The sequence below is a fragment of the Brassica napus genome, chromosome A6 (genome assembly GCF_020379485.1).
Source record: "Brassica napus cultivar Da-Ae chromosome A6, Da-Ae, whole genome shotgun sequence".
NCBI lineage: Eukaryota > Viridiplantae > Streptophyta > Magnoliopsida > Brassicales > Brassicaceae > Brassica > Brassica napus.
In genome coordinates, this window is record NC_063439.1 from 210,103 (window position 1) to 346,384 (window position 136,282).

The window sequence follows — 136,282 nt, forward strand, 5'->3', positions numbered from 1 at the left end:
AAAAGAAGTTTATCATACATTAATACAAAGGTATAATGTGGTTTTAAATTTTAAAACAAATTTAAAGATTATAGGCTTCATATATAGAGCATTTACTGAAAACTCACTATTTTCGTAGGGGTTAGATTTTGAAAAAAATTCAAAAAAATGAAAATACTGTTTTAATACATATTTGAATCATGTAATAAAATATGATGAAGTTCAAAGAGTTTTAGAACCTTTGTTGTCTATGTTTCTCTAGGGAATAGCAATTTTATAGTGGTTAGTCTAATGATTTAGGGAGTATTTGCAGTTTTGCTAAATTAGTGGATAAAAAATTAGAACGATGTCTATGTAACATGAAAAGAAGTTTATCATACATTAATACAAAGGTATAATGTGGTTTTAAATTTTAAAACAAATTTAAAGATTATAGGCTTCATATATAGAGCATTTACCGAAAACTCACTATTTTCGTAGGGGTTAACACATAGATTTTGAAAAAAATTGAAAAAATTGAAAATATTGTTTTAATACATATTTGAATCATGTAATAAAATTGATGAAGTTCAAAGAGTTTTGGAACCTTTGTTGTCTCCGTTTCTCTAGGGAATAGCAATTTTATAGTGGTTAGTCCAATGATTTAGGGAGTATTTGCAGTTCTGCTAAATTAATGGATAGAAAATTAGAACGATGTCCATGTACCATGAAAAGAAGTTTATCATACATTAATACAAAGGTATAATCTGGTTTTAAATTTTAAAACAAATTTAAAGATTATAGGCTTCATAGATAGAGCATTTACCAAAAACTCACTATTTTCAAAGGGGTTAACACATAGATTTTGAGAAAAATACAAAAAATATGAGAATACTGTTTTAATACATATTTTAATCATGTAATAAAATATGATGATGTTCAAAGAGTTTTAGAACCTTTGTTGTCTATGTTTCTCTAGGGAATAGCAATTTTATAGTTGTTAGTCTAATGATTTAGGGAGTATTTGCAGTTTTGCTAAATTAATGGATAAAAAATTAGAACGATGTCCATGTACCATGAAAAGAAGTTTATCATACATTAATACAAAGGTATAATGTGGTTTCAAAATTTTAAAACAAATTTAAAGATTATAGGCTTCATATATAGAAGTTTATCATACATTAATACAAAGGTATAATCTGGTTTTAAATTTTAAAACAAATTTAAAGATTATAGGCTTCATATATAGAGCATTTACCAAAAACTCACAATTTTCGTAGGGGGTTAACACATAGATTTTGAAAAAAAATTCAAAAAAATTGAAAATACTGTTTTAATACATATTTGAATCATGTAGTAAAATATGATGATGTTCAAAGAGTTTTAGAACCTTTGTTGTCTATGTTTCTCTAGGGAATAGCAATTTTATAGTGGTTAGTCTAATGATTTAGGGAGTATTTGCAGTTTTGCTAAATTAATGGATAAAAAATTAGAACGATGTCCATGTACCATGAAAAGAAGTTTATCATACATTAATACAAAGGTATAATGTGGTTTTAAATTTTAAAACAAATTTAAAGATTATAGGCTTCATATATAGAAGTTTATCATACTTTAATACAAAGGTATAATCTGGTTTTAAATTTTAAAACAAATTAAAAATTATTGGCTTCATATATAGAGCATTTACCAAAAACTCACTATTTTCGTAGGGGGTTAACATATAGATTATAAAAAAAAATTCAAAAAAATTGAGAATACCGTTTTAATACATATTTGAATCATGTAGTAAAATATGATGATGTTCAAAGAGTTTTAGAACCTTTGTTGTCTCTGTTTCTCTAAGGAATAGCAATTTTATAGTGGTTAGTCCAATGATTTAGGGAGTATTTACAGTTTTGCTAAATTAATGGATAAAAAATTAGAACGATGTCCATGTACCATGAAAAGAAGTTTATCATACATTAATACAAAGGTATAATGTGGTTTTAAATTTTAAAATAAATTTAAAGATTATAGGCTTCATATATAGAGCATTTACCGAAAACTCACTATTTTCGTAGGGGTTAACACATAGATTTTGAAAAAAAATCAAAAAAATTGAAAATACTGTTTTAATACATATTTGAATCATGTAAAAAAATATGATGAAGTTCAAAGAGTTTTGGAACTTTTGTTGTCTCCGTTTCTCTAGGGAATAGCAATTTTATAGTGGTTAGTCTAATGATTTAGGGAGTATTTGCAGTTTTGCAAAATTAATAGGTAAAAAATTAGAACGATGTCCATGTACCATGAAAAAAAGTTTATCATAAATTAATACAAAGGTATAATGTGGTTTTAAATTTTAAAACAAATTTAAAGATTATAGACTTCAATATATAGAGAATTTACCGAAAACTCACTATTTTCGTAAGGGGGTACACATAGATTTTGAGAAAAATTCAAAAAATTTGACAATACTGATTAAATACATAGTTGAATCACGTTATAACATATGATGAAGTTCAAAGAGGTTTGGAACCTTTGTTATCTCCGTTTCTCTAGGGAATAGCAATTTTATAGTGGTTAGTCCAATGATTTAGGGAGTATTTGCAGTTTTGCTAAATTAATGGATAAAAAATTAGAACGATGTCCATGTACCATGAAAAGGAGATTATCATACATTAATACAAATGTATAATGTGGTTTTAAATTTTAAAACAAATTTAAATATTATAGGCTTCATATATAGATCAATTACCGAAAACTCACTATTTTCATAGGGGGTACACATAGATTTTGAGAAAAAGTCAAAAAATTTGACAATACTGTTTTAATACATATTTGAATCGTGTAATAAAAAAAGATGAAGTTCAAAGAGGTTTGGAACCTTTGTTGTCTCCCTTTCTCTAGGGAATAGCAATTTTATAGTGGTTAGTCTAATGATTTAAAGAGTATTTGTAGTTTTCCTAAATTAATGGATAAAAAATTAGAACGATGTCCATGTACCATGAAAAGAAGTTTATCATACATTAATACAAAGGTATAATGTGGTTTTAAATTTTAAAACAAATTTAAAGATTATAGGCTTCATATATATATCATTTACCGAAAACTCACTATTTTCGTAGGGGTACACATAGATTTTGAAAAAAATTAAAAAAATTTGACAATACTGTTTTAATGCATAGTTAAATCATGTAATAACATTAGATTAATTTCAAAGAGGTTTGGAACCTTTGTTGTCTCCGTTTCTCTAGGGAATAGCAATTTTATAGTGGTTAGTCCAATGATTTAGTGAGTATTTGCAGTTTTGCTAAATTAATGGATAAAAAATTAGAACGATCTCCATGTACCATGAAAAGAAGTTTATCATACATTAATACAAAGGTATAATGGGGTTTTAAATTTTAAAACAAATTTAAAGATTATAGGCTTCATATATAGAGCATTTACCGAAAACTCACTCTTTTCGTAGGGGGGTACACATAGATTTTGAGAAAAAATTCAAAAAATTTGAGAATACTGTTTTAATACATATATGAATCATGGAATAACATAGGATAAAGTTCAAAGAGTTTTGTAACCTTTGTTGTCTCCGTTTCTCTAGGGAATATCAATTTTATAGTGGTTAGTCCAATGATTTAGGGAGTATTTGAAATTTCGCTAAATTAATGGATAAAAAATTAGAACGATGTCCATGTACCATGAAAAGAAGTTTATCATACATTAATACAAAGGTATAATGTGGTTTTAAATTTTAAAACAAATTTAAAGATTATAGGCTTCATATATAGAGCATTTACCGAAAACTCACTATTTTCGTAGGGGGGTACACATAGATTTTGAGAAAAATTCAAAAATTTGACAATACTGTTTTAATGCATAGTTGAATCATGTAATAACATATGATAAAGTTCAAAGAGGTTTTGAACCTTTGTTGTCTCCGTTTCTCTAGGGAATAGCAATTTTATAGTGGTTAGTCTAATGATGTAGGGAGTATTTGCAGTTTTGCTAAATTAATGGATAAAAAATTAGAATGATGTCCATGTACCATGAAAAGGAGATTATCATACATTAATACTAATGTATAATGTGGTTTTAAATTTTAAAACAAATTTAAAGATTATAGGCTTCAATATATAGAGCATTTACCGAAAACTCAATATTTCCGTAGGGGTTAACACATAGATTTTGAGAAAAATTCAAAAAAATATGACAATTCTGTTTTAATACATAGTTGAATCATGTAATAACATAGGATGAAGTTCAAAGAGGTTTGGAATCCGTTTCTCTAGGGAATAACAATTTTATAGTGGTTAGTCTAATGATTTAGCGAGTCTTTGCAGTTTTGCTAAATTAATTGACAAAAAATTAGAACGATTTCCATGTACCATGAAAAGAGTTTATCATAAATTAATACAAATGTATAATGTGGTTATAAATTTTAAAACGAATTAAAAGATTATAGGCTTCATATATAGATCATTTACCGAAAACTCACTATTTTCGTAGGGAATTAACACATAGATTTTGATAAAATTTAAAAAATCTGATAATGTTGTTTTAATGCATAGTTGAATCATGAACTAACATATGATGATGTTCAGAGAGGTTTTGAACCTTTTTTGTCTCCGTTTCTCTATAATAGCAATTTTATTGAGGTTTGTGTGCTTATTTAGGGAGCATATGAACTTTTACTAAATTAATTGATAAACAAATATGACGATGCCCATGTACCATAAAATATAGTTTAGAATACATTAACAAAAATGTAGAATGTGGTTAGATATTTTAAAATAACACTAAAGATTATAAGCTTCAAGATTTAAAGCATTTACCCAAAAACTGAATATTTAGTAGGGGTTAACACATAGATTTTGAGAAAAATTCAAAAAATCTGACAATGTTGTTTTTATGCAAAGTTGTATCATGAACTAACATATGATGATGACAAGAGAGGTTTTGAACCTTTGTTGTCTCAGTTTCTCTAGAATAGGAATTTTATTGTGGTTTGTGTACTTATTTAGGGAGCATATGAAGTTTTACTAAATTAATTGATAAAAAAAAAATATGATGTTGCCCACGTACCATAAAATATAGTTTAGAATACATTAACAAAAATATAGATTATGTTTAGAAATTTTAAAATAACACTTAAGATTATAGGTTTCAGTATCTAGAGCATTTACCCAAAACTGAATATTTTGTAGGAGTTAACATATAGATTTTAAGAAAAAATTAAAAAATCTGACAATGTTGTTTTTATGCATAGTTGTATCATGAACTAACATATGATGATGGTCAGAGAAGTTTTGAACCTTTGTTGTCTCCGTTTCTCTAGAATAGACTTTTTGTTGTGGTTTGTGTACTTATTTAGGGAGCATATGAAGTTTTACTAAAATAATTGATTAAAAAATAAAACGGTGCCCATGTACCATGAAATATAGTTTAGAATACATTAACAAAAATATAGAATATGGTTAGACATTTTAAAATAACACTAAAGATTATAGGCTTTAATATAGAGCATTAACCCAAAAACTGAATATTTTGTAGGAGTTAGGGATTAGAAGTTTCCTTTTCCCTTTCATGTTTATCTTTAAAGGATATTTCCTATTTCCTTTTAGCTTAGGATTTGTACTATTTCCTTTTATCCTTATCTTGTAATCCTCTTTATAAGGGAACACTTTGATTCAAGTAATAACACACGATTTCCCCAATTATTCACAACACGTTATCAGCACGATAGCCTCTAAATCCCTGAGACCTAAAATCAAAACCTAAAAGCCTAAACCGGCGAATCAACCTAAAACCCTGAACGTTCCTTGTTCGTTCTAAAACCTTGACGTCCTCAACACCGAACGTCCTCAGCTCTTGATCGCATTCTCAGCTCGCACACGAGAAGAACGCATCCGTCCGAGAACACCTCGCACCCGAGACAGCTCGCGTCCGTCCTCAGCTCGCGTCCGACTACATCCGCGACCCGATAGGAGACAGCAAGCGTCCGTTCGTCTCAGCTCGAAGTTTCATCCATTCTCAGGAGGTCCGGTTCTATACCTCTACGAAACAAAGGTAACACATAGATTTTGAAAAATATTCAAAAAATCTGACAATATTTTTTAATGCATAGTTATATCATGAACTAACATATGATGATGGTGAGAGAGGTTTTGAACCTTTGTTGTCTCTGTTTCTCTAGAATAACAATTTTATTGCGGTTTGAGTACTTATTTAGGGAGCATATGTAGTTTTACTAAATTAAAAAAATAGAACGATGCCCATGTACCATGAAATATAGTTTAGAATACATTAACAAAAATGTAGAATGTGGTTAGAAATTTTAAAATAACATTAAAGATTATAGGCTTCAGTATATTAACTATTAACTCAAAAACTGAATATTTTGTAGGGGTTAACACATAAATTTTGAGAAAAATTCAAGAAAATATGACAATATTGTTTTAATGCATAGTTGTATCATAAACTAACATATGATGATGGTCAGAGAGGTTTTGAACCTTTGTTTTCTATGTTTCTCAAGATTGGCAATTTTATTGTCGTTTGTGTACTTATTTTTGGAGCATTTGAAGTTTTACTAAATTAATTGATAAAAAAATTAGAACGATGCCCATGTACCATGAAATATAGTTTAAAATACATTAACAAAAATATCGAATGTGGTTAGAAATTTTAAAATAACATTAAAGATTATAGGCTTCAGCATATAGAGCATTTACCCAAAAACTGAATATTTTGTAGGGGTTAAACACATAGATTTTGAAAAACATTCAAAAAATCTGACAATATTTTTTTAATACATAGTTGTATCATGAACTAATATATGATGATGGTCAGAGAGGTTTTGAATCTTTGTTGTCTCCGTTTCCTTAGAATAGCCATTTTATTTTGGTTTGTGTACTTATTTAGGGAGCATATGAAGTTTTACTAATTGATAAAAAAAATATGACGATGTCTATGAACCATAAAATATAGTTTAGAATACTTTAACAAAAATATAGAATTTGGTTAGAAATTTTAAGATAACATTAATGATTATAGGCTTCAGTATATAAAGCATTTACCCAAAAACTGAATATTTTGTAGGGGTTAACACATAAATTTTGAGAAAAATTCAAAAAATCTGACAATGTTGTTTTAAAGCATAGTTATATCATGAACTAACATATGATGATGGCGAGAGAGGTTTTGAACCTTTGTTATCTCCGTTTCTCTAAAATAGCAATTTATTGTGGTTTGCTTACTTATTTAGGGAGCATATGAAGTTTTACAAAATTAATTGATAAAAAAATATGAGGATGCCCATGTATCATAAAATATAGTTTAGAATACATTAACAAAAATATATAATGACGTTAGAAATTTTAAAATAACGCTAATGATTATATGCTTCAATATAGAGTATTTACCCAAAAACTGAATATTTTGTAATGGTTAACACATATATTTGAGAGAAATATTCAAAAAATCTAACAATATGTTTTTTAATGCATAGTTGTATCATGAACTAACATATGATGATGGTGAGAGAGGTTTTGAACATTCGTTGTCTCTGTTTCTCTAGAATAGACTTTTTGTTATGGTTTGACTACTTATTTAGGAAGCATATGAAGTTTTACTAAATTAATTGATAAACATATAGAACGATGCCCATGTACCATGAAATATAGTTTAGACTACATTAACAAAAATGTAGAATGTGGTTAGAAATTTTAAAATAACATTAAATATCAGAGGCTTCAGTACATAGAGCATTTACCAAAACAAACTGAATATTTTGTATGGGTTAACACATGTATTTTGAGAAAAATTCAAAAAATCTGACAATATTGTTTTAACGCATAGTTGTATCATAAACTACCATATGATGATGGTGAGAGAAGTTTTGAACCTTTTTTGTCTGTGTTTCTCTAGAATAGCATTTTTATTGTGGTTTGTGTACTTATTTAGGGAGTATATGAAGTTTTACTAAATTAATTGATAAAAAAATATGACGAAGCCCATGTACCATAAAATATAGTTTAGAATACATTAACAAAAATATAGAATGTGGTTAGAAATTTTAAAATAACATTAATGATTATAGGCTTCAGTATATAAAGCATTTACCCAAAAACTGAATATTTTGTTGGGGTTAACACATAGATTTTGAAAAAAGTTCAAAAAATCTGACAATGTTGTTTTAATGCATAGTTGTATCATGAACTAACATATGATGATGGTCATAGAGGTTTTGAACCTTTGCTGTATTCGTTTCTCTAGAATAGCCATTTTATTGTGGTTTGAGTACTTATTTAGGGAGCCTATGAAGTTTTACTAAATTAAATTATAAAAAATAGAACGATGCCCATGTACCATGAAATATAGTTTAGAATACATTAACAAAAATATAGAATGTGTATAAAAATTTTAAAATAACATTAATGATTATAGGCTTCAGTATATAAAGCATTTACCCAAAAACTGAATATTTTGTTGGGGTTAACATATAGATTTTGAGAAAATTTCAAAAAATCTGACAATGTTGTTTTAATGCATAATTGTATCATGAACTAACATATGATGATGGTCATAGAGGTTTTGAACCTTTGTTGTATTCGTTTCTCTAGAATAGTCATTTTATTGTGGTTTGAGTATTTATTTAGGGAGCCTATAAAGTTTTACTAAATTAAATTATAAAAAATAAAACGATGCCCATGTACCATGAAATATAGTTTAGAATACATTAACAAAAATGTAGAATGTGGTTAAAAATTTTAAAATAACATTAAAGATTATAAGCTTCAGTATATTGAGCATTTATCCAAAAACTGGATATTTTATAGGGGTTACACGTAGATTTTGATAAAAATTCAAAAAATATGACAATATTATTTTAATGCATAGTTGTATCATAAACTAGCATATGATGATGGTCAGAGAGGTTTTGAACCTTTGTTTTCTCCGTTTTACAAGATTGGCAATTTTATTGTGGTTTGTGTACTTATTTTGGGAGCATTTGAAGTTTTACTAAATTAATTGATAAAAAATTAGAATGATGTCCTTGTACCATGAAATATAGTTTAAAATACATTAACATAAATATCAAAAGTGGTTAGAAATTTTAAAATAACATTAAAGATTATAGGCTTCAGTATATAGAGCATTTACCCAAAAACTAGATATTTTGTAGGGGTTAACACATAGATTTTGAGAAAAATTCAAAAAATATGACAATGTTGTTTTAATGTATAGTTGAATCATGAACTAACATATAATGATGGTAAGAGAGGTTTTGAACCTTTGTTGTCTCCGTTTCTCTAGAATAGCAATTTTATTTTGGTTTGTGTGCTTATTTAGGGAGCATATGAAGTTTTACTAAATTAATGAAAAAAAATACGACGATGCCCATGTACAATAAAATATAGTTTAGAATAATTTAACAAAAATATAGAATGTGGTTAGAAATTTTAAGATAACATTAATGATTATAGGCTTCGGTATATAAAGCATTTACCCAAAAACTGAATATTTTGTAGGGGTTAACACATAGATTTTGAGAAAAATTCAAAAAATCTGACAATGTTGTTTTAATACATAGTTTTATGATGAACTAACATATGATGATGGTGAGAGAGGTTTTGAACATTTGTTGTCTCTGTTTCTCTAAAATAGCAATTTTATTGTGGTTTGTTTACTTATTTAGGGAGCATATGCTGTTTTACTAAATTAATTGATAAAAAAATATGACGATGCCTACGTACCATAAAATATAGTTTAGAATACATTAACAAAAATATAGAAGTTGGTTAGAAATTTTAAAATAACACTAAAGATTATATAGGCTTCAATATAGAGCATTTACCCAAAAACTGAATATTTTGTAGGGAACACATCGAGTTTGAGAAATATTCAAAAAAATCTGACAATATTTTTTTAATGCGTAGTTGTATCATGAATTAACATATGATGATGGTGGGTGAGGTTTTGAACCTTTGTTGTCTTCCTTTCTCTAGAATAGACTTTTTGTTGTGGTTAGAATACTTATTTAGAGAGTCTATGAAGTTCTACTAAATTAATTGATAAAAAAATAAAACGATGTCTATGTACCATAAAATATAGTTTAGAATACATTAACAAAAATGCAGTGGTTCACAGGGATGTTTCTTATTTGTACCCAATATAATAAGGTAATTCTAATAGTCAAAATCAGCGGGCTCTCCACCCATCTTTCCATTACCACCCATCCATTTGTTGAAGCATACGACGCCTTTCTCCAGAATCTTATATTATTGAGATAGGAAGAACATTTAAACTTATTAACAACCTGTTCGATGATATTACCATGTGAATTTTGAAACAGATCTTGGTTACTTTCAAGTTTCAATAGTGTGGTTAAGCTTTTCCCATATGGGGTTTATTTTCATTCTCTTTATATCCTTACACTGCTTTGTTTTCGGCATACATAAAACATTGGGCCGACAAAATAGTCAAGACCCAGATGACAAAGGAAAACCCGAAAAACGCAAAACAGAGAGAGAAACTTGTGCTCTAAGAGAAATTGTAAAAATTGGAATTCCTAATTTCAGCGTCGGTAGGAAAAGCCAAGATACAGACTGTTTGTTTATAAATTGGAGAGAAGAGAATTGAAGACACGAAGAAAGCAAATGGTCATTCTACATTTTAATTAATCTGTACTTTGTCATAATACCTAACAAGTCCCAAATCCTTTTTTTTAAGAAAGTCATTCTACATTTTAATTAATCTGTACTTTGTCACCATACCTACAAATGTACATTTGATGCAATGCTGGTAAGTGCTTTCTCCAGTGATGCTTATCCTCTCAGCTGGTAGCTTGGTGATGCAGATCAGGAAAACAACCAACACATTTTATCCCAAGACCTCCAAGATTCACAAGCGATAATGGCCAGCTACCAGATCAGATGCGGTTAAGCACAGCCATGTTTGAATGAATGATATGACCAGGATGGAGCAATTCTTGCAAGTAATCTACCTTCTCTAACATTCACCTGATAGCGGGTAAACCAGTCTTTAGCATTGAGAAATGAGGCCGCTAGGACAATTTTCATGGCATGCCAGTTGGTGGAGAGAGAGAGAGCCATCTATCTGTGCCTATAAGGGAACTATAAAGCTTCAAGGACAATGGAGGCTTTTGTGAAGACTGAAAGAACAAAAGGTGCTTCTTCCCCTGGGTGTATAGTGGTCGGGACAATGGTATATCCCTTAGGATCAGGATCAAGAACCATTTCGCATGATATCTCTCGGGAATTCACATAGTCTGTTCCACCAACAGATTCGTGAAGAAAGATGTTGTAGGCAGCACGATGTCCACGAGTTTTAAGAATCCTCATTCCAATATAGAACAACTGCGAATCATGGCTTGATTGGTAGTTACGAAACCCAGGAGTTGTTCTTGAGAAACCCACGCCCTGTTAAGTAACCATTGGGAGAATGAGGTTCATCTTATGATCAAGAAATAGCCGAACTAAAAAGGTTCTAATCAAGAAAAAGCATGATGTACCTGAGTTAGAGTGATGAAAACATGAATCGGTGAAGATGCATCAGAACCAGTAGCCCTTAACCGGAATTGTGGATTTTGATGCCATGAGCTATAATCTTGGCAGCCACCGGCACTGTAATTTCGCCATTGGCCATGGACTGAGTGGCGCATCTCACGAGGGTATACCCGGCAAACATATATTGATCTGAAATGAATCTGGAAATCTTGCCAAGACATCCAGAATATACCTTCGTTTGACTGTTGAACATAATGCACATAAGAATCAGTATGCAGCAACATACTTCAAAGATTGGAACCATACGATATTTGATAGAAACTACCTGTGGAACATGCTTCAGCTTGTGCTTCATCCTATCACTCCACTCTGGGGATGAGTCTGACCAGGGACCATTCCACTCAACTTCATTGGCCCACGGATTTCGGATCTGAACCAGCCTGTGCCCATCGACCTCTCTCACCTGAACACAAAGTCAATTTTCTAAAACGAGTTCCCCTAATTAGCATATCAAAAATACAACCAAACCAGCATGGCATACCTGTAAGACGGAGTAAGCATGGCCTTGCACAATGCCACTGGAAGATACATGAACATCAGATCCTGATGGACTTCCAGCACCAAGTAAGAAACCTTCTTGCTTAAAGCGCAACAATTGAGACCATAATCTGCCACTTGCAAGATCAATTTGTGCTTGAGCACTCCTCAAGTCAATCTCTTCACCAGCACCTCCAGTTAGGTCAACAAGTGCGTCCTGAACCAGTCCCCCCTCCAGTGCCTCATAAGAACCATGGAGCTTGGCGTATGCTTTCTCCACTATGGAGACCCAGAGTTCATTGAACTTTTTGCTAGTAGCAAAGGCTGGTTTGCCAGGTGATTCACATGGAATCCAATCATCGATAACAACGGGAACCCACTCACCCTGCAAGTTGAAAGCAATAAGGAAGAAGCTACAAGAAACGATCATCACGAGAGCAATGCAGCATAGTGAAAGAATTTTAAGATACCAACCTGAATACAAAAGCGAACAGTGTAGATTCCTTCCTCGTTGTATTCAGGAGTAATGATCACTTCAGATATTTGTGAGACTTCAGTAAGAACTGCAACAGCGCTTAAAAACCAACAATCGCCCAAACGCCCCTATAGAACAAGTCAAACCAATCAATCATACAGCTGGAAAAACTTGGTCAAGAATAATATTTTGTGCATCAGAAAGATGTATCACATATTAAAAATGTTAAGTGATCAAACCTGACAAACATCTGATGGATTTGCAGCCCCAGAGAACAAGCAGGGACGGGAATCACTACCGTTCTCTTTCACAATGGAATCAGGTCTCATCCATTCAGAAACAACCTGACAAGCTCGAAAAGGTTAGAGTGCCATTCAAGTTGTTGATTTCTAGCCTACTTAGAGATGGAGTATGAGTCCAAAAATAATCAACCAATAACAAAAGGAGAAAAAAATCTCAATTCCTACCTGCAATTTTGAAGGGGGGTTCTGTGTATCCACGAATAAAGAGCGATCATTTGGAGGAAACTCCTGGTCAGTAAATTGCTTATCGCCACGTGCAGAGAGAGCTTCTTTGACAGCCAACTCAACTGAACGCATTCTTTGATTTATTTCTTCTTGCGTCTCCATCCTGGATTTCCTGTGTCTTCTTGAAAACGAATCCGCACTAAATAGAAAATCCCGACCTGATCTTCTTTTCCTTCCACTGGAATATTGTCCATCCCAATCTACATCGTCCCTATCATACAGATCCACATCGGCAGGATCACTATCCCAACCATCAACCTGGTAAAAGAGGGAAGAACACAAACGAGAATCAGTATGACCTTAAACATAATCAGAATAAAAGATGCCAACATTCAACAAGAGGAAACATACTCTGGGTGGTGAAGCCGTCCATTGCCAGTTGTCATCATTCAAATCAATCATGTCCAAGTCAGCCATGCCAATGGCTGCATGTAAAGAAGCGGCCTCATCTTCAGTTAAACATTTCCCCCAAAGGAAAACATCCATTATATGCATCTTTGACTCAGCTCCATCACTATCTGATCTGCCGAATGCATCGACATCTATAGGTGGCTTAACACCCAACCAAACTTCAGCTCCTTGTTCCCAAATGGCACTACTGACACTTAGAGGTAACCCAGTCTGGTAGCCATCAAACCCACCATCTAAGTAACAAGTAGCCTCCCCCGCATCAGCGTCAACAGTGATTGTCACTGTATGCCACCTGAGATGGAAACCACAGATATATAAATATGACTGAAGAACATGAGAAATAAAATTGGACAATATGGAGACTTGAGAGGAAAAAAGACAGACCTTCCATCAGTTATGCTAGTTGCACCAATATACCACTCTCTGGCAACGGTTGTCTGCCTCTCACCTTTAGTGATCAACCTAAGCCCAACTAGGCCAGCTTCAATTCCTTGCTCAGAACCAGCAACCAGAACCTCCCAACACACTTTCTTTTGATATTCAGTGCCAAAAAGGCATACAGGTCCGGAATCGGGTTGGATCATTGCTGTAATGGAAAAGCTAATCTTCTGACTCTGGCAGACACTTGCGTCCATTTGGCCGCAATGTTTACCACTTATCATTGGTTCATCGTCAAGAACACAAACAGCACCAGCAATTCCAGTCTGGTAATAACTTGTATTAGCTAACTTCGTAGTAATCAGCATCTTTAGAATGTACACTTACAGAATATAAATAAAAAATTACCAGCTGTGCACGTCGTTCTAGTTGAGCTGTACGTATCCTATGTGCAATACCCGATACTCTCTCTCTTGCAAAGGAATCCTCAAGGACAGAATCACCCCCAACAGCACGTATAGCGGCTGCCATAGCTGCTGCTTCTCTGCTACCAGCATTAGGCATAGATGGAATAAGGGAAGCTTCAATTTCCTTCCATTTGCGCTCTTCCTTCTCCAAAAGAGCTTTCCTTCTTTCTTTACCTCTACCTTCTTCTTCACGTCTCTGCATGAGGATTTCCTCTTCCATCTCTTTCTCTCTCAGATAACTATGTTTACAATACAGAAAAACGATAAGCACCGGGTTCAGCTTAATTAAACCATATTTTGCTTAATTAAAAGAAACATGTACCTCTCTTGGATAATTTCAAATTGCCTTCTATCTTCTGGCTTCCACTTACTGATCTTTCTGGCACTTAAGTCAGAGAACCCAATGCTATCTAAGAAGAGTTTCAAGCGTACCTCATCCTACAACATTGTGAGAATCCTTTGTTAGAAAAAAGATAAAGGAGTATGTATATATGGAAAATTAAGAATCAGGGATCACCTGAACTTTCTCCGCCTTAGCTGTCAAACCTAACAATAGCAATAAATAGCCACCAAACGTGTCCCACATGTACACCCATTCTGTATCAATTGCCTCTTCTAGTGCCAAAACCCTTGCATGAGCACACATGTCTCTTCTGTAATCCACATTTGTAGGTGGTTCATGGCGGAATCTTTTTCTGCATTGCATTCTGTAGAAGAAGGATCCAGCAACTCTTTCTTCGTTCCTGAGACGATCCCTTAATTTCATGACATCATCTCTAGGAAGCACTAAGTTCCCTGCTTTATCACGCATTGCAGAGGGGTCCCCAACCAGAAGAGCTGCAGAGCTGGCGGACCTTTGGGGAGCTGAATACGTGCCGGATAAAGCATTTCTCGTCTGTCATTAACAAGTTGCAAAAATGCGTAAGAAATTTTGCATCCCATGAAGCTCTATTGCATGTGAATACGTTAAATTAAGGCCACCAATATTCAACATAGATTTTTCAAGAGAAAACTAAGAAAGACATCAGAATTAACATACTTTAGTGGCAGATCGAGAGATAGCTTGCACAACAGTATCCTTGCTAAGAAAACGTACAGCAACCTCCATCATCTGGACACCATCAGACAGAATCAGCAAAGAGAGTACACAACAGATACATATATGTGTGTGTGTGTATGTAATGGAGGAGAATGAATTACCAACCACTATTATTTATACTAAGGAACAGATAAATTAAACAAAAAGAACACAAACCTCAAGAGTCAAACACGGGCGAGAAACAGCAAACCCAAATGCTACTACAAGGGTGATAGCTGATACAGCAGCACCAGCAAACGGAGGATATATTATCAGACTAGCAACAACACCCCACCCTTCAGTTGCCAATGCAATTCCATAAAGGACGAGAAACGCAGCACTGAAGAAATCCCAATCAATACAAAACAATATGAAAGTTCATCAGTTTAATCTTTTATTGGTCATTATTTCACAAACGTAGCAGAGAACATATCAGAAGAATAGGAAAGAAAAAAGATTAAGAGCAACAATTTAGTACCCAAGTGGCTGAACATACCTGACATTCTTTCCACAATCTGCATGAGCATCATAGACATACACTGGTAATACCCTTGGAGAATATACCACTATTGGTGGGGATAGAAGAACCTAAGAGAAAAAAAAAGTTAAACATCGTTCGATTACATGAACAGGAGAAGCCACAGTTCTGTTGAGCTCTATGCAGAAGGTTAATGAACTCACAGCTAATGCTCTTCCAGCGACCAGAAACAAGAAGGTAAAATAACCAACAGATGCTCCAGCAAATGCTTTATCTGCGAAATAAACATGTATGGAATTGTTGTATCAGTAGGGTAGGTCTCACCTCTACGAAGAATATAAAATAAGAGATGGGAATCCTCACGTTGAAACCATCCAACAAGGAATGCTGCCAAACCCAAAAGAAAGGCAAGAAAGCAGACAAATGATGTCTGCTTCCTGGTCAAGTAGAAACTGTTTGACGCCCAAAGATGGATAACACCAATAGCTACCACTATAAGGAGAAGAACTAAGAGAAAAGACACACCTATCTGTTATAATTGAAACAGAAAAGATGTATCAGATGGATAAATTTCAGGCAATAACATTGAGAATTGTGTGAGCAACTTTACACTTACCGTCCATGGTCTGACTACAATAATCACAGCTGATATCGCACCAAAAAGAAGAAGAAGACCGATAGAAACGAAAACATATACACCTCGAGACAGTATCCAACAATCGTCCTTCCTGCAAAGAACCACAAAACCAGTTAAAAAGGATATTTCAGTGAAACTGAGAGTTAGGTTTAACGGGCAATGAGAAGAAACAGTCATGCACCATTTAAGCATCCCACAGCATAGTGAAAGTAGGGCCGGAATGCATGCAAGTGGAAGCAAGGCCGCAAGAAAATCGTTCTTTGTGGGCAACTGATCATCTCTAGATTTCACAACCTCCATGTACGATGTTCCACAAAATGCCACGAGAACAACTAGAAAGTAGATAAAAAGGCACAGAAATATTACTTAGAGAAAAAAGAAAGCCCACCCAGAACAGATTAAACAAGCAGAAGACACAAATTACCTGAGAATATTACGAGACAGACAGCAGAAGAGTGGGAGAACCTATATGTTGCAAACCATGAGACTATTGGAAGAATGGCAGTAACAACTAGGGAAACTCCAGATGCCATCGCCCAACCAAGGTATACAGAAGATGTATATGGTGACGTGAAGTTGTTTTCTGTGGCACTGAATAGTTTGTACTTCAAATCATCCAAAGGTTTAGCAGATATGATTGCACCAAGAGCAATTACAGATCCCACAAACACCACAACACAAATCCAAAGAATAATCCCCTAAAATGGAAAGAAATTTTATTTAGATATATTTATCTGGCAAAAAAGAGAGAAACTAGCCAAGGGGAAATAGAACAGACCTTCATCCTCGGAAACCGTGAATCTCTAACCTGATCACCGCATGATAACTGTGGAACCCAAAACTGATACCCATTATGCATCCATATGGGAACAGCAATAGAAAGGCATGCTGCCATGAGGGGCACAGTCAAGGATATTCCCAATAGTACTGACGATTTACTGCAAAAGTGAAGCAGTCACGATTTTTGTAATCAGAATTTCAAAATGGGACCATGAGGGGAAAGTTAGTAGCAGTTCAGTAAATGACATAAGCCCTCGTACCTCAAGAAAGAGAGTGATAATCCAACTAATGTGCTCAGCAGCCAGGCGACAAAGCCATACTGAAAACATAGAAAGAGACGTTATTTAGACCACATAAACATCACATGGTATATCTGCATTGCCCGCAACCAGTACTATGAACATGCCAAGCTAACGAGACAAGCCATACCTTGCGAGATTTTGATGTCAACGCCATTTCTTCAACTTGAAGCGACCGAAGAAAAGCCATTATTGAACAGACAACAGGTGACAAGAGGAGCACCGAGAAACCAAATTCGAACTACAATTAGGTAACAAGTGAGTTAGCAAAGATATAAATAACCTTCATAAATGTTACAAGCACCAACTTGAGAAAGAGTGGAACTCACCTGCTGATGACTGGAATTTATAATCGTTATGGTCTTCGGACGAAATATGGCTACAATGATTGTTTCAAGAATAAATACAAGACTGAAGAGGCCCCACGCTCTCTCTGGTGTGCCCGCTACATGGTGCAGAACAAGTCTGGACAGCTTAAGCCACTTCTCGAGCCCCCGGAGCCTCAATTCTTCAGATAGAGATATCTGATTTGGAAGAGTATTGTCAACACTATTTGAGTCAATTATTGCAATGTCAGTGTTGTCGCGGTGATCTCTATCTGCATCCAAACTACTCCTCTGAAGTAATGCCAATATGCTTGGATCCAATTTTTTCTCCTTCAGCATGACAGCAAAGTCAGGGTCCAGCCCCTTGTTTTGCAACAAATTAGTCAGTTCAAGATCACCTTCTTTCGCTTTCTTTTTAAGCATCGAGGCTATCCTAGGATCGTTCAACTGATCTTGAAACGCAAGAGCCAGATTCAAATCCAAAATCTGCTCGTTTGCAGAATTCGATGTGCTAGACTCATAACCTTGGCTGTCAATTCCACTGCTTGAACAAACGACCAGAGTGTTATTCGGATCAGAAACTTTATCCAGTGAATAAGACGTTCCTGCTTCAGCCTCTTGGACCACAGAACGACATGAGCTACTACGCAAACCCAAGCTTGGTCTTCCACTTTCTACGCTTTTGTCGCTATTGATACACTCAAGAGAGCTGCCTGTACGAGTTAGAGTGTCAGCCACACAGGATTCTGTGGTACGATTAGCCTCGTTAGCACAACCAGCATGGCCTGCATCCATACTACTACTTCTTTTAATACTTGAGCCACAACCATCTGAAGAACCTGAAGAACTACTCTGCTCTTTTCTTCGAAAACCTTCTCTCAAGCGGATCACTGTGCTCTGTAAGGCATCTCTTCTTGCAGCTGATGGGTCTGTTATCGACAGATGACGGGAAACAGCAGCCCCTGATAGAACCGATGCTACAAAAATGTAACTAATACAATGCCCTAGGTACCTGCAACAACAGAAGACACAATAAATTATATGCCGTGTAGGGAACAAACTTTAAACGTTTTAAATAAGTAATATCTTTTTAGCTCAGAAACAAACCAGTAGTGTATGCCAAAGCATATTAGGAAAATTCGAGAAGTGCCAGCAACAAAAAGCGCCAGAACGCGGTTTTGAAGAAGCTTAAACCCATACAAGCATGCCCCAATATTCCAGTCTAGAAAAATATTAAGCATCAGCATGAGTTAGAACTAAGAAATAATCCGACAACAAGCTTCTCCTCTAAATATATGCAATAGAAATTCTCTATGTAGTATGTACCAAGAACAATAACTGCAGCTGATGTAATGCCTCCAAGCCAACGTGATTCCCTAGCTGTGAGACCATATAGGACCGAGTAGGCAAGGAGAACTATGAGGGATCCAAGGTACAGGAGGCCAAGATGTGAAGCCCTGCAAATATTGCAAGAAAGAAAAGGAAATATTTAAATTATTTTCAAGGGAAAAAACAGGTAGGCAACGAACTACAGCTGATTAATAGAAGAAAAAAGAAGTTACCTGCTGGTTTGCCGAGGATAAAGTTCATTGGGGTCAGGTGGTTCTGGCAAACAAGCCACAGGGCCTATCTCTATACAATCTGAATAAGCAAATTTGTATGCCCTTCTCACATACTCGTCCACATCTAACCCGTTTCCTGTGGTGATGAAACAATTGAATAATTCAACAACTTAGATTGAGGCTGGAAGTCAAAATTGCAATGTCATAACTGAGAAGCCATGTGAGGATTGCGAAAGCTTTACCATTAAAGACCATGCGGCAGATAAAGAGCATGTTAATTGCCAACGCGATTGCCGAAACACCGAAAAAGAAACCAGAAGGAGAATATTGCTGAGATGCATGCGCACCAGCCGTAACGTAGACAGCACAAAGTTCATACGCACAGAGTAAGGCAACGCCAAGAAGGAGAAGTAAAGCAACAGCTCCTGTTTAGCCAAAAGGAGAAAGAAAGAAACAAGTTCAAGACTTCATTCACGATATATACTACCTAAAACAGCCTATGATGAGTCAGCCAAAGAAACTAGTTTAAGAAAGTCAGATAGAAAAGACTGCAAACGTACTTGAGCTTTGCCACTGTGTCCTCCACCAAAGCATGATTGAGTAGAACGCCAGTAAAAGCGCTGTTCCAGCCATTATAATCGCAAGTCCAATGATATGTCGATCCAATATAACAATCAGCCAACAACCCCAACCAATCAAGATTGCAATAGGGGACACCACCACAATCCAAGCAACAAGAGATAGGAAACCACATAGCGCATCTAGCTGAGGACCTTGCAGTACTTTCGGCCATTTTCTAGCAAAGATCCAGCTGCCAATATAGAAAACATTGACTCAACTCCAGTTCTAGCTAATTACTAACTCTACAGAGTATCTATCAACCTAAATTATATAGATTTGTTACCTATAAAGCCGCCATGGCCGCCAATTAACAGACCAAAGTATCCAAAACGAACCGGAACCGAAAAGAGCGAAGAGGGCACCCGAAATAACACAAGCCAGCAAGACTCCTCGCTCGTCCCCTTCCATGGCTGCTTCTCCCACCTACAAGGGCATGCAACTCGGAGATCAAAATCTCATCACAGGGGAAGTTAAAGCCTCAAGCTTAGAGGGGGAATCCATACCTACTAGACCGAGATGAGGTTGCTGAGCAGTGGCATGACGGTGAAATCGAAGCAGAAGGGATCGATAAAGGTCGAAACTTTACAGCCCCTCAAGCAAAAGGAGACATCTTTGGTGCGGATTAGGGTTCCAAAATCAAGCTGTAAAGCAGGAGAGAAGCAAGAAACTAAGACTAGGGTTGTCACTCTGAAGACCTTGTGGAGCACAAAGTCACTTCCTTTTAGGGTTTTCAGTTGCTTTTTTTGAATAAATCTCAGAGGATTTTTCTCAGGTTTTGGGGGAAAATGGATGGCGAGAGAGAAGGTAAGATTAAAACCCTACCCCTTCCAATGTGTGTGTGTGTGTGAACCGTAAAAAAGCTACTACCTTTATCTCTCTTTCTTCTCAACAAAAACGAGTCTTGTGTAGTGAGAGAAAGTGCCTGTGGAAAACAAAACATTTAATATAATAATAAATTGAAAAGGTATGGTTCTGTCCGAACAAACACTAGACGCGCGTGTAAAATCAGGAACCAATGAGCTATCGCGTGACGGATACGCACTGACTGTTGATTGGACAGTGAGAATGGAATGATTTTCAGCATTTTTAGATTAAGATTTGTAAAAACAAATATACGATCTGTAATATGTTCTTTAATTACCTATCCATTAATATCTATAATTGTTTTAGGACATTTTTATTTAGAGAGAGAGTACCATATGCACAAAACCAATAGGTTTATTTTTATGTAAAAAAATTGTGATGTTGCGTGTTTAAATGATAAAATAGTGCCTAAACCTATCATTTCATATGACACAGATTACTTAAATAATTACAATTAAATCTATTCAGGTTATACGCTCAAAGCTTATAACCAGGAAAAGGAAGTGGAATACCAATGTCTCTGTCACAAAATTTAAAACATTCAACGATACTATTGTATACTTTTAAATTAGAATTTTAAATAATTTTGTCTTCACATATTCATTAAATTCCATATTTAAGCCGATTAAGTCAAAGATTGTCTACTGAACCTAGAAGACCATATTGATTTTCAACTGCAGTCCATTATCACTTTGTAGACCCATCTCTCTCCAAATGTGAAATCATATTTAACAACAAAAAGCGAATGAGAAAACAAAAATAAAATAGTATTTTCTATTATAAGAAATCTCTTATTGTCAAAAAGGTAATTAGGGAGTAGGTTAAGGATATTAATTCACTCATTAGGCAAAAGTTAATTTTAGCTTTTCCAAAAAATTTGAGAAACTTGTTGATATTAGTGAGAAATAAAGATTCATTAACCCGGTTAAACAAATCACAGTACAAAATAAACAAAGTAAGATTTCACTAAAGACAAAAGTTTCTAAGGCTTCAAAGAAATTTGGTCCACACCTTCCTCTTTCCCATCTACTTACATGGAGAAGATGAAACAAACAAAACTAACTATTACATTACTTTTACCATCCCTAAAAGTACCCAAGAAGGTGGATTGAGTTAACGTGTGTGTAGAAACAAACACAGTGAATTCACAAGAGAGAACCCCATAGACGAGGTAGTGCATTATTGGTGCCTAGTTTATGGACGACACTCATGGCTGGATATGAGATTTTAGGGGTTGAAACATTTTTGACAGTCTTAGTAAAAAAAATATATCATAACTTAGGGGCCTATTCATATGTAAAAATCTCCAAAAATTTTGAGGGCTAAAGTCATTGTTCCATTGGGATGTGCCCAGTCACTTCTTGTTTTTTTATCAGGACTTCCATAGTAGAAGTAATGACCCCAATCATCATTGTTTCCGGGTTGAACATTCTAACAGTTAAACAGTTCGGTGAATGTTCCAAATCTTATAGGTGCCTTAAGGTTGTTTGAGGAATCGACCATATCAATGTTCCTGAGGTAACTTGCTTTGCTAAAGCTTTTTTTTTGGGGTATCTAACACTGCCCATTTGTGTTGAAGTGTGGTGGCCATCTGATTGTGAGTTCACTATTTCTCCTCCCCGTTGTTCAATCATGGATGCACTGTTTGTTAAGTAGGAGAAGAGAAAAGATGGCCATATCCTTAAACCAAGCCGTTTCCAAATTGCACCGACCAATGTCCCTCTTTTGGATCATGTGACAAAGTATAACACTTAACAGACCATTTCGACCTCACCATAGGCTCACATGTAGCAAAACAACAAGAATCAATATATCAAACATGGAAAGAATACACACAAATCATAACATTTTCCTAGATGTTACCAAAGAAATAACAAGGGCTTACCTGCCAGCCAGCTTCGATACTATTTAGATTTTGTCAGAATGAGCCACCAAGAAGCCATATCTGCGACAAGCTGAACTCATTCTGTTGCTGTATCTTTGGCTCCCACACATTTATAGTTGCCTTAGCTCCATAATACTTATCTCCAATTCCATGTAAGCTATCGCATGCTCCAATTCGAGAAACCAAACATAAAAAAAAAGAACATATATATAGACGTATGTCTATATGGTGCATATTGACGTCACGCATTCATGCTTGAGATTGCCTTGGTTTCATATGTAAGAAAATGGTTATGTGGTAGCTGAAAGATATACCTTTTTATACTTGAATGAACAATGATACATCCACACAATTATCCGAACTGATGAGATCGTGGTTGGTGTTACACTGTTATGAAAATATAAAGGTAATCAATGGAGTGATTAACCGAGAGGGAACAATTAATGGTTTTAGCGTTGTTAAAGGAACTTTTAATCCCCTGATATCGTGTTTATCCATTATTCATTTACCTCACCAAACCTTTGTATCTAAAAAATGAACAATAATGATTTAAGTGGTTGTTGGCGATTTTTTTTGGGATAGGATATGATGAAAGGAGTTCAAAGAGTAACAATGGCATTATGATGAATGATCAAAGACACTTTGATTAATGCATGCACAAGAGAGGAGGTGGAACCACAAGCTTTTGTAACATATTTTTTCTTTTCTTATACCACTCCATTATTGTCTTCATAATGCAAACTTTACACTTTTAAGAGTTATAGATTCTCCTAGTCCTATATTTAAATTTATTCAAAAGTTGTTGAGAAAATAGTTTACAGAAAATGGAAACATTTGAAATGATGGGGAAAAATTGTTACCGAGTGTCATGATTTGTGCTTCTAAATACCAAACACAAATTAATTCCACGTGTAACTGGAAGGCCATATGTATAATATTGTGTATGCATTTCTGTACATGTAAAGACACAGTAGAGTAGCGATGTATGTGTGACATGATTAGGCGTGATCATGTGAATGGATGTAAGCGTTTGTCTTGAGGGAAAGAAAGACTATTGAGACATGTGACTTTTTCTTGTTGTTTTTCCTTCTTACTGGTGAATCACAGACACAAATGCAAGAGATGAAACTTTTGAATCCTAATTTGACATGTTGCTATCGTGTTTGACACAAAATGTCAAGCATGTGTTCTTCTTTTTGTTGTTTCACACTAAAAGTCATGCACCGTGTGATAGACTCTCCTAGCTGTAATTTGTCAAACAATGTTACAAAGATGCTGGGCCAAAAGTCTAAACACAATCAATTGACCCAGACCGGCCCATATGGATGATCATGGCATTGCCTTGGTACCAATATCTATCTATTTTTTATCGAAAGAGATTGATTCTCCGTGTTTTATAATCCGAGTCTGAAACTATGAACTGATTTGAAACAAAATGTTGTCTCTAGAATCTCGATAAACTATCGAATTTTTGTTGTGTTCAACATGTGTTTATAAACAGTAAACAACTCTATTTCACCAACCAATCACATGGGTCGAGAACTCAACTCGATCACTCGAGATGCAACAAGAGACCTGATTTTTTATGGCCGAAAGAAAAGTTCATGCTGGGATATCAATCCAAATAAATAAAAGAATCGTCCTTGAAACCACACAAGTCCACGTCTACCATGCATTCAATTCAAGACTTGTGATCTGAGAAACCTCGGCTACTAGATTCATGACCACAAATCTCAGTTTCAAAAACGATCAGCTTGATGGTTCTATTAGGAATTGAGAATCAACACTAGATGTTAGAAAAATATTTTTTTTTTTGAAATATCTAACTCAAAATCAATCTATCATAGCAAATGGAAAAAGAACGCAACCAATTGCTCAAAGAACGACAACATAAAACTGAAAACTTTATTGACTTCGTATAATCTGTCTTTTATATTTTGAACAACCAAGAAGCGTAATCATATACAACAAAAAAAAATATTATAACTTTTCTCAATAAACAGAGGCATCGCATCATCATCACCTAATCAATCAGCTTAGAAAAGTCAATCATAATGGGAGTACTGATTATAATAGTCATCAAAAGAAGAAGAAGAAGATCGATCATCATCATAATCATCATCATCCGAATCATAAACACGATGATTATGATAGAGATTATGCTCAAAAGCAAGTCGATCTTCATCATCAGCATCATCAGACAAAGAAGAAGAAGAAGATTGAGCTTCGTGGTAGGTGTAGGAGTAGAAGGAATCATCAGGAGGGAGACACATAAAAGTCCATAAACATAGAACCAAGCGACTCAACTGATACATCGGGTAGCAAACCGCCATGTCCACAAGCTGCCGTGTATTGATCCTCTGCGACGACGGTATCCTCCACATCAGCTGCCACGTCTCCGTTGATACGTCGGCGACCGCCACAACCGCCGCACTATTGAACACCATAACACCAAAAGACTCTCTCTCTCTTTTCCTCTCTTCCGTGTGGTTTGTCGTCGCTTTGACTTTTCGTGAGTTGGTTGGTACTAAAGAGAGAGACTTCTTAAATGTTTTTATTACACAACTAAACGGAAAGAGATATGTTTTGTTTATTCAATGCCGACCACAAAGAGGTTATCTTTGTAACTACAGCTTGGTTTGACATTCGGTTCTTTAGATCGGGTTCGGATATATTTTAAGTTTTTTGATATTTGAATCTAGTTAAGTAAATAAAAATTCTAAATTTGGATATGGATTGGTTATTTTCGAATCCAAGTCCGTTCAAGTCAATTTATATATGGTTTTTGGCTATGTAATAGATTCGGGTCGGTTTAAATACTTAGGATTCTAAAAAATCCGAAGTATCCAAAATGGACCCGGATACCTGAAAAATATGCAAATACCCCAAAAAATAATAAAAGAGATGTGTTTTGTTACTCAATGTGGACCAAAAGTTGTGTGATCATTGTAAGGAGAATCATTTGAAAGTTGGAACCTTTCAGTTCTAAAACTCAAAGTCAAAAGCTTTGTGGTTATGTAACTTCTGTGATAAGCCCGGCCCATTACTTATCTTGGCACCAGAGGAGAGACGGAGATAGAGGCGCTGAAGCAGCAAGTGGTCATATGAAGTGCAAAGAAGATAAGGCTTGGCTGAAACGTTTTCAGAGCTGTAACAATGGCTCTGTCTCATTCCACGGTTGTTTCACATGGTTGTAGTCTTCCTCTGTGTAGATATTCAAAGCTTCATCTTCTGAGCTCACCTTCTTATTTGCCACTTCATTTCAATAAAAACGTAAAGAGATTAGAATCTTTTCATCTTCCACCTCCATCAGCTGCAGCTGCTGCTTCATCCTACTTTCCTATCGACGTTGAGTATCTCAAGCGAGAGTTCTCTGGCCATGGAGCCACTTTCGAGGATATTGGTATATATATTTTCTAACTTTGAATTGTCTGAGCGAATGTGAAGAAGCTTACAGATTTTTATGTGATGATTAGGTGAGACATGTGTTGCCAAACTGAAACTAGACAATGGAAGTTCAGCCAATGTGATGCTGACACGTGGCATGGTGACATCGTACAAAGTCAAAGTCTGGCACGGAGGCAAAGTGGAGCTTCTCCACACATGGGTGGAACAAGAACAAGAACAGGAAGAAGTAGTGATAAGAGGAGGTGTTTCATCAGCATTTAGCTCATCAGATGACACTGAAGAATGGAGTCTCCATGGTATCACTGGAGATTCAGAGAATTGTGTTCAAGTGGAACTGAGAAGAAGTGACAAGAAGATCAAAGAGATTGAGATGAAACAGATTATAACTCTGAGAGGAGACACACTAAGTATTGAGCTTTGTGTGACAAACAAAGGAGTTTCACCAATCAGTATTAAAGGCTGTTCGCTTGTAAGTTATCTGACAGTGAGCACACCAGAAGCTACCTATGCAGTTGGGTTGGAAGGTTCAGATTTTGTGGAGAAGACTCCTTTTCTCCCTCGTTTCGGTTTGGTTCAAGGCGAAGAGGAAGAAGAAGATAAATATGGGTTGAGTGGGGAAGAAGAGAGCAACTACAAACAGTTGAGTGAAGAGATGAGTAGGATTTACACACTTGCTCCAAGTAGCTTCACTATTATCGACAGGGTAATTAATATAACATTACATACTACTTCTTTCAATATAAACTTCATTTCATATATTCTTTGTGGATTTAATGATGTAAATTTCTCAGGGAAGAAGGAACTCAGTGGTAGTGGGAAGAGAAGGGTTTGAGGAAGTGTATATATACAGCCCTGGTTCCAAACTTGAGAGTTACACAAAGTCTGCTTATGTCTGTATTGGACCATCTTCATTGCTAAACCCAATCTCTTTGGATCCTGGCTGTGTTTGGAGAGGTGTGTTGCATATTCACAATCCTAATTCCTGAGGGTTTTCATGAGCTGACTTTATTATAAAAAGTCTGTAAAGAGTATAATCAATTTTTAACAGACTTTCTTAGCAAGAAAACGTGAAAATTAAATTGGACACAACAAAATATTTGGTATTTTCTATTCTTAGCATAATTGGACACAGCAAATGAAAATATAAGCCTACACCCACCCAATTGGCCACTAGAAAAACCATCAAAGAAACAGAAATCCAACTTAGCTTATCTCATGATATTTCTTAAAACAACATTTTGGGATAAGTTTACAAATTTCAGGCAGTTCTACAGAAAAGCATTTAATTCATACCACCCCCAAATAAATAAAATTAACAGATAAAAATAAAGAGAGGAGAATATTAACAACAATTATAGGAGTCTACGACTTTTGATCTTATTCTGTGCTGCAGTAGATTGAGGGAGATTCAGGTGAGTGCCTCTTGAAACCTTCTTTAAAATTTATGCTGTCTTTTTTGATGTGATTCTCTTCATAGCTTCGCTTCTCTTCTTGGCTATATATATATTATTTTTCATGGCATAACCAAGATTCAGTTCCTGTGATGTGCATCTTAGTGGTAGACATTTGTATTACTATTTCCCAACATATGTATGAGTGATTCAAAATTTCACTTTACAAAGCATATTCTCTAGTTCAAAATCAATTACACTTCTGCAAGCTACTAAGAAATCAATTTCCGGCTGAGATGATGATGATTACAACAAAAGTCTCTTGATGGTTTTAAAAAGCAGCTATACCTGCCTTCTCGTCTTGCTACAGGTTCTGTTACTACAAGATACCGAGGACTGGTGGTCAAAATCAGTTTCACAGTTTCCGTCTGACCTATGAAGAACCAAATGAAACTTATAATGCAAGAAACACAGTTGATGATGATGATGATGCTTCTCCTGAGGTACTGCCATTAAGTCAAGTTATGAAACTTAGATATAAGATAAATAAAAAATAAAAAATAAAAATGCAGGACTGGTTATTGCGGTGCATCAGTTTCAATAGAAGTGCCACTTAGTGAGTTGTTTCACAAGGAGTTAGCGAAGAGGTCAGTTGAGCATTTGAAAGACAAGAGACGCAAGCGAGCTCGTGAGGATGACGATGAGAGATTCTTATGATGATATTACAATTTCTCAGCTGGGCAAATGTAGAAAGAAAACTTAAGGAGATGCGTCTGGATCACTTGGAATCAGATGGAGGTGATAAGGATGACAACAGCACTTCAAGGATTTGTCAAGAGCTTTGCTTCTGGTGATGATGAAACTGTAGCACCACAAGAAAATAGAGCCACAGACTGAAGAAGAAACTAGAAGCGAAGCAAAGCAGAGTGTTTGCTCCATGAAGATGGAGAAAAGCAGAGATTCAATGAGAAGGAAGAAGATGAAAGACCGAAACAGAGGAGCCAGCATTGGAGAAGACTTTGGCAACGATTAGAAATTGGATAACCAGAAGAACCCATAATATCCACACTGGAGTTTCTGCTTAAGCTAAATGTATCTGAAAGAAGACGAACAATGTCACATATTTTGCATAATTTTGTGAACTTTAACTAAGCTTTATGATGTTATGTGTTTGTATTTAGTTTAGCATTTGAAATATCCCTCTAATCAAAAAGTGTTAAATGAAGATTTTGTTTTTGTGTATATTGATGAGAGAGACCTTATTTTATACTATAATCTTTCCATTTACCTAAAAAAGGCACTGCTTCGCCTGCCACTTTCAAAATTTCCAAAAAAAAAAAAAAGAAAGAGACCTTTCTCTCAACAGGCTTCAGAAAGACAAAGCACAAACACAAAATCTTTATGCTGCTACACTGACTTCTTATCAAAGCTTGAAGTCTGTGTTCTCTCTTGAAAACAAACATTCATGCACAAGATTCTCTGCGCGTATACTTGTTATTTGCTCTTTAACCTCCTCTGTTTCTTTGTGTGAAGAACTCATGGCTCCCTCTGAGAACACTCGACTTCATAGTCTCACACCTCCACTGTTGGATCAAAACTTGTTCTTCCTCGTCAAGGCCACTCAGCTTCTTGAACAGATGTATAGAATATAGATCAATATGATATGACCAATAATCCAAATTAACAAGTCTGAAACTTGTAAATGATGAATAAACACACAAAATGTAAAACTAATTTTGGAAGGGAGATTATTTGAGCTTGAAATTAATTCACAAGGGAGAGGCAAAACTTGGGAAATAAGGACGGATTACACTGTTAAAGGGACGAGGAGAAGGATAAGAAATGGAAGTAAGGAGGTTTGGGTGTTGAAACTGGAAGAGACAATGGGAAAAGGGAACTGCGAGCATGGCCTCGTTACCCTTCTTGGAAACTGCCTCAAGTCTGAGGTGCGAGGAAGGATGAGGTAAAGATTCTATCCAAATTATCTTGTTCAATGCAAAGGAGAACATGATGTTGCCCATTTTCAATAATGCACCTCCTGTGTTGTGGTTAGTGAGCCTCCAAACGTGTTGCATGCCATCTTTATTTCTCTCTGAAACCCATATCAGACGACGGTCATCATCTATGCAGCCTAAATGCATCTCAACAACAGATGATGAAGGGGATGATGGATTTCGAACGACTCGAAACGTCTCCATGTGAAGATCAAAAGCAACCAGTTTCGTCTTGTCTTGGCAGAACCAATAAAGCCATCCGTTTGCAAAAACTGGTTCTCGGTCCGGCTCTATTCGATGATCAGGACGAGGTGGATTTACCTGCCTCCATTGCTTGGCACCGAAATCAAAAACCTCGCAGGACGAGGTGTTGTTGTCGTTAATGTTATGTAACCAGACTAGTTTGTATCACTTTAATTGGTTTGGTCAAGTCCATAAAGCCATAGAAGCACACAAGACCATCCAGATAAGCGTGAGCTGGCTACATTACCAACGTGATCGAGACCTCTCCCAAGTTCATAGGGGAAAAGCGTAACGTACAGGTATGACTCCTATGAAACCAAATAAAATCTCAAGCAATGAAAGAAGAAAATAAAATGATTCGAACCACCAACCTCGAAGGCATATTCAAATTAGCCGTCTTTGTTAAGACGTTTTGCCCAGTCGACGAGATCTTCCTTGGTCAGATGAACACCCTTCTTCTCTTCCTCCCTTGTGATGAAATCTAAGGTCTCTCCGGTAAAAGGCTTTATCTTCCCGAAAACACAGCTCTTCACAGCAGCAGGAGGAGAACGTACCACAAACGCAGGAGTAGTGATCTTCCTGTTGGGGTTAAACTCAGCAGCATAAGAAGAAAACGGAGCCACCACTGTTCTCATCTCTCTCTTCCAGAGATGATGGAGAGAACCTGATGATGATGCAATACGTCGCAGATTAAACATTTTCCCTCGACAACCCGAGCTTTCGATAAACCCTATCTTCTCTTATTTATACTCTTAATAACTCGGAGAAAAGAAAGAGGGTGTGTAATGATATTTCTGAACCAATTTATTTATCCAAACCGGAATTTATCTAAACGATGAGATCACTGAACCAATATATTCGGTTTACAAAAACAACCGGTCTCAAAATGTTAAACAACCAAAGAGGCTGACAATAAAAAGAAAACCAAAGAAAGGAAGAGATACCGAGACTGGTGGTCAAAATCAGTTTCACAGTTTCTCTCTGTGCTATGAATTAATAAGCTCATGAAACTTGTAGCACAAGAAACACAGTTCATGATAATGCTTCTCCTGAGGTACTGCTCTCTAAGTGAAGTTTTTCAGAAGTTGGGAGCGAAGTTCAAACGCTCTAATTATTCTGCGAACATGCCGCATGTCACTTATTCTTTAATTACAATTTTAAAATATTATTTGAGAACACTAATAGAGCTTCAACCAATGCCGATGCTCTTAGCCTTAGTTCACTCCTCCTACGCGCGCGCCTATTACCATGCTTCGTTTTTAAAAGAAGTGATGAATATGGAGTTTTTGTTAGAGTTAAAAGAAGAGACTAGATGAAGTGAAATTTTCAAGAGGGTCGTCACTTACTGGGCAAGGTGATTAAAAGAAGTGATTACTCACATACGTAGCAGAGAGTAAGAGAAGAATCAAAGTGATTATTTGTTCCTTTCATTGTCTTTTGTTTCTTGTTGAGATTTTAATATGAGAGAGAGAGAGGTAATGATGTTACAAGTTCCGGGGATACTTTATATAGGCATTGGAATTTGGCAGTGTGTTCACATAGTTACATAATATAAAAATGAAATTTCGATGTTTTTAATTAAGTACTAGCTTTTCTAATGAATTTCCAACTATTAAACAAGACAGTAAGGCGTTCATGGAATTAACAAAGGGATAGGAACAAGTTTAGATTATATTATTCCCCTCGAGATAGACCAAGTAGCAGAGACGAACGCCTTGATATACTCTACTAAATTGTTCACTAATTACAGATTCGTACTAAGCCGCGTCTTCGCTCTGTAACTTCACTATGAACTTTCACCAAACAAAGACTGAAAAACCACAAGCAACCAGCAGAGTTCTAACCAAAAGGTAGAAAGTTTCATTACCATAAAACATCACAAAATGATAGTTTTTTTTTGTTTTCCAAAAGGGTAGTAGAGCTTAGAATTCAACCAAAATCCTAGAACCTTTTTTTTATGTACAGACCAAAAGTAAAACAGCTTATGGTTGTTTCATCATCTTCTCTTGCTCCTATGTATTGCTCTGCTATCTTGAGAACCAGGTGGCTAAGCTTCCATGGGATCGTCGAGCATGCTCCCATCACCATCATCATCTCGGGTGCTCTCAGATCCCTGGCTGCTGCTGCTTGACGAAGAAGACCCACCACCACCACCACCACCACCATTTGTCTCATCCTCCGAAGTCGGTAGCTGATACCTACAAACCGGGCAAGAGCTATGAAGCTGAAGCCATGGGAGCAAGCAATCACTGTGAAAGATGTGCTTACAAGGCATCTGTTTCCCCACAGTTCCCATCTCAAAGTCATCCAAACACACACAACACTCCAGCCCCGCCTCTTCCTCTTTGATTTCGACACTAGCCAAAGCCTCAAACGCATCTCTCCTAGCTGGAGGCGTTCCATACCTCCTAGGATCAGTCTCAGTCAAACTCTCAAGCATGGCTTCGAACTCAGGACCGATGAAGTACTCGCTGAGGGAACCAGCAACGGGAGGCAGAGTGTTGGAAACAGCAGAGCTCGGGACAGCCACGATCTGATTGTAGGGGTTGGTGACGATCACGCGTCCTCTCTCTCGATTGTTATCATCAGCAGCAGCAGCAGCAGGGGCAAGTGTTAAGCCAGCATATATTCCCTGAAGCAACTGGTCAATGGAAACGGGACGTCTGCCCCTTCTCCTGAGAATCTCTTGAAGCTGGGAATCCATATCGGCTCCGGGGTGGATCCTTGCGGAATTGTTCATCATTTCCATGAAGATGGGAGTCAAGATGGAATCCATTGGTCTGTGAACGTTGGTGTCCTCTCGTTGTTGCATCTCTTCAAGGAAGCCGCTTTGACAAAAGGGGCATTTGATTCCAGCTTCTTCCGTTGTTAAAGAAGTCACTGTTTGAGAACACGTGTGGCACCAATACGCCGTCGTTTCTTCTTCCATACTGTTGTTCATAGCCAAAAACAAGAAGTCAGCTTTTAAGCAAACAAAACAGCAAATCTCCGGTTGTAAGACAAAGCTAGACAGTCAAAACCCTAGAGGGAGTCAGATAGAACCCATTTCTCAAACTCGAAGATAAATCCGAACTCAACCGAAGGGAGAAACAAGTTCCGAAAGGAAGAGAAACCAAAGATTGTTTTTTTTTTTTCTTTTATTGCAAATCGTGAATCCATCTCTTACAATAAAACAATTCAAGTCCATGGAGATTTATAAATACGAACAACCTAAACTCGAAACGAAAACAACAAAAATGCAGGAAAGTAAGCACCTTTCTTTGTCCTCTTCAACAACAAACGAGAAATAAAGAGAGCTATAAGGAGGAGGAAGAAGTCCTGGGGGGAGTTTAAGGGTTTTGTATGTGGAGGATGATTCTTCTAGATCCTTCCTTCCTTCTGCCTTTTTATTTGTCTCTACTCTCTAACTGTCTCTCGTTAGTTTAATCACCTAACTACAATGAAATCAGCTGATGATCTATATTAATTAATTAGCTAATTAGATCAGCTGATTAAATTAACCGTCCTTTTTTAGCTCGTGGGCTTTTCTTTAAAAGAATACATATTTATTGGTTGGGCTTTTTTACTACACGTTGTCGTTTAATCTTGTTCATCACTCTTTTAAGTCTTAACCAGTTTTCTTCACATACACAATTCGTTGAGTAATTCTTGGGTTCACCCCCTAGGAGGTTCACCAACCAATAGTGTTTGAGTATTTGATATTTGATATCTTTTAGAAAAGGAAACAACATTAAATTTCCAAATAAGATTATCTTTTTAAAATAAAACAATAAAAATACATAAAAATAGTTACAAAAAATAAATAAATAAATATTTTTAAGTCTTTAGCAAAATACTAAACCATATACCCTAAATCTTAAACCCTAAACCCTAAACCTTAAACTTTGGATAAACTCTAAACGTTTGAAAATCTTAAACCCTAAATCATACATTAAAAACTAAATTTTAATAACACTAAACCCTAAATCCTAATCACTAAACCCTAAACCTTTGGATAAACCCTGAACCCTTGGATAAATCATAAACTGTAAATCAAAAATATTTAAAATTAAGCTCTAGAGTTTATGATTTATCCAAGGGTTCAGAGTTTACCCAAGGGTTTAGGGTTTAGTGATTAGGATTTAGGGTTTAGTGTTATTAAAATTTAGTTTTTAATGTATGATTTAGGGTTTAAGATTTTCAAACGTTTAGAGTTTATCCAAAGTTTAAGGTTTAGGGTTTAAGATTTAGGGTATATGGTTTAGTATTTTGTTAAAGACTTAAAAATATTTATTTATTTATTTTTTGTAACTATTTTTATGTATTTTTATTGTTTTATTTTAAAAAGATAATCTTATTTGGAAATTCAATGTTGTTTTCTTTTTTAAAAGATATCAAATATCAAATAATCAAACACTATTGGTTGGTGAACCTAGAGGTTCACCCTAGGGGTGAACCCAAGAATTACTCCAATTCGTTAATGCTTTGATTAGTTGATATGCCTCCTAGCTTGACGCTTTTGTTCCACGCAGCATTTGTGATAATGTCACTTGCCTCTTTTCAAGGAATCGTTCTGTTTATTATCTTGATCAGTGGACTGTATTGTAGGTGGGCATCGACACACACTGACTTAGATTCCAGACTCCTCAATAGCAGTCACATCTTTGCCCTTTCAGGTGGGGATTTGAACAAGTGTGCATGTGATTATGAAATACGTATATTATTATATCATATTCACTTATTTGTTTGTTTTTGTCTTCATCGAAAAGGTTTGTAAGCACTTGTTATAATTGAGAACGTTCAAGAGAAAAAAAGTGAAGTGTAGTGTTTTTTTTTTTTTTACTTTTACCGTTACTGTTTAGTCATTCATCTATATCATGCACATACATACACAAATGATGGGCCCCATGAGAAATGTATTTATTGTTACAGAGTCTTAATTACGAAGGGTCGTATATGTCTTGCGAGTTGCGACCCATTACCCATCACTACCTACTTAACTTCCCGAGTCCCGACCTACAAACCAGCCACCAGTGAAAATGAGAAAGCAGAGGTGAACTATAGAGTTTAGACATGTATTTATTGTTTTTCAGAAGCAAGATTTAGACTTATGTGGTATAGGATGAGGTCTGAGAGTGAGAAAGGAGAGGTGAAGTGGGATGGGACGTGCCAAAGCATCCTATGTTTAGGTCTCTTCTAGAAGCAGAGGCTGCGGCAATATTATTGTTGAGACAATTTTGATAATGAGAAAGAAAAGTTTGAAAATGAATCCAAAATGCTAATCAAGGTGTTAGAGTATCCTCAAGAAGAGCCAAAACTACATATACATTCACAGTGGAGGTGCTGGTACTACAAGAAGATGATTCCAACCTACTTTTATTTCTTTGGAGGATGACAAGCTAACTAATGTGTGCTGATGCAATCGCTAATTAAGCTATATCCTTTTGTATGTACCAACTTATCTTGTATAATACTCACTTGGCTAAAGCCAATCGTAGACATGCATGGATTAACAAACTCTTTGTATTAGATATTAATATTATGGGGTTTTTAATAACATCCCTAACTTTTTTCTTAATGAAATATACATATTAGTTTGAACCAAAACACTGGATAACTAATATGTTTTATTTAATTAAAAAAACTGATGATCTTTAAGCAATTGTAGAGTGTTTTCACCTCGCTGCTGAATTTGAATTCTAAATCTGTAACTGGAAAGAAAAAATCGTCATAGAAAAAAAAGCATTTGGGGGGGGGGGGATTAAAATGTCACAAACTGTCTTTTTTTTTTAATTTTTAGGAAAGTTGACACTCAATATATACATAACATATAGTATATCCTCTCATGAAAAGTTAATTGACATTACGTAATATCGAATACTTACTTTATTGAGAAAGCATATTGTATAGTACGTTGCATAGATACTTGGATCACCCTTTTGTTCATCCATTGGTCTATGTTGGCGTTTTTCTCCAAAACATGATAATATTGTTTTAAGGTCAGCTCTTCTTTCTAGTTTAGTTTTTTTTTCCTGGTTAAAAAAATACTGTGGTTTATATAGCTAATGAAAATTCAATAGATTGTACGAAAGAGGCATTTTTAACAAAAACAAATTTTAACAAAGAAAAACAAGAAAAGAAAGAGACGTTGAAGAGACTTTTACTCTAACCATAGACGATAACAAGTGAGATTGCGTTGTCCATTGATGGATCCATCGTGGCAGGTGGCAGGTGGCCTCTTTCATCGCATTTATACTTTTTATGCTGCAAAGTATTCAATTATTTGGGTTAGATTAGAAGTTTAAAACATGTTGTTGTGGTATCACTTGATTGCGCAGATAATTTTTTACTAGCTCATAGCACATTCTTTTTATTTGAATTAAATAGCACTTAAGGTTTTTTCTAATTATTAGAGCTTATAACATTTAAATAGTTTAACCTATAGAACTAATTACGTTTTGGATAAAAATGTAAATCAATGCCAATGAAAATAAAAACAAATAGCATAATTGATAATACTGAGAATTATATTTTCCTAAATATATCATTGCATGTTAAAAAACTATCAAGAAAAGTATAGTATAATTTGGAAGCGGAATTCCAAAAAACAGAGAACATGCTAACTCTAAACTTATTATAATGTTTGTAAAAAGGTATAAGACAAACTACGATTATCATCATGAAATGTTATGCTTCATGTTGTTGTCACATGGGAGTTTCATCAGTAGTGTTCTATTTGATTGATTCTTTTGTATAAGACAACAAAGTAAGAAAAATTAAAAAAAAATTAGAATGAACTATATCACTCGCTTTTCTATTCCTTTGCTGTTGTTCAATTATATGAACTATTCTGAAATTACATTTTGATGGTGATGAAACAATACTAATAGAAGAAACTATGTATTATGTTACATTTCATCTATAGATATTAGTTTCAATGAATTTTATTCAACAAAAATGAGAGATTATAAGCTAATAATAATTATCCACACTAGCATTTTTACTGAAGAAATCATATTGCTGGCAATGAGCCAATTAGCACATATATTTATTAGCCAATTAGCACACATATTTTGTGGTCAACAATTGTTTTCTCTGTTACACTGAATGTAATCAGAATCCATATCATATATTTTACTAATAATTTATGTAAATCATAATATAAACTAATAATTGATATTTGTTATTAATAGCGTATCTTATAAAAAGCTAATATCTTACGTGGATAATCGATATTTGTTATTGATAATATATTCTATTAAAAATATTAAAAGGAAACTATTTTAAAAATGATTAGTTTCGGTATTAGTCATATATTATTACTAATTGGTTATTTATAAAAATCTAGACTGTGACTTTAAATTTGTTTATACAAATTAAAACAAAACTCTAAAATAAGCTCTACATTAATTATTTTGGAAAGCGAAGAAAATAAAGCTCTAAATATTGACAATTCTGATGAACTCATCTACAGCCGTTAAGCCTGATTAAGATTTAAAAAATCACCAATGACAGTCAAAGTAGCATCATTTTCATCACTATTGCTCAAGTTAACAAAGGTGAATAGTAATTAGTTTCTTCTAATAATAGTTAATTTGAATAATTATTTTTTTCCATTTGGTGATACTGACAAATGTTAATATTCATTTACAATGTATATATATATATGTCACCTGCATAGATTTTGATAATGAAAGAACATTCTCTCCAAGTTTTCTTGTCCTCTAAAAAGTAAAAGATAATCCCTAGATTTTCGCCATTGATGAGCTCTGACACCTGCAGTCTCACTACTTCCTCCTCTGTTTCCTCTGTTGAAGATCAAGAGTTGGTTTAATGGAGATGAGAAGATCGAAACCGGTTAAGAATCTACCGGAGACAATCCATTCATTGCTGGGTACGAAGTCTCATTTGACTTCAGCTTGGGTCAAATCTGTCTGCAACATCGTCAAGAACGTTTCTTCCTCTGAGATTGCTTCGACGTCGAAGGAAGAAGATGACTCTGCTTTCATCCAAGTACAGAGCATCAGAGGTCTTCTCTCGGATTCCTTTTCTTTTTTAGATTTTTTTTTCTTTCTTTGGAGTTTTGTTCTTCAATTTATTTTATTTTCTTCTGAATAAATTTCTTGTTTTCTTGTGAGAAATTAAAATCCTTTGGTGAAGATCACCTACTACATGCAAGGAATATTAACCGTTAGATTAGCTGTTCTCATACTGTATTAGAGTTACGTGGCAATCATCCAACGGCTTTTTGATTATTCGTCCGCACAAAATTTTACAAGATGAATGGGTCCAATATTCTAGAGAGTCAAGAGTTCAATCGCATAATAATCATAGTCAAGAAAGATTTGCCAAACCATAGTTTATTATATAGAATTAAATGTGAGAATATATGTTTTATTCAGATAATATTATATCATCAAGTTCTCTGTTTTATTTTTGGTTACAGATCAACTCTCTGCGTTAACAGTTGAAGCAAATGAGCAGAACAAACGAAGAAGACAGATTCTTAACGAGTTTTTGGACCTTAAAGGGAACATTCGAGTGTTTTGCCGAGTCAAACCCTTAGAATCCAAAAACTTGAGAGCACCGGTTGCTTCAGATACAAGAAACGTGATCATCAAGTTAACAGAAAGCAAGAGGAAAACCTACAACTTCGACAGAGTTTTCCAACCTGATTCATCGCAAGGTTAGGTGGCTTTCATCTTCTTTGAGAATTTTCCACTATGACTTCACTTACACGGCTTCTGTTGATGATACTTTTCAAAATGTGCAGATGATGTTTTCTTAGAGATTGAACCGGTTATCAAATCGGTTATCGATGGCTATAACGCTTGCATTTTTGCTTATGGACAAACTGGTACTGGAAAAACATTTACAATGGTAAGAAGCAAGAAGCATCTCTCTTTGCTTTCATTTGCCGTTTCTGAATCTCTTTAAGTTGATATATAATTTTGCAGGAGGGTCTTCCAGAATCACCAGGTGTCGTTCCTCGAGCAATCAAGGGGTTGTTCAAACAAGTGGAGCAAAGCAATCATAAGTTTGTAATCAAGTTTAGTATGCTTGAGATTTACATGGGGAATCTCAGAGACTTGCTTGTTTCTCAAGGAACTAAACCCATTAGTCCAATACCTCCAAGGTAATAATAATAACATGAATCTTTACTGAGGAATTGGATTTGGACTCTATAACTGAGTGAGTTTTGTTTCTCTGTTTTAAGTCTTCTGATTCACACAGACGCAAAGGGAGAGATAGATATCGAGCACTTGGTGACTCTTAAAGTGAATGACTTTGATGAAGTCTTCAAGTTATACAAAGTAGGTTGTCGATATAGAGCAACTGCCTCCACTAACTCTAACTCTGCATCCAGCAGATCACACTGGTAAGAAACTGTATTTTTTGTTATTTCTATATATTTATGTTACACATTATGTTGTCTGATCTTGGATCATGAAAACAGTATGATCCGAGTATCGATAACTTGTGCTGGAGCTCCGGAGAGACGGCGTGAAACAAACAAGATATGGCTAGTGGATCTTGGAGGAAGCGAGCGCGTGTTGAAAACAAAAGCCACTGGTCGCCGTTTTGATGAAGGCAAAGCCATTAATCTCTCTTTATCTGCTTTAGGAGATGTCATCAACTCTCTTCAGCGCAAGAACCCTCACATTCCTTACAGGAACAGCAAGCTCACACAAGTTCTCAAAGACTCTCTCGGTAACTAACATCTTCCACAAATCTCTTGATATTAACTTAAAATGTTTTCTTCACTTCGGTTCTTGGTTTTTTCAGGGCAAGACTCTAAGACATTGATGCTTGTTCATGTCAGCCGGAAAGAAGATGATCTTTGCGAAACCATATGTTCTTTAAATTTCGCAACTAGGGCAAAGAACATCCACTTAGGTCAGGACGAATCAAAGGTACATAACTTGCATAACACGTCAACTAGCTTTATAGTGTTAAAACACTTTCTGATGTGTTAAAGACTCTTCATAGGAAGAACAAGAGAAAAAGGAGGCAGTGATGATGAATCTACAGAAGATGATGGAAAAGATCGAGCAAGAACGTGAGACAACGTTGAAAGAGATCAGATCTTTAAACGAGACATTAGAGAAACTCACTAGTAAGCCTCATGTTACTGAAGAAGCAGAAGTGGATGAGATAAGAGAAGAGGTTCAAGTTACACCAAAGTTAAAGAGAAACAAATCAAGACGTGCTTCAGATGTGTTTCCTAGCTTCATGAGACCAACAGCTAGTAGTAGCAGCAGAAGGCTATCAGGAACATATTTTAGCGTGATCTCTCATGGTCCTGGCCTCAAGTCTAGAAGGAACTCAATGATCTCTGTCCGAGCTGAATCCGCGTGTCTTCCCATGAAGAAGAACGGGTATGATTCCGTGTGTGACTCATCAGAGAGAAGCGTCTCGAAGTCTACTTGTGTCATGCGTGCAGATGATGCAGCAACGGTTGATAGTCAGGACATATCTGAATGTGATATTAAGTTGGTCGTGTCTGAGCACAAGCCAAAGGTACAGCATCTGGGCCACGGATCTGCTAAGAAACCTAGTTCTTCAAAGATTGTTGGAACAGAGTTTTCTAGGGTTAACAGTTGGCTTCATTCGCAATCCGCAAACAGGAGTTACTTGCTTGACAAGAAACAGCTTCCAGCGACGCCTTCCCCGGTTAAAGCACGAAGTCTAAGCAGAAACAGATCGTTGGAAAACTCATCTGCGAAACTGGAAGATATAGAAGAGTCCAGAACAGAGGAGACAGTGATTAAACCTACACCGATGCTTAAAGATCTGTTTGAGCTGCAATGTCTCTGTTCTTCCGAAACAGAGGATCAGATTCTGTCCAAATACCCTAATCCTGACAACGACGGTGACAATAATGTATGGGAGCAAGGTTCACTTAAGCCAAGATCTCAGAGAGGTTTGGCTTTCCCGGAGGATATAGCTCCACCATTGCGTAGGCAACAAGTAATATTGGGCGAGAGAGGTAAACTTATTTGGATTCACTTTTGTACAAACGCAAACGCTTTTGTGTCCCTTTATTTTGTTTCTGAGATATTCTGTTTTTGGTTGCAGGAAGAGCTCAAACGTTTATGCAGAAGCTTCATGCATTATGCTTATGCATAGTCATGGCACTAGGGTTTATTGATGTGGGGTATGGTAATGACTTCTTCAATGGGTTAACGAAGTAAAGACAAAGAACTGCAGGCTGTCTTGATCCCCAAGCAAATGATGCAAGTTTAGCTTTCTCAATAGAGTTTTAAGTATGTATTATTTTGTGAATAACCTGTCAATGATTTTGAGTAAAAGAAAATCAGAAAAGCCTGTCATGTCTTGTTTTCTGGGGTAATGTCAAAAGGTTATATGGCTTTTATAGAAATTTTGGTCTCCTTGAGTCAATTTTCAGAGATGTTCATTATGTAGGAATCTAGTTGGCTTGTCTTTTTTTTTTTTTTTTGTTATGGTCGAACCATTAGAACAAACTCTCTGTTTCAGATGATGTCAGAATTGATTTAGTCCCTCTCATAAGGTTATTGATCAAAAAGTGGTGGTCACTTTATTTGGATCAAATGTGGTGGTCAATTTTCATTTGCTATTCTTCAGTTTTGTTTCAATCCAAGCCTCACTGAACAATAGTTTCTTGTGTGAGCTAAAGAAGCAAAACTTGATCTGCAATTGTGGTTAATGATAGTGTATGAAAGAAGTTGCACTGTAGTAAGTATACATGTGTTCCACTTTCGCTCAATTTTCTTGTTGGTGACCCCTAAAATACCTATTGAGTTTTCTCACATTAAATAAAAGGGCAATTGTCAATAATAGCACCTTTTGAAGTTTATGTCTCAAAAATAGCACTAGAAGGAGAAAGTCACAAAAATGACATTCATTAAAGGGTAAAATATCCCTAATACCATTGGTTTAAAATTAAATAAACAAACAAAAATAAATTAAAAAAATAAAAATAAAAATAAAAAAGAAATTTTTTTATAGTTTCAGATTATATGTTTTCAGATTCGAAATTTTTATAATTTTTTTTAAAAAAAAAATTTTGAAATTTTTTTTTATTTTTTTTTTGAAATTTTCTTTTTATAGTTTAAAAATAATTTTTGAAACTGTATTAAAAAAATTTATTTTTTATTTTAGTATTTATTTTTTATAAAATTTTAAACTCTAATGCCAAAACCCCACCCCCTTAACTCTAAACCCTAAGGTTTGGATTAATTAACCCAAAGGATATAAGTGTATATTTACCTCTTTAATGAAACCTATTTTTGTGACTTTGAGCCTTGAGTGCTACTTTGGGAACAAAAACTTGGTTTGGTGCTATCCTAGTCTTTTTTTTTTTAAATAAAATTGTATTAACTATTTCAGCTGGACATATTGAATTGTATCCACAACATCGCATCAGATCACAATTAAATTAATTCATACTAGACCATGCGCTGCACAACAACGGACTCATCAAGACTCTGAAATTAACAAAAATCCCAAAAGAATATGGGAAGAAACAAATTCTAGAAAAATGGTAAACCCAAAATAGATGGAATCGTAGAGGTCAAAACTGAATAGTCCTAATATGGACGACAGGGAGAGCGTAAGGAGAGGACCTAAAGACACGAGAAAACGAGAAACTGAATTTAAATGAACTATAAAAACGTCATTTAACAATTGAAGAACAAAAAAATCAAAAAAACAAACCCTAAACCCAACATACACTAACCCATTCGTTTTCTAACACTTGAAAACAAAAATATCATAAACTTTGTTAATCATATAAGGTTCATTATTAATGAAGGGTGGGGTTAAACTATGGGCACTGTGCCTATGTCTGGCGATGACGACCGTCGTGATGGTCCAAGCGGAGGATCCTTACTTTCACCACGTGTGGAACGTGACGTACGGAACCGCATCTCCTCTCGGTGTTCCACAACAAGTCATTCTCATCAACGGTCAATTCCCTGGTCCTAACCTCAACTCAACTTCTAACAACAACATCATCGTTAATGTCTTCAACAACCTAGACGAGCCTTTCCTCCTTACTTGGTACGTTTATTCATAATAGATAGACCGTGATCTTCAGTTTCCTACCATTTTTTCGTATAATACCACTAGATAGAGAATAGAGATGTCCATTTAGATAATTCGCTTTGATTATTTCCTTATAAGAAAATAAATATTTAATGAGTTTGAATAAACAAATCGAATTTTAGATAAATGATTGAATATGATTCTCTTTAAACAATTATAAAACAATGATGGTTTGTTGTTCCTAATTACACTTTCAGCATGTCAAAATATACATTAAATTTACTTTTTAAATGGTGAAAAGATAGAATAAGTTTTTAAAATGTGCAAAATTTTATACTATTCACCACCAGTAATTTAGCTCGTTTTGATTCAAAGTTCTAATGCTGCCAATAGAGAGCTTACAAATCAGGTTTTACTTGGAAACAAATTATGTATAGGAATGGAATCCAGCATAGGAAGAACTCATGGCAAGCAGGGACTGCCGGAACAATGTGTCCCATCCCACCGGGTACTAACTTCACATATCATTTCCAGCCAAAGGATCAGATCGGTAGCTACTTCTACTACCCTACCACGGCAATGCATCGTGCCGCGGGTGCCTTTGGTGGCCTCCGTGTGAACAGCCGTCTTCTTATCCCGGTCCCATATGCTGACCCTGAAGATGACTACACTGTCCTTATCAACGATTGGTACACCGAAAGCCACACTCAGCTCAAGAATTTCCTAGACAGTGGCCGTACTATTGGCCGTCCAGACGGCATTCTCATCAATGGTAAGGCAGGAAAAGGCGACGGCTCTGACCAGCCTCTTTTCACACTGAAGCAAGGGAAAACCTACAGAATTCGGATTTGTAACGTGGGTCTCAAGGCATCTCTCAACTTTAGGATTCAGAACCACAAGATGAAGCTTGTTGAGATGGAAGGCTCACACGTTCTCCAAAATGATTATGACTCACTTGACGTTCACGTTGGTCAATGCTTTGGCGTGATCCTTACGGCCAACCAAGAACCTAAAGATTACTACATCGTAGCTTCCACAAGGTTCTTGAAAAACGCTTTGACTACCACAGGGCTTCTCCGCTACGAGGGAGGCAAAGGTCTTGCCTCTTCTCAGCTACCAGCGGCTCCCGTTGGCTGGGCTTGGTCTTTGAACCAGTTCCGCTCTTTCAGGTGGAACTTGACAGCCAGCGCAGCTAGACCTAACCCACAAGGCTCTTACCATTACGGAAAGATTAACATCACTCGCACCATTAAGCTTGTGAACACTCAGGGCAAGGTCGACAGCAAGCTCAGATACGCTTTGAACGGAGTCTCGCACATAGACCTCGAGACCCCCTTGAAGCTCGCTGAGTACTTTGGTGTTACCGATAAAGTTTTCAAGTACGACAGCATTTCCGACAACCCTACCTCGGATCAGATCAAGAACATAAAGATAGAACCCAATGTTCTCAACATCACTCACCGCAACTTCATCGAAGTCGTATTCGAGAACCACGAGAGGAGTGTCCAGTCTTGGCATTTGGATGGCTACTCCTTCTTCGCTGTAGCGTAAGTGACACTCTACATCTTTTTCTTGAACTACACGTAAACAAATTACAAACCCTAAATTTAGATCAATTTTCACACCCTAATATCATTTTCTTTCATTGAACAAAAAGGGTTGAGCCAGGAACATGGACACCAGAGAAGAGGAAGAACTACAACCTTCTAGACGCAGTGAGCAGACACACAATCCAAGTCTACCCCAAGTGTTGGGCTGCAATATTGCTCACATTCGATAATTGTGGGATGTGGAACATTAGGTCGGAGAATTCTGAGAGACGGTACTTGGGACAGCAACTCTACGCAAGCGTCTTGTCGCCGGAAAAATCCCTCCGGGACGAATACAACATGCCGGAGTCAAGTCTCCAATGTGGTCTGGTCAAGGACAAACCTAAGATCAACCCCTATGCTGGAGCCTAATTTTTTTCTTTAATTAATACTTTTATTTAACAAACAAAAAGAGTTTGGCTTTTCTGTTGTTGAAGTCAGTTTCGAACCCGAACGGATTAACTTTTTTAAAAAATGTTTTTGGGGTCTTTTAATTATTAATTCAAGTTATTAATCTGACTCAAACATATGCTATTCATATATATACAATAATGTATGTATGTTTATCCCTTCAGTTTGTCGTGGTCTTCTTCTATACACGATGAATTAATTAGACTTTGACAATTAAATTAATTTATTTTGGCGTTTTCTATTTGTTTTTTCAATTTAATCGTATTCAACTTAAGCTTATTAATTAACTAATGAAATGAGCATAAAATGATATATGTTTTTTTTTATCATAAAAAAATGATATATGTTTTGGTACCTAGCTGATGATAAGTATATTATTTGATAATACATTACCGCAATGTTTTTCTTTTCTTCACCAAAGTAACTACTAATATTGAGTTCATTAAAATTTACGTTATAATCAAAGGAAATTTAAAATGTGCTTATATTTTTGTCAAAAATATGCTTATATATATAATTATCGCAATTATACTAGTACTTGATAGATAAAATTTGTCACTTCAGTACAAGATAGGGTGATCACATAACAGATAAAAAAAATAACGTGAAAATAATGTTTTGTACTGAAAATCACTATAAAAAAATTTACAAGTTTTTTTGGTAATAATTATTTACAAGTTTGTAATAGTGATATATCTATATATATATATATATATATATATATATAATTATGTTTTGTAGTAAGTGAATGATCACGTTAGGACAGGCCACGTAGTATCGAACTATCGATATCGGGCCGGAATCAATAGGGCTGTCACTAGGCCTAGAGTATCATCACAAAATATCATAATCACCGCACAATATTCAATCATATACAGAAGTTGCATGGGATCGTCGTGTATGAAAAATAAATGGATTGAAATACAATAGCGTGATCCGGATTGTAAAAAGAAAACATCAAATAATTTGTCGGGAAATTATATATATATATGTGAAAATAGCCAAATAGATTAGGGACATTGATATCACAGGCTTGAGAGTGGAGCTGACAAGGATCTTGACGTGAACGTGCATGTGCAGCACAGGTGAAGTGAAACGGTAAAAAAAGATTTTTTTGATTTCTTATTTACTATTTCCACTGCTCTATTTGATCTTCAAGTTCAACCATGAATATATACATAACTAGCCTGTATAGCTAATGTAATGGTTAGGGATGGTTTGTTGATCAGAAAGAAATTAAACTATTATTATCTTCTAAAATGCATAAAATCTAATTGTTAAGTCTAAAATAAACTGTAATTAATTAGGAACAGAAAGAATGTTCGTACGAGTTATATTAATTATAGAAATGGCAGTGGAGATTAGGAAGGAAATGTCTCATTCCAATATGTCCCATCCAACGTGGCAGCGAAAGAAACACAAAATAAATAATTTGATAAACTGAAAGAAAAATATCAAAGTGAGAAAAAGGCAAAAGTGTCAGCCTTTCGTCCAATCTTTTGGGTTAAACTTCCTGCCTTCTCCCCTCCCTCATTTATTTCATTGCGTGCTTCTTCTCATTTCTTATTTATTTTTATTTATTTATTTGTTTATTTATTTATTTTTACATTACTTTCAATTGAAGTATTATTGTTTGATTAATCAATAGTCTTTTTATTTTGGGTTAATCATAGTGTTAGTGTAAAAGCATCTTTAGTGAGAATTCTAAGCGAAAATTTCTCAAATGTATGTCTAGAATTCTATTATGGGTATCCCAAATCCATTAAGAATCTCAAATCCATGAAGTTTTTTAGTTCAATATTTGAGATTTGGAATTTTGAAATGGGGTCTTATGGATTTTGGATACAAAAAGCATTATTTTATTATTTATATACTTTATTGTTTTTTTTTAAGAAACTTTGTGAAAACTTATTAATTTTTTTATTAATAATGCTCTGAGTAATACTATGAACTTTGATATTTTCTGGTTATTCCTATATTGTAAAGCTGGTATATATATATCTCTGTGTTGGTGTTATCTCGTACAGCGTACTTATTTATGGTCGGATTTATAGAAAGCAGAAGAAGTTTCAGTCACTAGAACTTCAAATACCATCTAAAAATCTTTTTTAAGAAATTGAAATTCTGATATTTTAATAATTTTCTGGCGGGTAAAATAGTCGAATATATATTAAACAAATACTATCTATTGATGAGATCAAATTGATTTACGTGGATGATTGAATGTAATGTTTAGTCAAAACATATATATATCATAATAATTGAAAAGACTTGTCATAAGGAAGTATCTAATAATATTTTTAGTGCAAACAAATACGTATGGGATCGCTATGTGTTATCCAGATAAAAAGCACATCCATCTCATTTGTCCTTATTGACGACTGCTCTTCTTCTACCAGCTCCTAATTGTTATTAATTTAATGTAGAAGCTGTTTATATTTATTACTTATGTTTTTTTTGAGCTTTGTATTGAGCTGATTTGAATAAACTTGAGATTTCACATCCTTTTAGAATAACTTTTCCATTTCAAACATGAAAATGGTATTATTATGGTTTGTTTTTGTGTAACTGGTGTTATATTATTTGTTCAAAGTCAATAATGTGTTTGAATGAATTATAAACGAAGAGTGAATAAAATAAATAAATAAAAAGGGTTAAAGCAAAAGGAATGAACCATTCAAGAACACTATCATGCATACACCAAACGGTAAAACAGTTTAAATCGTGAACTTTGAAAGCATCTTTCTCCTCGGTGGAATTATGCATGTAAGATTTTATATTAAAAAGGATATGTAAATGCATTTATCATGCGATAAGATGCTTTGTATTTATGGTACAAAAAGAAATGAGGAAGTGAGCAATAAAGTCTCCAATCCAATAATAGATGCTCAAATAATACTGTAAGCACTCCCATACATTTACATATATATACACACTATATAAGAGCGGAACTGGGAATCCTTTTGTTGCTCAAAAAAAAAAGAGTGAGAATCCTTTCACTTAAAGGGGTAGGGGTGGGCACTTTACCCGATATCCGAAGTAGCACCCGAACTCGATCCGAAAAACTCGAACCGAAATCCGAACCGAAGTAGCAAAATACCCGAACGGGTATTGAATAAGGAGAGATTGGATACCCGAACCCGAACGGATAATACCCGAACCCGAATGGATATCCGAAGATAACCGAACATATGTATAATTAATCTTATATTTCTAGTTTATATCTCTCATTTTATATAAAATATTTATATTGATACTACATATACTTTAAGTTCATATGATATACATACAATTACGGAAAAAAATGATTTGCTACTCACTTAAAATGCATGTCAAGTTTTTTATTTCAAAAATTAGCAAAATATTACATCCAAAATTAAAAAAAAATAACTAAATTAATGTCTTTTTAGTTTTAAAATGTTATGTCCAAATCTATTAACCATTCAATCTATTAAAAATAAAAAAAAATTAGTTAACTGAAAGTTATATTTTTAAATACAACAAACTTGAAAAATGAAATTTTTTTTTTTTTTTTCAAAATCTAAATATCCGAACCCGATCCGAAATAACCGAATCCGAACTAAAAATACCCAAACCCGACCCGAAGTATAGAAATACCCGAACGGGTTCTAGACCTCTATACCGAAATACTCGAAAATCCGAAATACCCGATCCGAACCCGAACGGGTACCCGAACGCCCACCCCTATAAAAGGGCATGGAGATATCTTTTTGCAGCATTTCCATTTTGGTAAATCCAATAAGTGAAAAGGTGTAATAATTAGCAATTTGGGGGTTAGCTTTTCGATTTTGCAAGCAAAGCTACGTCTCTTTTCTTTTTGTACATCCCGAGTCACTCAAACGACGGGCATAATATCAACGAAAGTAAAATAGTATAATTAACAACTGTCCAAATAAGTACGCCGGACATATTCAACGGATCGAAGGCCAACCGACTAAAAGATATAAGACTATCTCTAATGATTTACTTTATTTTTACTCTAAAATAAATTAACTTTATAATAGAGTTTGAATTTGTTCCAATAATATTATAATGGAAAGAAAAAATAAATTATTTTTTATTTGAAACAAACCTATTTTTCACTCTATTATAAATGATAAATAGAATATCATTATAGTATTTTTACTCTAAATTTTATTTTAGAATAAAAAATAAAGTGGGGCTAGAGATGCCTTAATTATAATTGTGGATGTAAGTGTACTAAAAAAGGTGGCATTTGCCTCTATAAAAAAATTAAATTCTTTTTAATATATTCAAATTTTAGTATTTTTCTTATTAAAATTACATTTAACTTTAAATTTTATATTTATATGTGATAATTTTTTCTAAAATTTTATATTATATCTACCACTATTTATTTACTAACACCGGATAAATCCAGTTCTTAGTAATATGAATTAGATATTTATATTGTCTAGTTACATAAGTCTAAAACTGCAAATTATGAATCCGGAAAAAGATGTAAATGTAAATTTTCTTTATCGTAATTATTTTCAATGTGAGTTCTAGTAATTTTTATGTCAGTTCTTAGTTCTTAGAGCTTTCTTGTTATTTCCCAACTTACGAATTAATTTTTGTTTTTTGAATAATATTATTAGAAAAAATGATCCATTATTATGTTGCTTTACTGTAAAATTTATACCATAAAATGCAAAAACTTTTTACATTTTAAAAAATACAAATATATTCTAGAATACTGGTTAGTTCATTGTTGTATAAAAAATCGTTTTGTTTTCATTAACTGTTTTTATTTCTTTAAAATCTCGTAATTTGGCATACTCGAGATGAGAATCTTAACGAGGGTTCCAATTTTACGCACCTAAAAATTGGAACCTATGAGCATAATTCCTGCAAACGCATCCATTAATACAGTGGGCCATCTTCACGATCCACCGCACAAATATAAATATGCACACATACATAACCATATAATATCCTGTCGACGAAGACGTGTGAATGCAGAAAATATAAATTATACTACTGATGTAAAACTGTTTCAATGTAGTATATTTTTGTACCGATTCATTTGATCTAGTAACTATTACTTTATTTTATCTAGTGCACGTCCATAAATAAATGAAAGAGTCTTGGCTGCCTAGATATAAATCCAACACCAAGCTACATTTATGTTAACCGAATTAAACCAAGTCTTAGTTTTTACTTTTTAGAGTATAAAGTTGAAACACGAGATGGAAATTAGTTACTGTATATCGTTTCAAAGTTATTAGAGTTGTGAGTGTCAGTGTTGTGATTTATGAATCTAATGTGACGTTCAAAAAAAAAAAAAAGAATACACTAAATGCATATATTTGAAAGTTTAGTTTGTATAAAATTTTAAACTCAAAAACATATAAGTTTCATAACAAAAATGTTTTAAATATAATTAATCCTAAAACCGGCTTGAGGATTCTCAAGGACCCTTGAATTGCTTGGTCGGTCCATCTTGATCTCTATCCATATAATTTATGTTATATATGATATGCGTGTACACACATATGCTAAAGCTAGTGTTGATTTTATTTAAGATAAAAATATTATAATAATACAAGCAATATACCTTCAGGTCAAGAGAAATGATATTTATTATTACCCATTGAAAAAGACTCATTTGATCGAGAGAGAAAAAGAATCTATCATATGAACCAAAAAAGCATCTTTCTATCTTTTCAAATGCTTGCTTCCTTCAAATCCTCTAGCTCCTCCTCCGAAGATGCCACCGAGAATCCTCCTCCTCCTCCTCCGTTATGCCTCGCCTCATCTTCTGCCGCAACATCCGCCGCTCATCACCTCCGTCGTCTACTATTCACAGCTGCGGATTTCATCTCTCAGTCCAACGTCTCCGCCGCTCAAAACATACTCTCAATCCTCTCCTCAAACTCTTCCCCTTACGGGGACTCCACGGAGCGGCTCGTCCATCTCTTCACCAAAGCCTTGTCCGTACGGATCGGCTTGTCTGAAAACACTGCCACGTGGACAGCGAACGAAATGGCTTCTAGCTCCACGGTTTTTACAAGCAGTGTATGCAAAGAACAGTTCTTGTTTCGAACCAAGAACAACAACAACTCTGATCTCGAGTCTTGTTACTATCTTTGGCTGAACCAACTAACACCGTTTATTCGGTTCAGCCATTTAACGGCGAACCAAGCGATCCTCGACGCGACTGAGACAAACAACGGTAACGGAGCTTTACATATACTTGACTTAGATATATCACAAGGACTTCAATGGCCTCCGTTGATGCAAGCCCTAGCCGAGAGATCATCATCAAACCCTAGCAGTACTCCACCTCCTTCCCTCCGCATAACCGGATGTGGTCGAGACGTAACCGTATTAAACCGAACCGGAGATCGGTTAACCCGGTTTGCTAACTCTCTAGGTCTTCAGTTTCAGTTTCACACGCTTGTGATCGCTGAAGAAGACCTCGCCGGACTTTTGCTTCAGATCAGATTATTAGCTCTCTCCGCCGTACAAGGAGAGTCCATCGCCGTCAACTGCGTCCACTTCCTTCACAGATTCTTTAACGACGACGGAGACATGATCGGTCACTTCCTGTCGGCGATCAAGAGCTTAAACCCTAGAATCGTGACAATGGCGGAGAGAGAAGCGAACCATGGAGATCCTTCGTTCTTGACTAGATTCTCAGAGGCTTTAGATCATTTCATGGCGATATTTGATTCGTTGGAAGCGACTTTGCCGCCAAACAGCAGAGAGAGGCTAACCCTAGAGCAACGGTGGTTCGGTATGGAGATTTTGGATGTTGTGGCGGCGGAAGCGGCGGAGAGAAAGCAAAGACATCGGAGGTTTGAGGTTTGGGAGGAGATGATGAAGAGACATGGCTTTGCTAACGTGCCAATAGGAAGCTTTGCTTTCTCTCAAGCTAAGCTTCTGCTTAGACTCCATTATCCTTCAGAAGGTTATAATCTTCAGTTTCTCAACGACTCTTTGTTTCTTGGATGGAAAAATCGTCTTCTCTTCTCCGTTTCATCGTGGAAATGATTTAGTAGAGAGAGAAGAAACCTAAACTTAGGTTTAGTAGAGAAAAAAAATATCTGATATTTTTTGGTGTTAGGGCAAACAAAAAAATGATTTTACAGATGACGTCGGTGGACGGTGGCTCCGGCGATGATTGTCGACGGTGGAGGAATCTTGGGATGTGTGTCCTTTTTTGTTTCTTGGGAAGCTGAAACAAAGAGACAACCTAATCTTTTGTGTTCAACCTACTAATATCTATTTTTTCAAACTCAATCTTAGGTGTATCGGTTTAACATATATAATCCCATTTTGTCTCTTTTCTTTTTCATTTTATTTGGTTATTTTAGTCGATCCACTCGGGTATTAGTTGCATTTTTATGATTTATTATATGCATCCACTTATCAGATCCAAATGTATTTTGTATTTTATATTTTCTATATTAATATATGATGGTGATGATAAGTGTTTATGGTATTGTTCAAAAGAAAGATTGTAATGGTAGGTGAGAGTTATATAAACTATTTGGTTGAAATTGTCCGATTTAAATTAGTCACGTCATAGTTATAAAATTAAAGACCTTAAAATTTGTGGAAATGGCCTTATATTTGAACTCAACCGGTTTAATAATATAATCAGCACGAAAGAGTTGTTAATCTGTCTCTTCAATCTTTTGAGAGATTCCACTTTCGCATGCTGTTTTTAATTTGTTTTCTAATTATTTTAGATATATATGACCGCCCTCTTTCTTGCACAAGTCTATGCCTCGGCTTTTTGATAAAGTTTTCGATTAGAATGGAACATTGTAGCTTTTACGAGCCCTTTAGTCAATCCAAACGATCAAAATATACTAGAAAAAAACTATCATTAATCCATCATGCCTCCAAAAAGAACTCTAAATGAAATTTGAAGCAGTTGACCATTCTGAGTTGACTTTAATATATGTTTAGTACACAGTTCCTTAATCAAGAGTCAAAATGTTTTCGTTAAAAATAATATATTAATATTGATGTATAGAGTACATATATTTTTGGATGTTTTTCATTCATACTTCTATAAATTCCAAACCATACTTTAATGGTATCTATTCACAATTTTACATTTTCAAAAAATAAATTATTTATAATACTCGTTAAGTTCTTACATCGTTATATGTAATTAACATATCAAAGATATAACAAAACATAAATAATGATTATTAATTTACTAATAATAGTTTGCTCGCGTTTAATAACACTGAAGAATAATACCGATTTTTTTTTCCAAATCTTCTCATTTATTCTCTAGAATTTTCATGGATTATACGGACTTTGCGATCATGATTTGCATGATGCACTTTTTGCTATCCAATGGTCTCCAATAATTAACAAAAAGAGAGACCATTCGATCACAAGTTGATTTCTCATGATGTGTATACCTGTATAATGTATGGAGGTTGTTATGATGCATTTCATTGCGTTCTTTCATAGGCGATTTTGAAAAACTAAATGGAGGAGAATGTACACCACCAAACCTATGGGCTATGGATATAAATTAAGACAATGCAAAGTATCATCTTAGCAAGGTTAAAAGGCATGCGTCTGATGATTTCAGTTTTGATTAGCACATATTACAAATCTATTTGAAAATATTTCTATGTTTTGTTGATCTAGCAACTTCTTATTAATAATAAGATGAAACCAAGACACATAATCTTACCAATTAAAGATAGAGATATAAATATATAAATAAAAAATTTAAATGTTAAACTATTCATAAAATAAAGTAATATAGTTTTATCACTAGTTGTATAGTCATATAAAAGACCGAATTGCAAACTCTCTTCTACGTCGCGAAAGCCTATCCAACCAAACTAAAGTTAAACTAACTACTATATCTACCACTAATTAGTAGTATCATAATCCTTACTTGGACAACTAAGAAACCACCATTTGGATGCGAAAAGAGAAGCGATCTGATTAATTAATTACTAGAGTTAGTGTCGACAAAAGAAATCTTAAGAGGAATAATCAAACAGCCACTGGTTTCCTCTTGTTTCCCCAAAATTCTTTTTCATTGTCGAGTTTTAAAATGATGCGTTTTCGTTAATTCCAAGAAAGGTACTCATCGTTTATTTATAATTAAAGTTATTAATATTACTCCACTTATTATATTGGGAGAGAGTAGATTAATGGGGTAAAAAAAGGGATGTGTCTTTGGGGAAGAAACAGGTAATGAAAACCCTAAAAGGTGCCGATTTGTCGGGTGAAACAAAAGCATCAAAGTTGTCAAAAATAAAACAAAAGGGTGTGTTTATTTATACTTATGTTAGATGCTGTACAAAATTTTAATTAATATGAAAATGTGTTTCTGTTTAGTAAATAATCATGCTAATAATTTTTTTTTTTTTTTGTCACACAAACGATTATATTAAATCTAAAACAAGTTTAAACGATTACATCCGGAGCTCTGCTTAACGGTAACAAGATAATAACCGGAGGGGTCCTCGACGGTTTGAAGAACATCATAAAACACAAACACTAAACCAAGGGATAACAAAGCTAACAGGAGAGTCTTGCTCGATAAATGGAGAACCGTGGGAAGCAACGGATGTGTCCCTGAATAGGCTACTACCACGAGCATGAAATAGTCGCACGCGACGTTGATTAGACCAAACTGCCAAGTTTGGAAGGAGGTGGAACGAGCATGAACAGCTCTTACTCCAACCTCGATGTTCCCCGAAGAGACTACATGAATCTCATCAGAAACGGAGAGTAACAAGGTCCTGGATTTGGAGCTGACAAACAAATAGGCTGGATCTTGAACCCGAAAAGCGCCAGTGACAAATTCAGAGCTAAAGCTAACTCTACTGACCTGTGATGAATGTACGAATAATGGCAATTTTAGTTCGACATCACGGCTTTGGGCTAGGTGAACCCTTTGCACTGAGGCGCGGCGGACCATGGACAGACATGATGCTTCGGAGGAGGATTGATGGCTCAAGTATATAATAATCAGCACGTTTAAGCTCCTTAGATAGTTTTGGTTCAAACCAAAGCATGTGTCGGTTGAGTACCAGCGGCTCGCGGAGGGGATAGGAGTGACAAGGGGACGCGGCCGATGTGAGGCGATGCTCTTGACGATCAAACATGAGGGACTGCGCACTGAGATCCAGATGAGAAGGTGAACTCCGATATTACCGTACCGGGATCCATGGCTCTCATCGAGACCTGAGCTAAACCGTAATTCCATTGCAACACTTTGAAAACTCATATCAAGAGATTTGTGGGGGTTAGGGACCAAGAGTTGATACGGCGATGATGAGCGCAATGAAGGAGTGAATCTGACGGTGGAGGAACTGCGGTAGTTGAAGGGGAATGCAAAACAGAGGTGAGTCGTAGGAGGGGAGAGATGGCGTGGCGGAGGTGAATAAATACTCTTGACGCTATTCCAAGATGGGACGAGAGCTGGGAACAGGCTGAGAAACTGTGTTCCACTATTACCGTAGCGGAACACGTGGCTCTCAACAAACCCTAAGCTGAGTACGCCCACAACAACTATATGAATGTTCCTATCAAGAGATCTCTCGGATTTAAACCCTCGGTGAAGATTCTCGTCCAAAGGTTCGAGATTTGGAGTTGGTGGAGAGACGAGGCGTTTCGGCGGAGAGGGGACTTGTCTTGCGACCTTTACTATGACCGGCGAGGGAAAAGGGCCAAACAGAGGAGGCTTAGGCCGTGTATCGAGTGGAGACTCAGTGAGTACGAGCATATGAGTCGACCCAACGAGACCACACACGACGTGAGTAGATCTGGTGCTTATGTTTGCCTTGAGAGGTTGGGCGGTGATGAGGAGACGAGACGGAGAGGCGGTGGCGACCAAGAGAGTAACATGGAAGGAGGTAGCGATGAGAAGGTCCGGCGAGATGGCGATGGTGGAGACGACGAGAATACTGACACAAGGACTGAAGACAACGATGTAAGAAACAGAGATCGATAAGGAGTGGCTGACGGAGCAGAGGACCCGACGCCGGCGGCAAAAAGCCTCACCGGCGTCGAGGGATGCGAGCGGCGGCGGCGTCTTCACTTGAGTTCGCCCTAGAGAGCGTTTAGTCTCCGTTACTTCGATGGATGTTCTTCTTCTTCTTAGTCAAATTGCTCACTCTCCTCTCATTCTTGTTTCAAATTTACTTCTCTTTTTTCCGTTACGACAAATGAAAAAATCTAAGAAATTAAATTTTCGATTCGCTAATAATTTTTAATGAATGAAACACAAACACACAAGTCGTAGTTCATTGGTATCTCTTACGTCTCTCGTGTCCTGTTGCCTCCCTTTTTTTTTTTGTCATCTGTTGGATTAATATTGAAATAACCGTGCATTACACAAAACCAGCAAAGGAACAAAGCCTTTCCGGAGTCAGCAGCCGACGAGGTAATACAACACCCCTCGGAGCCAAAGATAGAAACAACAACGAAGAACATAACTTAAGCTACAACAAAGAAGGGACAGATCACTACCAGAGAAGAGAGCACCACCTTGCACTCAAGGACGGGCATACCTAACGAGCACACATTCATAAATAACACCAGGAGAGAAGATCATCGAGATAGACCTGACGCACACGAACATCACCAACACATAAACCGAATCAAGAGAGGTTAAAATCCTTAACCGTCGCTGCACACACCCTTCAATCCCAACTAAGACTCGCCATTGGACCTTGATTGTGCTCTCCATGCGCCTCATACGCCCAACACCCCACAGCGAAGCCTACAAAAGCTTCCTGAACACGTCCTGTTGCCTCCCTTGTCTTCCCCTTTTTTCATACCCTTTTGTTCACTTTTTGCCCTAGCACATTTATTGATTTGTATACACATAAGACTAAGACATTGCACACAGATCTATACACCTGTACACGCATCAAGGTATGTCTGACTTCAAAATGCAATGATCGGATTTTAGATCCCATCTTTGTGAATTGTGATCAACCATATACACGAACATGAGTCCATGCACTATGGTAAAGCGATATGCACACATTAAACCATATATTTAGGAAATTAATGAGAACTTGTTTACTTAAGTTATTTATACCGGCATTTCACTGTACAGCATAAATATATAGTTCTACATGTTCCAAGGTACATATATACCTTACAAATCATAGGGAATATTTCGTTGAGAAATCCATACAGTATTTCTCAAAAAACCATACCATATGTAATGTTAGTGATAATGTAAATATATATATATATATATATATATATATATATATTATAGATACAATGCTTAAGATCATTTTCAATCCAACTTCAAACACTATTTTAGTGTAATCTTTCCAACTCAACATTAAAAGTTACATCATATTAGTGTTGGGTTGGAGATATTTAGTGAGAAAATTATATTAATAGTGTTTTAAAATTAGATTAGAGATAGAAAAAAATTAGTATTGAAATCACATTAAAATAGTTTTTAATGTAATCTTAGTGATATAGGAATTGATAATACATACTATCATTATATGGACTGCGAACAAAAACATTATTATCCCTGCACATCCACACTTTTTCGCAGATAGATTAGATATCAAACGTGTTAAAAAAAAGGGCATATATCAAACATCAAATAATTATGACAAGACGGTGATATTTAATATGTAACGAAGATGACGTGCGTCGTCATGAGCTGAAAGACAATTTTGCGTGTGGATAGAATCCAAAACTTCACCCAACAGATTAAGTAGCATATAAATAAATATAAATAAAATTGTAAATATTACAAAGTGAAAAAGGAGAGAAAATGAATTTAGGGTTTTAGATGAAAAAAAGTATTTCATATGCTCACTGACAGAAGCAATCCATCATGCTCTTCTACACACCCACTCTCTTTACTTCCATCCATCAATCTCAATTTCAATATTTTTTTCTTGACTTTTTTTTACCTTTTCTATTCATATAAATTTTCGAATTTTATATTGATCTATTGGCTAAGGTCAAATGATTTTCCCTGCTAGATAAACTTAGTTCATTCTTCATACTCTCTCAGTTTTTTTTTTTAATATAAGTCGTTTTATAGAAACTTTTATGTTCCAAATTATATGACGTTTTTGGCTTTTTATATAAAATTTATTAACACTTAATGTTATATGACCAATGATAATATACCTTCTATTTTATTATTGGTTGATTTGTGGTTAAGTAAATAATTAATGATGTTTTTGTTTAGAAAATATAAAAGATTAATGATTTCTTAATTTATGTCCATAAATCTAAAACAATTTATATTAAAAAACAGAGGGAGTAGTACTTAACGTTGGAATAAATATCAGCCATAAAATTTTAAATATAACTAACTACATATATGTATTAAGCTTACAAAAAAATTGTTTTTATATTTTAAATATTCTATGTGAATATTTAAGATATGCGACTGGAATAAAGTTATGTGTTGATGGAAAAAAAATGACTTGCTTTTTTTTCCGTCAATGTTTTTTTTTTTTTATATTAAATTAATGGGCCAGACCCAGACAACGGCAGAAGCCCTCTTACATAAAAAACTATTACAAGCCCAAAAGAAATCGGGCAAAAGGCAAAGATTAAACGGGCCCTCGGCCCAAACTTAGAAACCGCGCGACCCAGACCGCCAGCGCGTCGAGGAGACTGGCTCCCCACGTGTAGGGATCTGCTCCTTTCACGCGTCACGCGGCGTCACCGCCTCAACTTGACCGCTCCGCCAGAAAGCCGCCGGAATACACACCATCGAAATCCTCGTTCGTCGGAGCTCAGAAACCGACAAGCCTCCAACGAACCCATAGCCTCTCTTCACCGCCATGTCATCACGCCTGAGGGATCCATCGAATCTCGAGATCTCCTCCGACTTTACATACTTCACACCCTAGACACGCGAGCGGGGAACCCTCTCTTTCTTTCCTTGAGAGTCGTCACCTCGCCGGAGAGCTTCATCTTCTACCGGGTTCTCAACCACAGTGACCCAACCTCAACCTTTGACGACAACCACACCAGACTTGATACAAATCGAACCTAGTAACCTTTACCCAAAGAAACCCGGGTTCCTAAACGGCAGCGCGGAGCTTTGCTAGCCTCCGCTCTCCGTAACCAAAAGCCGGCGAAGGCGAATCTCAAGGAGACTCCCTTCCCGGAAGCTAGAGCCGGCGACGGTGGATCTGCAGAAGCCTTCACCTCCCGGAAAAACACCACCTCTGAACATGCAAACCGCTCTCTCTCTCCACCGAAGACCTCCCAACGAACGCGTCGTTACTCCAACAGCGCCCCATCGTTAAAGAAGGAGCCGGTACCAGAGCTCGGACAAGGCGAACGTTACCAGGACGGCGAAGAAAGGACGAAGGAGAACCATTCTGACAAACGAAAAAGGACTCCGGCACCGGCACGGACGCTCACGCGCCGACCGACCGCCGGAACCCAAAGCAGATCTAACTTCTCTCTCTTCTCTCTCTCTCTCTTCTCAATAGTCTATGACTTGCTAGAATACAAATCATAATTTTGTAAACGAAATAAAGGATTGTAAAGGAGAAGACAACACTCTGGTTTTCGGGTGTTTGGTTGGGAGACCGACACGTGATGTTAATTCAGGTTACATTTGCCGTTAATTTGTAGATAAGTGACTGCCTTCTTTGATTTAATTAAATCAGAAGTAGTTATTTTGTTTCTTAATTAACTAACTAATCAGTTTGACTATTTAATTAATAATAAGTCAAATCTTAAAAACAATCACCAGATTTCAGGTGGATGCTGCCATCTTCCGAGGCTAACATATAGGCACTTTAGATATACTACTAGAACAAAAAAAAAGTTATATATATTTGACTATATGAGGGTTTTCTGGGTTTCTTTAGTCGATGAAACTAAATAAAATTTTAAATATTTTACGCTTCTATTCTATTAAAATATGAAACAAACTTTTTGTCATGATTATATATTATTAAAAATGCCACTTAATTTTTCTGACTTTTTTCTTTTATTTGGTAAACGTATAAATTCATTTTAAAAGATCCAAACGATGACCCAACTAGATATTCAATACAGAGAGATACGAATAAAAAATGTTTTTTGTCATTATGTCGTTTTCAAAACTTTTCACTCAGAGAGAAGTAAAAGAAAGACAATTTGCAAAAACATAAGAGATAGACAAAGTGAATATCGTTCACATTCCGATAATCACTTCCAAAACCTCTGTGATTGCTGTAACGAGCGCTGAAGTTATAGGAGTAAACTTTGAGTGATCCACAAAAAGTCGATCGCATCGCAAAAGTTTCTACATTCAAGAGTGAGTTGATGAAGTTTTAGACCTTAAATCCATGTGTTAGAGTTGAGATGGACGATTCTAGAGGGTTTAGTTGTGTCAAATCTAACTTTGGGTTAAATTTGGGCTCGATGCCTTCTTACTTTTTGTAAAGTTGGTACACAACAAAGAAAAGTTGAGATAGGGTCGAAGCCAATTTTTGTTAAAAATATTCTGGTCATATTAAAATTAGTTACCAAAAATAAAAATGTTTCAGAAAGAAATAAATAGCAACTAAAAGATTTCCTATATATTCGCGCAAGATTGAATTGCAATATATTTTTATTTTAACTATAAATATTTTTTTTGTCAGCAACTATAAATATATTTTTAATATACAAAATCTATAATTTTCTTTAAATTTAAAAATATAATAACTTTGTTATTAATTGAATTTTATTATATAATAACGAATTTCTATTCATAAATTTAAGATCTTGAGGTTAAAATTTTACTGAAACCAAACAAAATTAAATTTTCACTTACATTATTTCTCATATTAATTTTATATATTTGAACTAAAAATAATCTCAATTCTTTAAGATCCAAAATTTTCATTTTTTAAATACTAAAAATAAATTATGTACACATTTAAATCTGTCTTATTAACAAAAAGAAACATCTTTTAGAACTAAAAAATTATGATAAACTAATATCATTATTTAATATAAAATTAGTTAAATGAGAATGATTTAAAATAAATCTATCAGTTATTCAAAAAATGTAAAAATAGATTTATTGTATAAATTTACATTATAATTGAAAAACAACACTTGTTTGAAACAAAAACAATTAACCTAAAATGACACTCTTTATGAAAGTATATATATATTATGTGTTGCAAAAATCTTAAATAATAAAAAAGTATTTTTTTCTTTCCTACGAGGACACGTCAGCGCCACGTCATTAAGTTGAGTATTCTCAAGGCGACATATGTCTCATCCCTTCAAATTCTGCGTTGTCTCATTCCTTCAAACTCTGCGTTTCATTAACTCATGTATTTGGATGTTTGGCTTTTTTCGTTTCACTTATATTCTGATGTGTTTTTGGAGACTCCTTAGAACATCTCCAACCCACCTCTATTTCTACCTCTATAATAGCATTTAGAGGCAAAACCGCTCCAACCCATCTCTATTTTTGCCTCTAAAATAGAGATTGCTATTTTCTCCTCTATTTATAGAGGAAGAAATAGCATTGCTCTATATTTTGCTCTATATGTAGAGATCTCTATTTTAGAGAAATACATTGGAGTAAAACCCACCTCTATTATAGAGTTTCTCTATTTTAGAGGTAAAAATAGAGAAATACATTGGAGATGGTCTTAGCTTCCATGAACTCTTATGGCCGTGTTATTTTTTTAACACTTTCATCTCAGCATGATAATATTGAAGCGTTACAGAATCAGCATGAACCCAAGAGCCATCTTCAACTCACACATTAATCAAAACTATCCACTAATACCACGATTTCTCCATGAATGCATCTTCCAGTAATTCTTGCCTTTACATCTCCGACTATAAAAAAGTATGTTGTATACCCTAAAATCATCAGTTCAACCATAAGCTTTTCAAAAACTTCAGAAATTCATAAAAACTATAATAAAAGTTAAAATTGCTATGATGGTGAAAAGATCTACGGTTTCGGTAGCGGTGATTGAAACTTGAAAGTTATAGACGGTGGTGGTCATTGAAGAAACGGAGAGGATGGAAGGAATGGCGACTGTAGTGGCTGTGGAAGAAGAGGTGACCATTGTGGCTGTAAAAGAAACAAAGATGATGATAGATGTGGAAGAAAAGGTCCTCACCACTCCCCGTTTTCTGCTATAGCTCACAATTATTTCCGAAGACGAGTCCAATAAGTGTGGATTTTAATTGTTCATCGGCATCCCAGAAGGCGATCTAAAAGGTTTTTGGGGCGGTTCGATGACTGAAGCTCTAGGGGCTTGGGTCCTCCTCTACTGGTGGTTGTGTGAGGCTCGAGTAGCAGCGACTAGGATGGCAAAGCTGCGTGTGGATGGAAGTCAATCATTTGGAGTAGCGCTGCGGGCAAACCAATTTTTACCAAAGCGTGGTCTCATGGATTATCAAAGGCTTCCTTCTCGTGTGGCAATGCTTCCTGTGTCAAGTTTTGGCTCCTTCCAAGCCATAAAACATTTTGTTAATATGGTTATGTCCGTTGTTCAGTTGGGTCTGTTTTTCTTTCTCTCTTGTGTTGCTTTAGATTTATATTTTCTTTTCGTTACTTGTGTTCTGTGTAACTTCTGTCGCAAAGAAAATTTGGTATAACCAAAAAAAAAAAGATGTGGAAGAAAAGACAATGATGGTTGCATGGAAGAAACGCGATGGTGTTGTACGGCCAGCAACGACGGTTGCCTTTTACAAGAAAATAAGAGAAGAGAAGGATAAGATGGAAAAAAAGAGAGATCGGATAAGTTACAGAAATAGAAAAAAACAAAGAAGATTGGAGGAGAAGAAAAGTGAATGGACAGTAGTCTCATTTTTTTAGTTCGTTATTTTCTTTTTTATACATTATGGGTACTTTTATGTTTATTTGTAATTTTTTTTTTGAAGTGTTCAACTATTGTGATATTTATTAACAAAAAACAAATATTTCAATAAAGAGTAAGTAAGAGCTCACTACAAAAAGGATCATATTACATCATATAAATAATATCAGAAAATACGTTAGACTATTAGAAAATAATGACATCATAAATTTTTTATTCTCAAACCTTTTTTTTATTTGAGAATTCAAAGACATATGAGAAGTGTTTAATACATGAGAATATAAAATGGGATCAAGTTTCCATAAGCTATGTACTATTTTACCAGCTTAGTCTTATTTTGAATTTAATTTAACTATATTTCTAAATTAATTACCTCCCTTGATCAATAAATAAATAAATGCAAGTATAATCGGATATTTGGGTTAGTGTTATCTACAAAATTACATAAGTACCATTTTATCTCTCTACTGTTACTTTATTTCAATTACAGTTCTACATACTAATGAATATGATTTAGGAATTCACATGGGATCAATATTATTAACAGAATTTAGCTATACAGAGATCAAATTCAAATAAACAAATGCTCTCAAGAAAGAAATTAAAAACATATAGTGAGATGTAACAATGTAACTATTTTACAAAAAAAGAAAAGAGAATTACATGTAAAATTAATGCAGAAGATATAAAATAATTATGAAATAGTTAATTACAATTTTCTCAATGAAAGAAAAATCATTTAAAATAATATTACATTTATAAAAACATAAAAATAATATTATTCATCTATAAAAACTACAAAATATTAAATTAAAACTGTAAAGTTTAAGAAACTAATAAAAAACTAAAAAATAAAACCAAAAATATTTACATAATAGTAACAAGTTTAACTGAGCTTCAAAAGTTATAGATTACTTATGCACCAAAGATATTTTTTTTACAGATAGCAACGATCATAAACGAATTAAAATATTTGAAATGAAATTTTACAACTATATATTTAAGTGTTAATTTATAATATAAACAATTAGATTTATATTTTCAGTGTTTTGTCAGCTCTTCAAATATATTCAGCCTAACATAAACCGTAACAAAATATATTCAATTTTGTTGAGCCCAAACCATTTGTACAAATAATAATTTTGAGAACAACAAATACATTCTTAAAAACTCAAAATATAGCACACCACAATTAAATTAACTAACTAATTATGAAATCAAATTTATCAAAAACATACGTCACAACACCAGTTATACGTCAACCGCCAATATAGTATATTATACGCTGCAATTTATTAATATAGACACAAACATCATAATAAAATATAATTAATTTTAACATAAATAATCCTTTCACATCCTAACATTCTTTAAAATCATAAACTTTATCATGCGTAGTTACATACATCACATATAAATCAAATTTCGCGTAACACGGACCAACTCTAACTCTAGTATTATATGTAAGGCTTAGAAAATACATAAATTATTACAAAAATTATAATTTTCATTAATAAAACTTTTGCAAACGATCAAAAACTATTATTAATTCTACAATTTTAAAATTAATTTAACCGCAAGCCACCACACTTAAAACTTAATTTACAATCAAATCTTCATTCAAAAACAAATCAAACATTCTACTGAATCATTTTTGTGAACGAACTAGTACAATACATAAACTGGTGCGACGACGAGCTTCCTCAATGGCGTTGCGGCGTGTGGAACTCCCAACCATCATAGCATCCAAGCTCACACCCATCAAAACACAACGTGAGCCACGGTCTCTGCTCGCAGATTGTAGCTGTGACCGTCTCTCTTCGACCAGCAAACCGTGTCTGTCCCAATCCGAGCCAATGTAGACCCGCAAATGACGGTTTACTTAGCCATCTCAGTGCTCCAGTCGTCAAGCTCACACAGTTATGGACATTGAGCTTCCTCAACTGTTTGCTTCCTCCCTCTGTTTGTCTTTCCCTTGTGGCCAGCAACTCTATCGAAGAATCTGTCACATGGAAGCAACTCCTGAGGCTTAGCTCTGTTAAAGCCTTACAATACCGCGTGATTGTGTGGATGGCTCTGTCTGAGATTCCTGGCATGTGACCAAGATCAAGCGTTGATAATGTTCTGCTGATTGTTCCTTCATTGCTCAACAGATGGGAGATTCCTCTGTCACTGACTCTCTTACAGCCGCGGAAGGATAGTTGCATGATGGGAACATCTGACTTACCGAGTGCAACCATGCCACTATCGGTTACATCAGCTCCTGCGAGATTCAGAGAAGTTAACTTCCTGAGTGCTGAGACAATGTTGAGGCAAGAATCAGATATGCTTTTGCAGCTGCCTAAGTCAAGCAGCTCAAGATTAGTACACAGCCCCAGTTTCTTCACTGCTTCGCTGGTTATGAGAGGGCACGTGGAGAGTCTGACCTCTTGAAGAGAGCAAGAAGACCCTGTGACATCATGGAATGCCAAATCAGACAACAGGAAGGCGCCTCGTATTTCAAACCTTTTCAGGTTCCGGCATGAGTGAAGGAGCGATGCAAATCCAGCGTCGCTGACTCTCGGAAACCCACCAAGCCTCACTGACTCTAAACCTTTGCAAGCCTCGGAAAGGAGAAATATACCCATGTCGTTGATTCTCTTGAACGATATCTTGCGGTTGTAACAAGTTCGAACTAGAGAGAGGCTTGTGAGTTGCTGGCAATAACCAAGAGACTGAAGCCCAGTGTAGGTCAAGTCATTGTCGGGAAATGGCTCTTTTTCAGGACGGTCTTCAAGGTCCAGTTTGACAAGTTGAGGAAGAGAACCTGTGATAGCTATGATAAGCCTGTCAGATATCAGATCCAGGACAAGAGAGAGGCTTTGCAAAGTAAAAGAAGGTGAAGGAGAAAGCAAGGCAGCCTTAGATAAACAACTGCCAGTGACTTTGAATCTGTTCATGAGAAGAATAGCCTCGGACTCAAGCAAAGGCTGTAAGCTTAGAGATTTGAGAGTTTCAGGCAAGGAGAATCTAACAGACTGGAAAGCGGTGGCATCAACTAGGATACCTCGGATATTTAGTTGCAGAGACTGCAAAGCATCACAAGAATAATAAAACCCAATTCAATTTCACACTTTCTCAGCTTCTTCTGACCAATGCCTCAGCAAGCTTTTAACATATTACCTCCAGATACGGACACCCGTTAAGCATTTGCGTCAGGTTAGATTGAAAAACAAGAGGTGAATCCAAGTCTGCCATTTCCAGGGTAAGAACCCTGCAATAACAAACAATTGAACCCAAATAGTCTTAGCAATAAAATAGCTAAAAACTCAACTCTTCACAGCCTTCTTATAATTGACAAAGGTCATAGCTGATACCAAATACGTAAAAGGCTTGACCAGAGGCTAACTAGTATGTTGGATTCAATTCTATTAATGAAATGAGGATCAGAAACTTAACCATTCCCTCTTATGAAACCAGTTAGTTATATATATATATTCAGAAACGAAGAAAAAGAGTTGACTTTTTGGCCAATTTTTCCTTTTCTAGTCTATCAACAAGCAGTAGAATCATTGAGCTTAAATGCCTAAGGTTAATTACTCACTTTCACATTTCAATTTAAAAGCGTAACGCTCAAATCTTCACAGACTTGTTATAAAGAAAAGAAAGCATTAACAAAGGTCATAGCTTCTTATGAGGGCCAGAAACTGAACCATGCATTGCATGCCCTAGATGATCTCTCTCTATACATTGAAACAGCTACATCAATTTCAAGGGAGCTTTACCGGAGATTTGGGCAGAGGGTGCCGATGGAAGAGAGCACGGTGGAATTAACAAGTGAACACCTGAGCAAGTGAAGTTCCTGGAGATGTGGCCCGATAACCCCACGCACAGCAGCGACGCTGAGGCGGAGACAGTTCAGCGTTAGGCTCCTGAGCCCGACGCAACCACGCAGCACGTGGTTCAGAGTCTCCTCCTCCGGCGAGAAGCCCTACCAATAGAATCGATCAATTGGAGTGAAAATTGTCGAATTTGAGAGAATCGGGACACTCACGGATAGATCGAGAGCGGTAAGCGAAGGGAGGACGTCGGAGACGACGGCGGAGCGGAGGGCGGTGGAAACGCAGGCGACGGAGCAGAGATTCTCGAGATCTAAGCGCTTCAGTATCTCCTCCGCCAACACAGATTTCGCCACTTCCTCCATCGTCAATGATCTCTCTCTCTATGATTCAATCCAGTTCTTCAATCAATCTTGTTCTCCTTTTGACACGATTAAAGAGACGATGGGGTGTTTGGACGCAGAATTAATCATATCCTTGACGACCGGTTTGTGCTCTCTAATCTCTAATCCAGATTCACGGTTTAGTGTTCCTTTCCGTTTAAATCGAACCCGGTATTTTTCTGCGTGCATCAATCATTTAAAAAAAAAAAATTAATGTATATTTAAAAATAAAATTGTATTATGTTTATTGATATTTTAATACAAAATTTTATTTAACTTTATATAAAATAAATAATTTTATTTATTTTAAATTTTATTTAAAAATAGATATGTATATATTTAAAAATGATAGTCTTAGAATATATTTTTTATCTATTTATTTTGGTTAAAATATATTAAATCAATTTGTATAAAATTAAGAAAACTATTTTTGATCTAAAAATTGTATAATTATCAAAAAAGCAAATAAACCGTATTTCTAAAAAAAAATTAGATATATAAAAAACTAATGATATTACGATTAAAATTTTTAATTTAATTTTTTTTGAAATTTTTTTTGTAATAAAATTGTATAGTTATTAAAATAGAATTAAATGACGTTTTGAAATTTGTAAAATATGATTATATTTCAATTATTATATTATTTAATATCAAATTTGAATAAATTTACATTAATGATGATATATAATTTACTACCATGCTCTAAAAGTTTACCAAAAATATAAATCATCATTAAATGTAATTGTACATGTCACATTTAACTATGAGAGTGCAAGTAAAATCAGTTTGCAAACAATGTCTAGGGGTTTAATCCGAAAGTAAGGATCCACGGTTTGATTCATATGGTTTATCTGGATTATAAATTAAATAAATAAACTCAAAGAGTAATATGCATTACAAATAATAATTAAGCTGATCAGTACAAGTTTTTGCATATCTTTCATATTATTGTTTTGTCAATGCTGAAAAAGGAGTAAAAGAAAGGTCTACATATAAAGTTTTTTCTCTGGTTTGTTAAAGGTTAACAATCTAACGTTTAACTCCCAAGTTAGCCAATATACGCTCCCTGAGCCCCTTGTAGACCTCTGTACCATCCGGTATCACATGATCAGTCTTCGGTTCATCATTCTGTCCCATAAACCCATAGTTCTGGTTAAGCCATGGTTCATCATTCTGACCCATAAACCCATGGTTCTGGTTAACCCATGGTTCATCATTCTGATCCATAAGCCCATGGTTCTGGTTAAGCCATGGTTCATCATTCTGACCCATAAATCCATGGTTCTGGTTGAGCCATGGTTCATCATTTTGACCCATAAACCCATGGTTCTGGTTAACTTGTGGTTCAACATTCTGGCCCATAAACCCATGGTTCTGGTTAACTTGTGGTTCAACATTCTGGCCCATAAACCCATGATTCTGGTTAACCCGTGGTTCAGCATTCTGACCCATAAACCCATGGTTCTGGTTAACCCATGGTTCAGCATTCTGTCCCATAAACCCATGATTCTGGTTAATCCATGGTTCATCATTCTGACCCATAAACCCATGGTTCTGGTTACTCCATGGTTCAGTATTCTGGCCCATAAACCCATGGTTCTGGTTAACCCGTGGTTCAGCATTCTGGCTCATAAACCCATGATTCTGGTTAACCCGTGGTTCAGCATTCTGACCCATAAACCCATGATTCTGGTTAACCCATGGTTCAGCATTCTGGGCCATAAACCCATGATTCTGATTAACCTGTGGTTCAGCATTCTGACCCATAAACCCATGATTCTGGTTAACCCATGGTTCAGCATTCTGGTCCATAAACCCATGATTCTGGTTAACCGGTAAACTCGGCAGCTTCGAGAGTCCAGTCTTATAGAGATGAGTCATATCAACTCCTGGGTTCAACGAAGAAGGGAAGGGCCTCATGGCTTGAGGGGCCAAAGCAGAAGGATAACCGAAACGCTTCATGTCTCGAGGGGCCGAAGCAGAAGGATAAGGGAAAGACCTCATGTCTTGAGCGGCCGAGGAGGAAGAAAAAGGCGGCCTTCCTAAACGAGCGGGCACTGATGAACGGTAAAGATTCTTTGGACCAGAACTGCTGCTACTGCGTGCAAGTGGTGCAGCGTGCCCGTGTTTCCCATAATATGTGACTAACAACATTCTCAAATCGTCTGCTGCTCTCTCCACATGCTTCTTCATAATGCACCCTTTGTGTGAGCATTTGTAGTAACTCCTGCAATTACCATTTATACCAAAATATTATTTTTTTATATTTAGCATCGAATATCTTAGATTTTTCCAAATGACCAAGTAGATATGGAGTGAGCAAGTATCTTGCTAGAGAGTTTCTCACAACCACACTACATATCAAATCTTTGAGCTGAAACTATAAGTGGACCATGCTAACATTGATCATTATTTAGGCTGTAAACGAATAGTTAAATTCTTGAAGAAAATAAAAGACAGAAGAACACGGTGAAAGATACCAACCTCGGATTTGGATTCCCTTTGACAATTTTCTGACCGTATTTTCTCCAGCGATGACCATCGTTAGGTTGGGCTTCTTCAGTCTCCATACGAAGTCTGACCCTTGGGTTGTTGCTTGCTCTTAGGGCTGTCATCATGTTTGATACCTCATCATATTTCCTGTTAGAGAATTATGTAGTTTATGTTAATGTGATTAACTACATGTTAAGTTTAGTACTATTGATTTATAAGATGTTAATTTGGGACCTTCTCTTTGGAGATGAAGGTTTGACTTCGTGTTCATCAGCAATGTCATCATCTTCCTCTTCATCTATCCGTCTCTTTCTCCCCAATTTGGATGGATCATCTGTATCTTCATCTTCGTTGGATTCTTCCTCGTCCTGGCTCTCGCTCTCATCATCCAGGGACATGAGCTTGGTATCAGTGTCATCAGCTACTTCAGATTCAAAAGAAGCGACTAAAGGAGCACCAATGGGATCAACATGAGATGGGATCAAAGCTGGGATAACATTTGAGCCAGATGATACACATGTAAATGAAAAAAAAAACTTATAAAATCATTAATTTATAAAAAAAACTTATAAAAATCATTTTCGAAAATAAAAAATATAATGGAAGCAGATTTGAGACACAAGCAACTCTATATACAACCTTCTTGAGGAGGCAGATCAAAGTGCATCGGCTGATAAGGAACATCCTTGTTGAATATCATCGTCTTTGCATGGTCGTCACCAGAATTTTCCACCGTCTCTGGAGGCTCGTCATTGGGGAATGAATACGGATTGATAAGCTGGCAAGAGAAGGTACCAAAGACAATAACAGTTAGCGTTTCGAATTGAGATTTTTCTTCTGATTAAAGATCTAAAGAAAATAAAAGCATTTGCATAATGTGGAACATATATTGGGACAGAGAGATAAAATAAAAAAAATATGGAAACATACGTAACTATTCCTAAGTATTTTAATATTCAAATATCTATCATATGATAACAATCACGTATAATAAAACAACCAGAAACATATAAATACATTGTTACTTACCTGTGAACGAGACTGCAACATTACGGATGGGCTCAATCCTGGAGAGATTTCGATGCCAAAAGGAACAGTTTTTGGGTCCTTGAATACTACAGCACATGGACTCAAGTTGTCTGTCCTGATCGGTGGAATATTACGTCCTATTCTTGCAGCTACTCTGTCGACCAGACCGGGTCTTTGTTTAGACTGATTAGTTTGAAGGAAGATGTCGCTGATTGGATTTAGACCATTGTCACTTAGGCTAGTACTAGGAGGTGGAGCCCAACGCGACGACACCATGTCCATGAAGTTTCCATCACCATAATCACTCATCTTTTTTTTTATGGAGATGTCAACAAACATACACCTAAATCAAAGAGATCATAGAATAGCATTTCGTTGTAAAAAAAATCAAAAATCAAAAATGAAATCTAATATCAAATTTATGAAAAATATTTACCGAAACAGCGTATAAAAGATGGAAATGATAAACTGTTTTCTTCGGAGAGGGAAAGCTAGCATGAAAAGAAGACGACACAAGAAGAATGGATGTGATGCATATGAAGAATACAATGGAGTTTTTATATAATAGAAACTAATCTTTTTTTTTGTCGGCTACCCATAGTCATTCCAATTTTGGCAAAAAAAATTATATGGTCAAACTTGTATCATCTAAATGACACAATGCATGAATATATATTTTCTCTTACCTTTTCTATCGTATTTGGTTTTTATGAGGAGTGTATATCCCGGTTAAGTTATATTAAAAATATACCGCCAAACTATTGAAACCAAACTAAACTATACGCTACTTAGAAAACCAAAAATGATATAAAAGGTAATAAAAAGAACAGGGATATGTATTCTTTATAAAAACCAAAATGATAAGTACTAAAATATTTTCATGCAAAAGCAATTTCATCTTCTTTGTCTGTATTTTTATCACCAAGAAAAATGTTAAAAATGGTTAAAAAGAATCCAGTAAAATTTTATTTGTTATAATGATATTATGAATATCTTAGTTTCGTAAACATGATTGAGGTTTTTATTTTATATATCACAAAATAAATTAACTACAGAACATGAAATATTATTTTCCAAAACCAAATTAAATCATTTTAAAAATAATTTTAGTGTAAATCATATAGTTATTAATTTTATGATAATTATCACTATAACCTGAACATCAATTGTGCAAAAAACAGAACATCAGTCTAGTAGATATTATTTGACATCAAATTCAATAGAATTGCATCATAATTTAAAATTTACTAATAGTTTATTACAAATAAAAATCAGATTATATATTCATTTAAATTACTTTTAAATAATATGATTTGTTTATAAAATGTATTATTTTTATAAAAAGATTTAAACTAGATATGTTAGTACAATAAATTTACTTTTATTAATAGTCTGAAATCGTTTATAACTATAAGTTATACATACATTTTAATATGTTTTAGGTTGTGTAGTTTTTGTTAATATTTGTCAAAATATAATCACTATTAATGTAACATATTTAGACTAGACAAAGTATCATCATGATTCTATATTTATTTACACTTTAAGATTTTGAAGAAAAAGATCTAGATTACACACATAATTCAATGAATTTTGTTTGTAGGACTTTATTTTGTTAGAGCATCAGAAATATTTTTAATGTTCTTAAAACTTACTGGATTTGTTAAATTCAATCGAATATAGTATAATTTATATAAAATACTAGTTAAAATTAACATTATTTAATATTTTTAGCTGAAAAGTAAGACATCAGTTTGATGTTAAGGTTCAACCAATTGGATCTTCTTTAACCAAAAATTTTTGGTTAACTTTTATTTTGGTTTTAGTGTTAGCATAGACATTGAAGTAGCATAAACAGATTAAAAGAAATTTTTTTGACTGAAAACATTGCAAGTGCATGAAATTGAGAGGAAAATAATAAGTCATGAGTAACCTAAAAAGTGAACTCACCAGCAAACCATATAACTAATATACAAAAACTCTAAAATTATTTATTGGATTATAATAATATTTAATTTATAAATTTATCAATTTAAAAAGAATTCCTTTTTATTTATATTTAAAAAATTATAAAAAAAAATTACTTATATGATCTTATATATTCACTGAAATTTAAATATTTAGCTTTCATCTATTTTGTGAGAATATTTGATGTTTTTAGAGTATTAGAAATACATATCCTAAAATATAGATGTGTTTTAGACGTAATTCTACCAACTAACACTAAAATATTTATAATTCATTAAAATAAAAACGTATTTTATTTTGAACAAAATACAGTATTTAATTTATGTTTATATAAATATTATATAATCACTTATATACTAAAGCACAAGTCACTCAACAAATAAAAAATTAACATGTGGAAAATGTTTAAAAAAAATTAAAAAACAGTTAACTGAAAAAATTAATCTTCGATCCCTAACTTTAAGCATATAGTGCCTATATTTTCTCATAATATTCCATCCACTTTCAAAATCAGTTGACCACGATTTTCAAACTGTTTTCTTCTTATATATAATTTTGATTTACTAATATACGTTTTGTTTTTTTCTCTTTCAATCTTCTCTGCAACAGAATGAAAGCTTTTTTAGTTCGTTCGTTCTTTCTTGCAGAAAATGAGAGTCTGAGTATTAGGTCCGTTTGCCAAAAAGAGAGATTGAGTATTAGGTTCGTTTGAATTGAACAGGTTTCTTCCTATCTTCTTTCTTCTTTCTTCTGTGGCAATTCAAATTTTATTTATTCATCACCTGAATCAATACTCAGTCGATAAATACAGTAAAATTATGGGAAAAAAATGATACTGGTTTACACCAAAAAAAAAGAGATACTGGTATGGTATTTTTTGAAGAGATTTCAATTTTAGATCACTGCAGTGTATAACTTGGAAACTTCTTCTATCTATTGATTTACATGTACTGTAGGTTATGGTTTGGAGATATGGGATGGAGCATAATCAAAATTATTCTTGTGAAAGAGACAAGCATCAAGTTTTCTCCTCACAAAGAAGGTTTTGCATGTTTTCCAGTCTTTATTATTTTTCTTTGATTTATTGATTAATACTTCCTTTGTTGAGTCAATTATTTTTCAGCGTTCACTACTGTAATTGTTTTCAACCCTAAAACTATTGTTGGATGTTACGGAACTTGCATTTCTGAAAGGTAAATCTACTTTACTTAATTATTGCTAGACAATTCATTATAGCTTCATAAAAAGCAAACTAAAGATCTAAAATGTAATCTTATAAATTTAATAAAGCATCAAATAAAGTAATGTGGGTATTTCAGATGTGAGTTTTTTAAAACAAGTTGGTAAATTAACATAATATATCAACGCAACAATTACTTTAACTATAAAAAAATATCAAATTTATTAGATTCATCGTATTTAAATTTAACTAATTTATTTGTTGTTATAAAATCATTGAACAAAATTAATGGATTGAATAAAGTGTTTTTAACCATATTTTATATTTTGATATTTTAAAAAGTTTTGCAAACATGTATCCATTTTATAGTGACATTTGTTTTATCCTTTCAAGTTTCAATTGTTTTGTTTCAAGGCAAGAATCTCTAATATTATGTACCACTGTTCATATAATATTAATAATAATTGATTATGATAGAATATTATAAAATGATAAAAATTTAAAACAGTAAATTAACCTGTGCGCAGCACAGGCGATAATACTAGTAATGATAAATTTGTAATCTAAATAGAACCATGTACTTTCATTTTTCTAAATGTTATTATTTTTATCTTATCAAACTATGTTATATTTAGAGTGACCTAAATCGAGATTAATTTTATTAATATAATTATTTACTAATTTCTCGACTGTTAATTTATATATTGTTTACTGTAGATATTAGAAAAAAAATATTATTTTTAAAAAGTATGGCTTAAACTCTTTCTTTCCATGAAAAAGGTTATATGCAGGTAAGATGAATTTACAGAAATTTATAGATATTGGTTTATGTTTATATGTGATGGATTGTTAGAAATAATTTGAAGTGACCATTTCATTTATATAATTAGTTGTATGTTAGGATGATGGAATATCATGTGCTAAATAAAAGATATTTTTTTGTCAATGCAGGTATGCAATTTTTTAGTTGAATACATGGAAAACTACATGCAGGAAATATTATATATATATAACTATGATCATTCAACATGCTGCATGAATTTAATCTTCTAATAACAAAATGTGTTAAATTTTGTTTGTAATATACAGCAAATTACAGATTTTTAAATATTTTATTTTAATATAACTAATTAAATAATATTATTAATAAAAATTACTTTACAAAAAATAATTTAATATATTATACTGATATATTTAGTGTTCAAAAAAATTAAAATTATATTCCAATCAATTCTTTTTATTCTCGTTTATATGAATTTGAATTCAGTTATGAAGAAATAATATTTTTATTACTCAGTACTACAATTTAAAAATAAATAAGTTTAATATTTTCTTTATAAAATAAAAATATTATTAGTATGTTGAAAATTATATAAAAGAATAGACCAGTTCTTCTTATAATCATGTTGTGATATAAAAAAAACTTATTAAACTGGTGATAATTTTTTATTGAAAATTATAACTTTAAGTTTCTTTGATATTTTTAGATTATATATACATGTTGAACAATCATCATATTTTGCGTAACTAACGTTTTTATTTTCTCAATATCTTTGATTACGACTTGAATATGAAACATTTTCATAATATTTTTGTAGTAATTTTAAATTTAAAAATATCTTTTAGGAATTATGTGCCAGTCAGATTCTAATTTCTTTTGATTAACGGAGGCGTGCAAAAATTTCCTCGGATTAAGGCATTTAGACATGAAATTTGTTTATAAAACGCTTCAACATCAATATCTGTTTATCTGAATTCGGTGCAATATACAAATTCGAAGTAAGTTATATTAAAAGACACGATGTGAATACGAGGAGAATTCGATGAGTTTTGAGATGTAAAGAGAGATACAAGCAAGAACAATAAGAATAATGTAAACTTTAGTTCTTGTATCGTGTTCCTCAAGTGAATACGCCTTCCTCAAATCAGTTCCTCTCCTTGTATATTCGAACCTTTTCCGATCATATTCTTTTCTTAAGTTGGCGTAAAGACCTAGCCGTTTCTGAGATAGAGGGCCGACACTCCGAAATAATGGGCCGAGGTCAGTTTATTAGAAGAACATGTCGAGAGATTCAATTTAAAACAGTTGTACATCAGCAAAATAAAAAGCAACAAAAGTAATGTAAAGGTCAGAAAGTATAAAATAAACCTACACGATGACCAAAGAAATTATACAATTCATCTCATTTATAATAGACTGTCGTGTTTCAAAAAAAAAAAAAATCCTACTATATAAAAGCTACTAATTTTGAGGCTTCTTAGGAGTGCCACATAGGACAAAATATTCCCCACCAATCAAACTGCCACGTCATCGCAAATGTTTAGATGATGGTTCTCGAACTATCCAAACCTATCAAAATAGTCAGTCCATTGTATAACTTATAGCTTCCTTTTCTTTAGTCTACTCGCCTCAGACGTCTCCAGTGACTCCAAATCTGTTCGTCTACCCAACTTCACCGGTGTAACTCCTACGACTACAACAATGGCACTTCAATGCTCCATTATAACTCATCAAGTGAAGACTCTTTGTACCTCTCCACATCCCTCCTCTCAATCTCTTGCCCAGTTCCTTAAATTTGATTTGTCACAAAAAGTCAGTGCATCAGATAGTTTTTAAAATTCAAATAATACTAAGTGTTTTTCTGTACCATGTGCAATGATAAGTTTTTTTAAAGTTAAATTATATTTAAAATGAAATTTATTAGTATTATATATTTTATTATTTTTGACTAAAATTTAATATAAAGTTGATTATTTTTGAGACTATAATGTTTGCTATTGTGATAAACACCTTTTTACAGTACTCTGTTTGTATCTTTTTTTTATTAGTCATCTTCCTGTTCTTTTTTTCTTTTTGGTAAAATGATAAAAAAAAAAAGAATGAAGCTAAAATTAATCTTTTTGTTCTTGATCATTCACGTTATCTTCAAAGTTAATAACATGGCCAACGTAAATGATCGACGTTGAGATTTCAACTTTTTCTGATTTTTACTATTCTAATGTTTCAATATAATTTGAATATTCTCTTTGTTTTATAATATAATGGTTTAAAAGTATTTTTTGTTTCACTATATAAATTGTTTTTATATTTCAATGTAACTTTATATTTATTGGATATTATGTGACCAATTAAATTATGTAAATTACTGTGTAATTGATTAAATTTATATATTAAATGACAGTTTTCTAAAGTAATAACTTTTAAATATTACATATTTTAATTAAAATTGATTACATTTTGAAACATATAGAGTAATCTATAAACTAACTCTATATAGATATGAGGACAAAATTGTAAAGTGGTCTCATCTTGAATTTCTCTCATTTTGTGCATTCCTAATTGGGAGGAGATAATCAACATCTAATTTTATGTTACTCTTAGTATATTAGAAATAGTCGAACCGTGAACCAATTAAAAATGATATAAGAAAGGCATAAAGATGTATTTCCAGTTATCACAAATATAGAATCAATTGACAACAATTTAATTATGTCCAGCGTAGGACAACATAGAAGAGTTTTCATACCTTCTAATATTATAATATCTCATTATATTATTGGTTAAACCAGTTTTCTCTAGCACAAATACTCACTCTATTCTTAGAGTTTAAGTTTTTCTATCTGATGATATTAGTAGTTTGATCTAAAAAAAAAACGACTGAACTGTACATTATAATTGGAGAAAGAAAACAAATAAAAATCAACCGAAGACTTTTAAGGTATATGAAACAAAAATTGAAAATATCAATTCTCTGCAATTAAATAGTAATGCAATAAAATTGTAAAAATACAAAATAAAAAAAATACACAGAAAGAAAGATTTAGTAAAATAAAATCATTATATAATTTTCATAATTGATAGTGCTCAGCTACATTAAAAAGTCTAAATTTACAACATACACAGTTTTATTTACATCTTGAAACCTATTATCTAATTAAAATGATTCTAAAAAAAGTGCCAGCACGAAGAGTTAAAAAAATATACTATAAAATATAATACATAACGTTAAAAATATATTATCAATAATCACTATAAAATCATGTTAGTAGTAACAAAAATGAAATGACAACACATTTATTAAAATCATAGAACGACACGCAATAAGGTGTTATTAAATATACGAATTACAAATTAAATATGCTCAACGCAAACACACATAAAAGTGAGACATCATATTTGAATATATTTAAATAAATAATTTTAAATATATTATATTCTACATAATTTTAAAATTACTTTAAAAAAACTAAATTATTAAAAAATAATATACAAATAAAACTAAAGCAATATTTTGTAACGTCAAAATAATAAATGAATAAAAAATATAGTATGCTAATAAAACAGATTTTAAATTTTAAAGACTTCTAATTCATGTAATATTACAAAATTCAAAATTTGTTTATTACAATTAATATTTGTATTAGATATATTAAAATAATATTCTAGATCGATATTGAATTGTCAGTTTTCAACTATTACACTTAAAAAAATATTATTAAGTACGCTTTTTTTTTTTGAAAATGAGGTTTTATATTTTATGTAGGTTATTGGAGTATTTTTTCTTTTCGTAAATTTATTCGAGATGAGATTCGGATCTTTTAAACTAAGATAATTTGTGTTCTATACATAATTATATTTTTTTTACATAACTCTAAAATCTCGGACTTGATTCTTCATATTTTATTAGTTAATTGTGTTACATATAATAGACATATTTAATTCAAACTAAAAATATAAAAAAAATCAAATTAAAAAATTAGTTATATATAATTTAATATATAAAAATTTACATATAAATAAAAATGATAAATGTAACAAATTTAAATATATTATCCGCGCGTAGCGCGGAAAAAGGATCTAGTTATAATAATAATAGACTGTCGACTCTGAATATCACAAGGTTTGCTAAGACCTAATGATACAAAGTCGAGATCACCCAACACATTATGTTACACTCGATTTCTCTTTGATTACTATATGATAAAAGGTGTTACTTTGGCGAGAACGATACAAACTAAATAAAGAGGTCTTATTATATGATCATGCTTTCCTCCGTTCTAATCATTTTGACATCAAAATTAAAATGAGGAGGAAAAAGCTTTTACCAAATGGTCACAAACACCCAAAATCAATGGCCATTTGCCGCACCAACCTCCTCGTACTTGTCTTTTCTCCGCTCGTTGATCATCGATCTCCTACGACTCATTTCATCTCTGCAAGTGCAAGCCACAACAACAAACAGATAAATATGGAATTCAGATTGTTTCAAACATTTCTTTTATTTTTTTTACTTGAATACCTGAGAAAAGTCCAGATGGAGTCGTAATGAAGAAGGCCAACAACTTTCCTTTTCTTCCCTTTGTGACTTGCTTCACCTCGTTTAACGACAGGTAATTGCTTCACACCTCTTGCCTCCATCAACTCTTTGGCCACACCAACCGTCGCATCGGGGTAACACGTAAGCAAACCACGTTCTTGGCCTCGGTAGGTTATTTTCTTAGTACATACAGAAGAAACCGGACATGTGTTCTCCTGCAAGAGACAAAATAGTTCATTCAACTCAATTTCCATTAAAAAAAAAGAAGGATGATCTATGAGACTGAGGTAGTTTGTTACGTTTCACTACTTACATCTAAGATTGTAGAGACCTTACTAGACAAGTAACCTCTGATGTCTCCCTGTGTTAGGATTCCGGCTAGAAACTCATCTTCATCGACCACCATAAGGCAGTTCTGGTGGCTGTCTTTGAGGATCTTTCTTGCTTCTCTTAGACTTGTTCCCAGAGAAACCTTCACGTAGTTCTTTGACATAACTCGAAAAACCTTTAACTCTTCCAGAATGGTTTCTTCATCCAAGAAAGATTTGTGGTCAGGGTTCTCTATGACGGAAAGCTCAAGGGAGTTTGAATTATCCGTGTGTCTCCAAGCTCCGTCTGTAGTTTTACGATCGGAAGGTGAAAGGGAAGAGTATCCTCTTCCTGTGCTGCGACCCTCAGATGAATCGCTCTCTTTGCCTTGGTTTGCCACCGAGGGAACCCATATTGCTAAACCAACTGCTCCCTGTTATAAATAACCGACAGACAGATCAGATCAAGAACAAATATTATAAAGATTTGCCCTCCTGTTAACTGGTTCATTTCATAGTTTCAAGAAAGGCTTTACTGCTCGATCAGTTAAACAAGCCAATTCGGAAATATTTTAATGAATCTCTCCCCTCTAAGCATCAGAAAAACTGAAAGTGAAAACGTTTGTTTACCATGAGAGGAAGCAAAATTCTATAATCTTTTGTTAGCTCGAACAGCAGTAACACTGATGTTAAGGGGACTGAACACATGGAAGCTAGTGTCGCTGCCATACCAACCTGCATTACATAAAATGAGGGCATCTTGATGAGTCAAAATCAGTAACAACCGAATGTTGCATTCTTAAATTTAGAAAAAGCTACACTGAAGTAAGGGCCTGCGACAAGGGAATACAATACCAGAGCGTAGGCTTGTGGTTGAGCAACAGCAGCGTTACCAGGAATAGCTCTGTTAATAATCTCAGCAGCCGAACCTCCAAACACAGCACCAACAGCAGCACCAATCATCAAGCTTGGTGCGTATAGGCCGCCTACAAGGCCAGAGCCTTTGCACAAAGCTGTAGCCACAACTTTGGCTGCGGCTAACTGAGCTAATAGCCAAATTCCAGGAGCTGAAGCACTCTTTCCAGTATGCAGGATTTCTTCAACATTTGTAAACCCCCAATACAAAATTCCGGGGTACTTGAGAGCAATCATCCCAGCTCCAAGCCCACCTAGTGCAGGGCAGACAATAGCGGGAAGACCAAATTTGTCTTTGATGAACTCGAATGACTTGGTAAACCAGGTGACGAGACGAGAAAAAACAACGCTGACAGCACCGCACAGCATGCCCAATATCAGGTACAGAGGGAGCTCTGGAGACAAGTGAAAACATGTTCGGAAACTTATAAGCAGCTGCTAGCTGAACCAAACTAATAACATACCAAGACTGTTTATGTATGATATATCACCTATCCATCAAGATACTAAATCATAAGCTACTACAGACAAGACTAACTGAAAGATTTGCAATTGAGATTAGAAGTAATAGAAATATACCTGCAGCGGACTTCAGGTCGTACGAGGGGACTGTGAAAGCTGACTGCGTCCCAAGCAACGCATTTGACACAGTCGATGATATAACAGAGGCCAAAATTATCATTGCAGTGGTAAATGGAGGCGAGTTCTCGGCACGTAGAGGTCTTAAAACAGTCTCAATAGCAAAGAAACAACCCGCCACAGCTGCATTGAAACCTGTAACCAGAAAGATAGACCGGGCAAATCAGATTTGCAACCATGCACGACAGTGCAGCAAATTGAGTTCCTTATTGGGAAGAACAAATAACTGCAGTGCCTGTCTCAGTGCTCTCAAACATAGTACGAAACACCATTACACATCCTAACTTCAAAATAACTATAAGTAAACTATTTTTCAATAACTAATACCAGCAAATGCTTTCTCTAGTGCTAGAACCTAAGATTCATAGACAAATTTGTAGGCTAAATAGTACATACAACACTCTGGAATCAATATAGTGAGCTAGAAGAACGAATGGCAATACAGATTGAATTAGCAAACAATTATCGATCAAACTCCCCTATTTTACGCTTGTTAAGTGGCAATATACTAGAGTGAATGAGCTATGCTGCTGTTCCGTGCATTGACAATCCAATAATACATAACTATAGTATATAAAATTTTAAAAGAGGTAGGACTATACCAGATGCAATCCCAGAAGCGGCACCAGCTGCAGTGAGAGCTATTCTCCTCTCTCTGTTGTTTTCCATCATTAGCGCAAAGCCATTGGCACAAGACTTACCAATGTCGACGCTAGGTCCCTCAGGACCCAGTGAGCATCCTGTACCAAGAGTCACAGCAGCCTGAATAGCTTTAATCACCGGGAATATACCAGCGAGTAAATCAACTCCTTGTCTCTGAGAAGAAGTGGACTGCCTGATCTGATCCAAGATCTCAAGCAAACCATGCATCATCCCTACGATAACACCCCCAGTGACGGGAATCAAAAGAATCCGATGCCACGTGTCGGCTAGTCTCTGTAGACGAAGCCAAGCAGCACCCTCGTTTGGAGTACCCGCCCACGCCCACTCATGAATCACATGAACCTAGACAATAAACACTACTCTGTTGAATCAAATTTAGATTCAAATTAGATCTGAGATTGTACGTACCCCTTTGTTGAAGCCTGCGACGCATATTCCAGCGGCGACACCGATAAGACATCCGATGAGAAGGAGAGCCCACTCAGGCGGAGCACTATCTCCCAACACGTCGTTGCCGTCATCAAAACCGTACTCGTCGTCGTTCCCGTAATCGCGATCCTCGACGCCATCTTCTTCTCCGGGAACAACACCTGAAGAAAGCGGCGAAGAAGAGGAAGGATGGTGGTGGTGGTGCTCTCTATCGACTCTGACGTTCTCCAACCGTTTTAAGCTTATACGACGTCCGGAGAGGGAAAATCTCCGATCCAGATGTTTGAAGAGATCTCTAACTCCTCCGGTGGAATTTCTGATGGCCGGAGACTGAGATTCGACATCGAGATCACCGTCTCCTCCGTGAATGCCGGCTTCGTCGTCGTCAGTGGATCGCAACAGATGCCTGTCCTCGGCTCCTCCCGATGACATGTCTAATTAGTAGCCTCAGTTACCAACACATCATCCCACTCGCCGTCTGAGAACGTCTCCGGGATGATTTATATATATATAATGATAAGCTACGCCTCAGAGATTCTTCGCCGGTTGTCTTCAGATTCGATCGGCTTTCAGATTTACCGTCTTCATGACGAAACACGCGTCATGCGTCGTTAGAGAAAGAAAGCCTCAGTTGTTATGTTTGGTACAGGATCCACTTATGGGCCTTTATTGGGCCTTCGTTTGTTGTTTTAAGAAAACTTTTATTACTTTCTTGCTAACGGGAAGTCGATATGTCCGAGTGGTTAAGGAGACAGACTTGAAATCTGTTGGGCTTCGCCCGCGCAGGTTCGAACCCTGCTGTCGACGATTTCTTTTTAGCTTTTTTTTTTGCTAGTTCATTCTCTTGAAACAAGCTTATAGAACATATTTGAGATCTTAAATGTCTTTTGAAACAAAAATTAGGATCTTGTATATTTTTTGAACTTTGAAATAAGATGAACATAATGCCCTTTCTCCACCATGTCCTTAACCACCTCATGAGCCTCTAAAAGCTTCCCTGCGTTTCTCAGATTGTTCACCAGCGTACTATACACCACAAAGTTGGGGTTACACCCTCTTGACTCCATCTCCCTGAGCAACAACCGTGCCTCTTTAAACTTCCCGGCCATACAAAACCCACGGATCATTGAGTTGTACGTGAAGACATTCGGAAGTTGCCCCTTCACCGTCATCTCTCTGAACATCTCCTCTGCTTTCTCCAACTCCCCACCTGATATATACCCTGTGATGACAACAGTGTAGCACACAACATCCGGGGTGCATCCAGCTTTCACCATTTCGTCCATAAAGTACTTGCAAGCTTCTAGCTTCCCGGCCCGGCTCAGCCCATCGATCAGAGTGGTGAAATGGATCACACTGGGCTCAACTCCCACTTCCCTCATGTGGTTCAGCAGGTTAAGAGCCGCGAGAGGCTTATTCCCCGTTGCAAGGTGGTGGAGGAGGATGTTGTACGTGTGCAGGTCCGGAGAAAACCCATCTTTAACCATTTCATCGAGCAATCTGTAAAGCTTATCGGTTTTACCTAACCTAAAGCTCGCAAACATCACAACGTTGTAACTCAGAAGATCAGGTGAGAACCCGTCTTCTAGCATCTGCTCGTAGACCCACTCGATCAGCTTGTAGTGTTTCACCCCTAGCAAAGAGTGCAAGATAGCGTTGTAAGAGTGTTTGAAAGGTCTGTAGTTGAAGGTTTTGGACTTGATGAACTGCTCCACGACTTCTCTCGCAAGTCCGGCTTCGCCGCAAGTGCATATCAACAGATTAAACGTCCTAGCCGTTGTCGGGTAACCGTCTTTAATCATCTCGTCGACGAGCCTGCACATGGCTTTATACTCGCCACACTCCGCAAATATCTTCATAAGCAGATGATAACAGTTGGACGTGTGTCTGAAAGACTCTTGTCCACCACACCAAACGAAGAACTTGTAAGCTAGCTTAGCGCACCTTGTCTTGTTATCAAAGCTAAGTCTCCTCAAAATCCCTAGGAGAACCTCTCTAACTAAAAGCCCTGAGATGGGTACATTCAACTCATCTAAAGCTAACTTCGTATTGAAACCAGGACAGTCTTGCTTTAAAGTATCGAGAACCTGAGACGCACTGAGCTTAGTACTCTCCAAAAACGTCCTCCTGACAGAGATTTTCTCATGTTCCTCGGCGAACCCACAGTCCATCTCCGAAGTTTCCCATGTTATCTTCAAAGTCTCTTCATCGCCATTGATGCGGCTAGTATCGCAGAATCTCCTCGAGGTTAGAAGAAAGCGAGAAGCTTTACGGACAACACTTGTGCTCGAATGAGTTAAAGAATTCATATCAAAAGCTTAATCCAATCTAAGTTTCTACGAATCCCATCTGAATTTGACGATTTCGGAGAAGAGCTGCGAGTTACCTTTGACGACGAAGGAGGTGAAATCGAGGGGTAGAACGGTAAATTAGGCGAAATGAGTTCCACTCCGGTCGTTTGGTACTGGCGTTTTCTTACACAACAGAAGAGGAGATTCGCCGAACCGGATCCCACAGTTGTAATGAGGATCCGACCCAAGTTTCTGGGCCGTTAATGAAAACTGGGCTTGGCCCGTAATATTATCAACGTGCCAGAACTGGTAATTTGAATCATTATCAGTATCTCCGCTTCTTTTGACCCGTCACGAGGTAGTGCGGGTCGAAAGATTTGAAAATTTTGTTTTGCGGATACGGGTTGAGTGTTTTTTTTTATTTGGAGCGGACAAGAATCGGATCAGCCAAATTTCAACTGTTGTTATACAACAATCCGCAAATTTTAAAAATAAAAAAAAAAATATTTTCGTAAAAATATATAAAATATTTATATTATTTCAATATCATTTTTTAGAAAACAATAATATATAATTAAAATAATTATTTTTAATATAATTAATATTATCCGAAGCTGTTTCGATGGATTAATCGTGAGAATTGGATTTTTGAATCAGAAAAATTGACTCGATCCGTGGTGGGTCGGGTGGGGGTGGGTTGACCCGTAAACTCAGCCCTAGGTGCCACCCACTTCTTTTTTTTTGGCTTATACGTACACGGTTGTTTAATTTCGGTCATATTGTTTTTTCCTATTTGGTTGGTTGACCTGAGAACTCAAAAGCGGCTTCCAGCGATGCTACCACCGGAGAATATTCTTCCAATCACGGCGGAAGAGAGGCATCATTCTTTCGGTGAGGTTATCTCTCTTTCGGTGCAAAATCTAATCGCGTTTGTTTCTAGTCAACGTCCATGGTTGGAGTTTCTAGCATTAGGTTCTATGGACCTTCCTACCTCTTTCTCTTCCGCTGTCTCGCGCTCAAAAGTCAACCTCCGCCATTTCGTGGTTAACTACTCTCTCATCACCGCGGCTTCGATCACACTCTTCTTGGTTAGTAATCCGACGGCTCTTGTCACCCTTGCCACTTTTGCTATCTTGTGGTTGCTCTTATGCTTTTGTAGGGACCATCCTTTGGTCTTGTACGGTCGACAAGTTAGTGAGAAAGTGATCTTCTTTGGATTGATCGTTGGCTCCTTCTGGGGATTTTGGCTCACGCATTGCTTCTTCAGTCTGGTTCTTGGGGTCTTGACAGGTGTCTTGCTTTGTTTGGTACATGCCGTCTTACGTAATCCAGATGACCTCTTTGTACAAGAAGAGGAAGTTGTTGTTCCTTCCCATTTTCTTCATTGGAGCTGAAAAAACTTTGTGCTTATGTTTTCACTTTTGTACTACGTATGTTTGGCCTTTGCTGCAGTGGCGGACCCAAGATTTTTTTTAATCTGGGTCAGCGACAAATTAAATTTCAAAAAGTAAAACAAAATAGGATATTGAAACCGTTAACTCATATTTTAGGGGGTGCAACTAGGGGTGTCAAAATGGGTCATGACCCATGGGTTAACCCAATCCAAGTTGAACCATTAACCCAAATGAACTGTTTATTTTTGATTCAATGGGTTAATGGGTTAAAAGGTTAATGGGTTAATAGTTTAATGGGTTAACAAGTTAATGGGTTAGCAAGTTAATGGGTTTATTGGGTTGGGTCAACTCTGACCCATTTTGTTTTCAATTAAGAAAACTACGAGTAAACCACTCAATTCTAAGGTTTGATAGAATTGGAAAATCATGAATTTCTCAAAAGTTCAATCATTTATTCGGTGGTAAAATGCATTTCCCGCTAAAACCGCAAAAATAATTTTTTTCGCCAAACCCGCATAAACGTGTTTTCCCGCCAAAGCGCAAAACCGCGTTTTCCCGCCAAAACCGTAAAAACGCAATTTTCCGCCAAAACCGCAAAAACGCAATTTTCCGTCAAAACTGTAAAAATCAGTTTTCCCACCAAAACCATAAAAACGCGTTTTCCCACCAAAACCACAAAAAAACGCATTTTCCCGCCAATACCGCAAAAACCGCAATTTTCCGCAAAAACGCAATTTTCCTCAAAAACGCATTTTTTCGCAAAAACGTGTTTTTCCGCAAAAACGCGTTTTTCCGCCAAAACCCAAAAAGTGTTTTCCCGCCAAAACCGCAAAAACACATTTTCCTCTAAAACCACAAAACGCGCTTTTCCGCCAAAATCGCAAAAAACGCATTTTCCGTCAAAACCGCAAAAAACGCAAAACACACAATTTTCCGCAAAAACGCAATTTCCCGCAAAAACGCAATTTCCCGCAAAAAACGCGTTTTTCCGCAAAACGCGGTTTTCCACAAAAACGCGTTTTTCCGCAAAAACATGTTTTCCCGCAAAAACGTGTTTTCCTGCCAAAACCGCAAAAACACATTTTCCTCTAAAATCACAAAATGAGCTTTTCCGCCAAAATCGCAAAAAACGCATTTTCTGTCAAAACCGCAAAAACACAATTTCCCGCAAAAACGCAATTTTCCGCAAAAATGTGTTTTCCGCAAAAACGCGTTTTCCGCAAAAACGCGTTTTTCCGCAAAAACGCGTTTTTCCGCAAAAACGTGTCTTTCCGCAAAAACGTGTTTTTCCGCAAAAACGTGTTTTTCCGCAAAAACGTGTTTTTCCGCAAAAACGCGTTTTTCCGCAAAAATGTGTTTTCCCGCCAAAACCACAAAAACGTGGTTTCCTGCCTAAATCGCAAAACTTGTTTTCCACAAAAACCACAAAACCCGTTTTCCGCCGAAACTGAAAAAACTCATTTTTTTTCAAAAATGCGTTTTTTCGCCAAAACCACAAAAAAACGTTTTCTCATTTCAATCAATTTGGTTTTAACTTAAAAATAATTCATTATAAAGATGTTGGGTCGATAGGTCAACCATTAACTCATCTAACCTATTTAATTTAATGGGTCATGGGTCAACCCAACCCATTTATTAAATGGGTTGGGTTGACCCATGACCCATTAACAATAAACCCATTTGGGTTATGGGTTGGGTACCCATTTGACCCATTTTGACACCCCTAGGTGCAACACTGACCATTTTAGCTGAGTAGACATAATTACTATAGGCCACAAGGAAACTTTTAAATAATTAACCTGGGTCAATTGACACACCATGTCATAACGTAGGTCCGCCTCTGCTTTGCTGTGTGTATAACTGTAAGCTATCTGATCATATGAAATAAACCATAATTTCTATGAATAACCATAACATGCAATTTCAAACCAAAGATGTTTCGGTTCATCTTGACATAATAGTTCAATCAACTTTAAAAGCTTATAGAAAAATTATATGTGTTATTGTTGTAGGACTACATACACTCGGGCAAAGGCCTTGGTAATACTGCTCAACTAGAAAAGTATGCATGGATCCATTAATTAGGATTTACTGAGCTTGAAAGATCACCATCCTCTATATTGGCTTGAGGCTTTCACAGTTATGCTTCTCTTGTGTAAAGTTTCATAGCATAGCACGATATCCTCATACATCCATTAACTAGTCATCCACAATGTATTAACTGTTAAATTTTTTTATGGACATAATCTATCAGGTATATATATTCTACCCAATTATCTCTTTCGGGTTTAGACAGTAATATATAGTTTTTTATGGACATAATCTACCAGGTATATATATTCGTTTAACAAACTTATTAATATACTCTAAATAAAAAGTTATAATTTGTGGTCTATTTCAACTTTTTGATAAAAAAAAAATTGAGAGATTTAGATTTAGTTTAGTTGCATTTGTGTTTTTCACTTTCAAATCAGCTCTAATATATGTGTGAATTTTCTTAATACTACGAAGATTTGGGCCGAAGCCCAGTTTTGGGCTGAAACCCATAATCTGAAACGAAACATATAATATGTAATATTAGTTTTACCTATATCGTCACTCGATCAAGTAACTTCTGAATTTGTCCTATGGTGTTTGTTCATTTGAGCTAACACCACTCAGAATGATATTTTTTAAAACCAATATATATATATATGGCTAATTTTGTTCAAATACAAAACTTATTCACATGTTAATACCGAAACAAATCTATCAACTGGTTATATTTTAAATTTTGCCAAAAATGGGTAAAATGTATTCAGCATGTCTATTACTAATTCTTTATTACTAGTTCAGATTAAAATTTATTTATTTATACGACATTTGTCACATATATTTTAAATCTTTCACGAAAAAGTAAAGATTTTGATTTAAATTATTTACAATATTTAACTCAAAATGAAATCAGCTTTACTAAGAAAATTCAGTATATGTATATAAAAAGATTATTTCTTATTCAAATACAAAATTAATAATTTGTTTATTATTTTTAAAACTTTATAATTATATTTTGAAATATTACTAAAAAAAGCATTAATATATATTCAACACCTCTATTACTATATGTAGAAATGCATATATGTTTACTATTAACTTAATTCAACCCTTTAATACAATTTTGGAAGATTTAGAATTAAATTAGTTGCGCTATTTTTATTTCAAATTAAATTATCTTTACTAAGAAAAAATAAGAATATGCGTATAAGGATAAATCTTTTGGTCAAAATACAAAAATTAATCATTTTGACCAATTTTTCGATACCGACAAAAAAATGGGATTACATTCTAAAATTTACCAAGACTATTAAAATGTATTAAATTTCTCAATTATTATTCGTAGATTTTAATTTATTTATTAATTGGTACGAAGACTAAATAAAATAGAAATGAAGTAATTTCTTGGTGAAGATAAACCAAAAAAGTGTATATATACTAGTCCCTGGTATCAGATTTGAAGAAAACATAGCATTGCTTTCCCTTAATTAAACCCTCCAAACATGCAAGTTTAAACAATAGAAAAAAATATTTCCAACCTTCTTCTCACCAAAAAAAAACATGTCGACCAATGAGACTTTAACTGATTCGCAACTTCAAATGGTTCCCGCCTATGGCTCTTCTTCAGACATCATGAGCGTCGACGGCGAATCCTCTCGTACGGCTTCGTACAATGATCTTGTCCAAAACCCTTATCTTTTCTTGGACAAGCTCCGTGATTTTCTCGAAAAAATTGGCAAAACTCTGGAGTGAGTTTTGCATTTTTTCCTCCCTCTATTTTTTGTGTGTGTTTTGTGTGTTTATACTAAAGAATTATTTTATAATCTACATCTAACTGAAGGTTTCCTACTGTGTGCGGAGAGAGTCTGGATCTGCATCAGCTTTTCGTGGAGGTCACAAAACGAGGTGGTCTTCAAATGGTATATATCTCTATATGGTCTTAATTTAATATTTAGCATGCATGCTTCCAATTGAACATCAAGTTTTAAAGCTTTTGTTGTTTCGTGAAATCCATATATATATATATACGTAATACAAATCTTGTGTGTCTTTGAAATCCTGGTGTGATTCTAGGTGATCAAGAAGCGTAAGGCAAAAGAAGTGACTGAAGCATTTAACTTGAAGAAACCATTGACCAACGCAGCATATGTTATAAGGAAGAATTATCTGAGGATGCTCTTTGAATTCGAGCATGTGTATTTCTTCCGACAACCATTTTCTTCATTCTGGGAGAGAGGTCTGATAATGATAATTATTATAATAATCTTTTTTTTTGTCTAACTCTGAGATTAACAGCATAAACTATGTTCTCCCCTTTTTTTGGTTTTTTACAGAAGAAGATGTGAAGCGCCTTGTGGAGAACAGTGCACATGACAAAGGTACTCAAGTTTACATGCAAGCAGTGTAATTAATTGTATCAATGAGTCTTGAGATTTTGCATTGTGAAACTTTCAGGTATACAACTTGGCTCCATGATTGATGAATGGACCATCGATGGGAAGTTTGACGACGGCTATCTTGTGACCGTAAAGATGGGGGGATCACAGGAGCTCAAAGGAGTGCTTTACCACTCTGCTCCTCGCGAAACTCCTCGGAGACGCAAGAAGAAAGCAAAACTGTCTCATGTGGATTCTTTGCGCCCTAAGTTCCGCAGAAGCGGTTATAACTTCTTCTTCGCCGAGGAGCACAAGAGGCTTAAGGCTGCGTACGCTGGGCAGGAACGTTCCCTCCTCAAGGAGATCGGGAACAATTGGAGGAACCTCTCTCCATCTGATAGAGAGGTAACGAAGTAAAACTCTCTCTTAAAACATAATGAATGATATTTGTTTTAACGGGGTTTTGTTTTCTTGAATGATTTATGAAAATAGATTTATCAAGGAAAAGGGGTTGAGGATATGGAGAGGTACAAGATGGATATGGCTGCGTACAAATCCTTCGTTGATTCTTATAATGCGGCGGGAAGTGTTGCTGCGACTGATGATGCTGTGGCTGAGGCTGAAGTTGAGGCTGAAGCTGAGTATGAGGCCGAGGCGGGTCTCTAGTCTGTCTTATCTGCTTGCACCTTTTTTTATTTTTCAGCATTTTATAATTTAATAATAAGTTGTAGAGTTGGCCATAAATTTACATGCGTGTAATCTTTGCCAACTTTTACATAAGTTGTTGTCTTTCCTTTGTTCTTTGTTCTTTTTTTTTTTCTGTTTTTATGTTTCCCTTTGAGAACTTTTAATTTAATCATAAGTTATTTAACTTTCTTAGTATTTTATTTCTGCAATTTTTTTTATAATTTTCTGCTAACATCAATTTTATGTATTAAGGCATGATACTAGCAGAAAAGGGAGATTTTTCTAGTATCATGGTTTTATCCTGGTTGTTTTTCTAAGTTTCTAGGGATATTTTCGTTTTTGTTGGTTTTTGTAATCGAAGAGATATTGCTCCGGACTTCGTTGTTATGGTTAGTACAGATTGTTAGATGGGTTCTAGAGTAAAAACTTTGGAAGGAATTTTTTCTGAAACAGCTTTAACCAAAGAAAAAGATATATCTTCATCTCGAGAACCTTTATCGTGTAAACAATTAAGGTGACTGCAGTCCGTTATGATGCAGAAAAACATTTCAATTGTTAAAAAGAGTGAAACAAGATCATTCTGATAACAGTGTATTTGTAACATCCAACCAAATTTCAGTATGGACTTCATCATAGATTTATCTTGTAATCGTATTTGTCATATCATATTTTTTAACAGATTATATTGTTTCTCAAGAGCTTGTTTTGTTTTTTGGTGTGATGTATCATATCAACATTTATGTTATCGTCTTTGATAGACAATATTGAATAAATATATATATTTTTTGTAAAAAAGAATAAATAATTTTTAAACAAAAAAAAGCATGATCTTAGCCATAAATATAATACATTCTGAATTAAAATGTGTACAATAAAGAAATGCATAACAAAAAAATGAATATGAATATAATAAAGTTTCTGAAATCAGTGGATTAGAGATTTTAATATTTTCATGAAAATATCTAACACCATATCCAACTCATTCCTATTTTAGAGATTTATATGATAAAATAAGAATGTTATAATTTTCTTCCATTTATTGAAAAAGCTAATTTTCTTTTATACATAGAAATTAATCTAACATTCATGTAGAAAAGGAAGGAAATATATATATGCCATTGAATACATTGAAACAAAATCTTATCTCTATTTTGTCCCATCTTAGAGATGAATTGGAAATGATGTAAGCAGTTAAACATCTATATTATTAAAACTAAAGTACTTTTGAAAATTGTTTGGAAACATAGATATCATTATAAAAAAGAAGTATAATATTGTTTGGAAACAATGATAGTAGTATTTTTTTTTTACGACAATGATAGTAGTATATTAAAAAGAAAAAAAAGTTGTAATAGATTTACGTTATTAAGAAAAAATGGAAGTCCATTATATTATGAGAAACTGTCTATATGGGTCAGCTCTAAAATTAAACTTTATATATACATTTCAAATCAAAATAATAATTTAAAATTTATTTATATCAAAATTTATTCAAAAATATATAAATATTCGAAAATTGATTTTTACTAAAATATTTTCCAATAACCATTATAAAAAAGTTTTCAATATATAAAAAAAATACAATACAAAGTCTAATTTCAAACACCAACTTAAATTATGGTTTTATATTTCAAATTAATTTTTAAAAATATAAAATATGTGATTATTTTTATACGATGGTACATATAAAATGCTATTAATTATAAGATTATTAATATGATGATACATATAAAATACGATTAGTTATATGATGACACATATATGATATATAATAGTGACATTAAAAATAAATAAAAACATATTTTGAAAAAAATACATCTGCACAGGCGCGGAGGTCAAAGTCTAGTATTAGGTTAAAATTTCTGTTAACTTCAAATTAATTTATTATGGCATGGCGTTAGCCATAAAATAATACACAATGCATAAAAATGGGTACAATAATGATATGCATAACCAAAAAAATGAAGTTCTGAAATCAAATGGATTAGAGATTTTAATGTTTTCATGAAAATACAGTAAAAACTCTTTAAACTAATAATGTTGGGACTATGATATTTTTATTAAGTTATAGAGTTATCAATTTTACAAAACTTTCTTTTTTATTTAGATTTTACCGTGTATACATTAATTAAACTTTAAAAATCAATGTTTATACTATTTTATGATATTATTTGGTGTATGTAAAATATGTTTCAGAATTTAAGTGTTGTTTTAGATATAATTTTACTAAATAATATCAAATATATTGAAATGTTAAGAAAACAGAAATGAATTCTATTGTGAATATAACATAAATAATATAACTTTTTTATACTTATAAAAAAAAAATATTATTAGTTTATGATTTTAATGGGAGTTCTATATATTTACATAGGATTTTCTAAAAAAATTATTATCTTATCAATTTATGTATTTTGAACCCGCTCAACTCGAAACCAAAAAAAATATTAATTTGCTGTGTTTATTAATTCATGGAGTATAAATTTATAGAAATTTATTAATATTCCATGTTTATTAATTTATAAAATTTCTACTGTATAGATAAACTAAGCACTTAAGCATACTAGCTTTCTCACTATCGAATTTGATATCTTTTTCCATTGTGTTTATCGAATTTTATCTCTGTTTAGGAAATATAAATGGTGCAAAACGAAAGAGATCGATAAAGCCCTATACAATAACAACAGAAGAAGAAGGGAAAGAATGATAATAGAATAGGTAGTTTGCGATACAAGTCAAACATATACATACACACGAAACAGAAACTGATTGAAAAAAAAGAATCAGCCAAAGAAGCTAGGATCATAGCCATTGCTAGAAGTGGCCAAGACATAGTAAGCAACGATGTGACCAATAGAACCCCAAGCAAGCACATCAACAATGTTGAACCCAACTGGATCGTTCGACTTCAGGAGGCTTACGTACTCCTTAGCACGATCATCTCCTGCTTCGAAGTGGGTTTTACCGTTCTGCTCCGGCACCTGTTTGGCCACGTTCTCTCTCTGGAAGTTGAAGAAGACGAACCGGCCTAGGAAGAGGGAGAGACCCGTGCTGAGGCTTATGACGACGGATGGGCTGAGCTCGGCTCTCACGATGGCGGAGGAGGAAGATCTTCTTCCGGAGGTGGTGGATAGCTTGGGCAAGGCAGAGGAGGAGCCACCGAGACGGAGAGGACGGAGGCCGTAAAATGAGATGGAGTTTGGGTTTTTCGGAGAGATTACAGTGGAGAAAGTTGTGGGAGTGAGCAAAGCAGATGCGCTTGTCGCCATGTTATCTTCTTCTTCTTCTGAGTGTTTCAGTGCAATAGACAATGAGTGGTTTTGGATTTATGATCTTTAGCTTGGGAGGAGGATACGATTCCGGGTTGATGATGTGGCTATCTATCATTGGTTCTTTTTGGATTATGAGATTTCAGACCAATAAAATGTGCCTTAAAAAGTCCCTAGTTTAGGCGGTTTCAACATAAAATTCAAATTTGCGCTAAGGCCCTCACAGTTTATACGTTTTTCCTTAAAAACGCCTAAGTTTTACTTCTGTTCGAATTATTCCACGTATATTGCGAAAACAAACTATCAATATTTACGTTAAAGCCCTCTAATTTAAACGGTTCTACTTATAGCCCACACTTATTTTATAGTCCGTCACAACACAGAACCAGCTCAAAAGGATCAAATCGAGCCCTTAACAACCTCTTCCTGATGTGGCTAGAGTAAAAAGTTTATGCAAACCCAAGCTGAACTTCAACACTTATGTACAAGTACAACATACATGAACTGCAACACTCATAAGGAGAAAAACATAACTAACTAAATCGACTCTCTCTCTCTTACTTGTACAACACATTCATTATTAACACCACTAGAGATTCGGTTTATTACTGTTAATTTTTACAGGACTGTGAATGATAATAAGCTCTTTTATTCTTCTGATAGCTCGAATGATTTATAGATATGAATCAAGGTAAGAGTAGTTGTGGTGCCGGCCATACTCAAGGAGACTACCATAAGTGCGGTCCCAAACACCAATGAAGAGTGCTTCTGTGTCAGGGCTGAAGGATATGCCCGAGATCTCCCCAAAGAAATCAATCTCCTGCTCTGTCTCATACCCTTTTGAGACGTCGTAGACATGGACAAAGTCAGCCGGCTCAGCCATGGCCATGTACTTCCCATCAGACGTGTAGCGGATGGAACGGATTGCCCCAAGGTTACCCCTCAAGACAGCAACAGATTTAGAGAGGTTGCGTACGTCCCAGACCCTGCAGGTCTTGTCTTGGTTACCTGTGGAGAATGTGAGCCCATCCGGGTGCCACGCCGATGCAAAGGAGAAGTCTAAATGTCCTGCTACCGTTCCCAGTGTCTGTCAGGAAATTTCCAACTAGAGTTAGAAGAAAAAGCGTATTCATTTAAAAGACTTTTGAAGATTAGAGAGTGTCTCTGCACTTTTCCAGTGTTGGGGTCTACGAGAAGGCCCTCTGGGTTGTCTCCCACAATCGTCAATAGTTTGCCATCAGGACTCAGTGATGTGTGCTGACATTAAAAAATGATTCATGGGTACAACTCATTACGTATAACTTATTGCCACAAGTGTGACACATCAACTTATGCCAAAGGAAAAGTCAAGAATCAAGAAACAAGAAGGAACTTACATTGACTGGCCAAGGAAAGTGAAAATGGTTAACAAGCTGATATCTCTCCATATCAAAATCTCTGACTCCACAATCATTATTCGAGGCGATGAAGTGAAGCGCGCCACTGCAGAAAAAAACAGACGCCAAATAATATGTTAGAAGTTGTTGGCAAAAAAAAGACTACATGGAGCAAAAAAAAGAAAAGCAAGTACACCTGGGTTTGTTATAGATCTCAATTGCATTAGTGATAGCATTGTCATCATATGTTGTCCTCCAGCAAAAGCTCACACCAGGTCTATCAAGATGCTGAATCAATTATCAACAGTTGATTAGATTGCATGTACATGAGATCATTCATCCATCCATGCTTCCTGAGAAACGAAACTCTAGAGAGCTTACCTTGCATATAATTTCTCCTTGAAATCCACCAGCAACTAAAAATTTATCTTTCACAGCAAGTGAACTCACTTGAATCTTTGTAAATCCCTCCAACAAACTTCCAGGATGTTTCTGCAACCCACACAACAACCTACCATAAGCTAGCTGATGTAAAGATTAAATTTTATAGAAGAAGAACATTCTAACCTCGGATGGGGAAACATGACCTTGAAGATTGAGAACCTCATGCTTTCGACATTTCAATGTAGAATAGTGGTTCACCAAAAAATTTGACATAAGGTAGACATCGTGCTTAGATGTTGCCCATACCAAATTTCTCAACTACCAATACAAAAGAGAACGAATGAATTTATTACATGTCTCCACGTAAAAGCTTTGAATGAATTGAATAAAAAAAGAGGCTATGGCCTTTTGAAGATAAACCTGGAAATGAATAATACTTGATTTGATAGATCTTGAGTTCCGCCAGAAATCATAGAAAAGAGACCCTTTCTGTGTGACCATGCAATCCTGAGGATGTGATTAAGCAAATGAATGAGATATGATAACAGTTGAAAGCATAAGGGTGAGAGAGAGTGAGGGAGGAAGACTTACTTTAGCCGAGGAATCACCAGAGTTAGGGACATTTTCATAGTTTATGTACTGTTCAAGTCTAGTTTGTCTGTATTGGTCTCTGCTAATGGTAATACTGAGTCTGCCCCAAGGAATGCCCTGGATGTCTTTCCCTTTCCGAGCTTGAGCAGCTGAAGTATCACCTATTTTGTTATTCTGTAACCAAAGAGTAAGGGATTGCAAAGAAAAACACTCACTTCCAATATTAGCTAATACATTTCACTCAATAGGGATTAGAATTCTTACAGAGTAGTCAAACTCGTCGACATCAGAGTCCCATGCATCCCCATGAAAATCATCATCTAGACCGTCATGAACCTCTTGCATTTGATCACCAACATGGTTCATGTAGGGGGCAGGATCCTCCGGTTGGAAATTGGACATTTTTATTTTAGTTGGATTATAAAGAGGCACCTGCATATATGTGGAAGATCACCTTTATTTACAGAAGCTACAATACTAGAATCCAGTTGAACAACAAGCTCAAAATAGAAAGTCCTAACAAGTGAAGAACATTTTATAAAGAGACAGCATCTTAGATTTGAGACTTGAGGAGACCATAGTTTATCTGCTTGAGTTGCACTTAAAATCTAGACAGTAGATGCTCAGAGATCCAACAAGCAAAGCACCACTAAAGAAAGCAAAGATCAAAACATCCGAGAACCCTCTCCGCAAAGATTTTTAAAAAGAGTCCATGTCCGATTTCTATGTTATCCGACGAACAAATCGACTTCTACGGCTCAGACACACTCAAAAGTGAGTTCAGTTTCAGCAAGCAGCAAAACGAAACCAAAGTGAAAACAATACAAAGAGTACAAAGCGATGGTAATATAGCATAAACAAGAAGCACAAACTCAGTAACACGCACAAAAGGATTGGCTTGCCAGAGAGAGAGAGAGAGCGAGTCCAGAAAACAAGAACAAGGAGAGAGACAGAGAGAGGACAGAGATTTATCTTCCTCCTTCACAGTCCCTACCAAGGACGGTCCCAATTTTTTCACAGTCCCTACCATTTTACCCTTCCATTATTAAAATTGTCTCAGACTATTGAGGGACTGATTTGTCTTTACCTCATTGCCCTTTCTGAAGAGTAATAAGTTGCGATCATTATGTAATTTAAACTCTCGCCAATGTAAACTCTTCTAATCATATTCACAAATCCACTACTACAAAATTCCTAACTACTAATAGATATTAGTATAGTCGTGTTAACAGTTTTCTTTCATGTGTATCAAATATAGAGAAAAAGATTTTACAAAATCTCTCATACTATTTTTGTTTTTTCTTCTCTACATTAGATTACAACACAAGGGTTTCAAAAGCAGCTTTCATTATACTCAACTCTGAAGTCAAATCTACATTATCAACCACAAGATCTCCACCATCATACGATTTTCTCTGTCCCTCCCTATCTGCTTCTTTTATTTTGAACTTAGAAAGAACGAAAAAAGTGGTGACCCAAGTTAGATGAGGAAGGAGATAAAAACCAACTAACATGATTCTTCTTCTTCTTCTTGGAATCTGTTCTCTCTCACTCTTTGTATGTGCAGACGTTTGGAGCTGTATTTATGCAAAACTCAGCAGAAGATGTTCTCTTATGGCGGCTTTTCCTAACAGAACAATCTTCTTCTCTGCATAAAACAGAACCAAATTGTGGGTGTTAGTTCATTGCATTCTTGTTCACCACAGCAGAGTCAAGGCAAGGAAGGACTTACGTGTAGTTGGGACTCTCGTATACTTTCAAGCATTTCAGTTATTTCCATCTGCTTCATCACTGTGGCGTGTAAAGCCTGCAACCACCACTGCAAAATGTCAAACTCCATACTGCAACTATGCAGAGTTTGTGAGAAACAAAACAGCAATTTATTACCCTCTTTGTTTTCTCGAGATCAAACTCAACCGATTTGATTCTGTCTAGAGAATCCATCAGCATTCTCTCCTTCTCGACGGGGATTTCAACCGGTTTGTTCCTGATTTCCTCATACTTTCTCTCAAGTTTCTGAATACGCTCCAAACATGGGCCAATCCGGTCTTTCATTGTGGTTTCCCTAGGAATTGCGGTGAGAGTGCTCCTACTCTCATCTTCCGTTGGACTCGAGGGAGTAATGGTATGCTTCCTTCTCGAAAGCTCAAACGGGATATAACGGAAAACTGCTGCTAGTTTCAGCAACAAGGAGAGTATCCTTTTGGCTAGGCTCTCAGGTTTTATGCTGTCAAGTGTTCCCTTTAAACTGAGATCGAGTTCGAGCATTTGATAATGGGATTGCGTTTCTTGGCCTCTTCGGTTAGTAGGTATGGCAAAATTGTCATCGCAACTATAATAGCCATTAACATCTGACGTCCTAGCCTGCGTAGATCATATTGTTTCTCGTCAGTATAAAAAATCTAGAGCGGATTGTTGACAAAAATGTACATACACAATAAAACTCACTTCCTCATAAGCTGAATTCACATGAGCAGAGGCTGAGCACATTCTTCCAGTAGGAACATCAGAACAAAATATAGATACTGCTGCTGAACTCTCAGCTTGCATAGCCTAAAATTCAAAATTGGTTTGTTATATTAACCGGAAAGAAAAGTTGTAGAACAAACAGGGATATTGGGTTGATAGCGCCATTTACCTTAGATGGATGTATACTAATGTAGGATGAAGAATTCTGCGGGTCACTCAGTTTCCTGGTAATCTGCCTAAAGAGTGATGATTCTCCACGGTAGATGAGCTAATAAAGGCACAGATCTTAAATGAGCTTCATGTACAAGTTCAGACTAATGAAAGCTTACTTCTACCTAAAAAGTTCCCAAGCTTACCTTCATTGTTTCAGGATCATTCCAGGGTCCTTTATTAGAGCGAAGACACCCTCCGTCGCCAAAGCAAGAGCATGAACCTCCTAGGAAGTCTGGCAATTGGCTACATTTGGATAACCATCTGGTAAGTAGTGGCTACAAATGATACCAGGTGTATAGTATGAATGGAAAGCAAACTTACCTTGAATCAATGACTTCGTGTAATTTGGATAAAGATTTGGGTTCTAGCACCTGCAGCAGCAGCAGAATAAGATAAGACTACACATGGTAATAGCTGACCAAAGAGAATATTAACTAGGTTGAGAGCTTGTACATGTATCTTTGCGATGGTTTTTGCATCAAGAAACTTCTGAGCAGCAGGCCAAAGCATCTTCTTGAAACCTGTTCCAGCATTTACAATGTACATTCTGTGCAGCGTCTGCAAAAATAAGATGTAACTTGCAACAATCCGGAATGTATGCAAAGAAGGAGATATAAGATGTAAATTGAGAAACTCAAGTACCTCAGGGTAGTAGCTGTTGTCTATCTTCGCCATGGCAGCCACAAGACTTGCACCTGCTGATGTAAAATTCTTCATGCCCTGTGATTAACATGATACCGCACAGCTAAGAATATGGAAGCCTAAAAGAGCAATACAAAAACTTTAGGAATAGCTGAAATTAAGTACCAGTCCTTGCACATCCAGTATTGTAGTGGAGGAATAGATACGGCGCTTTGCTGCAATCGAGCATGCAGGGAACTTCTCAAGAAGAGCTCTCTCAAACTCTTGCACATGGTATTTTAGATATCTGTCAATGGTGGTGATACGCATAAGCTTAGAGGGATGAGCTTTCCCAAGTCTTTCAATGTAGACAGGTCGTCCTTCCTTGTCAACTCCATGATAGCCTTGAGGATAGTATTGCAGAACTTCTTCCAGCTCTTCGAATTCAAAATCCTAGCATCCACATACACATAGAAAGAAGTAAATAAAAACAAGAGCTTTGTAATGGAACAAAAAACAAGCTGGTGGTGCCAAAACTTAACCTCTAGTATGGTATCTGTCCCATACTCTTTTCTCCAACTAAGCATCTCTTCCCACATCTGGATGGTTTTCTCAATGTTAAGATCCCTTGCCTTCAAAAATCTACATATATAACACACATCACATTGTAAACTCAAAAAGACTAGAGTTCTTATGTAAAGAAGGACAAACAAACAAACCTGAGAAGAGTATGGTAGTCATCGTGTCTTGGAGGTAACAAGTCTCTGTGGAGAAGGTGACGGCGAAACTCAAGCACAAGGGTCTCCTCTTTCTCATCACGTACATCTTCAATGGAGGCTACTGGAGGAAAACGATAGTCAATTTTCCTTTTGCCTCTTTTCTTCAAGGAATGAGTGAACTTGGTTGAAGCGTGAATGGCCTTCTTCTTCAAATTGCCGATCTTAGAGCGGCGCCTTTCATCTTCTTCAGAGATATCAAAGTCGAGAGAACCGTACTCTTCAATGCCTTGAAATAGACAAAGTCAAAAGTAAGTATCTTTAACGTCTAACATGAGACAGAAATTTTTAAGAAGAAAACTTTACCAGACATATCAGTTAACTTAAAAAGGGGAAGGAAGGAGGCTTCTAGTAGATGCAGAGGACATGCATTTGAGTTAGATGAGTATCGCTCTTGAGGAAAACAAAACAAAACCTGGAGGCAAGGAAGGGTTGGTGTTACTCAAGGTATGAGAAAGGAAACTAATTAAGAATCTATCTATCTTTCAATTAAAAAAACATTTAAGCTCATGTGATGGCATTAAGTAAGTAACTATTCGTTTCTTAACACGGACATAAACACGAAAGCGGAGATTCCCCGTGAACATGAAACGAAAAAGACTAAACCTTTTTATGTTCTTCTCCAGATCTGCGCTCTTATTCACTCACTGGAGCATTGAAGTCGTATCTACACTTGTCTTCTTCTCCTTAAAAACAAAATGAAACGCATAAGCTGATGTGAGGTGAGGTGGCCATAAATGTAAAATCCCGAAACTTAAAAAAAAATAAAACGAAACAGTTAAAAGATGACAAGAGAAGACCCACGAAGAATCTAAATGATTCTCACCGACAGACACTCGATAATTTGAAATCGAAGCAATGCGGAATGAAGACAATACAGATCCCACCCTCGGACAAGAGAACACCACAGGGAGGGGGAGGGCTCTCCAATAAAGAAAGCTCTGAAATTTACCTTAAGATGAAACCACACCATCTTCTTTCAGCTGCTTCTACTTCTACTTCTTTAGTCTTTGAGTTTCGCTACTTAATTATTATATTATATTCCCCCTTTTTGCATCTTTTTTATTTTATTTTGTTTTAAAAATAAAATGAATTCTATAGGGGGTTTGGTATTTTCATGTTGGTCCCTCCAATGGTCCCTTTTTCTGTAAACAGACAATAGGGAAGGTAAAAAGGGATATGGTAGCTTCGTCAGTAACTTTTTTCTTACCCCCTTTGCTCTCTCTCTCTCTCTCTCTCTCTCTCTCTCTCTCTCTCTCTCTCTCTCTCTCTCTCTCTCTCTCTCTCTCTCTCTCTCTCTCTCTCTCTCTCTCTCTCTCTCTCTCTCTCTCTCTCTCTCTCTCTCTCTCTCTGCCTTCACTTTGCATGCGTGTCTCCCTCCTTTTCTTCCCTTCTATTGAATTATCGAATTTAAAAGGTTATATTTCAACATTACTTAAAACAACAATCTAATAAGATGTTTTAAAAAGGTTTGATTCACGTATCTTCTTACACTTTGTAAAGTTACCTTAAGATTTTCTATAAGAACTAAACGTGCTTTCTCTAAAAGCAACAAAAGAAAAAAAAAAAAAGAGTGTTTTGTTTTGATTACAACAAAAGGATGGTGGTAATTAATTCGAGCAAGTTGACTTTTCATACAACCAAACCACATACTGTCTTTGGACACGTGCCATGACCAGTCTGCTCTGTGTTTAATGCATGCCTCCCATCATTTTTAGATTCTATACTAGGATTCTTGATTTATGTAGCATTAAATAAATACATCACTCGCTTAATTCATTATTTTCTTCTAAATAATTTCTACTACACAGTTTTACCCACTCAGCTCCTATATGTTTTTTTCTTTCTCAAATTCTCAGTATCATATCATCATTTTTCAAACTGGTTTTCGAATAATACTTGAGGCTGGTGTAACTCCTCTCTTATCACCAATCTTGTACCGTTTATTTTCTTCTTTGATGGTTCTTTTTAAAAATTGTTTCGCCATTCCTTTTTAGTTAATTAGGGAGGATTTAAAAGAATAAGAAAAAAAATTTCATAAATTAGAATTCATGGTAAATGTGAAATACTTAAATTTATGTGGAGGAAAAAAAAAATGCAGGGCCCTTTGTCCATTTGGCTTAAAGTATTTACTGTTGGTTACTAATAAAATGGGTCCAACAGTAAATGAGAATGGTCCCATCAGACATAACAGTACGTTACAGAAAACAGCTTACAACATTACTTCGGGGGAAAAACCATTTACATCATTATCAAATGATTTTTATTTATCTTTTTTTTATATGATTATCTTTTTACCCGAATAAAAACGACACAAGCCACTGTCGTTTCTTCTTCTGTCCAACCGCATCATCGAGCCATCATTTGCCATTAAGTTTTCACTCTGCCCTTCAACTTCGTACCGGCAAATAAATCCGGGTAAAAAGCATTTAATGATCGGATACTCCCACCGGCAAATAACCCACTACTAATTACATAATTATTGGTCAAAAGATTTTCATTTTTTTCGTGAGAAACCGATGGTCCAGACTGAGATATAATGCATTTTTATGGTTACATCTAAGGTATTGTGTATATTCACACACACACATACATCAAATATGTTTACAAAATGCATGTACAGTATTTATTCTCTTTGACGGCTTCAGTATACATAGACAGAGAGGTGTTGGTTATAACTTATGAATATGACTTAAAAACGAATTGACCAGCTTTTCAATATGTAAATCCAAATCTAATGTCGAGCAAAAAAACATATAAAACTGTGTATGCATTCCGACTTGCTGTATACAGATCATTTAATATAGTACATATCTAAATTCTCCCTTGTGAAATATTTAGGCCTCATAGTAACGGTTGATGCATCAATTTTATAAAAAATCAAGAAAAATGTGTATAAACTAGGCAACAAAGATGGCCAAAGAACAAAACAAAACACCTAAAAGTAAATATATTTTGATTAACTTAAAAATTGGGATATACAAGAGGAAAAAGATAAAAGAAAGATTTGGATGTGATCGAGAGAATCCAAGGATGGAGAGCAACTTGACATTGTGACAAAGAAGATGGCGAAATCTCCCTTCTGCAGTGCAGAGGACTGCTGAATAAAAGTCCTTCTGAATAAATTACAAAGTTCATAAATAAACAAAATACCAAGAAAAAAACAAGGAAATGTCACTTTCTCCACAGAATGACAGCCATAATAATAATATCTAATATTATTCCAAAGCCCCAAATATTCTCCATTTATGGTCGTTTTCGTTACCCTTGCATTTTATACTTACATTTCATAGAAATACTACACATTTTCCAAAACAAAATTCGGTTTAAGTTTTTAAAAACAAATTAATTATCAGTATATCGTATTTTCTATAAACATAGGTATGTGATTTTACTATATAAACAACTGGTCAGGGTACATAGAATACATGTTTTATTATGCTATACATGAAAATGCACCCTACCTATCGATTAATCAAACATAGTAGAAAGTCAACTGTATATCAAGATAGATCAAGATTTTGAAAAAGGAGGCAGTGTAAGCTAATCAATGAAGGTTTTTATATGATATAAAACTTGTTTAAGCCTTAAGTTAACGAATAAATATACACTTGCAAATACTACAATATGGTTTTAACCATATAGTACGTAGTTTCTCAGAAATAAATTAAAACCAATTGTAGTATTTTCAACCCATATAGTACAAACTCTCTTTCAAATAATATCGTGGTATGGAGTCCTGTAGAAAGTAAATTTTATGTATCAATGATTTCGATAATGATTTTTAGTCATAACTCAAACTATCACTTTTATGTACATATTTGCATGAGATTGTTAATTTAGTAAGGCTTGTATTTTTTTTAATAAACGGTGTGTTTTAGAAAAAAAATTATACAGATATCTTATCAGAATAATCAAATACCATCTATGTTTGGGGGTTTTTGCCTTTTTGGACATCGCTTTGAGAAGAAGCCTGACACAGTCTCTTTAACCCATGGAGTCAACTCTTTGACTTTTTTTTCTTTTGACCTTTGAAAGTTTTGAACTTCCCGTAAATTGTTTTGCTACAGTCGATGAACATTTCCTTTAAATAAAAGTCTAAATACACAATGTACTAATCACCAGCGGTCACGTGTGTGCTAACACTCACGATTAGCAATGTAGCACTCGCGTATTGACGGAGGACAAGGATTAGCAAGTCAAAGCTGTATCGAAACAAATAAATTAATTCAGTTCCGTACAGTAGAGTTAGAGGTTGGTATATCTCGTGGAAACTGTTGCTTAAGTAACTATTCTTCAGACGAGAGATGGGCCCTATTGATTTGATGGAATAATAGGCCCAGACAAAGGAGACCCCACAATGTGAAAAAAGAGAATGTAAATTTACTGTTAAACTTTTGGTTACAAAGTAACTAATGGTATGTCTACTGTAATACTCCATCCGTTTCACAAAAAGTGTCACTTAGACAATTTTCACACATATTAAAGAACTCATTAAAATACATTTATGTTTTCATTAATATCACATATCTAACCAATAGTATTTTAGATAAATCAATTTATTTATAAAATCAATGCATTTTGCAATTAATTTTGAGCTGAAAGGTTGTATAAATTGCATTAGTATTGTAGAATGACAATTTTTGTGAAACAATAAAAATGAACTAAAGTGACACTTAATATGAAACAGAGGGAGTATATAGTTTTTTTTCTGAATTCTTTTTACAGTTTTCACTGTTAAAAGACTTAGAATTAAAGAAGAAAATAATATTATCAAAAACCAGTCTTAAAAACGATGTGTGGTTTTAATTCGTTCTGCCTATGGTCTTATTTCCATGGGCCAAGATCAATATATTTTTGGAGGTATGTAGAAAGATTGACATGCTACAGCTCAAGCCATGTCTTGCAACTGACGACATGCCGTTCGTCGCAAAACCACGTGCATTTCTTTTTGTTCTTTCCGTCTCAGTTTTTCTCTTACAATTTACACAACCAAACTAGTTTTTGGTATTCTTACGTTTTGACGTTTCTATGTTACTTTACTACTATATTTGATCTTTTGCCACATTTTTTTTGCCAAAACTAACTAACATAACACAGCTGAGTGTGTCTAACCTATCTTGACACACTCGAAATTTCTAACATAACACAACTTAGTGTTTTCATATCTTCTTTATAGTATTATCACATTTGCCTTTATTTTATTTTATTTTACTGAAAACAAGATGATTTTTAGCGGAAAACACTTTATATACATATCTGAATTTGAGCTGGGACTTGACTTCGCCACAACAACATTTTTATAGTCGACTAAACTAAAAGAAAACTGGGTAATTTTTTCATGACAAAGTTTGTAGATGTAGATGAAACATAAATGCACAATTTTCCTAAGAAATCGTCAACAAATTTGATAATTTAAATCATATATGTAGAATTCTTTCTCTGTTATTGTCCTACTGAAAACATAATACACGCTTTTTAATACCTAACAAAAACTTAGAGCGTCTGGTTGTTTCTTGTAGCTCAAGCAATCCCCTAACTATTACAATACTAAACTAATTCCATTGTTGATAATTGTTAAATTATCAAGAGACACAATTTAAAGAGGCTAAGTTGAGGACCAATAATACCATTTGTACAATCACGTTGTCGTAAGTGCTTTGAGAATTTTCAGCTTGATTCTGAACTCCGAAGTCTAAGAACTATGATTGGTAAAATGATTTAATTTTTTCTGGAAAGAATCAGATTTACTAACAGTATATGATAGTATACATATTGTATCATTTCATCTTATATTGTGCTTAATTTAACTTGCTCCTAATTAGTTGTGCAAGATCTTAATCGCCATACTGCTCTTGTATTTGGCAGGCAAAAGCATTGATAAGCGCCTCCTTTGATCCTTTGCATATAAAATTTTAAATATAATGGTAGTTAAATAGTTCGAAAGTGGAAACATGTTTGTTGTAATTCACATGCATGAAGCTATATGGGCTTTGACCGTATCAAAAGCTAAAGCTTTGAAATTATATATATCAAGTTTTCTCGTAACAAAACTAAAGTTTTAGTTTTAAGACAAAGTTTGTGCATGAAGTTTGGGATACTTGCTATTGAGAATACATGAGAGAATCCTCCTTAGTTTCTTCAAGTTGCTTGAGTTCTGCATCATTACATTCACCAAACATCTTCTTCATTGCTTTGTTTTTATTCTTTATCATTAACCGCTTTGCTTTGCTAAAGGTATACTTTCTATTTTTTATAAGAGAAAATTAGAAGAAAAAAAAAGTTGCAACCGACTATGCGAGATTTGTAACCGCTTTGTCTCCCTCTCCATCGTCATGCGTTTAATTGGTCGTTTAGTGTACACGCTCAATGATTAGTTTTTGATATTTTAGCCCAATATTTCAATATGATCGAAAAGAGGTCAAACCTTATTCATACATGTTCCAAAAAATACACTACTGCATACAAAGAAATCCAAATTTAAAATTGTAATGAATATATAAAACTTTAAAAGGAAAAAGTGAATATAAATGTTGATTTTTTTTGTTGTAAACAACCACAAACTCGAATTGAATATGATAAAAAAAGTCACACCTTGGATATGAAGTTTATGCGACTTGTGAATATTATTCATGCATGTTTTGGCAAAACATCACTAGATACATAAAATGGTGAATTTGTGAGATGGCCATTACATGGAAAGAATTAAGAATATAACTTTTTATGCACTCATTAAGAATATAGTTATCTTGTGGTAATTGTGTCATTTGATTACATAAATGATCATTTTCTCCTTTCCATCGCATGAGCATGAATACAAAACACAGACCATTCTATTTATGATGTGTATAAAGAATAGATGAGCAATGTCCACACAAAATGTAGAGAGAGAGAGAGAGAGAGAGAGAGAGAGAGAGAGAGAGAGAGAGAGAGAGAGAGAGAGAGAGAGAGAGAGAGAGAGAGAGAGAGAGAGAGAGAGAGAGAGAGAGAGAGAGAGAGAGAGAGAGAGAGAGAGAGAGAGAGAGAGAGAGAGAGAGAGAGAGAGAGAGAGAGAGAGAGAGAGAGAGAGAGAGAGATAGAGAGAGATACAAAGAGAGAGAAAGAGTGATATATATATATATATATATGAAATGAGTGAGATAGAGAGAGATACAAAGAGACAGAGTGAGTGTTAGAGAGAGACAAAGAAAGATGAAATGAGAGAGATTACAAAACCTTAATGAATGAACTAGAGAGAGATACAAAGAGAAATGGAGTGAGAGAGATACAAAACCTAAATGAGTGAGAAAGAGTAAAATATAAAAAGAGAGAGTAGTGTGAAAACGGTCCACCTAGTCTTTCTATATTTCCCTATGGCCCATTTTAATTTTTTTTTTGTAACATTCTGTTTTAATTATCCTTATATAATTGTTTCTTCATGTATATCATGTCTAAAATATATGTTTAAAATATTTTTTACAAAAATATATTTCTAACTGATTTTAAATGTGACCATACATTTAAAATCATACAATAAAACATGAAGTAAAAGTTAATATAATTTTTACCCGGCGCAATATATTAATACATAAATATAATCATATTTTTTATAATTATATAATTGATCCAACCCACGTTCAAGAAAAAAATATATAACATGATATGGTAGATATTTTCTAACAATAAACTAAAGTAGTGCAACTGCAACTATTAAATTGTTATGTTTTGAAATGTCTATATATTTATAGTAAAACAAATACATGTGCGGGTGCCTAATGATAATTAAAACAATATCATTTTGATGTTTTCTTTAGTTACAAATGATCTCAGCTTAATTAAAGCAACAAGAAATTGACCAAAAACATAGGAACAAGTAAATACTATACAAGAACATTCAAATATAGAGGATTTGATTTCATGATAACATTTTGTTGATCATCAAAGCGTTTTTACACAGCTTGAGAAATATGTTGTTCCTCTGTGAAAGCTCTGCGTCGTTCCCAGCACGTGACACCAACGTGCTGTCACAAGACTCGATGGCGCTGATCGCCGCACGCAGCCAGACGTCGACATCAGCGTGTGCGTTGGCGAGCATGGCGGAGACCGAGTCGTCAAGCTGCTCCACCGCGTCTTGGTAGTTCTTCAGACAGTCCTCGAGGGTGACCTCCGTGGCCGGTTCAAGATCCTCGAGGGTGAGCTTTTCCTTGATGTAGGTGGAGGTGGCGGAGGCGTTAGCAGACGCGATGGAGATAGCTATGATCTCGACCTCGTTGTTGGTGGCTGCGAAGTCACCGGACTCGGGACTCTGTTGTATGCTGGCGATACATAGTTTTGGGTCGTCAGAGTGTTTGCACAAGTTGGAAATCAGACCGGAATCAGCATTTCCGGCGACGGAGGAGAGAAGAACGATGCAAAGGAAGAGAAGTACGGTGAATTGCTTCATGTTTGATTATTGGGTTTGGAGTGAGGAGTATCGATGATGATGATGATGATGATGATGAGAGATTTATATTTGAAAAAGAACGAAACAATAATCGAAGTTAAAAAGCGAATTTTTGTTTATTGTTTTTTGTTGTTGAAGAAATTTATTTTTAGTATCTTTGTTTGTAATGCAATGGAAAACTAAATTGCCTTCAGAAATAGGCTGGAATATAGGAAACAGAAAACAACATGAAACATGACCTAACTTGGCTTGCAAGACATTTCAGAAGAAGCAATAGAGATGCTATTTTCGCAGCTTTCTTCACTGATTTCTCACACTCCATCTTTCGAACTATCCGTTGCTGAAGAAAGAAGAACGTGATCTACCAAAATAATTATAACTCTCTTCATAACGACGGGAAAGAAACCACCGGAGGGAATATTCCGATATGGGTGCTTGAGTAAAGAGAGAAACCAAGATTTTTTAAGTGTAATACATACTAATAAGAGGTGAATCGATATTATAGGATTTTGAGTGTTTATTATCATCTTCTACTGAATATTACTAGATTGTAGTCCTCAAAAACTATAAAAAGGGCCTATTGTAAGCTTACCTTGGGATCCACCTAGTTATGCATAGTGTGGAGAAGATAGACCATCAAAACAAGAGTACTGAGAAATCTCTTGGAGAAGCTACGATGGACAATGCAAGATGAAAGACTTCCACTACACATTATCCAATACGCTAAAATAAAAACTACTTCTACATTGGCTACATTCTCATCCCCATACTGAGATAGTCGCTGTCAGTGGTTTGGTTAGCAAACCGCAATTCATAAAACAGATTTTGCTTAGTAACTCCAAGCTTCAGACACCTTTGTTTGATTTCATTCAACTGGAAACCAATATGATTTTACCAGTGGTATGGATGGTAAATGCTGAGGTTTCTCTGCCTAATCAATCTTCCTTCTTCTGTGTGCAAATGATGAAAGCCGGTACTTGTTGACATTGTTCTTCCACCTTCCCAACCATAAAGTTGATGAGAAGAGCGTAGGAAGAATGGTTCTTGCCAAAGCAGAGGGCGTCTTTCTGGTGATTCTCCAGTGTACCGACGAGGATAGCTCGTCCGTGTTAGCATACTCTGTCTTTCCCTGTTATAAATATCAAGCGGAACTCCACTGAAGCGGCTTGAGCATTCAAGGCACCGTTCTTCTTCACGATGATGACAGAACTCATGAAACTGGAAGCTGCTTCTTTCGTTGTATCTTAAGTTGTCTTGATAACAGTGATCATGGTGTCTTTCAAGAGCAAAAGACGCTGGTCTTTGAGCTGTTGGGATATATCTAGCATCTTCAAACTGTGAACATCTAATTAGTTCTCGGTAATAACCAAGATCCAGTGGAGATGTTCTCAATTGTCTTGATTGAACCAAAGGATCATGCACTTGTACAGGTCTTTGGCTAACACCTTGAGATTGTGTTTGTGGCTGGAGGGGATACATGAGCAACTTTGATTCTCGTTCCTTCGTCTCTCTCCATCTCACCTTCTCAGCATAAATCTCCTTAGCGACGCGAGAGACAGCGAACTTGAAAGTAGTGCACTCTCCCAAAGGGAAAGGCTTGTCACATCTACACCCATCTCCTCTCTTGTTCTCGTAACCAGGGTACTCGCTCTTCTCGAACGCCACGCACTGTGTCAACACAAGAGAGCATCTGCTAGCGAGCTCCTCGAGATTCCAGTTACAAAAAGGTGCTTTGTCCTTGTGAGAGACGTGGATTTCTCCATCAGCTCTTACCATATGGGCTGCTCCATGAAAAAATCCAAACACCAGTGCTCTATGCTTCCTATAAGTACAACAAAAGAAGATGAGATAATAAGTACACATACAACTGGGAGAAGACAGGGGGCACTATACTTACTGTATAAGTCTTGAATCAGTCTCTTTGCCGTGGAAGCCGGCGTGAGGGAAGTTGAAGATGATACGGTCAAATCTTCTGGAGTTAAGATGAGGGTGTAGGTGGAGTTTGGTTGCATCAACACCATGTAAGAGGGAAGCTCCAAGTCTCTTGAGAGTAGCAAGGTTTGATCTTGCCTTGCTGTACTTTCTAACCACATCATCTGCTTCAAAATCACCATAAGAGACATTAAACAAACAGCAGAGGGAGAATCCAACTTAAAAGGTACAAACTTTCAACTCTTCAAATGAATTTGGATTCTTGTCATTTGAAGCATAAGGTGGAAGTGAGATCAAAACCCTAACTAAACTCTTTGTCATAGAAACTTCACGGGAGAAAACAATATCAAGTTCACCGTATGAATCGAGGGAGGAAGCGCAGATATTGGAAGCAGAGCGGAAGCGGGAAGCTAAGCTGCAGGAGAATGAGAAGTCTCCTTCGCCCACGAGAAGTATCTGATGGTTCGATGAATAGTGTGTCAGCCATACTTCTTCATCATCATCATAATCTCTGATAAGCTTCGAGGAGAGCTCTCTCGAGGTGGCCATGAGTGAAGAAGATGCTGTGTTTTTCTTTTTGAGTTTGGAAATGTTATAACGTTACTGTGTTCTCTTGCTCTGTTTGTAGTGACAATTTAGTTTCCTATCAAAAAAATTGAAATGACGATTCGGTTTTTACATGACAAAAGGGGATGAATTGGATGATCAGTAAATTCTAAATTGATAATTTTTTGGGTTGGTTTCAATCCATAAAGTGTATGCATCTTTGTTGCCAAACAAAAAAGGAACATTTCAGGCCCATGAACAGATCTTCGCCTAATGGTTTGGAGGAGAAAGCGTTTTGATGAGTTGAGAAGCTGAATGGGCCATTAAAAAAAAAAGAAACCATTACTTCGGCTCCCAAGCTAATAACATGAATGAATGTGCTTCAAAGACTATCTACTTTTTACCTAAAACCACGTTTCACGAGTCTTTGAAGATTTCATGTTCATTAAAACATCATCATCCTCCTGATACCTATGTTTAACAGTTTTCAATGCCGACGACAATCATGCAATTCGTGAAGGCAGCAGAATCATTTATAGAAAAAATTCACATCCTTTCAATTGTAAGAGATTAATAATAATCCATGAGAAGAATAGACTCATTCATATTAATGAGCCAGGCTCAAATAGGTCTCATGTCAGGCTTTTAGTTAGTTAGTGTGCCTTTTAAATATAGTTTTGACGGTTGAGATATGTCTGTGGATATTCAACGGTGAGGAGCAACACCCATGTTCTCAATGCCATTCTGAAACATGTATGAGAGAGCATACTGTCAAAAAATGACTAACACAAGTAGAATTATAGGATGTTGTTGTATTAGTTCCTAAATCTTACTCGCATGTTCTCAAAATGTTTGTTAGATTCCACTATCACAAGTACGACTGGGGATTCCAGAGCTATCAAAGTTCATTCTTCTTCCTTTTATTGCCCACAAGAAAACATGTCTTTGCCACAATGTGCACTGGAGAAGGTTAACTCTTCTTCCCTCCCTGTCTTTTTCATGTTTTAAATTATAAAGTTACCCAAGTGATTTGAAACAACGATGCAAAACTTCTAAAAACATCAATTTCTAATCAAACTATGTTCTCTCAAGTCTCAAATCATAAGCATGCGAAGATGACTAGTCGATGCAAACATGATTTGAGCATGCTTCATAAGTTTACCCGTCTCTCAATGAAGTGGTCATTCGTGTATGGACAAACAAACATAAAAGATAACGTCTTGTATGTTCTCTTCTCCTAGCAGCTTCCGTGACTTCTTTCACTTCTGGAACAAAACCATGGTTTTACTTTTGAGTATTTACAATAGATAGGCACATACATTGTGTAAAGACATACGAAATATGTTAGCTCGCTAAGATTGGCATCTTTCCAAGTGTAGATCTGAACTTCATCCTTTGTTTTTTTTGCCTCTCATAGCATAATCTCCCTTACTATGATGATTGTATGCTAATTAAGCCTAATTTGCAGTACAATTCAGAAAGAAGAAAACTAAATGAATCACACAAGAGCATTCAAAAAAGTGGACATGTAGATTCTGCATCTTCACGCTTATGAGGTATAACACAGTCAAAACTAAATTAGTTGCACAAGAACAAATCAGTAGCTTCTATTAGAGTAAAAAATAAAGTTTCTATAAGCCATTAGTTGTACAAGACCCAACCAAGTCATTACTAGCTATAAGCACATTACATGAAGAATCTACTTGATTGATTCCTATGCTTCTGCCCGATACATTTGATTGACAATGGTTTGGATTGAGTTATCCATTTACTCATTTTAACCAACTCTTTATATCCAATAATCCACTAAATCCATTAACATCCAAATATTTGACTCATAGAACCATTAATTTAAACCCATCTTGATTTTTTTTTTCACTGAGAAAAGATGATTTTCTATAGTACTGTTCTAACATAACTATCCATAAAATTTGATAATTCAGATCATATAAGTAAAAGAATTTTAATGAATTCACAACATATGACTATCGAAATAAACATAAAAATGCATAGTTACACACAAATAACAATAATCATACTAAAATTATGTACAAGTTTTGAATGAATGGAGCAGCGGCGACATCTTCCTCCGCGACAGCTGCCTCCACCGGAATTGGAGCTTCACAAGAAAAACGGTGAGTTAACGGAGAGAGATGACGAATGGTAAGTCTAGAGAGAGAGAGAGAGAGAGAGAGAGAGAGAGAGATTTACTTACCGACGACACCTCCTCCACCGGAGTTGGAATACATAGTTATCCAATGAAACACTAATTATTACAGATAATTGATTTTTTTAAGATCACATTTTGAATTAAGTATCATGTAGTAAATGAATTTTAATGAATTCACAACACATGGCTATCGAAATAAATATAAGACTGCATAGTTACACACAAATAACAATAATCATACTAAAATTGTGTACAAGTTTTGAATGAAGACTGAAAAGACAATATTGGTGATTTATTTTATACTATTTACATAAGTTTATATAATTATTACAAATAGAAAAAGGATACTTAGATAAATGTTTTTAAGGTTTGATAAATGAAGTCGTATCTAGGTATTGGAATCTCAATTTGCAAAATGAAAAATGAAGTTGTGTAGATTCAATATGTTTGTCACAAAATGAGGAGCTTCAGATATCGCCATCTTTGGTGCTCAACATTGTTGTTATTGATGCTCATCACACTATTGATGATCATGGTAAGTTGTGACATGTTAATATTTATAGGTCAAAACATGTATTTCATTGTTGACAAAAAAAAAAGATATTGTAGTCATGAACTTATCTAATATATTAAAATAGAAGTCACAACTTATTTTATGTATGATACTTTAAAATGGACCATTTATAGAAAGTCATTAATTTAAACATACATGTCATTTATTTCCATCATTAACGACACATTATATATTAGGCCAAACTAATATTCCTTTCCCCTAAACATTCAGATTCTATTTAAATGAGTTATAAACCAATTAAAATATGACATAAACCGGTTCATTCTAATGTGATATCTCACCGGTTTATCCGGTTTATCTAACTTCTTATTAATACTTACGTTACCATAAATTATAAGATCCAATTATGACAATATGTAAAACAATAAAACCTTTGTATTAGTAGATAAATCGTGATATTGCCAACACATATATACTATATCATTTCATGTGTCTCTGTCCTTCAGATTTATAACATAAATCGTTTACTGTATGTTTACTCTATACAACATAAATGAACATGCTTGTGTTATGTCTTAGACGTTTTCGTTTAATTTTCTGCGTATGCCAATATTGTTTTCTTTGTAAATTATAGTTTCATCTTTATAAACCTTTGTTAAGTATCCAGTTGGAGAAGATGAAATGGATGCACTCTTCAATAAAAGATAAATTCTGATTTATTGCATTAAAATATGAATATATTCATTTAATCTTAAGCCATATTTTGGCCTACATTCAAAACTCGACTAATTATTAGCCATGAATTCCATGATTGTAACCACATTCTTTGTAATTATTCAGTTAATATCAAAGAAATTTTTGCCAAATACTCCCTCCGTTTCAAAATAATACATAGTTTAGAATTTTCACACTTTTTGATAAAACATATCAAAATTTAGTTTTAAATGTATAGTTTTTTTGTAGTTTTATATTTCCTAAAATTTTTAACCAATAAATTTTTAAGAAATGCAATTAATGTTTTTGAACTTCACAATTTTTCATTATTAATTGACAAATTGTATTGGAAACATAAAAAAATTATTTTTGAAATAAAAAATTTCTCTAGAATATGTATCTTTTTGAAACGGAAGGAGTAGTTAGCAATTTCGTTCAATATATATTTCTTTAATCGGGTTCATATAACAACATGTATATCATCACCCATTTATTGATTACAAAATATAGATATATTTTTTAACTAAAATATTATCTGATATATATTTTTACAAAGAAAGCTGAATATTATAACATTAACATAAAATATTTTCAAATCTCTTTAAACCAATCAAAATTATAACATAGGCAGAAAAAAACAAAAGGTTAAAGTCTTTGTTGGTTTTGGAAACATAACATGTGTTTTTTCCAAAACAAAAATCAGTTCCTATACTTTTGGGCATAAGATAATTGAATTACTAATTAATAATAATCCATTTGATATATTGAAATACTATATTGACCCATTTATAAGACATATATTGTTTTAATAGATAAGATTTCTATATTTATGTAAAGCCTAATTTAAATTTATATATGTTTGAACTACATTACGTTAAACCCATGTTCTAATAATATACCTTCAAATCTAACATATTAGAAACATATATCAATTTTTATTTAATATTCAATAGTTTATTTTATCATATCTAATACTAAATTTTAAAGATTAGTGTATATGAAAAATTGTCATAAATTTCAAATAAAATACTAAATAATAGTTTTAATAATTTACTTTATTTGTTTTGAATGGTCCATGGTAGCATATATTTTCAATCATGTGATACAAAATTCTAAATTGAAAGTATTATTAGTTAAAGATCAAAAATTTAATTGAAAAGTATTATATTAAATTAATATCACAATATTAATACAAAACTGTACATTAGTTTAATTTTAATTACATAATTGTTTTGAGCAAAGAACTGTGAATGGTTATGATGATTTACAATAACTAGGTAATTTTGTTTTACCAAAGAGTAAAAAAAGAAATAACAGAGGCACATGAGGTAAGCGTATAAAGTAACCGACAATAAGATGATACAATATAATAGAAAGGACAAGACCGTCTTTTAAAGGGAAAGTCTCCACCAATTTCAATTTGAGCACTTTCTCTCTCCTCCCGCTTCTCTCTTCCAAAAAAAAAAAAAAAAAAAAGAAGAATGAACAAGAGCTTGGGTGATGGCGGCTCCGCTAGGGTTTCGATACCGCGTAATCTCCGAGAAACTGTTCAGAGTATCAGAGAGATGACAGGGAAGCAGCACTCGGACGAGGATATCTACGCCGTCTATAAGGAATCGTTTAATGATCCTTTCGAGACCGCCCAGAAGCTCCGCTTTTTAGGTTAAACTACTCTCACTCCTTGCCTCTGGGATTTGTTTGTTTTCATCACATTCATCTCATCTGTTTAGGCCTAATCTTGCGAGTGGTTGTTTATTTTTGGGAATATCATTTGTTTCACTTTAGTGCCTCGAATTTGGAACCCTTTCTTTCCTGTGTCTAAAATCGCTTTATTGATCTCTTACCATTTAGCTAGAAGGTGCTTGGAATCATCAAAAGTGATTCTTTTTACCTTTTTTTATTTAGTTCTGGTATTAGTTCGTATGTACCGTTCAAGGATTCTAGTGGGCGTTTCGGTTATTGAGTATGGATGTCAAGACAATGCAGCAGAACTGTCTTCTCATTTCACTCTTGAATAATCTACTTGTACTTTGCTTCGTTCTAGTGCCATCTCAGCAGCATACGTTTTAATTTTGCAGATACGTTTCATGAGGTGAGAAGCAAAAGAGACAAGAAGAAGGAGGCAAGTCTTCTTTTCTTCTTATGAATCCGTTATTTGCAGTTTTGTTTTGTTTTGTTTTGTTTTGTTGGTATTTTCTTTTTCATCATCTAATTTTGATTTCTGTCTGCAGAATCTTGTGCCAATTAACCAAGCGAGTGCCAGAACTGGTCGGAGGAACTTTGCTTCTAGCAACACTTATCATGGTAGTTTGATTTTTTTCTTTTCTTTTTGATGCCTTTGAATGACAATTGTACCTCTGTTCCCTGTTTTAAACTCTTTGTTGACATTCTGTTGCAGGCAATGGAAGAAGTTCATCCTTCAAAAGGGAGAGTGGATCTAATCATGTCACAGGGGGATCAAGACCTTCTCTTCCTAATACTAACAACAGAGCAAGAAACCCCACTTTACCTCGTGCGACAAAGTATTTTTTACTTTTCATCCATCTATGTCTGTTGAATCCCTATAATGTTATTAGAGATTAAAGGGTACCTCTTGCAGGGTTCCTGCTCCCAGTGGGGTAAGCAATCATAAAGTTGAAGATGATTTCACTGCCACTGTGAACAAGGGAGTTGCAGAGAAACTTCCTCTTTCCAAGTCTATTTCTTTCTCCGAGGATGCTGTTGAGCCAGAGACGTCTAAAGCAAATTCAGAACAAGTTGCTCCACCTGTATCAGTGTCTGTTGTACAGAACCATACACAAGATGTAATTTCTGCTCAGCCTGATGTGAATAACCAGCCAGCAGAACTGCAGTCATCTACCTTTGGTCGACAGGATCCTTCTTTGATTTCTGCTTCTCACTGCAGTAACCATTCTGATCAAGGTATGTTGGCATTTTAATTGTGAACCTTTGGTTTGCCTCTGAGTGTTGGTCAAAGTAGTTTTATGTTCATTCTATGGTCATCTAGTTAAGTCAGAAAATATGGTCTGTTATTGATTCAGTCTCAATTAACTTTATGTAACAGTCACCGGAAATGAGACTGCATCCAAGAAAGGCAAAGCTCGATCGCTTCTCAAGTTAGATGTTGGCGAGCGGTCACACGTTACATTTCCATTGCACCTTCAGGTTGCAGACGAGCTGCAAAATGGTCTGACCTTTGGAAGTTTTGATTCTAATTTTGTGAAAGAGCTATCTTCTACCTATGGTGCTAGTGGCGGTGATGACTCAGATTTTAAGTCCTCTCACGGAACAGGGGATGATGAGAGAGATTCTTCCCCCACTACCAATGGCATTCATGCGGTTGCTTCTGCCAGGTTAGTGATTTTGTTATTTTGGCTCTACCTATTCCTGCTTTGGTTATTTATCTACTGCAATCTCTGTTCGGACACGCTGTTCCCAGTCTGAGTTGAGTGTGACAATTTATATATGGTTTTCAAACTACTTCAGTTTTGTATATTGGAAGGTCTTTCCTTATGATAAAGGATGTGTATTCTCTCCTTCTTGTTGGCTTTTCCTTTTAACTATCAAATTTCATGTTTGTATCTCACTGCCATTACTTCTTGTGCAGAGGAGCATCATCCTATTTTGAAGATGATAATGGGATTCCAAATTCAGCACCCGGAGCTTTACCGAACACACAACCTCATCAAATTGCTTATGGTCAAGACGCCCCATTCAGCGTGTTTGGTCTTGTTCCCTCGTTTTCAGCACTGGGCCAACCGGTAAACACAGAAGCAGCTGCGACTCAGGCACGTGATACATCTTATCAAGATATACATGCACTCAGACAATACAAAAATCTAGTTTTACTTCTTCTTTTTTTTCTAATACCTGTTTTCTCAAAATTGCAGCTTGGAAATTCTAATGCCCCAGCTATGTCATTAGTATCAAACCCGCCAGGTCAGAGCTCTATAGCAGCAGTCTCTCAGCAGGCAACTCATCTTTTCGGGCAACAATACCCTCCCAGTTTCTTCCCTTACGGTCCCTATTACCCACAGTTTTATATGCCACCACCATACATTCACCAGTTCTTGGGCCCAAATGGAATTCCACAGCAGTCTTATTTTCCACCAGGGGCTGCTATAGCAGCACCTACCCATATAGCACCAGTAGGCGACAATGAGAACCCTCCTACAACAAACCCTTCGCAACATGCTTCTTCAACAGTTGTCACTCACATCCCATCTGCAACCGCCTTAAACTCTATCCATAGTGAAGAAAGGACTTCAGCAATGGTCAGTTCAATTTTTTTACTTTCTGTTGTATCCTTGGACTGGTTGCTGAGTATATGTAAGTAACATTGGTAATCATGATATTCTTGTTTCAGACTGGAAACGCAGGTGCGTGGATTGGGCAGGGACTTGGCAACCTGCAGATGTACAACCTAGCCCTGCAAGGTCAGCCACTTGGTTTCCCAGTCGTGCAGGCTGGTCACAGGGGGCTCATGGGAATACACCAACCATCACAGCCCATGCCCGCTCCTTCAACTACATATCAGACCTTAACACCACTGCCACCGACGACAGCTATGGCTGAACCCATAAGACACCCAAACATTGCCCATCAGCAACCTCAAGCTGCAGTAACGAATAACAACTATTAGGCCGAGGGGAAGCAGCTATATATGAAGATACACATCAAACGTGTTAAAGTCTGGATTTTTGGGTGTAAATAGGAAACATCATCCCCAGAGGAATTTAGGTTTGACAAGTACAAGAGGGAAGAAGAAGAAGATGAGCTTTCAATGTAGCAAACCTTTTTGCCATATTTTTTTTGTTGTGATAATACATAAAGAACGACGTTTGGGAAGATGATCCCAATGGAATAGTTATTAGAAACTGATGATGTCTCTTCTTTAGTTTGTATTCTCTTACAAACATATATCAGATCTGACTTGGCTGAATAACCTTTTGGTCTTTCTTTAGCATTCAGAAATCTTTTTACTCATTCTCTATGAAACACATACACTCAAAACCTGAAAGCACCCTAGCAGATGGCTCTTTGTTAAACCTCGAATACTCTACGAACGGTACGTTCCTCAGAGTGAAGTATAAACCAGTTGTTTCTCAAGACTTTGGTTCTCTTGCCTGATGGCATCGAGGTCGGCTAGTAATTTCTCCAGACTCCAGCTTCTTCTCATAGTCAACTGCTTCTCTTCTTAACCGATCAGTCATGAGGATCTTTTCAGAGGCTTGCTCAAAAATACCGTGGATACTGGTCACTAGCTTGTAGACCTGTCGTATGGATGGATCCTTTTTCAGTTCCCTGCCCCGAAAAAAGTAAAACAATCCTCTGAATATCACTATCCAGACACCGTGGCACCTATTGATTAAGCTGTTCGAGATATAACCCACCAGGCTGTTTTTCATCCAATAACATCCCCGCAGCCAAATTCAACAACTCCAACTCACTTTCAAGACTGCTTAGCTCTGAAGATCCAGATTCAAGTTCCTCCAAGAGGAATGTGCAGGAATGTCATCAATCTTCCAAAACAAGATAACTTATTTGACTTCTGAGGACAATCATCTTGCAGCTAACCTTGAGACCCAGGAGGTGCCAAGACAGTGTTACCTCTGTTGTCACAGCACCTACAGTTTCACAGGCCGGTTCTTTAGAGCTAGCTCTTCTTCCTGCTGCTGCTGATGATAACTTGAATACAAAAGATATGGTTACAACAAGTGCAGCTGAAAATAACCAGGTTGGTATTGTCTGAGATAGTTTTTAAACACACATTTACAAAGAATCAAAAGTAAAAGATTATTATGCTAAATGTTTTGTTCATGTGCTAACAACATAGGTGGAGTCATTTACACCACCTAAGGAACCATCAGATACCTCTATGGAACAGTCAACACTAGCTATCACAAATTATGCTTATGGAGATCATCAAGAAGAGACAAAATCTAGTGTTGTAAAAAGTGCACTTCCTGAGGTAACAAACACTTTTCTTTTAGTTTATATATTGGATTTACTCTTTTGGTGTCTACAGTCATAAGAGTCTTAACCATTGGCAGGACCTTTTCTCTGGAGGCTTCTCATTTGCCTCCCCACAAGTTCATGCTCAACATCATGGCATGGGATATGGCATGCAATATTATCAATATCCTGTGGTATTTTATTTGGCATATATAATTGATAAAAAATTTGGACCGATTAATAGATTTTGAGTTTCTCTTACCTGTGATATCCTTTTCTTGGTAGGCTACTGGAGCCTTTCCATACACGGAAAAACCATCATCAAATCCCTTTGATGTAAATTATGATGATACATGTCCAAACCAAACACCACAAGTATGAAACCTACTTCATTAACATCATCACAACATTGATGTCTCAAGATGCCACTATCACTAAAATTCCCCCATGTTTTAATGTGTCTTTTTCAGTATCCTTCAATGGAATACACACAAGGAGGAGGCGTGCCTCTTGTGTCAGTTCCAAGAGATAAATAGATGCAATCCAATATACCCAAGCAATAAATAAATCGATTGTTGACTCAAAAACAACTACACCAACTAGATATAACATATTCAAATCATATGTCTAATTAAAATAATATAATATTATTAATGTAAATTATACATATAAATTATAAATTGATTTAAAACTAAAAGTAAATATCAATTAATTATAATATTTTAACTTTATAATTATTTAGTATGGATAAAATGTCTTTTCACATTTAATTAAGTGTAGTTTTCAAAATGTAAAAAATAAAGTGTAGTTTTCAAATTTGAAACTATTAATAGATTATTTAAAAATTATCCCTAATAATAACTATTAAGTATTGTTCTATACTAGGTGATTTTCCCGTGCTCATGCACGGATATAAATATTTATAAAGTAAATACATTATAATAATTGATTGCTATTTATTTTCAATTTTAAATTAATTTATATTTTTTGTACATAATTTTTCTTATTACTATTATATTACTTTAGTTAGACATATTATTTTAGATATATTAGATCTACTCGGTTTTTTACAGTTGATTTAGTTTTCATTTGGATATATTCGATTGCATATATTTTTCTGAATTCAACTATTAAATATTTTATTCTAAATATACTAAAATTTTCATATGTGTATTTAGGTTGATTTTTATTTTAAATATGTAAATATATTTTAGGAAAATTATGTATACCTTAAGATATATTATGATTAAAATAAAATAAAAAATAAACTAAAGTGTCTCCTTCCAAATTACATAAATTAATATAACGATAATACTCTAAACCTCTTTGAACTTCCGTAGAGAAACAGAGACAACAAAGGTTCCAAACCTCTTTGAACTTCATCATATTTTATTACATGATTCAAATATGTATTAAAACAGTATTTTAATTTTTTTTTTTTTTTTTCAAAATCTATGTGTTAACCCCTACAAAAATAGTGAGTTTTTGGTAAATGCTCTATATATGAAGCCTATAATCGTTAAATTTGTTTTAAAATTTAAAACCACATTATACCTTTGTATTAATGTATGATAAACTTTTTTTCATGGTACGTGGACATCATTCGAATTTTTTATCCATTAATTTAGCAAAACTGCAAATACTCTCTAAATCATTGGACTAACCACTATAAAATTGCTATTTCCTAGAGAAACAGAGACAACAAAGGTTCCAAACCTCTTTAAACTTCATCATATGTTATTACATGATTCAACTATGCATTAAAACAACATTGTCAAATTTTTTGAATTTTTCTCAAAATCTATGTGTTAACCCCTACAAAAATAGTGAGTTTTCGGTAAATGCTCTATATATGAAGCCTATAATCGTTAAATTTGTTTTAAAATTTAAAACCACATTATACCTTTGTATTAATGTATGATAAACTTCTTTTCATGGTACGTGGACATCATTCGAATTTTTTATCCATTAATTTAGCAAAACTGCAAATACTCTCTAAATCATTGGACTAACCACTATAAAATTGCTATTTCCTAGAGAAACAGAGACAACAAAGGTTCCAAACATCTTTAAACTTCATCATATGTTATTACATGATTCAACTATGCATTAAAACAACATTGTCAAATTTTTTGAATTTTTCTCAAAATCTATGTGTTAACCCCTACAAAAATAGTGAGTTTTCGGTAAATGCTCTATATATGAAGCCTATAATCGTTAAATTTGTTTTAAAATTTAAAACCACATTATACCTTTGTATTAATCTATGATAAACTTCTTTTCATGGTACATGGACATCGTTCTAATTTTTTATCCATTAATTTAGCAAAACTGCAAATACTCCCTAAATCATTGGACTAACCACTATAAAATTGCTATTCCCTAGAGAAACGGAGACAACAAAGGTTACAAACCTCTTTGAACTTCATCATATGTTATTCCATGATTCATATATGTATTAAAACAATATTCTCGAATTTTTTGAATTTTTCTCAAAATCTATGTGTACCCCTCCTATGAAAATAGTGAGTTTTCGGTAAATGTTCTATATATGAAGCCTATAATCTTTAAATTTGTTTTAAAATTTAAAACCACATTATACCTTTGTATTAATGTATGATAAACTTCTTTTCATGGTACATGGACATCGTTCTAATTTTTTATCCATTAATTTAGCAAAACTGCAAATACTCCATAAATCATTGGACTAACCACTATAAAATTGCTATTCCCTAGAGAAACGGAGACAACAAAGGTTCCAAACCTCTTTGAACTTCATCTTATGTTATTAAATAATTAAAATATGCATTAAAACAGTATTGTCAAATTTTTTGAATTTTTTTTAAAATCTATATGTACCCCCCCCTCCCTACGAATATAGTGAGTTTTCGGTAAATGCTCTATATATGAAGCCTATAATCTTTTAATTCGTTTTAAAATTTAAAACCACATTATACATTTGTATTAATTTATGATAAACTCTTTTTCATGGTACATGGATATCGTTCTAAATTTTTATTAATTAATTTAGCAAAACTGTAAATAATCTCTAAATCATTGGACTAACCACTATAAAATTGATATTCCTTAGAGAAACGGAAACAACAAAGGTTCCAAACCTCTTTGAACTTTATCATATGTTATTACATGATTCAACTATGCATTAAAACAGTATTGTCAATTTTTTTAAATTTTTCTCAAAATCTATGTGTACACCCCTACGAAAATAGTGAGTTTTCGGTAAATGCTCTATATATGAAGCCTATAATCTTTAAATTTGTTTTAAAATTTAAAACCACATTATACCTTTGTATTAATGTATGATAAATTTCTTTTCATGGTACATGGACATCGTTCTAATTTTTTATCCATTAATTTAGCAAAACTGCAAATACTCCCTAAATCATTGGACTAACCACTATAAAATTGCTATTCCCTAGAGAAACGGAGACAACAAAGGTTCCAAACCTCTTTGAACTTCATCATATGTTATTACATGATTCAAATATGTATTAAAACAGTATTCTCAATTTTTTTGAATTTTGTTCAAAATTTATATGTAACCCCCCTATGAAAATAGTGAGTTTTCGGTAAATGCTCTATATATGAAGCCTATAATCTTTAAATTTGTTTTAAAATTTAAAACCACATTATACATTTGTATTAATGTATGATAAACTTCTTTTCATGGTACATGGACATCGTTCTAATTTTTTATCCATTAATTTAGCAAAACTGCAAATACTCCCTAAATCATTGGACTAACCACTATAAAATTGCTATTCCCTAGAGAAACGGAGACAACAAAGGTTCCAAACCTCTTTGAACTTTATCATATGTTATTACAAGATTCAAATATGCATTAAAAAAATATTGTCAAAATTTTTGAATTTTTCTCAAAATCTATGTGTACACCCCTACGAAAATAGTGAGTTTTCGGTAAATGCTCTATATATGAAGCCTATAATCTTTAAATTTGTTTTAAAATTTAAAACCACATTATAACTTTGTATTAATGTATGATAAACTTCTTTTCATGGTACATGGACATCGTTCTAATTTTTAATCAATTAATTTAGCAAAACTGTAAATACTCCCTAAATCATTGGACTAACCACTATAAAATTGCTATTCCTTAGAGAAACGGAGACAACAAAGGTTCCAAACCTCTTTGAACTTCATCATATGTTATTACATGATTCATATATGTATTAAAACAGTATTCTCAATTTTTTTGAATTTTTTCAAAATTTATGTGTAACCCCCCTATGAAAATAGTGAGTTTTCGGTAAATGCTCTATATATGAAGCCTATAATCTTTAAATTTGTTTTAAAATTTAAAACCACATTATACATTTGTATTAATGTATGATAAACTTCTTTTCATGGTACATGGACATCGTTCTAATTTTTTATCCATTAATTTAGCAAAACTGCAAATACTCCCTAAATCATTGGACTAACCACTATAAAATTGCTATTCCCTAGAGAAACGGAGACAACAAAGGTTCCAAACCTCTTTGAACTTCATCATATGTTATTACATGATTCAAATATGTATTAAAACAGTATTGTCAAATTTTTTGAATTTTTCTCAAAATCTATGTGTACCCCCTACGAAAATAGTGAGTTTTCGGTAAATGCTCTATATATGAAGCCTATAATCTTTTAATTCGTTTTAAAATTTATAACCACATTATACATTTGTATTAATTTATGATAAACTTCTTTTCATGGTACATGGACATCGTTCTAATTTTTTATCAATTAATTTAGCAAAACTGTAAATACTCCCTAAATCATTGGACTAACCACTATAAAATTGCTATTCCTTAGAGAAACGGAGACAACAAAGGTTCCAAACCTCTTTGAACTTCATCATATTTTATTACATGATTCAAATATGTATTAAAACAGTATTCTCAAATTTTTTGAATTTTTCTCAAAATCTATGTGTACCCCCTACGAAAATAGTGAGTTTTCGGTAAATGCTCTATATATGAAGCCTATAATCTTTTAATTCGTTTTAAAATTTATAACCACATTATACATTGTATTAATTTATGATAAACTCCTTTTCATGGTACATGGACATCGTTCTAATTTTTTATCAATTAATTTAGCAAAACTGTAAATACTCCCTAAATCATTGGACTAACCACTATAAAATTGCTATTCCTTAGAGAAACGGAGACAACAAAGGTTCCAAACCTCTTTGAACTTCATCATATTTTATTACATGATTCAAATATGTATTAAAACAGTATTCTCAAATTTTTTGAATTTTTCTCAAAATCTATGTGTCCCCTACGAAAATAGTGAGTTTTCGGTAAATGCTCTATATATGAAGCCTATAATCTTTAAATTTGTTTTAAAATTTAAAACCACATTATACATTTGTATTAATGTATGATAAACTTCTTTTCATGGTACATGGACATCGTTCTAATTTTTTATCCATTAATTTAGCAAAACTGCAAATACTCCCTAAATCATTGGACTAACCACTATAAAATTGCTATTCCTTAGAGAAACGGAGACAACAAAGGTTCCAAACCTCTTTGAACTTCATCATATGTTATTCCATGATTCATATATGTATTAAAACAGTATTCTCAATTTTTTGAATTTTTCTCAAAATCTATGTGTACCCCCCTACGAAAATAGTGAGTTTTCGGTAAATGCTCTATATATGAAGCCTATAATCTTTTAATTCGTTTTAAAATTTATAACCACATTATACATTTGTATTAATATATGATAAACTTCTTTTCATGGTACATGGACATCGTTCTAATTTTTTATCCATTAATTTAGCAAAACTGCAAATACTCCCTAAATCATTGGACTAACCACTATAAAATTGCTATTCCCTAGAGAAACGGAGACAACAAAGGTTCCAAACCTCTTTGAACTTCATCATATTTTATTACATGATTCAAATATGTATTAAAACAGTATTTTCAATTTTTTTGAATTTTTCTCAAAATCTATGTGTACCCCCCTACGAAAATAGTGAGTTTTCGGTAAATGCTCTATATATGAAGCCTATAATCTTTTAATTCGTTTTAAAATTTATAACCACATTATACATTTGTATTAATATATGATAAACTTCTTTTCATGGTACATGGACATCGTTCTAATTTTTTATCCATTAATTTAGCAAAACTGCAAATACTCCCTAAATCATTAGACTAACCACTATAAAATTGCTATTCCCTAGAGAAACGGAGACAACAAAGGTTCCAAACCTCTTTGAACTTCATCATATTTTATTACATGATTCAAATATGTATTAAAACAGTATTTTCAATTTTTTGAATTTTTCTCAAAATCTATGTGTACCCCCCTACGAAAATAGTGAGTTTTCGGTAAATGCTCTATATATGAAGCCTATAATCTTTTAATTCGTTTTAAAATTTATAACCACATTATACATTTGTATTAATATATGATAAACTTCTTTTCATGGTACATGGACATCGTTCTAATTTTTTATCCATTAATTTAGCAAAACTGCAAATACTCCCTAAATCATTGGACTAACCACTATAAAATTGCTATTCCCTAGAGAAACGGAGACAACAAAGGTTCCAAACCTCTTTGAACTTCATCATATTTATTACATGATTCAAATATGTATTAAAACAGTATTTTCAATTTTTTGAATTTTTCTCAAAATCTATGTGTACCCCCCTACGAAAATAGTGAGTTTTCGGTAAATGCTCTATATATGAAGCCTATAATCTTTTAATTCGTTTTAAAATTTATAACCACATTATACATTTGTATTAATATATGATAAACTCCTTTCAATGGTACATGGACATCGTTCTAATTTTTTATCAATTAATTTAGCAAAACTGTAAATACTCCCTAAATCATTGGACTAACCACTATAAAATTGCTATTCCTTAGAGAAACGGAGACAACAAAGGTTCCAAACCTCTTTGAACTTCATCATATTTTATTACATGATTCAAATATGTATTAAAACAGTATTTTCAATTTTTTTGAATTTTTCTCAAAATCTATGTGTACCCCCCTACGAAAATAGTGAGTTTTCGGTAAATGCTCTATATATGAAGCCTATAATCTTTTAATTCGTTTTAAAATTTATAACCACATTATACATTTGTATTAATATATGATAAACTTCTTTTCATGGTACATGGACATCGTTCTAATTTTTTAATTTAGCAAAACTGCAAATACTCCCTAAATCATTAGACTAACCACTATAAAATTGCTATTCCCTAGAGAAACGGAGACAACAAAGGTTCCAAACCTCTTTGAACTTCATCATATTTTATTACATGATTCAAATATGTATTAAAACAGTATTTTCAATTTTTTTGAATTTTTCTCAAAATCTATGTGTACCCCCCTACGAAAATAGTGAGTTTTCGGTAAATGCTCTATATATGAAGCCTATAATCTTTTAATTCGTTTTAAAATTTATAACCACATTATACATTTGTATTAATATATGATAAACTTCTTTTCATGGTACATGGACATCGTTCTAATTTTTTATCCATTAATTTAGCAAAACTGCAAATACTCCCTAAATCATTGGACTAACCACTATAAAATTGCTATTCCCTAGAGAAACGGAGACAACAAAGGTTCCAAACCTCTTTGAACTTCATCATATTTTATTACATGATTCAAATATGTATTAAAACAGTATTTTCAATTTTTTTGAATTTTTCTCAAAATCTATGTGTACCCCCCTACGAAAATAGTGAGTTTTCGGTAAATGCTCTATATATGAAGCCTATAATCTTTTAATTCGTTTTAAAATTTATAACCACATTATACATTTGTATTAATATATGATAAACTCATTTCATGGTACATGGACATCGTTCTAATTTTTTATCAATTAATTTAGCAAAACTGTAAATACTCCTTAAAATTGCTATTCCTTAGAGAAACGGAGACAACAAAGGTTCCAAACCTCTTTGAACTTCATCATATTTTATTACATGATTCAAATATGTATTAAAACAGTATTTTCAATTTTTTGAATTTTTCTCAAAATCTATGTGTACCCCCCTACGAAAATAGTGAGTTTTCGGTAAATGCTCTATATATGAAGCCTATAATCTTTTAATTCGTTTTAAAATTTATAACCACATTATACATTTGTATTAATATATGATAAACTTTTTTCATGGTACATGGACATCGTTCTAATTTTTTATCCATTAATTTAGCAAAACTGCAAATACTCCCTAAATCATTAGACTAACCACTATAAAATTGCTATTCCCTAGAGAAACGGAGACAACAAAGGTTCCAAACCTCTTTGAACTTCATCATATTTTATTACATGATTCAAATATGTATTAAAACAGTATTTTCAATTTTTTTGAATTTTTCTCAAAATCTATGTGTACCCCCCTACGAAAATAGTGAGTTTTCGGTAAATGCTCTATATATGAAGCCTATAATCTTTTAATTCGTTTTAAAATTTATAACCACATTATACATTTGTATTAATATATGATAAACTTCTTTTCATGGTACATGGACATCGTTCTAATTTTTTATCAATTAATTTAGCAAAACTGCAAATACTCCCTAAATCATTGGACTAACCACTATAAAATTGCTATTCCTAGAGAAACGGAGACAACAAAGGTTCCAAACCTCTTTGAACTTCATCATATTTTATTACATGATTCAAATATGTATTAAAACAGTATTTTCAATTTTTTTGAATTTTTCTCAAAATCTATGTGTACCCCCCTACGAAAATAGTGAGTTTTCGGTAAATGCTCTATATATGAAGCCTATAATCTTTTAATTCGTTTTAAAATTTATAACCACATTATACATTTGTATTAATTATGATAAACTTCTTTTCATGGTACATGGACATCGTTCTAATTTTTTATCCATTAATTTAGCAAAACTGCAAATACTCCCTAAATCATTAGACTAACCACTATAAAATTGCTATTCCCTAGAGAAACGGAGACAACAAAGGTTCCAAACCTCTTTGAACTTCATCATATTTTATTACATGATTCAAATATGTATTAAAACAGTATTTTCAATTTTTTGAATTTTTCTCAAAATCTATGTGTACCCCCCTACGAAAATAGTGAGTTTTCGGTAAATGCTCTATATATGAAGCCTATAATCTTTTAATTCGTTTTAAAATTTATAACCACATTATACATTTGTATTAATATATGATAAACTTCTTTTCATGGTACATGGACATCGTTCTAATTTTTTATCCATTAATTTAGCAAAACTGCAAATACTCCCTAAATCATTGGACTAACCACTATAAAATTGCTATTCCTTAGAGAAACGGAGACAACAAAGGTTCCAAACCTCTTTGAACTTCATCATATTTTATTACATGATTCAAATATGTATTAAAACAGTATTTTCAATTTTTTGAATTTTTCTCAAAATCTATGTGTACCCCCCTACGAAAATAGTGAGTTTTCGGTAAATGCTCTATATATGAAGCCTATAATCTTTTAATTCGTTTTAAAATTTATAACCACATTATACATTTGTATTAATATATGATAAACTCCTTTTCATGGTACATGGACATCGTTCTAATTTTTTATCAATTAATTTAGCAAAACTGCAAATACTCCCTAAATCATTGGACTAACCACTATAAAATTGCTATTCCCTAGAGAAACGGAGACAACAAAGGTTCCAAACCTCTTTGAACTTCATCATATTTTATTACATGATTCAAATATGTATTAAAACAGTATTTTCAATTTTTTTGAATTTTTCTCAAAATCTATGTGTACCCCCCTACGAAAATAGTGAGTTTTCGGTAAATGCTCTATATATGAAGCCTATAATCTTTTAATTCGTTTTAAAATTTATAACCACATTATACATTTGTATTAATATATGATAAACTTCTTTTCATGGTACATGGACATCGTTCTAATTTTTTATCCATTAATTTAGCAAAACTGCAAATACTCCCTAAATCATTGGACTAACCACTATAAAATTGCTATTCCCTAGAGAAACGGAGACAACAAAGGTTCCAAACCTCTTTGAACTTCATCATATTTTATTACATGATTCAAATATGTATTAAAACAGTATTTTCAATTTTTTGAATTTTTCTCAAAATCTATGTGTACCCCCTACGAAAATAGTGAGTTTTCGGTAAATGCTCTATATATGAAGCCTATAATCTTTTAATTCGTTTTAAAATTTATAACCACATTATACATTTGTATTAATATATGATAAACTTCTTTTCATGGTACATGGACATCGTTCTAATTTTTTATCATTAATTTAGCAAAACTGCAAATACTCCCTAAATCATTGGACTAACCACTATAAAATTGCTATTCCCTAGAGAAACGGAGACAACAAAGGTTCCAAACCTCTTTGAACTTCATCATATTTTATTACATGATTCAAATATGTATTAAAACAGTATTTTCAAATTTTTTGAATTTTTCTCAAAATCTATGTGTACCCCCCTACGAAAATAGTGAGTTTTCGGTAAATGCTCTATATATGAAGCCTATAATCTTTTAATTCGTTTTAAAATTTATAACCACATTATACATTTGTATTAATTATGATAAACTCTTTTCATGGTACATGGACATCGTTCTAATTTTTTATCAATTAATTTAGCAAAACTGCAAATACTCCCTAAATCATTGGACTAACCACTATAAAATTGCTATTCCTAGAGAAACGGAGACAACAAAGGTTCCAAACCTCTTTGAACTTCATCATATTTTATTACATGATTCAAATATGTATTAAAACAGTATTTTCAAATTTTTTGAATTTTTCTCAAAATCTATGTGTACCCCCTACGAAAATAGTGAGTTTTCGGTAAATGCTCTATATATGAAGCCTATAATCTTTTAATTCGTTTTAAAATTTATAACCACATTATACATTTGTATTAATATATGATAAACTTCTTTTCATGGTACATGGACATCGTTCTAATTTTTTATCCATTAATTTAGCAAAACTGCAAATACTCCCTAAATCATTGACTAACCACTATAAAATTGCTATTCCCTAGAGAAACGGAGACAACAAAGGTTCCAAACCTCTTTGAACTTCATCATATTTTATTACATGATTCAAATATGTATTAAAACAGTATTTCAATTTTTTGAATTTTTCTCAAAATCTATGTGTACCCCCCTACGAAAATAGTGAGTTTTCGGTAAATGCTCTATATATGAAGCCTATAATCTTTTAATTCGTTTTAAAATTTATAACCACATTATACATTTGTATTAATATATGATAAACTCCTTTCAATGGTACATGGACATCGTTCTAATTTTTTATCATTAATTTAGCAAAACTGCAAATACTCCCTAAATCATTAGACTAACCACTATAAAATTGCTATTCCCTAGAGAAACGGAGACAACAAAGGTTCCAAACCTCTTTGAACTTCATCATATTTTATTACATGATTCAAATATGTATTAAAACAGTATTTTCAATTTTTTGAATTTTCTCAAAATCTATGTGTACCCCCCTACGAAAATAGTGAGTTTTCGGTAAATGCTCTATATATGAAGCCTATAATCTTTTAATTCGTTTTAAAATTTATAACCACATTATACATTTGTATTAATATATGATAAACTTCTTTTCATGGTACATGGACATCGTTCTAATTTTTTATCCATTAATTTAGCAAAACTGCAAATACTCCCTAGATCATTAGACTAACCACTATAAAATTACTATTCCCTAGAGAAACGGAGACAACAAAAGTTCCAAACCTCTTTGAACTTCATCATATTTTATTACATGATTCAAATATGTATTAAAACAGTATTGTCAAATTTTTTGAATTTTTCTCAAAATCTATGTGTACCCCCCTACGAAAATAGTGAGTTTTCGGTAAATGCTCTATATATGAAGCCTATAATCTTTTAATTCGTTTTAAAATTTATAACCACATTATACATTTGTATTAATTATGATAAACTCTTTTCATGATACATGGACATCGTTCTAATTTTTTATCCATTAATTTAGCAAAACTGCAAATACTCCCTAAATCATTGGACTAACCACTATAAAATTGCTATTCCCTAGAGAAACGGAGACAACAAAGGTTCCAAACCTCTTTGAACTTCATCATATGTTATTCCATGATTCATATATGTATTAAAACAGTATTGTCAAATTTTTTGAATTTTTCTCAAAATCTATGTGTACCCCCCTACGAAAATAGTGAGTTTTCGGTAAATGCTCTATATATGAAGCCTATAATCTTTTAATTCGTTTTAAAATTTATAACCACATTATACATTTGTATTAATTATGATAAACTCCTTTTCATGGTACATGTAAATCGTTCTAATTTTTTATCAATTAATTTAGCAAAACTGTAAATACTCCCTAAATCATTAGACTAACCACTATAAAATTGCTATTCCCTAGAGAAACGGAGACAACAAAGGTTCCAAACCTCTTTGAACTTCATCATATATTATTACATGATTCAAATATGTATTAAAACAGTGTTGTCAAATTTTTTGAATTTTTCTCTAAATCTATGTGTACCCCCCTACGAAAATAGTGAGTTTTCGGTAAATGCTCTATATATGAAGCCTATAATCTTTTAATTCGTTTTAAAATTTATAACCACATTATACATTTGTATTAATTATGATAAACTCTTTTCATGGTACATGGACATCGTTCTAATTTTTTATCCATTAATTTAGCAAAACTGCAAATACTCCCTAAATCATTGGACTAACCACTATAAAATTGCTATTCCTAGAGAAACGGAGACAACAAAGGTTCCAAACCTCTTTGAACTTCATCATATTTTATTACATGATTCAATATGTATTAAAACAGTATTTCAATTTTTTTGAATTTTTCTCAAAATCTATGTGTACCCCCCTACGAAAATAGTGAGTTTTCGGTAAATGCTCTATATATGAAGCCTATAATCTTTTAATTCGTTTTAAAATTTATAACCACATTATACATTTGTATTAATTATGATAAACTCCTTTTCATGGTACATGGACATCGTTCTAATTTTTTATCCATTAATTTAGCAAAACTGCAAATACTCCCTAAATCATTGGACTAACCACTATAAAATTGCTATTCCCTAGAGAAACGGAGACAACAAAGGTTCCAAACCTCTTTGAACTTCATCATATGTTATTACATGATTCATATATGTATTAAAACAGTATTGTCAAATTTTTTGAATTTTTCTCAAAATCTATGTGTACCCCCCTACGAAAATAGTGAGTTTTCGGTAAATGCTCTATATATGAAGCCTATAATCTTTTAATTCGTTTTAAAATTTAAAACCACATTATACATTTGTATTAATTATGATAAACTCCTTTTGGTACATGGACATCGTTCTAATTTTTTATCAATTAATTTAGCAAAACTGCAAATACTCCCTAAATCATTGGACTAACCACTATAAAATTGCTATTCCCTAGAGAAACGGAGACAACAAAGGTTCCAAACCTCTTTGAACTTCATCATATGTTATTACATGATTCAACTATGCATTAAAACAGTATTGTCAATTTTTTGAATTTTTCTCAAAATCTATGTGTACCCCCCTACGAAAATAGTGAGTTTTCGGTAAATGCCTATATATGAAGCCTATAATCTTTTAATTCGTTTTAAAATTTATAACCACATTATACATTTGTATTAATTTATGATAAACTCCTTTTCATGGTACATGGACATCGTTCTAATTTTTTATCCATTAATTTAGCAAAACTGCAAATACTCCCTAATCATTGACTAACCACTATAAAATTGCTATTCCCTAGAGAAACGGAGACAACAAAGGTTCCAAACCTCTTTGAACTTCATCATATGTTATTACATGATTCAACTATGCATTAAACAGTATTGTCAAATTTTTGAATTTTTCTCAAAATCTATGTGTACCCCCCTACGAAAATAGTGAGTTTTCGGTAAATGATCTATATATGAAGCCTATAATCTTTTAATTCGTTTTAAAATTTATAACCACATTATACCTTTGTATTAATTATGATAAACTCTTTTTCATGATACATGGACATCGTTCTAATTTTTATCCATTAATTTAGCAAAACTGCAAATACTCCCTAAATCATTAGACTAACCACTATAAAATTGCTATTCCCTAGAGAAACGGAGACAACAAAGGTTCCAAACCTCTTTGAACTTCATCATATTTTATTACATGATTCAAATATGTATTAAAACAGTATTCTCAATTTTTTGAATTTTTCTCAAAATCTATGTGTACCCCCCCCCTACGAAAATAGTGAGTTTTCGGTAAATGCTCTATATATGAAGCCTATAATCTTTAAATTTGTTTTAAAATTTAAAACCACATTTACCTATTAATGTTGATAAATCTTCTTTTCATGGTACATGGACATCGTTCTAATTTTTATCCATTAATTTAGCAAAACTGCAAATACTCCTTAAATCATTGGACTAACCACTATAAAATTGCTATTCCCTAGAGAAACGGAGACAACAAAGGTTCCAAACCTCTTTGAACTTCATCATATGTTATTACATGATTCAAATATGCATTAAAACAGTATTGTCAAATTTTTTGAATTTTTCTCAAAATCTATGTGTACCCCCCTACGAAAATAGTGAGTTTTCGGTAAATGCTCTATATATGAAGCCTATAATCTTTAATTTTGTTTTAAAATTTAAACCACATTATACTTTGTATTAATGTATGATAAACTTTTTTCATGGTACATGGACATCGTTCTAATTTTTTATCCATTAATTTAGCAAAACTGCAAATACTCCCTAAATCATTGACTAACCACTATAAAATTGCTATTCCCTAGAGAAACGGAGACAACAAGGTTCCAAACCTCTTTGAACTTCATCATATGTTATTACATGATTCAATATGTATTAAAACAGTATTCTCAATTTTTTTGAATTTTTCTCAAAATCTATGTGTTAAAAATTAAAAACTAATGTTTTCGGTATATATAATACCCCTACGAAAATAGTGATTTTCGGTAAATCTTATAATATGCCTATAATCTTTAAATTTTTTTTAAATTTAAAACCATTATACATTTGTATTAATGTATGATAAACTTCTTTTCATGGTACATGGAAATCGTTCTAATTTTTTATCCATTAATTTAGCAAAACTGCAAATACTCCCTAAATCATTAGACTAACCACTATAAAATTGCTATTCCCTAGAGAAACGGAGACAACAAAGGTTCCAACCTCTTTGAAATTCATCATATGTTTATTACATGATTCAAATGCATTAAAACAGTATTGTCAAATTTTTTGAATTTTTCTCAAAATCTATGTGTACCCCCTACGAAAATAGTGAGTTTTCGGTAAATGATCTATATATGAAGCCTATAATCTTTTAATTTGTTTTAAAATTTATAACCACATTATACTTTGTATTAATTATGATAAACTCTTTTCATGGTACATGGACATCGTTCTAATTTTTTATCAATAATTTAGCAAAACTGCAAATACTCCCTAAATCATTGGACTACCACTATAAAATTGCTATTCCCTAGAGAAACGGAGACAACAAAGGTTCCAAACCTCTTTGAAATTCATCATATGTTATTACATGATTCAACTATGCATTAAAACAGTATTGTCAATTTTTTGAATTTTTCTCAAAATCTAGGTGTACCCCCTACAAAAAATTAAGGAGTTTTCCGGTAAATCTATATATTAGCCTATAATCTTTTAATT

The 136,282-nt window shown here is 34.2% G+C and overlaps 20 protein-coding genes, 1 long non-coding RNA gene and 1 other non-coding gene across 25 annotated transcripts; 9 read left to right on the forward strand and 13 right to left on the reverse strand.

Annotated features, from left to right (window-relative positions):
* Positions 1-10,597: 10,597 nt before the first annotated feature.
* On the reverse strand, positions 10,598-20,949 carry LOC106345771 (calpain-type cysteine protease DEK1). Its single transcript, XM_013784952.3, has 31 exons — positions 20,554-20,949; positions 20,334-20,473; positions 19,990-20,240; positions 19,672-19,854; positions 19,430-19,565; positions 19,194-19,324; positions 18,975-19,089; positions 17,871-18,879; positions 17,672-17,782; positions 17,503-17,561; positions 17,241-17,400; positions 16,887-17,160; positions 16,644-16,794; positions 16,442-16,553; positions 16,189-16,354; positions 16,029-16,099; positions 15,844-15,935; positions 15,525-15,687; positions 15,309-15,380; positions 14,787-15,164; positions 14,592-14,707; positions 14,211-14,508; positions 13,809-14,128; positions 13,365-13,716; positions 12,954-13,271; positions 12,726-12,830; positions 12,486-12,614; positions 12,016-12,396; positions 11,800-11,937; positions 11,480-11,716; positions 10,598-11,387 (listed from the first exon to the last, which is right to left on the reverse strand). Exons 2-31 carry the CDS (start codon positions 20,456-20,458, stop codon positions 11,082-11,084), a joined length of 6,459 nt encoding a protein of 2,152 aa, XP_013640406.1. The 5' UTR covers positions 20,459-20,473; positions 20,554-20,949; the 3' UTR covers positions 10,598-11,081.
* Positions 20,950-24,683: 3,734 nt separating this feature from the next.
* BNAA06G00350D lies at positions 24,684-25,388 on the reverse strand. Its single transcript, XM_013790806.3, has one exon. It carries the CDS (start codon positions 25,244-25,246, stop codon positions 24,845-24,847), a length of 402 nt encoding a protein of 133 aa, XP_013646260.1. The 5' UTR covers positions 25,247-25,388; the 3' UTR covers positions 24,684-24,844.
* Positions 25,389-25,710: 322 nt separating this feature from the next.
* On the forward strand, positions 25,711-28,883 carry LOC106345772 (protein NDH-DEPENDENT CYCLIC ELECTRON FLOW 5). The gene is made up of 5 exons (XM_013784953.3): positions 25,711-26,202; positions 26,276-26,910; positions 26,999-27,161; positions 27,969-28,101; positions 28,171-28,883. The coding sequence occupies exons 1-4, from the start codon at positions 25,956-25,958 to the stop codon at positions 28,028-28,030; spliced, it is 1,107 nt and encodes a 368-aa protein (XP_013640407.2). The 5' UTR covers positions 25,711-25,955; the 3' UTR covers positions 28,031-28,101; positions 28,171-28,883.
* A 2,758-nt stretch (positions 28,884-31,641) lies between these two features.
* Positions 31,642-33,278, reverse strand: LOC106345773 (E3 ubiquitin-protein ligase SIRP1). The gene is made up of 3 exons (XM_048781724.1): positions 33,090-33,278; positions 32,104-32,765; positions 31,642-32,033 (listed from the first exon to the last, which is right to left on the reverse strand). The coding sequence occupies exons 2-3, from the start codon at positions 32,762-32,764 to the stop codon at positions 31,777-31,779; spliced, it is 918 nt and encodes a 305-aa protein (XP_048637681.1). The 5' UTR covers position 32,765; positions 33,090-33,278; the 3' UTR covers positions 31,642-31,776.
* Positions 33,279-37,409: 4,131 nt separating this feature from the next.
* On the forward strand, positions 37,410-41,217 carry LOC106345774 (kinesin-like protein KIN-14T). The gene is made up of 9 exons (XM_013784955.3): positions 37,410-37,843; positions 38,261-38,500; positions 38,588-38,694; positions 38,772-38,950; positions 39,032-39,193; positions 39,272-39,525; positions 39,601-39,728; positions 39,805-40,804; positions 40,894-41,217. The coding sequence occupies exons 1-9, from the start codon at positions 37,648-37,650 to the stop codon at positions 41,007-41,009; spliced, it is 2,382 nt and encodes a 793-aa protein (XP_013640409.1). The 5' UTR covers positions 37,410-37,647; the 3' UTR covers positions 41,010-41,217.
* Positions 41,218-42,472: 1,255 nt separating this feature from the next.
* LOC111216205 (L-ascorbate oxidase homolog) lies at positions 42,473-47,075 on the forward strand. Its single transcript, XM_022720458.2, has 3 exons — positions 42,473-42,858; positions 43,281-44,390; positions 44,501-47,075. Exons 1-3 carry the CDS (start codon positions 42,605-42,607, stop codon positions 44,802-44,804), a joined length of 1,668 nt encoding a protein of 555 aa, XP_022576179.1. The 5' UTR covers positions 42,473-42,604; the 3' UTR covers positions 44,805-47,075.
* A 1,412-nt stretch (positions 47,076-48,487) lies between these two features.
* Positions 48,488-52,521, forward strand: LOC111216204 (scarecrow-like protein 18). Its single transcript, XM_022720457.2, has one exon. It carries the CDS (start codon positions 50,502-50,504, stop codon positions 51,858-51,860), a length of 1,359 nt encoding a protein of 452 aa, XP_022576178.1. The 5' UTR covers positions 48,488-50,501; the 3' UTR covers positions 51,861-52,521.
* An 11,606-nt stretch (positions 52,522-64,127) lies between these two features.
* On the reverse strand, positions 64,128-66,904 carry LOC106345776 (F-box protein At-B). The gene is made up of 4 exons (XM_013784956.3): positions 66,672-66,904; positions 66,403-66,608; positions 65,801-65,891; positions 64,128-65,706 (listed from the first exon to the last, which is right to left on the reverse strand). Exons 1-4 carry the CDS (start codon positions 66,819-66,821, stop codon positions 64,342-64,344), a joined length of 1,812 nt encoding a protein of 603 aa, XP_013640410.2. The 5' UTR covers positions 66,822-66,904; the 3' UTR covers positions 64,128-64,341.
* A 589-nt stretch (positions 66,905-67,493) lies between these two features.
* On the reverse strand, positions 67,494-70,828 carry LOC106350987 (probable WRKY transcription factor 10). Its single transcript, XM_048781725.1, has 5 exons — positions 70,362-70,828; positions 69,972-70,110; positions 69,567-69,819; positions 69,324-69,479; positions 67,494-69,066 (listed from the first exon to the last, which is right to left on the reverse strand). Exons 1-5 carry the CDS (start codon positions 70,698-70,700, stop codon positions 67,869-67,871), a joined length of 2,085 nt encoding a protein of 694 aa, XP_048637682.1. The 5' UTR covers positions 70,701-70,828; the 3' UTR covers positions 67,494-67,868.
* Positions 70,829-72,506: 1,678 nt separating this feature from the next.
* LOC125610057 lies at positions 72,507-75,587 on the forward strand. Its single transcript, XR_007340067.1, has 3 exons — positions 72,507-73,050; positions 73,286-73,371; positions 73,453-75,587. It is a non-coding gene; the product is annotated as an uncharacterized LOC125610057 (long non-coding RNA).
* Positions 75,588-78,313: 2,726 nt separating this feature from the next.
* On the reverse strand, positions 78,314-82,394 carry LOC106345777 (chloride channel protein CLC-f). The gene is made up of 8 exons (XM_048781727.1): positions 81,761-82,394; positions 81,292-81,694; positions 80,630-80,824; positions 79,991-80,445; positions 79,766-79,870; positions 79,141-79,569; positions 78,810-79,042; positions 78,314-78,723 (listed from the first exon to the last, which is right to left on the reverse strand). Exons 1-8 carry the CDS (start codon positions 82,211-82,213, stop codon positions 78,639-78,641), a joined length of 2,358 nt encoding a protein of 785 aa, XP_048637684.1. The 5' UTR covers positions 82,214-82,394; the 3' UTR covers positions 78,314-78,638.
* A 112-nt stretch (positions 82,395-82,506) lies between these two features.
* On the forward strand, positions 82,507-82,588 carry TRNAS-UGA. The gene has a single exon. It is a non-coding gene; the product is annotated as a tRNA-Ser (tRNA).
* A 35-nt stretch (positions 82,589-82,623) lies between these two features.
* Positions 82,624-84,136, reverse strand: LOC106345778 (pentatricopeptide repeat-containing protein At1g55630). The gene has a single exon (XM_013784959.3). The coding sequence runs from the start codon at positions 84,088-84,090 to the stop codon at positions 82,681-82,683; it is 1,410 nt and encodes a 469-aa protein (XP_013640413.2). The 5' UTR covers positions 84,091-84,136; the 3' UTR covers positions 82,624-82,680.
* A 491-nt stretch (positions 84,137-84,627) lies between these two features.
* LOC106350988 (PRA1 family protein G1) lies at positions 84,628-85,994 on the forward strand. The gene has a single exon (XM_013790810.3). The coding sequence runs from the start codon at positions 84,906-84,908 to the stop codon at positions 85,464-85,466; it is 561 nt and encodes a 186-aa protein (XP_013646264.1). The 5' UTR covers positions 84,628-84,905; the 3' UTR covers positions 85,467-85,994.
* A 739-nt stretch (positions 85,995-86,733) lies between these two features.
* On the forward strand, positions 86,734-92,034 carry LOC106350989 (high mobility group B protein 10). Its single transcript, XM_013790811.3, has 6 exons — positions 86,734-89,248; positions 89,341-89,419; positions 89,574-89,736; positions 89,834-89,878; positions 89,955-90,280; positions 90,368-92,034. Exons 1-6 carry the CDS (start codon positions 89,061-89,063, stop codon positions 90,539-90,541), a joined length of 975 nt encoding a protein of 324 aa, XP_013646265.1. The 5' UTR covers positions 86,734-89,060; the 3' UTR covers positions 90,542-92,034.
* Positions 92,035-93,252: 1,218 nt separating this feature from the next.
* LOC106345779 (photosystem I reaction center subunit V, chloroplastic) lies at positions 93,253-93,929 on the reverse strand. The gene has a single exon (XM_013784960.3). The coding sequence runs from the start codon at positions 93,829-93,831 to the stop codon at positions 93,346-93,348; it is 486 nt and encodes a 161-aa protein (XP_013640414.1). The 5' UTR covers positions 93,832-93,929; the 3' UTR covers positions 93,253-93,345.
* A 350-nt stretch (positions 93,930-94,279) lies between these two features.
* LOC106345780 (uncharacterized WD repeat-containing protein C2A9.03-like) lies at positions 94,280-97,227 on the reverse strand. The gene is made up of 10 exons (XM_022720455.2): positions 97,069-97,227; positions 96,447-96,614; positions 96,183-96,356; positions 96,012-96,098; positions 95,775-95,909; positions 95,589-95,699; positions 95,404-95,495; positions 95,208-95,313; positions 95,002-95,088; positions 94,280-94,918 (listed from the first exon to the last, which is right to left on the reverse strand). Exons 1-10 carry the CDS (start codon positions 97,210-97,212, stop codon positions 94,505-94,507), a joined length of 1,518 nt encoding a protein of 505 aa, XP_022576176.2. The 5' UTR covers positions 97,213-97,227; the 3' UTR covers positions 94,280-94,504.
* A 172-nt stretch (positions 97,228-97,399) lies between these two features.
* LOC106345781 (phosphatidylinositol/phosphatidylcholine transfer protein SFH13-like) lies at positions 97,400-101,263 on the reverse strand. 3 transcript variants are annotated; one of them, XM_048781728.1, is made up of 15 exons: positions 101,088-101,263; positions 100,816-100,947; positions 100,568-100,676; positions 100,205-100,490; positions 100,028-100,127; positions 99,672-99,938; positions 99,507-99,584; positions 99,318-99,422; positions 99,186-99,235; positions 99,008-99,107; positions 98,821-98,919; positions 98,631-98,735; positions 98,070-98,546; positions 97,915-98,001; positions 97,400-97,830 (listed from the first exon to the last, which is right to left on the reverse strand). In XM_048781728.1, the coding sequence occupies exons 2-15, from the start codon at positions 100,846-100,848 to the stop codon at positions 97,810-97,812; spliced, it is 1,917 nt and encodes a 638-aa protein (XP_048637685.1). In that variant the 5' UTR covers positions 100,849-100,947; positions 101,088-101,263; the 3' UTR covers positions 97,400-97,809. The 3 variants fall into 3 exon arrangements, with proteins under 3 accessions (XP_048637685.1, XP_013640416.2, XP_048637686.1); XM_013784962.3 differs by having other exon boundaries at positions 97,915-97,989; positions 101,088-101,262; XM_048781729.1 differs by having other exon boundaries at positions 100,868-100,947; positions 101,214-101,256.
* A 6,202-nt stretch (positions 101,264-107,465) lies between these two features.
* On the reverse strand, positions 107,466-108,684 carry LOC106350991 (pectinesterase inhibitor). Its single transcript, XM_013790812.3, has one exon. It carries the CDS (start codon positions 108,681-108,683, stop codon positions 108,156-108,158), a length of 528 nt encoding a protein of 175 aa, XP_013646266.1. The 5' UTR covers position 108,684; the 3' UTR covers positions 107,466-108,155.
* A 22-nt stretch (positions 108,685-108,706) lies between these two features.
* Positions 108,707-111,537, reverse strand: LOC111198456. The gene has a single exon (XM_022688109.2). It carries the CDS (start codon positions 110,544-110,546, stop codon positions 109,575-109,577), a length of 972 nt encoding a protein of 323 aa, XP_022543830.2. The 5' UTR covers positions 110,547-111,537; the 3' UTR covers positions 108,707-109,574.
* Positions 110,577-111,164, reverse strand: LOC106349568 (heavy metal-associated isoprenylated plant protein 41-like). The gene is made up of 2 exons (XM_048734916.1): positions 110,846-111,164; positions 110,577-110,779 (listed from the first exon to the last, which is right to left on the reverse strand). The coding sequence occupies exons 1-2, from the start codon at positions 111,162-111,164 to the stop codon at positions 110,577-110,579; spliced, it is 522 nt and encodes a 173-aa protein (XP_048590873.1).
* A 4,422-nt stretch (positions 111,538-115,959) lies between the features above and the next one.
* LOC106345782 (GBF-interacting protein 1-like) lies at positions 115,960-119,501 on the forward strand. 2 transcript variants are annotated; one of them, XR_007340068.1, is made up of 10 exons: positions 115,960-116,221; positions 116,638-116,681; positions 116,791-116,863; positions 116,958-117,081; positions 117,159-117,481; positions 117,624-117,912; positions 118,167-118,347; positions 118,450-118,833; positions 118,926-119,265; positions 119,309-119,501. XR_007340068.1 is itself a non-coding variant. In XM_013784963.3 (9 exons), the coding sequence occupies exons 1-9, from the start codon at positions 116,041-116,043 to the stop codon at positions 119,199-119,201; spliced, it is 1,875 nt and encodes a 624-aa protein (XP_013640417.2). In that variant the 5' UTR covers positions 115,960-116,040; the 3' UTR covers positions 119,202-119,501. The 2 variants fall into 2 exon arrangements, 1 of the variants encoding a protein (XP_013640417.2); XM_013784963.3 differs by having other exon boundaries at positions 118,926-119,501.
* The last annotated feature ends 16,781 nt before the right edge of the window (positions 119,502-136,282 follow it).

What these genes read in the sequence shown, in the direction of transcription:
- LOC106345771 (XM_013784952.3), bottom strand. Translation starts at nt 20,458, where the DNA reads ATGGAAGGGGACGAGCGAGGAGTCTTGCTGGCTTGTGTTATTTCGGGT. An exon ending in TGCTGTGGGATGCTTAAATG is followed by an intron (nt 16,554 to 16,643) that starts GTGCATGACTGT and finishes GGTTCTTTGCAG; the next exon opens with GAAGGACGATTGTTGGATAC. An exon ending in GATTGTGGAAAGAATGTCAG is followed by an intron (nt 15,688 to 15,843) that starts GTATGTTCAGCC and finishes GGATTTCTTCAG; the next exon opens with TGCTGCGTTTCTCGTCCTTT.
- BNAA06G00350D (XM_013790806.3), bottom strand. Translation starts at nt 25,246, where the DNA reads ATGGTGTTCAATAGTGCGGCGGTTGTGGCGGTCGCCGACGTATCAACG.
- LOC106345772 (XM_013784953.3), top strand. Translation starts at nt 25,956, where the DNA reads ATGGCTCTGTCTCATTCCACGGTTGTTTCACATGGTTGTAGTCTTCCT. An exon ending in GCTTCACTATTATCGACAGG is followed by an intron (nt 26,911 to 26,998) that starts GTAATTAATATA and finishes TAAATTTCTCAG; the next exon opens with GGAAGAAGGAACTCAGTGGT. An exon ending in TCCTGGCTGTGTTTGGAGAG is followed by an intron (nt 27,162 to 27,968) that starts GTGTGTTGCATA and finishes GTCTTGCTACAG; the next exon opens with GTTCTGTTACTACAAGATAC.
- LOC106345773 (XM_048781724.1), bottom strand. Translation starts at nt 32,764, where the DNA reads ATGGAAGAAGAAACGACGGCGTATTGGTGCCACACGTGTTCTCAAACA. An exon ending in TGTGGGGAAACAGATGCCTT is followed by an intron (nt 32,034 to 32,103) that starts GTAAGCACATCT and finishes CCCGGTTTGTAG; the next exon opens with GTATCAGCTACCGACTTCGG.
- LOC106345774 (XM_013784955.3), top strand. Translation starts at nt 37,648, where the DNA reads ATGGAGATGAGAAGATCGAAACCGGTTAAGAATCTACCGGAGACAATC. An exon ending in CCAAGTACAGAGCATCAGAG is followed by an intron (nt 37,844 to 38,260) that starts GTCTTCTCTCGG and finishes TTTTGGTTACAG; the next exon opens with ATCAACTCTCTGCGTTAACA. An exon ending in AGTTCTCAAAGACTCTCTCG is followed by an intron (nt 39,526 to 39,600) that starts GTAACTAACATC and finishes TGGTTTTTTCAG; the next exon opens with GGCAAGACTCTAAGACATTG.
- LOC111216205 (XM_022720458.2), top strand. Translation starts at nt 42,605, where the DNA reads ATGAAGGGTGGGGTTAAACTATGGGCACTGTGCCTATGTCTGGCGATG. An exon ending in GAGCCTTTCCTCCTTACTTG is followed by an intron (nt 42,859 to 43,280) that starts GTACGTTTATTC and finishes AATTATGTATAG; the next exon opens with GAATGGAATCCAGCATAGGA. An exon ending in TACTCCTTCTTCGCTGTAGC is followed by an intron (nt 44,391 to 44,500) that starts GTAAGTGACACT and finishes TTGAACAAAAAG; the next exon opens with GGTTGAGCCAGGAACATGGA.
- LOC111216204 (XM_022720457.2), top strand. Translation starts at nt 50,502, where the DNA reads ATGAACCAAAAAAGCATCTTTCTATCTTTTCAAATGCTTGCTTCCTTC.
- LOC106345776 (XM_013784956.3), bottom strand. Translation starts at nt 66,821, where the DNA reads ATGGAGGAAGTGGCGAAATCTGTGTTGGCGGAGGAGATACTGAAGCGC. An exon ending in TTACCGCTCTCGATCTATCC is followed by an intron (nt 66,609 to 66,671) that starts GTGAGTGTCCCG and finishes TTCTATTGGTAG; the next exon opens with GGCTTCTCGCCGGAGGAGGA. An exon ending in ACGGGTGTCCGTATCTGGAG is followed by an intron (nt 65,707 to 65,800) that starts GTAATATGTTAA and finishes GATGCTTTGCAG; the next exon opens with TCTCTGCAACTAAATATCCG.
- LOC106350987 (XM_048781725.1), bottom strand. Translation starts at nt 70,700, where the DNA reads ATGTTTGTTGACATCTCCATAAAAAAAAAGATGAGTGATTATGGTGAT. An exon ending in TGTTGCAGTCTCGTTCACAG is followed by an intron (nt 70,111 to 70,361) that starts GTAAGTAACAAT and finishes TTCTCTTGCCAG; the next exon opens with CTTATCAATCCGTATTCATT. An exon ending in AAAGGGAATCCAAATCCGAG is followed by an intron (nt 69,067 to 69,323) that starts GTTGGTATCTTT and finishes TGGTAATTGCAG; the next exon opens with GAGTTACTACAAATGCTCAC.
- LOC106345777 (XM_048781727.1), bottom strand. Translation starts at nt 82,213, where the DNA reads ATGTCATCGGGAGGAGCCGAGGACAGGCATCTGTTGCGATCCACTGAC. An exon ending in AGGTCTCTACAATCTTAGAT is followed by an intron (nt 79,043 to 79,140) that starts GTAAGTAGTGAA and finishes TGTCTCTTGCAG; the next exon opens with GAGAACACATGTCCGGTTTC. An exon ending in TCCATCTGGACTTTTCTCAG is followed by an intron (nt 78,724 to 78,809) that starts GTATTCAAGTAA and finishes TTGCACTTGCAG; the next exon opens with AGATGAAATGAGTCGTAGGA.
- LOC106345778 (XM_013784959.3), bottom strand. Translation starts at nt 84,090, where the DNA reads ATGAATTCTTTAACTCATTCGAGCACAAGTGTTGTCCGTAAAGCTTCT.
- LOC106350988 (XM_013790810.3), top strand. Translation starts at nt 84,906, where the DNA reads ATGCTACCACCGGAGAATATTCTTCCAATCACGGCGGAAGAGAGGCAT.
- LOC106350989 (XM_013790811.3), top strand. Translation starts at nt 89,061, where the DNA reads ATGTCGACCAATGAGACTTTAACTGATTCGCAACTTCAAATGGTTCCC. An exon ending in AACGAGGTGGTCTTCAAATG is followed by an intron (nt 89,420 to 89,573) that starts GTATATATCTCT and finishes GTGTGATTCTAG; the next exon opens with GTGATCAAGAAGCGTAAGGC. An exon ending in TCTCTCCATCTGATAGAGAG is followed by an intron (nt 90,281 to 90,367) that starts GTAACGAAGTAA and finishes TTATGAAAATAG; the next exon opens with ATTTATCAAGGAAAAGGGGT.
- LOC106345779 (XM_013784960.3), bottom strand. Translation starts at nt 93,831, where the DNA reads ATGGCGACAAGCGCATCTGCTTTGCTCACTCCCACAACTTTCTCCACT.
- LOC106345780 (XM_022720455.2), bottom strand. Translation starts at nt 97,212, where the DNA reads ATGGTAGGGACTGTGAAAAAATTGGGACCGTCCTTGGTAGGGACTGTG. An exon ending in CTGGTGATTCCTCGGCTAAA is followed by an intron (nt 96,099 to 96,182) that starts GTAAGTCTTCCT and finishes TCACATCCTCAG; the next exon opens with GATTGCATGGTCACACAGAA. An exon ending in GTCATGTTTCCCCATCCGAG is followed by an intron (nt 95,700 to 95,774) that starts GTTAGAATGTTC and finishes TGTGGGTTGCAG; the next exon opens with AAACATCCTGGAAGTTTGTT.
- LOC106345781 (XM_048781728.1), bottom strand. Translation starts at nt 100,848, where the DNA reads ATGTTCACGGGGAATCTCCGCTTTCGTGTTTAT. An exon ending in ATCTCCGCTTTCGTGTTTAT is followed by an intron (nt 100,677 to 100,815) that starts GTCCGTGTTAAG and finishes CCTTGCCTCCAG; the next exon opens with GTTTTGTTTTGTTTTCCTCA. An exon ending in GGACAGATACCATACTAGAG is followed by an intron (nt 99,939 to 100,027) that starts GTTAAGTTTTGG and finishes TGTGGATGCTAG; the next exon opens with GATTTTGAATTCGAAGAGCT.
- LOC106350991 (XM_013790812.3), bottom strand. Translation starts at nt 108,683, where the DNA reads ATGAAGCAATTCACCGTACTTCTCTTCCTTTGCATCGTTCTTCTCTCC.
- LOC111198456 (XM_022688109.2), bottom strand. Translation starts at nt 110,546, where the DNA reads ATGTGTACTTATTATCTCATCTTCTTTTGTTGTACTTATAGGAAGCAT.
- LOC106349568 (XM_048734916.1), bottom strand. Translation starts at nt 111,164, where the DNA reads ATGGCCACCTCGAGAGAGCTCTCCTCGAAGCTTATCAGAGATTATGAT. An exon ending in ATTTGAAGAGTTGAAAGTTT is followed by an intron (nt 110,780 to 110,845) that starts GTACCTTTTAAG and finishes ATTTTGAAGCAG; the next exon opens with ATGATGTGGTTAGAAAGTAC.
- LOC106345782 (XM_013784963.3), top strand. Translation starts at nt 116,041, where the DNA reads ATGAACAAGAGCTTGGGTGATGGCGGCTCCGCTAGGGTTTCGATACCG. An exon ending in CATGCGGTTGCTTCTGCCAG is followed by an intron (nt 117,913 to 118,166) that starts GTTAGTGATTTT and finishes CTTCTTGTGCAG; the next exon opens with AGGAGCATCATCCTATTTTG. An exon ending in CAGAAGCAGCTGCGACTCAG is followed by an intron (nt 118,348 to 118,449) that starts GCACGTGATACA and finishes TCAAAATTGCAG; the next exon opens with CTTGGAAATTCTAATGCCCC.